The 132,068-nt window shown below is 63.5% G+C and overlaps 7 protein-coding genes across 25 annotated transcripts in view; 5 read left to right on the top strand and 2 right to left on the bottom strand.

Moving 5' to 3' along the window:
* Positions 1 to 7,165, bottom strand: part of PMPCA (peptidase, mitochondrial processing subunit alpha) — an 8,989-nt gene extending 1,824 nt beyond the window's left edge. For all 3 annotated transcript variants that reach the window (XM_028094845.2, XM_028094846.2, XM_028094847.2), the window contains exons 1-11: positions 7,081 to 7,165; positions 5,973 to 6,175; positions 5,461 to 5,540; positions 5,133 to 5,215; positions 4,163 to 4,257; positions 3,112 to 3,212; positions 2,441 to 2,704; positions 1,678 to 1,770; positions 1,479 to 1,597; positions 1,276 to 1,366; positions 1,068 to 1,130 (exon numbers count right to left, since the gene is read on the bottom strand). In XM_028094845.2, the coding sequence (XP_027950646.2) occupies positions 1,068 to 1,130; positions 1,276 to 1,366; positions 1,479 to 1,597; positions 1,678 to 1,770; positions 2,441 to 2,704; positions 3,112 to 3,212; positions 4,163 to 4,257; positions 5,133 to 5,215; positions 5,461 to 5,540; positions 5,973 to 6,175; positions 7,081 to 7,154 (1,266 nt within the window). In that variant the 5' untranslated portion in view covers positions 7,155 to 7,165. The remainder of the gene's footprint in view (positions 1 to 1,067; positions 1,131 to 1,275; positions 1,367 to 1,478; positions 1,598 to 1,677; positions 1,771 to 2,440; positions 2,705 to 3,111; positions 3,213 to 4,162; positions 4,258 to 5,132; positions 5,216 to 5,460; positions 5,541 to 5,972; positions 6,176 to 7,080) is intronic.
* A 103-nt stretch (positions 7,166 to 7,268) lies between these two features.
* ENTR1 (endosome associated trafficking regulator 1) lies at positions 7,269 to 13,469 on the top strand. 5 transcript variants are annotated; one of them, XM_028094857.2, is made up of 10 exons: positions 7,269 to 7,477; positions 7,573 to 7,722; positions 8,407 to 8,475; positions 9,279 to 9,394; positions 9,644 to 10,057; positions 10,574 to 10,647; positions 11,004 to 11,115; positions 11,345 to 11,407; positions 11,777 to 11,916; positions 12,461 to 13,469. In XM_028094857.2, exons 1-10 carry the CDS (start codon positions 7,408 to 7,410, stop codon positions 12,555 to 12,557), a joined length of 1,305 nt encoding a protein of 434 aa, XP_027950658.1. In that variant the 5' UTR covers positions 7,269 to 7,407; the 3' UTR covers positions 12,558 to 13,469. The 5 variants fall into 5 exon arrangements, with proteins under 5 accessions (XP_027950658.1, XP_027950659.1, XP_027950657.1 ...); XM_028094856.2 differs by having other exon boundaries at positions 7,351 to 7,477; positions 7,570 to 7,722; XM_028094858.2 differs by lacking the exon at positions 11,345 to 11,407 and having other exon boundaries at positions 7,349 to 7,477; positions 7,570 to 7,722.
* A 1,338-nt stretch (positions 13,470 to 14,807) lies between these two features.
* SNAPC4 (small nuclear RNA activating complex polypeptide 4) lies at positions 14,808 to 35,386 on the top strand. 8 transcript variants are annotated; one of them, XM_088019142.1, is made up of 25 exons: positions 14,808 to 14,842; positions 15,584 to 15,728; positions 16,459 to 16,505; positions 17,463 to 17,630; positions 17,780 to 17,905; positions 18,425 to 18,503; positions 18,870 to 18,951; positions 19,756 to 19,860; positions 19,947 to 20,019; positions 20,373 to 20,537; positions 23,301 to 23,448; positions 23,684 to 23,790; positions 23,939 to 24,033; positions 25,672 to 25,766; positions 26,741 to 26,820; positions 27,135 to 27,620; positions 28,414 to 28,497; positions 28,656 to 28,902; positions 29,361 to 29,431; positions 29,916 to 30,026; positions 30,746 to 30,770; positions 30,889 to 30,948; positions 31,321 to 33,014; positions 34,095 to 34,218; positions 35,179 to 35,386. In XM_088019142.1, exons 2-24 carry the CDS (start codon positions 15,599 to 15,601, stop codon positions 34,209 to 34,211), a joined length of 4,395 nt encoding a protein of 1,464 aa, XP_087875268.1. In that variant the 5' UTR covers positions 14,808 to 14,842; positions 15,584 to 15,598; the 3' UTR covers positions 34,212 to 34,218; positions 35,179 to 35,386. The 8 variants fall into 8 exon arrangements, with proteins under 8 accessions (XP_087875268.1, XP_087875265.1, XP_087875267.1 ...); XM_088019139.1 differs by having other exon boundaries at positions 28,635 to 28,902; XM_088019141.1 differs by lacking the exon at positions 14,808 to 14,842 and adding an exon at positions 14,991 to 15,299 and having other exon boundaries at positions 28,635 to 28,902.
* A 1,686-nt stretch (positions 35,387 to 37,072) lies between these two features.
* Positions 37,073 to 45,279, top strand: CARD9 (caspase recruitment domain family member 9). 3 transcript variants are annotated; one of them, XM_028097111.2, is made up of 14 exons: positions 37,073 to 37,289; positions 38,550 to 38,747; positions 38,924 to 39,061; positions 39,634 to 39,938; positions 40,013 to 40,192; positions 40,348 to 40,491; positions 40,799 to 40,924; positions 42,300 to 42,491; positions 42,935 to 42,976; positions 43,188 to 43,233; positions 43,754 to 43,909; positions 44,461 to 44,537; positions 44,926 to 45,002; positions 45,091 to 45,279. In XM_028097111.2, exons 2-14 carry the CDS (start codon positions 38,564 to 38,566, stop codon positions 45,188 to 45,190), a joined length of 1,767 nt encoding a protein of 588 aa, XP_027952912.1. In that variant the 5' UTR covers positions 37,073 to 37,289; positions 38,550 to 38,563; the 3' UTR covers positions 45,191 to 45,279. The 3 variants fall into 3 exon arrangements, with proteins under 3 accessions (XP_027952912.1, XP_087875274.1, XP_027952913.1); XM_028097112.2 differs by lacking the exon at positions 43,754 to 43,909 and having other exon boundaries at positions 37,079 to 37,289; XM_088019148.1 differs by lacking the exons at positions 43,754 to 43,909; positions 44,461 to 44,537; positions 44,926 to 45,002; positions 45,091 to 45,279 and adding an exon at positions 43,355 to 43,545 and having other exon boundaries at positions 37,077 to 37,289.
* A 245-nt stretch (positions 45,280 to 45,524) lies between these two features.
* DNLZ (DNL-type zinc finger) lies at positions 45,525 to 47,346 on the top strand. Of its 2 annotated transcripts, none has more exons than XM_088019151.1 (3): positions 45,525 to 45,748; positions 46,237 to 46,376; positions 47,100 to 47,346. In XM_088019151.1, exons 1-3 carry the CDS (start codon positions 45,542 to 45,544, stop codon positions 47,266 to 47,268), a joined length of 516 nt encoding a protein of 171 aa, XP_087875277.1. In that variant the 5' UTR covers positions 45,525 to 45,541; the 3' UTR covers positions 47,269 to 47,346. The 2 variants fall into 2 exon arrangements, with proteins under 2 accessions (XP_087875277.1, XP_087875276.1); XM_088019150.1 differs by having other exon boundaries at positions 45,525 to 45,832.
* Positions 47,347 to 50,637: 3,291 nt separating this feature from the next.
* On the bottom strand, positions 50,638 to 78,524 carry GPSM1 (G protein signaling modulator 1). 3 transcript variants are annotated; one of them, XM_088019146.1, is made up of 15 exons: positions 78,486 to 78,524; positions 78,139 to 78,212; positions 69,564 to 69,785; positions 68,691 to 68,826; positions 67,979 to 68,121; positions 67,366 to 67,489; positions 67,068 to 67,183; positions 66,219 to 66,374; positions 65,388 to 65,496; positions 64,109 to 64,232; positions 58,332 to 58,402; positions 57,374 to 57,550; positions 52,715 to 52,871; positions 52,073 to 52,281; positions 50,638 to 51,143 (listed from the first exon to the last, which is right to left on the bottom strand). In XM_088019146.1, the coding sequence occupies exons 3-15, from the start codon at positions 69,782 to 69,784 to the stop codon at positions 50,937 to 50,939; spliced, it is 1,950 nt and encodes a 649-aa protein (XP_087875272.1). In that variant the 5' UTR covers position 69,785; positions 78,139 to 78,212; positions 78,486 to 78,524; the 3' UTR covers positions 50,638 to 50,936. The 3 variants fall into 3 exon arrangements, with proteins under 3 accessions (XP_087875272.1, XP_087875271.1, XP_087875273.1); XM_088019145.1 differs by lacking the exons at positions 78,139 to 78,212; positions 78,486 to 78,524 and adding an exon at positions 77,036 to 77,229; XM_088019147.1 differs by lacking the exons at positions 57,374 to 57,550; positions 78,139 to 78,212; positions 78,486 to 78,524 and adding an exon at positions 77,036 to 77,229.
* Positions 78,525 to 92,584: 14,060 nt separating this feature from the next.
* On the top strand, positions 92,585 to 126,624 carry CCDC187 (coiled-coil domain containing 187). The gene is made up of 24 exons (XM_088018836.1): positions 92,585 to 93,101; positions 93,199 to 93,297; positions 95,609 to 95,704; positions 99,837 to 100,990; positions 101,243 to 101,337; positions 102,954 to 103,528; positions 103,932 to 104,019; positions 107,061 to 107,176; positions 111,738 to 111,802; positions 112,050 to 112,163; positions 113,188 to 113,315; positions 113,436 to 113,527; positions 115,839 to 115,924; positions 116,507 to 116,697; positions 117,635 to 117,722; positions 117,835 to 117,984; positions 118,943 to 119,089; positions 119,960 to 120,096; positions 122,818 to 122,981; positions 123,343 to 123,476; positions 123,812 to 123,921; positions 124,459 to 124,535; positions 124,856 to 125,075; positions 125,268 to 126,624. The coding sequence occupies exons 1-24, from the start codon at positions 92,612 to 92,614 to the stop codon at positions 126,622 to 126,624; spliced, it is 5,973 nt and encodes a 1,990-aa protein (XP_087874962.1). The 5' UTR covers positions 92,585 to 92,611.
* Positions 126,625 to 132,068: the final 5,444 nt, after the last annotated feature.

Here is a 132,068-nt window from a genome sequence, read left to right as displayed (position 1 = left end):
CGGCTGGGTGAGCGACGGGAGTGGCTGGTGAAAGCAGCACACGCGTGCTGGAAGACGGGCCGGCTGCAGAGATTCCGTGTCGCCGTCTAAGCAAGAGGACTCCTAACTGCAGACAAGTCCTTTCTGTTTTGCCAACTCCGGGCAAATACTTACAACTTACCTCAAATTAGCTTCACATTAACAGGAAGTACTTCCTAGCAGGCCACTAATGGAGCGCCCCCAACAGATTTTTAAACACGTTTTTGTAAAATTACTTTTTTGAAATACTTTTTTTTTAAAGCTTATTTTTCTGACTAAAAAGGGAATATGTGATCATTGCAAAAAGCAGGGACTGAGCAGGAAAGATCCATAGGTGAAGGCCGTGCGCCAACTCAGCCCACACGCTGGGCCTCTCCTCCCAGGCCTCCTATGAGCATGCATACAGAACCTGCTTATTTGTACCAGTATTAGTCCAGGAAGAAACAAGATCTCTAAATATGTAAGATGACAAAAACTAAGCCAAAGAAACAAGGAAACAAAGACTTAAATTAAAACACAAAATGGAGTTCAGGGCGCCCAGCAGGCTCAGTCCACAGAGCACGTAGCTCTCGGTCTTGGGGTTGTGAGTTCCAGCCCCATGCTATGGATAAAGATTACCTTAAAACTAAAATCTTCAAAAACAGAAGAAAACCAAAAAAGCAAAATAAAACATAAAATGGAAGTTAGGGGAGAGCTCGAAAACCACCCCGAGAGGCCCGCTCATCCTGTGCGATGTGGCTTTAGTTCCCATGGTTCTGCAGGGTGGCTGAAAAGGGCACACGAGACCGCTCTGTACCATTTCTTCCAGGAGGGCCGGGGCCAGGCAGGTGCGAGCAGGTCCAGTGCTGGCAGGGCAACAACTGTTCTTGGTGCTGAGACCAGGGAGCAGGAGAGGAGCTCAGCTGTAGGTCTGGGTCACCCCGGGGATACACTGTTCCGGTGGGATGTTGGCGGTGCTGGGAGCACAGAGGCCAGCCACGCCCACACCGTGTTCTCTAACCTGCCAACACCGTGGGGGATGTCGGGATTCAGCTCTGTGCTGTACTTACCACATCCACAGTTCCAGCCATTAAAATAAATTCCTTCGTGAGGATTTCCACCATTTCTCGAACCTTTAGGGAAAAGGGAAAGATGAAGAGTGTGATCTGGACCTAATGGTCTGTCTCTTCCAATTCAAGACAATGACACCCCTGCTCCAAGAAACCAGCTCTGTGTCCGGGGACGTGAGCTGCACAGGAAGCAGGGGCGGGCGCTCACCTGTCTGGGGTCGGCGCTGGCGTGCACGCACAAGAGGCCCGTATCCTCATAGCTGTGGTGGTACGAGGTCGCGTTGTACATCCAGTGGTGCCTGTAGGGAGCAGGGACAAAGGGACACCTGGAAGGTGGTGTCACAGTCCAAAAGCACCTTCAACTGGGCCTGGTGACCCTGGGGACAGCCAGGTGAAAGGAATCCAACCTACCTGTTGAGCACGTTAAGGTAGAGCCTGGTAAACATGCCTTTGCCAGGCCCACCGGCTGAGAAGGAGCCGCCACCCCCCATCATCATGTTCAGGACGGCGAAGGGGATGAAATCTTCCTCCTGCGGGAGACATGAGGGCAGAGCTTGGCCGGGAGGTGACACCCGGCTCTAGGACGTGGTAGGACCCGGCTGGGACTTACCAAGAAGGAACAGCTCTCCAGTCCTATCATGATGTGCGTGAGCTCAGGAAACGGGGCAGGACCCAGACTGACGTTGGACATGTCTCTTTCCAGCTATAAGCAAAGAGAGTGAATGGTGTACCCACACGGAAGACAAGCGGGCCTCAAAACCTCTCAGGTCAGATCAGCCTACAAAGAGTTCTAGCGGGGCGCCTGGGTGGCTTGTCAGTTGAGTGTCCCAACTTTTGATCTCAGGGTTGTGTGTTCAAGCCCCACACTGGGCTCCGTGCTGGGTGCGGAGCCTACTTTGAGAAAAAAAAAAGGCAAAAGACCCCATCATGGTTTTACAGAAATCATACACGCACATCAGTAAACTCCCTCTAGAGAAAAGAATAGTCCTTTAACCTTCCAGTGAAGCTAAACGCAATCATTTTTTTTTTTTTAAAGATTTTACTCATTTATCTAAGGAGAAGAGAGGGAGAGAAAGAGAGCACAGAGGGAGAGGGAGAAGCAGGCTCCCCGCCGAGCAGGGAGCCCGATGCAGGGCTCAACCCCAGGACCCTGGGACCATGACCTGAGCCGACTGAGCCACAAGGCGCCCCTAAACTCATTCTTAACAAGTTCTCAGCTTTGCTTTAAACAAGGAACACGTCCTGCCCTAACACCACAATGTGTATTATGGTAAAGCCACAAATGCACAGCTCACTGTAACACCTGTGGGATAAAGCTGAGAACGTACCAAAAACAAAGTAAAGAAAGTACACATACCCCATCTTGGCTTTACCTTGACAACCCCCCCGGTGTACTGTGCTACCGATCTGTCAACGTCCACAGCCCTCTCACATCCCCAGGCCGGTTGGGTTCCCAGGAGGTACTTTTTGGCACATTCCACCAGGTGCTCATGCTCCACCCCGACTCCAGCCAGCACCATGCGGTCGGGGGTGTAGTAGTTTCTCAGGTATGAATGAAGCACTTCTCGATCAATCTTTGCTATGTTTTCTGTGGGGCAGAAACGGTGGAGGCCAACTGTGTTTTCCCGATAAGCAGCCTAACAAAAGAAGGGAGAAACACAGGTGACAGAGAGACCACGGCCAAGTCTCCTCCTGGCCGTGCCGGGCCTGCCATGACCCCAGCTGTGGCAGGAAAAGCTCACGGTTGCTTAGCTTTGCTAATTTGGCAGGAGCAATTTTGTTTGCTTACAAAAGCAGTAAAATCCCTCTCTCCAGAATGAAATCTCAAAAAAACCCCATGTAAAATAAAAAGCTCAATGGATGAAAATCTTATTGCTGTAAGAATGAGAATGTGAAACGCTTGCATAAGTTGCAGGTTTGAGAATTAAGAATCTTCTGTCCACACCTATAACCTGTGAATAGCCTCAGGAAGGCAGACAAGCCCTCTCAACTATGCTGATGTTGGGAGGGCCACGAAGGCGGGTGCTTGCGGGCTTTCTAGTACCTCATGAATCATCTCCGTGAGAAGCGGTTCTGGGTCAGGCCGCATGTCAAGGTCCTCCAGCTCAAACTGGACAGCCATTCGGGTCATCTCAATTTCTTCATCTGCAAAGAACCGAGACAAGGCTCAGACCGTACCAACCAGGAGGGAAATGGCACTGGGCCTAGGCTGCCAGGCTGGGCCAAGGGTCATTGGCTGGCAGACACCGGCAGTCTCCTCGGCCTTCATCTGGGATAGACCTGGGGGCACTTGTGTGAGTGAGGGGGCAGGGCCTGGAGGCACTGGGCCTCTTGTCCAGCTTAGCCACCTGACCTGCCCCAAGCCCCGGCTTCCTTCCCGAGAGAGGCACTCAGGCCCCTGGCCCGTCTCCCCAGAGGGCTGCTGTGAGGACAGTCACGTGGAATGGGAAGGTGTTTACAAAAGAGGCACCATCCAGCATCACGGCTGCCACTTCATCCGCAACCTGGAGTAAGTACTGGAAGAACTACAAGGCCAGGCTGACGTGACCAGAGCACAGCCAGGGCGGCAGCAACGGGCAGCAGGGCCCTCTCTGGCCCACTGCGGGCACAGAATTCGAAGTCTTGCCACCACCAGGCCAAGGAAGGGGATGGACACAGGCACGTGGAAGCTTCTGGTGGCACACCAGCCCGGTGTTTAAAGACAGTCTGAAATGCCTTTCAGAAGTGAAAGACCCAGGGCTGCCTGGCTGGCTCTGTCAGAGGAGCGTGCGACTCTTGATCTCGGGGTTGTGAGTTTGAGCCCCACGTTGGGTGTAGAGAGTACTTAAGTTAGTAAATAAAAACTTAAAGGAAAAAAAAAAGATGAGAAATGAAAGACCCAATTTAACTAAAAACGTCAAAAGGCACAAAGTTATGTCAAAGTATTGAGCTCATTGAAGGACTTTTCTGACCATCAGTGTTATTTCCAAGGAAATCATGCCACCTCACTGGTAGCTGAGCTCAAGGGCTGCATACAACGCTCTTCCTCAGGGCAGCGCTTCCATGTGCCTCCCAAGGGCCCAGCCCCCAGCCCCTTCACGCAGCCCTGGGCCCACCTGTGAGCCTGGGGTGCAGGACCACGTCAGCCAGCAACCCAACCACCGTGTCCAGGCCTTTAGAGTCAGCAGACACAGCATACATGGTGGTGTCCCTGGAAAGAAGCAACGACATGAGGCACTGAGGTCACCACAGGTACACACCAACGGGGGCTGATTCCCCCCGCTGCACTGAGGACCAGCACACACTTGCTATGTCCCATCTTACAGGACAACTTCCAGTACGCACCGGAGTGACAGCAGCTGCCCAGCCAAGATGGACAGGAGCCATCCTGAGACATTTCCACAAGCACAGGCCCCCTGCCACGGGGGCCTTTTTATCACCTGCTTCCTGAGCATCAGCTGCCCCGACTCACGGTCAACATGCAGTATGCACGGCCTTATGTGGCTGCGGGACAGGCCACATGTGGCAGACAAACACCACCTGCCCTATCCACAGCGCCCCTCCATCTGTGTGCTGGCTACATACTGGACCTCTCCCGGTCCCCAAAAAGACCACTGCCTCTTCCTGACTGAGCCTCTCCCCATGCTGTTCTGCGCCACCTCCTCCTCTCAGTTGGTCTGGCAAACTCCTTCAAGACCAGTCCAATCATGAGTTTTATCATTCCTTTCCTGACTCCAGACCAGATTAGTTGCCTGTGCCCCACCAGTCTCGGTTTCTGGCTCTTGTATCCGTTACCTGTGGTGCAGCCCTCTGCCAGATCCGTGAGCATAGTGGGGACAGGGCCTGCTGCATCCCTAGTGCCCAGCTGGCAGTCTCTGGGAATTGCCTGGCCCTCCAACGTGTTCTCTGCTCTAAGTGCTGCTGCCTGCATGTTTCCCCCACCAAATTCTCCACCCAACCCGGCCTAGGCCAGGCTCGCTTCTCACCCCTAACCTCCACAAGCCTCTCCAGGGGGTAGGTTTCAGTGGGACTCTGACCAAGGATAAGAACCACAGTTCCACGTGGATGCAAAATACACTGGCGTACCTTGATGTCTGGCAGTCACAAATACCCCCGTGCTTTTCCAACGTAAGCAGAATTTCATCTTTGCTGTTAAATCGATCCGTCGACTATTAAAAATAAATAAGTAAACCTAAACACACGATCCAAAACAACCTCTAAAATATGTTCTCCGAGAAAAAAGTTTACGTTTACTTTGATAACATGTGAAATCAAATTATCTTTTAATCTAAAGATCTTTTAGTAGGATTATCTTAGCAGCTTAATCACTTATTAAAATAACCATTCTAAAGAAAGTAAAACTTGATAGACTCTTCTCAAGTATAGGCTCAAAGATTACAAACAGGACACTGACCGAAAATGCCAATTTTTCCAAAAAGTGAGCAATTCCACTAAGATATTTTGCTTCATATCTTGATCCTGAATTAATAAGAACTGGCAATAAAAAGAAAATCGACAGGTTAAACCAAACGTTGAAAAGGGGAGGTTTTAGGATGATTTAATCAAGAGAAACCTTTTAAAACTGAATGTGATCAGACAGGCTGACCTAATTACGTGAGGGTGACGCCGTGTCCACTACCTGGGCTACGTCTCCACAGCTGCACACACCCACGTTGACACCGACAAGAGTTAGTTGTAGGCTTCATATTTATGGTGGAAAAGTGTTAGGTTTCTATGAAGGTAGAAAGGGAAAAAAGCCCACCGCCAACGGGGTGGTTCATGCTTTGCGTATTGTTTTCAGGGTCTATGCCGTACTTTTCCACTCAGGACACGATTCACAGATGACGTATGAAGCGTAACAATCGACTGAGGCACGTGGGCGTGAAAATAAACGGGATGACCCACACCACCACCAACAGTACTTACTTCCTACTGTACAAAATTGTCCAAACTTGTTTTGGGAGGCCACGCGAAGCCCATTATCCAGCGTGGTGACTTTGGTTTCAAACTTTTCCTGTCCATCGACTGTAGCAAAAACAGGCTCAGGCACTCCGGGTAAGGGGGATGAGAGCGGGACGTTGGCAGAGGCGCTGCCACTCCTGGACTGTCTGTGTGGAGGAGCTCCGGACCTAGACACCGAAGTTACCCAGTTACAGCAAACCCGAGACCACCGAGCCTGTGGGGACCATCTGGGCCCAGCCGGTCACGTTCTGTCCACGTGAAAACTGGACGTGCCCCTCTCTGCAGATTTGTTTCTAGACACCTGGAGGCAGCGCTCGGGAGTGATCAGGGACACCGCTGCGGGTACAGATCCTGGCTCGGCCCAGGGGCCTGCCCTGCGCGGTCTGGACTCCAGCCCCCTCCCCAGACTCGCGTCTTAGAGCGCTCTCCACCACCCCCGCAAGGTCCCGGCCCCAGCGGCCCGCGGGTCCGATCCTGGACCACACCTGGTGGTTACCGCCAAAGCTTCTGCCCTTCCCGTCCCGGCCGGCTCTTGGCCGCGCTTCCCCAGCGGCTGCCCCCGCTCTCGTTCCCCATCTGTCGGCTGCTAAAGGCGGCCCCCTCCGCGCCCCCCTGAAGTCAGACTCTCCTGCTACCCTGTCTATCGCCGGACCCCACTTTAGGTTGGAGGCGTTTACACGACCGCCCCCGCTTTGCCGGCGTACAGGGACGGGCCGCCCCCAACTGTGGCCCGAGGGGACGTGCCCGAGGCCAAGAAGGCGGGAGAGCGAGTGGGCGCGGAGGCCCCGCGGGCTCGGCCTCACAAGGGGGCCCGCGGCAGGACCGGGCCGGGGCGCAGGTGACGCGGGGCCTCCGACGGGCCCCAGCGGCCCGGGAGAGGTCAGGCGAACGGGGCTCGCCCCGGCAGGGAAGCGCCCTCGGCGCCCCGGAGACAAGGCCGGGGTCCCGAAGCCCGTGCCCGAGCCCGAACCAGCGGCGCCCCGTCTGCGCGTGGGGAAGCCAGAGGTTGAGCGTCCGCGCGGACGCCCGCCGCCCCGGCCCCCGGCCGGCCCCCGACGCGCGCCCGGCTCACCTCAGCCGCGAGCGGCGCCACGAGCCCGAGCCGCGCAGCAGCAGCCGCGCCGTCGCCAAGACCATAGCCGCCATCTTGGGTCTCCGCCCCCTGCTTCTGTCGTCACTTCCGACCCCGCCCCCGACGCCCCGCCCCTACGGCGCCAGCCCTCGGCGTTCGGGCGCTCGCTTCCGGTGCCGGGAGCGGAAGCCGCCGCGAGAGGCTGGGAGCGGCGGCCGGGCGGCGGGCGACGCGGGTGGGCGACTTGGGCCGCGGCCGGGGCGGAGCCGGGGCCATGGAGCCGCCGCTGCCAGGCTAGGGAGGGCCGGCGCTGCCGGGCCCGCGGCGATGGCGGGCTTTGCGCGCCGCCCGGGCGTCCCCCCGCTGTCGCGAGCCCGGAGCCTCGTCATTCCGGACGGTGAGCGGCCGGGCGCCCCCGCCCCGCCGGGCCGGGCGGCAGGTGAGGCGGGCCGCGGGCCGCGCGGCCAATCGCTGTCGTTGTTGTTGCAGCAGCTCCGGCGTTCTATGAGCGCCGCTCCTGGCTCCCCCAGCTAGACTGTGAGCGCCCCCGTGGCGGGGGCCTGGACCCCCACCTCTTCGGCATTCGGCCGACGTTTATGTGCTATGTGCCCAGCCCGGTGCTAGCTTCCGTGGGAGACACAGGTGAGAGACAAGCCTCAGGGGGCCGCCCGCCGGCACTGCCTGTAGGGACCTCGCCGTAGTCTTACCTCGCTCCCTGACCCAGCGATGGGCGCCGAGCACCGCTGGGGGCCGGCCCCTGGGAACGCAGAGGTGCAGGGAGGCCCCGCCAGCCAGGAGCTCGCGGTCTGGTCTTGGGGAGCCCCCTCCCCAACACAGACACCCCAGTGTGGGATGGTAAGTGCCAAAAGAGCGGTATGCCCGGCGGGAGCACCGAAAGCCACTCCTTCGTGGGGGTGGGGGGTGAGGCAGAGGAGCTGCTGGGCAGTGGCCAGCTTTTTAGTTCATTGTCACCCTCCCCAGAGCAGTTATGCTGCAGGGTGTCCAGGGTGTGGGGCGAGACTTTAGGTGGGGGTCTCATCAGGGTCTCAGAGGAGAATGGCAACCTGTGAGGGTATTCAGAAGGCTTCACAAGACAAAGGAGGGCACGCGTAGCCACGCTGGTCATCAGAGCCTACCGGGAGCTTTTCCTGAATCACACATGCCAGGGCCCGCGGAAGCCATACTGTCTCCATTGGTAGGAGCTGGGAGCTTGTGTTTGAAAAGTTCCCCAGCCTGTAAGAATTACTGCGATAGAGACCCTGTGTGGAAAACAAGTTGTCACAGAGGCCTCTGTGATCACGTTAAGGTGATGACGTCTCTTTGCAGATTTTGGCTACGGAAAGGGGAAGTGTACTAAGCAAGGTCTGCCAGGAGCCCAAGAGACACATTTTGGAGGTAGGGTAGTTGGGCAATTCTCTCTCTCCTCTCCCCAACACAAAGCGCCAAGCACATGCCCTGTGGCTGGTTGTCAGTTTGACAGCATATAATCAGTGTGCCAAGTGGGGGTGGAGTCCCACGGATTCAGTCTTGGCCCCAAGGTAGAGAGAGAGAGGGTACAAGGACAGATGAGCCTGATGTGCACAACAGCGATGTGGGAAGGCACACCAAAGGGGTCTGAAGAGGCAGCATGGGCTAGAACACTTTGCACAAGGTTGGCGCCTGGGCTCAGATGGCCATTGCTGGGAGAGCGGAAAGGAGGTAGGCAAAGAGAGAAGGGAAGGATGGGTGAGCAGGGAAATGGATAGAGGTGGAGCAGTGATCGCCAACCTGGCGGCACTGTTGGAACTCTCGGACGGCCCCCAGCGCAGGTTATGTCCCAGGCCAGCTGAGTCTGTGCGGGAGTGGAGGTGCATTGTCATCCCAAAGCCCCCCCGGGTGATCTCCATGGGCGGCAAGGAGCGGGAACCAGGGGGTTGGGAGTGGGAAGAGTTCATAAGTAAACTACCCCAAGGTGAAGAGTCACCCGTTCTACTGACCAAGCCAGCCAGGTGCCCCTGGGAAGGAGAATTCAGAATGTGAAAGCGGATCTGTTTTATTGGCTAGGTTTTTCATTTCCTAGTGTCACTGAATTCCGGTGGGACGAGAAGGGTGGCGGTCCTGAATTTAGATGTGGCTGTGTTTTAGAAAAACTAACGGGGAAGTTTCTTGTCAATGACTTGAGAGACGTTTTCCAATTGTGTTGTGTCATATCGTTTTAGATGATAAACTTGAAGATCTTGCAGAGGCCAATCCATTCTCCTTTAAAGAGTTTCTGAAAACCAAGAACCTCAGCCTGTCAGGAGACGATACAGCCAACGACAGGATTTATTCAAAGGTAGATCCAAGGCGTCGTCTGCGATGACCGTACACAGAGAAACGTCCAGAGGACATCTCTCTTCCGACGTGGGATACGCTGCAGGCGCTGGGGGGCAGAGGGAGCCCGCAGCTCAAGCTGACGGGAACATCGGGTGGAGAAGCTGCCGGGAGCCCTCCTCTTTCCTGGGAGTTCCACTGCTGAGCCCCTCAGAAGACAGGCCTCCAGCGGCTTCTGGGTCTGACCCGTGCCTCCAATTGTTTTCTTTAGGAAGCCACGAGACACTCACTGGGGCTTGGCCGCAACTCCCCGACCTCCCAGACCATGGGGTATGGCTTAGAATATCAGCAGCCGTTTTTTGAAGACCCTACGGGGGCTGGTGATCTTCTGGACGAGGACACAGACGAGGGTGAGGACGGCGGGTGGGACGGGGCGTACCTGCCCTCCGCTGTGGAGCAGACCCGCTCCTCCGGGGTCGCCGCCAGCACATCACCCTGCAGCACGTACATCTCCTTCTTCTCTGCTGCGTCGGAGCCGGTGGCGCCCAAGACACTGCCCCCGTGGACACGGAGCGACTCTGACTCTCGTGCCTCTCCGGTGGGGAGCCCCGGCACAGACTTCGCAGCCCACGGAGAGTCTCTGGGAGACAGGCACTTGCGGACACTGCAGATAAGCTACGAAGCAGTAAGTGAGGGGGCTCTGCAGCGTGCGCGCAGGCGACCTGGAGCCTCCGGTGGCCTTGGTGGCCTGGGGTCTCGGCTCCAAGGACAAGGTGGTCTGTGGTGCGGCCGTCTCCCGAATTGACAGATTCCGCGCGTGACGTGCCCCTGGAAGAGCAGTGTGCGGGGTGGTGGGGTGCGGCCCATCTCAGGCAGGAGCCGTGGAGACCCTCCGAGGTCCCCCTGTCAGGAAAGGGTCCGCTTCAGGCATCGGCTCAGGGACGTTTCGTTATGTTCTGAGGAGAAGAAATACGTTTAGAGATGATTATTACTTAAAAGAGAGTTAGAAGTAAAATTGGTGTTCGTGACCGGAGGCCTTTAAAGGGAGACTTCTCCACTCACGGTTTTCCGTTTTAAGCAAACAGTACGTTGACACTCTATAACGTTCGTTTATCGAGACGTTCCAGAGCCAGTTTGTAGGGGTGTAGACTCCTTTTGGGTGAGACCCAGAGTTTCTAATAAGGATTTTCTTCCTCTGCAGCTAAAAGATGAAAATTGTAAGCTGAGAAGAAAGCTGACTGAGGTTCAGAGCTTCTCTGAGACTCAAACAGAAATGTACGTAAGCTTTGAGTCAGCGCTGCGCTTCAAACGTCAATAATGAAGCGTTGGGGGTGGAACCAAGCTTGGCTTTCATTGTCTGTGGGTCATCAGCATCACACATTCCTCCTCGTGTGCTGAGTGAAAGTTGATTTCAAATACCCGGCCCACACGGCCGCGCTTGCTAAAAGCAGCAGAGCGGTGGATGGCGAGCCAGCTGAGGAGCGCGCTCTGCGGCTGACGCCTCCGATGGGCCTCCCGAGGCCTGGCGCCCTCGTGGCGTTTATCCGCCCCGCCCCACCTAACTGCCTCTCAGATGAATTCTGAGAATGAGACGCGTGAGGGATCGACAGCTTGGTCTTCTCTGTCCCCAGGGTGAGGACATTGGAGCGGAAGCTGGAAGCCAAAATGATCAAGGAGGAAAGTGACTACCATGATCTGGAGTCAGTGGTGCAGCAGGTGGAGCAGAACCTGGAGCTGATGACGGTATGGGGGCCTGGGGGGCATTGTGTCGAGCCGGGTGCGCCCCCTCCTCTGCTGTCAGCCTGCAGGGGCACGGCGCCAGGAGGGGTCCCTCACAATGGGCCGACCCGCCGGTTCGTGAGAGCCGGAGGCCCCTGGGTGGGGGCAGAGCCCGCCTCCATTCCATGTCCATGTCTCGCCGTGTTACGCAGTGGTGATGCCCTTTTTTTTTTTTTTTTTTTTTTTGTGCCAGAAACGGGCTGTGAAGGCAGAAAACCATGTCATGAAGCTGAAACAGGAGATCAGCTTGCTCCAGGTGACTGGACAGCATGGGCACAGGGTCCAGGAGCCTCCCAACAGTGGTGGCTCCCGCAGTCAGGCCACGCCGGCTCTCCCCCCAGCCCTGTTTTCTCTGCTCAGCAGGAGAGTGGTGGGCATGTACTGTATTGTCTGGGACAGCACGGACCCTGGCACGAATCTCCCATTTCTGTGGATGAGTGCTGAGGGCAGACTGAGGAAGCCCGGCTCCCTCGAGAGCCCCCTCAGGAGATGCCCACTGTGAGGGCCAGCCCCCATCCCTTCACTGCCTGTGCCGAGGCTGCCAGCTTCAGCTGGGCTCGTGCTGCCTCTCAGATGCTCTCTCGTGAAGCCGTCAAAGTGCTTTACTGCTCTCGCCCACCTCTAGGCACAGGTCTCTAACTTCAAGCGTGAGAATGAAGCCTTGCGGTCTGGCCAGGGCGCCAGCCTGACGGTGGTGAAGCAGAACACCGACGTGGCCTTGCAGAACCTCCGCGTCGTCATGAACAATGCCCACTCCTCAATAAAGTGAGTGCGGGGGAGCTGAAGGTGCCTGGACATGGGACAGGGGTGAGGCAGAGATGGCCGGCAGGCCTGGGGGGCGGTCTTCAGCTTGGTGTTTGAAACCATGACCACACCGCGTGCAGCAGATGGGGCTCCGGGAGCAGAAGTGCACTTGATGGTGCTGGTAACCCCGAGGCCGCATGTCGTGTGCCAGACTAGCAGGCTCTCGAACCGTCTTTGTGGTAATCACTGGTTTTACCAGAGCACTAACCTCAGACAGATCAGAGTCCCAGCTCCCTCACCTGCCGAACACCTCAGTTCTGCACGGAGAGGAGTAACAGTGTTTCCCTCCCGTCATGAGAAGCAGATGAGTTTGCAGGAGACCCCCCCCCCCCAGAAATGGCCGCTCTGTTGCTCCCCGTGAGCACCCTGTCTGCCTGCCACGGGGCTGGGCCCCTCCGGGGAAGAGCAGCAGCCACCAGACACCCCAGGAGCTGTTTTCTGGCTTCTGTCGGGGCCGTTGGACAGTCGCGGTAGCAGGCCTGTAACGTCCACGTTTCCATTTTAGGCAGCTGGTTTCTGGAGCTGAGACGTTGAATCTTGTTGCTGAAATCCTTAAATCTATAGACAGAATTTCTGAAATTAAAGATGAGGAGGAGTCTTGAGAACCCTGAGGTGCTTCCGGGTCACAGCTCCGCTCACACCCGGATGTCCCTGCTCACTGGATTTGGAAATGCCGTTGTGTCTTTAAATATGTCGTCCTCACGGTAGTAAAGATACTTATCATGACATGCTAATTTCACGACCACACAGTGTGAGCAGCGCGCTGCAGGGAGAAGCAACCCCCGCGTGAGAGCCGCAGTGGCTTCTCCGCAAGCCTTCTGGGGGAGCTCCAGCTACTCCACGAACTAACGTTCTATCGGAAGACGTTTCTATAGAAGCCAGTGATTTTTTGAAGTTACTAAACCTGAAAACCACAGTTCTATAATGAGTGTTTTCTGTTGTCATTGTGGAACGCTAATTGTAAGATAAGTCAATTGCTCGTCCTTAATTTCGACAGGAGAGAAAGCAGGGGAGCCGCAGTGAGTGGTTGCCTCAGAAGGGTCCTAGTGCCTCTCCGACCTCACCTGGTGCCCCTGATGGCTTGGAGTCCACTCCTGCGGGCCTGCGGGCCCGCGGGCCCGCGGGAGGTGCCTGCCCCGGGGGACCTGAGCGCGGATGCCCCATGCGGGGCCCCGGGTCACCCAGGTGGGCCACTGTGTGCAGCTATCACAATGCACACGTGGGCCTTGGGTTTGAAAAACTGCTTTGGCTGGAGGGTTTTGATATATGTTTCAAGTGGGGTTTTATACGATGAAGTTTAGAATTCAGGAATTTAGAGTGTGCAGAGCCTCCCTGTGTTAGCACAAGGCTTGTCCACAGTGCCTTTCCAACTGCTCCCCCACATAGGGAAGGCAGAACATGCACTACGTGCCTTCTTGCCTATTTTTCTGTAGACATTATTTTTTTTAAGTAAGCTTCCCTTTTCCCTTCTGTTCAAATTGACAGTTTTCCTATTTAATAAATTGTAAAACTTCTATGAACTGTACCTTTTTTTTCTGATTTAATCAGGTCTTTATGCTTGAGAATCATGGTACTGTCCTTTGGCTTTAGGGCATGCATCTAGTCGTAAGGGGTGATTTGTGCTGAGAAATTCAGCATCAGTCCCGTGGCCTGTGGGGTCAAGGGTAGACTCAGACCAGGGCTGCCTGGGCCTGACCACAGTGGCCCGCACACTAGACGTCAGAGCTGCCTGTTTTGGAGTTGAACAGATTGGAATCTAGTACTGGAGCATTCTTCAGTCACGTGGTTGAATTTTTTTAAAAGACATTTAAACTGGGAAACATCACCTCATACTCCAGCCTGTTGGTGAGAAGCGGGTTCGGAGCTCTGGCGGCCTGTTAGGAAAGCGCTAGGATGCGGTTCTCTTCTGGGTGCAGGAACGGGGCTTCCTGGGAGGATGCCTCCAGCCACAGCCCTGCATGCAGGCACAGCATTTTAAGGGGGTGCGGGATGTGCACCTAGAGCCCCCCTGGGGTGTTCCACCTACTGATGCTGCACTTGAGCCAGCCCTGACCTCTGCAAGGGCAGGCAGAGGGGCTGCGGGCGCCGGAAGGGTCTAGATGAAGCAAGCGGCCCGGTGCACACATAGGCTCTTCCTGCTGTCCCCCGTGTGTTTGGAGCGCTCACGGTAAGAGACTTAAATTGTATGGCCGTCCAGCTCTGCCTCTGCATTTCCGGCCCCGTGCAACCCGTCCGTTTCTCCAATCTGGCTCCCGGGGACGTCCCTTACCCCATGCCTCGCCTTGCAATCTCCGCCTGCTCTGTCCACCAGGCGAAGGCGCCCTGCTGGTTTCCAGCGGACACTGGCTGCTCTTCCGAGCCCCAGGCAGCATTACGCCCCCCCCCCCCCCCCGCAATCCCTGAGACGCACCGCGCTCTGGGGGTGGCGCCCCTGCTCTGCCCCCGCCCCGCACGTGCCCCTAGGAGGAGCAACCGCAGGCCGGCCCCGCTCGGGCAGGAGCGGCCTCCCAGACGGACCAGAGGTACGCGCTGGGCGTGGGGACCGGGGGCTGGGGCGGGCTCCGGCCCTGCGCGACGCCTGCCCCGGGCCAGGCAGCGGCAGCACTGAGCCCTTGGCCACCTTGCTCACTGGCTGCGCAACAACAGCCGCGGATATAGTCAGCACAGGCAGAAACGAGCGAGCGAGCGAGTTTCGGCGATGCGGAGGTCCCGCCCGGCCGACCACCCCCGCCCCGGCCAGCGCTCGGCAGTCCCGGGGGCGGCCGCGCGGGGGCAGCACTCGCCCGCTCGCCGACCCCGTCCCGGCGTGCCCCGCGCTGCGGCCGCGGGGCGGGACTTCCGGTTGTGCGGCCGCCGGAAGTGTGGGGGGCGGTGGCGCTGGCTGAGGGTGAGGGCGGCAGCGCGGTCGCCGGGGATGGGGCCGGGCCGCGGCGGGAGGAGCGGGGCCGGGGGGCCGGGGGGGCCGGGGGCCCGGGGGGGGCCGGGCTCTCGGCCGGCTCGGCTCACTCGCGCTCGGAGTGTGCACCTCGCGCCGCGGGACCGGCTGGCGTCCTCCTCTGGCTTGGCCTCCGGCCCCGGGTCCGTGCGGAGCCCCCGGGCCGTCCCTCCGCGAAGCCTCATGAGCCCCCTTCTCTTCCCGGCCCTCGGCCCCGCCGCGGCCTCCCGGACCGGCGCCCCTGTAGACGCGGGGGACCCTGCCCCCCGGGGGCGGCCTTCCCGGCGCCACACCTGCCACCTGCGTCCCCGTGCCCTCCGCCGTGCTGTGGGTTCGGGTTTCCCAGGGCCTGGGCCGCGTCCCTGTGCCCGGGTGCCTCAGCCACGACACCCCGCCGTGTGCGCCCCAGGTGCCCGGCCGGGCCGGGGAAGGCGGAGACCGGGCTCTGGGGCCATGCTGGTGCCCGTCCGGCTGCCCCCGTAGGTCACAGCCTGGAGCGGGCCGGCCACGTCCACGTGGCTTCAGCGCCCCCGGGGAGCAAACAGTGGGTGTGTTCGCGGGTGGGGGGGGTGTCGGGTCAGTGGTCCAGGGCTCCCCCGAGCGGGACCGCCTGCTTCGGTCGGGCTTCCGTGGTGCCCCCAGGGGCGTGCCCGGGTCAGGGGCGGGTCTGTGAGATTCTGCGATCCGTCCCAGTGGCAGGTAGAAGTCATGGACGTAGACGCCGAAAGAGAGAAGATAGCAAAGGAGATCGCGGAGCTTGAGAGGATTTTGGATCCCACGTCCTCGGGCGTCGGAGTGGGGGTCTCGGAGTCTGGTCTCCCGTTGGATTCTGACGCAGGTACGCTTTCACGGGCCACAGCTGGAGCCCCTCCACCTGCCCTCCAGACGAACGTGCTGCTCGGCCACACTGACCTTGCCCTTACTCCCCGGGACGGCCTGTTAGCGCTCCTCAGTTGGCCGAGGACCTGCTGGCTGTGAGTGAGCGCGCTGTCTCGGGAGGTTGGCGGGCTGTCCTCAGGCATCAGAGGTTCCAGAGCTCAGTTTGTCCGCTGCCGCCACGCCGGACAGCTGGGAGTCACCCCCACATGCTGTCCTCGGTGCTCCCCTGGGCCCTGAGGCCCCTCACCGCAGCTCTGATTAGAGGCCTGCCCACATGGTCAGAACCTACGAGAGACGGGGCCCTCAGGCCTCTCCCTGGCACCAGGTGCAGGTCTGAGGCTGTTTCTGAGTTTCGGACCACGCCAGGGCCTGCCTTTCGCCTGTAATCAGGGCCTCAGCCATGCCCCCGCCCCTGACTCCAGCACCCCCAGGACGGGGCTGGCTCCTTCGAGGTCTTCCCTCTCTGGCTGACCCTGCCCTTAGTTCAGGGCCTGTCTTGCCTAGTCAGTGAGTGGCGCTCAGCCACTGGCTGATGGCGAAGGAAGGTCCGGTTTTGTCCTGAGGCCTTTCAGCGTCTCCCCCGCCCGTGGCCATCAGGAAAAACCCTGTGCCGTACCTACTGGACATCTCTTTAGCAGATACGGGATTCTGTTGCTGGTCGCTCACACGGTGTGCTTGTGTTCCCACAGATTCACTGCCAGAGGAGGACTCGGAGGCTACTGGTTCCCCGGGCTCGGTAACTACTGGCCTGGGCTGTTTGTGGTACCCACCAAGGCAGACACCACCCTGCCAGTGGGCCCAAGACCAAGCGGGGAGTGCTCTGAGCACATCTCGGTTTTTCCAGGTGTTTGTTACCGGAAGCATCGCGTCACAAAGTATTTGTCACCAAAATTAAAATTGTTCCTAGAATAACATCTGTCCGAGGTTTGGCGTTCACGCCTCCTGACTTTCCTAAGCTCTCTGTGACGCGTATGTGTCTGGGCATGGCGTCATGCGTGGAAGGTTTTGAGCGTGCTGCCTGGGTCTGGCCCTTTGTAGCTTACTTGTCTGCCTCGGTTTCCAGCGTGCAGTGGGGTAGTCACAGCGCCAGTCATTCCGCACGTGTGATTGTCCAGGACGGTGTCTGGCACATAGTTCCTCAGTCGGGCCAGTTTTTATTGCTATTTTTTACTTTAGAATTTCATGTTAATTTGGAGAATTTTTACAATTTGTTTTTTGTCTTTTAATGAAGGCAGCAGGTACAGAGTTGATTCTGATTTTTAACGGCCAGGTAGTGCCTTTGGCTTAGGTTTATCATAGCTCCTCATTGACGGTCCTACGGGTTGTTCCTGGGTTTTAGTCCTGCTGCTGCTGCAGCGTCCGTCCTCACACGTGTTGGGGCTCACCGTTCCCTGCCAGTGACGAGAGCGCACGAGCCCATTCTGAGCCTCGAGTTCCATAGAAACGTTGTGGAAAGTAGACGGTATTTAGCTTTTCACGTTTTCCCACCGGAGATATGTTTCCAGATGTTTGCTTCTTTTGTCTCAAGTTGTGGAACGTGCATATGCTGGACACAGTCCCACATCAGGGTGGTCTCCTGCTGGCCCAGGGACCGGAGCGTGAGCTCAGAGGCTCGTTGTGCTGCCCTGGGTCACGAGGTGGGGCAGCGTCTGCATGCCTCCTTCCTCACCTGCAGTTTCCCACTTGTAACCAGGAAGAGGAGAGGTGGGGTGAGGCCAGCAATGGTGAGGATGACCCCAAGGAAAAGACCCTTCCTGAAGACCCAGAGACCTGCCTGCAGTTGAACATGGTCTACCAGGAGGTCATCCAGGAGAGGCTGGTGGAGGTCAGCCTCCTACTGGCCCAGAACCAGGAGCAGCAGGTAGGACAGGGCCTGGCCTTCAGAACCGCCATGGCCAGACACCCCAGAATAGGGCTTTGAGCTCTGTCTGTTCCCTGACTGCCCGGGTCCCATTCACAAAGGGAGTCGCTGCTGCCTGACCCCAGATGGGCCCTTTGTATCTGCCACAGGAGGAGATCATGTGTGACCTGGCAGGGTCCAAGGGCTCCAAGGTGAAGGACAGCAAGAGCCTGCCCCCGAATTTGTACGTAGGGCACTTCATGAAACCCTACTTCAAGGACAGAGTGACCGGAGTGGTGAGTAGCAGGGGCCCTGCTCTCATCAGGGAGGGTGGAGCTGCACGGGAAGGAGCTCTCGTTTCCAAACTTGCTGTGGCTGTTGTGAATTCCCTTGGGTCGTTCAGGGTGATATTCTTTAGCTTCTCTCAAACTCTTTCTGGTTGCCAGTGGTGAAAGTCAGGGTCTCCAGCCTTGGAATGTGGCAAGCTGACCTCAGCTCCACAGATGAACCCCGGGGGCATTTCCATAAGAGGTGGCACCATGGGTGGGGCAGCTTGGCAGAATTGTGGTGGCCTGGTAGCGAGGTCCTGTGGAGCCACTGAGCCCGCCCCATGCTCCTCACGGCCCCCAGCCACTCACCAGGGAGTAGCTCTGGGCCCAAATGTCTGGTGCCAGGCCTCCCACGTGGCCAAACTGCTCGAGGAGGCTGAAGGAAAGGGCTCCAGAGTCTTAGTGAGGCCCCACCGGGACATGCTTGGCCCGTGAGGTGAGCATACCTGGGTTCTGTCTATGGTGTGACACTGCTTTGTCTGGCAGGGGCCTCCTGCCAATGAAGAGACGCGGGAGAAGGCTGCCCAGGGCATCAAGGCTTTCGAGGAGCTCTTGGTGACTAAGTGTAAGTGCCCAGGCCGGGGCCTCAGCACCACAGCCCTGCCTCTCCTCAGATGCCTTCTTGTGGCTCTGTGGGCTTCTTCGGGCCCTGACCACTGGGACTGGCCCCTCAAAGCCCTTGCCTGTCCCAGGCCACGTGGGGCCACCATCCCCACAGATCACTGTCTGGTCTTCCTTTTCATCCCTGAACACCCAGCCCCACGGGCCCAGCTGTGAGCTTGGGCCAGGGCATCCTGCTTGCTGGACAGAGGGCCCTGGGCCCACAGCCCAGCTCCCCTGCCAGCTCTGTGGTCCTGGCCTGGTCATGTGCCCACAGCTTCCTCACGTGAAAGTAGGGGAAGGCGTTGCTGATGTCATTGTTTCTCGTTAGGGAAAAACTGGGAAAAGGCCTTGCTCCGAAGATCAGTGGTGAGCGACCGCCTGCAGCGCCTGCTTCAGCCCAAGTTACTGAAGTAAGTCCGAGCACAGTCATGGACGTCGGCCTCCCCGGCGAGTGAGGGAGTCCGGGCTCAATGCTTTGTCACGGACACTCAGTGCAGCCGCGTCCCCTGCTCCCAGCGGAAGAGGTGCTGATCCCTGGAACTTTTCCCCAAAGAGGCATCTGGGCTCGAGGTCAGGCATGCGAGAGCTGGGCAGGCCGAGTGGCCGCAGTCAGTCATGCAGCTCGGGCGGTTTCTCTGGTCTGAATGTGGACCGTGCGTGAGACTTTTTATGTTGTGCTGGGGTGACACCATGCGACCAAATCACAGCACCTGGGGCTGGGCCAGGGGTCCCAGGGGCTGCCCCTAGTCTCAGGGCTTGATGTGTGGGTCAGGATTTGCTTCAGGGATGGCTTTCTTCTCCCTGGACTCCAGAAGGGCCAACTGCAGGCTTAAGTAGGCCGTGGCTTTGTCACCAGGCTTCCCGCAGAACACCTCCCTGCGTGCAGGGTCCAAGGCAGGTAGCTGGGATGCCGAATCAGTGGTGTCAATTACTGTCTGTGTGTTCACAACTGCAGTGACAGCAGGAGAGAGAGTGTCGTTGCTTCCTGTGGGCAGGAAGCCGGGCAGCCTCCTGCCTGCGCAAGGCAGGCTTGGAGTCGGAGCCAGGCTCCAGTGTGTGCTTCCTGACACGCAGCTTCATCCTATGGAGTGATGTGCATGCCTGAGTACTCAGGGAAACTGCACTGGACCCAAGACACCCCCCCTCCCCGCGCCCCCCCCACCCCGAGCACAGCCACGATGTGGGTAACCCTGGTGTCTCTACCTGCCCCGTAGGCTTGAGTACTTGCACCAGAAACGGAGTAGGGTGACGAGTGAGGCAGAGAGGCAGGTCCTGGAGAAGCAGAGCAGGGAGGCGGAGAGGGAAGTCCAGGACATTCGGTGAGCTGGGTCTTACAGGGAGGCTGTGGCCTGGGGAGAGGCATGGAAGGCCCGGTGTGAGCCTGGCAGCCTGTTTCTGTCTCCAGGCAGCTCCCAGAGGAGGCCTTGCTGGGCAACAGGCTGGACAGTCACGACTGGGAGAAGATCTCGAACGTTAACGTGAGTCGGGGCAGTACTGGGCCAACGGCGGCTCGTGGCCGTGCTGGCAGTGGAGGGCGTGGGCTGGCATCGGCAGGGTCAGATTCAGGCAGTCAGGCTAAGTCCCTGGTGGCCGCCAGACCTACTGTGGCGCCCCTGGGCAGGTGAGTGTCAGGCCTGCCCCGCCGGGGTGAGCTGCCTTTTCAGAGACGGATGAGCACGAAGGTTCAGGCTTCGTGCTTAGAGCCGACCCCTCGCTTCTGGGTGTGTGAGTCCTGGCAACCCGGGCTGGGACCCCACTTCTCCCCGGGTGCCAAGCTGCCAGCCGTCCGCGAGCAACAGCCCCTGCAGCTTGGGTTTCCCTGTTGGTGCAGTTTGAGGGTGGCCGCAGTGCGGAGGAGATCCGGAAGTTCTGGCAGAACTTCGAGCACCCGAGCATAAACAAGCAGGAGTGGAGCGGGCAGGAGGTAGACCAGCTGAAGGCCCTTGCGGCCGAGCATGGCCATCTGCAGTGGCAGAAGATCGCCAAGGAGCTGGGGGTGAGGACCGGAGGGGCCTCAGGTGCATGGCTGGGAGGCTGGGCGGGCTTGGGGTCACCACGGGCTGAGCATCACAGCCCAGTACTGGGAGCCGGCACATTGCTTCATCACGCCGCTCTTGAGGGTGTGGCCTACAGGGAGAACAGCCTCTCCACCCCTCTCTGGGCCACGTCTCTGGGCACTTCTGGCTCCTCAGCCTCCGTCTGTCTCCGAGTGCTCACTCGTCTTCCGTCTCCCTCCCAGGGCCTGTCTTAGCTGGGTCCTTCCTTATTTCCATCAAGTCAGGAGTTGGTTCTGATGGGTTTCGAGGGGAACGCTCTTCCCGGTTTTCTCTGGGTTCTTGTGGTGTTTTCCTCATTTCTAAGGCGAGGACCAAGAGTTCCACTCAGCTTCTGTCTGCACCATGAAGGTGTTGGAAGCTCGCCTCTCTCAGAACAGCGCACTGTGAACTAGGACCCTTTGCCGCCCCTTCAAACCTTAGTTTGTGTAGGAGGGTCCTTCTCATCTGTACGTCGTTAGGTGTCTCAGGAATCCTTTGTGTTGTGCTCTGTTTGAATTTCACTGGCTCACGGCCTGAGAGGGTGATGAGTAAAGTCCCCATGTTTGAATGGAGCACTCTTACAGACAGGCACACGCTCGCAGCGAACCGATTAAACCGAAGCTGCCCAGAGACCAGCATAGACCCTAGGGTGGCAGATGGTCCGTCTGTCCTGCCAAGCTCAGTCTGTAGAGCCGCTTGGCCGGAGCACTGTGCTCACATCAGAAAGGCACGCCCCCCCCCCCCCCCCCCCCCGCGTGTCTAATAGTTGTGTTTCACGTACTGAGCTGCTGGGTAAGCTGGCGCATGTACGCTTATGCTTCGTACGGTTGGTAAGTTGGGCTTTTAAAGTCGTTTTTGGTCTTTGTTTTCTTAGTTTCTGGGGTTTTATTTAGGGTTTTGGTTTAGAGCAGCGTTCGTTCTCAGTAAAAGCGAGAGGAAGGGGTGGAGACTCCCCTTGTGCCCTTCGCCCCCCCACCAGCATCATCCCTTCCCAGAACGGTGCTTCTGTTCAACCGAGGACAGGTCTGTGCTGACACACCGCCGCACCCAGAGCCGATGTGCACGTCAGGGCTGTGCTGCTGGGGGGCTGCCCCATGTGGGCTTGCACAGTGCACGGGGACACGGGTCTGCGGGGCAGCCTCCTGCAGACTAGTGCTCTGCCACCTATGCTGTGCCTCTTCCAGGGCCACCCAGAGCTGGGGGCCTGTCCCCGCAGCTTCCTCCTCTCGGGAACCGAGGTGTCTCCGGGCCTTTTCCCAGCCTGCCCACGTGTTCCTTTTTAGCACGAAAAACACCCCATTGTCTAGATCCATCTCACTTTGTCTCTCCACCTGCTGAGGGCATCTTGGTCGTTTCCAGGATTTGGCAGTTGTGAAGGTGCTGTTAACGTCTGTGCCCAGGCGTTCGTGTGGATGTGAGTGTTCAGGTCCTTTGGGTAAACACCAAGGAGCAGTCGTATGCTGAGAGGATGTTTGGGTCTGTTCTCCAGAGTGGCCACCCCGTGCTGTGCACCCCCGGCCACAGGCAGGGGTCCTGCTGCCCTGCACCCTCACCAGCCTGTGGTGGCGTCTGGGCTCCAGACTCGGGCGGTGCTCCCAGACGTGTGTTAGCATCACATGCACTTCTGCATCTCCGTGATGACAGATACAGGCTGCTTTAGGTCTCATTTGCATGTCTTCTTTGGCTAAGTGTGTAGGTTTTTGGTTTATTTTTAATCGGATTGTTTTTTTGTTGAGTTTTATTTTTTTATTTATTTTTTTTAAATGTTTTATTTATTTATCTGTCAGAGCACAAGCAGGGGAAGCGGTAGGCTCCCCGCTGAGCAGGGAGCCCGATGTGGGACTCGATCCCAGGACCCTGGGATCATGACCCGAGCTGAAGGCAGACGCTCAACCAACTGAGCCACCCAGGTGCCGCTTGCCGAGTTTTAAAGTCTTGTGTATTTGGGAGAACAGCTTTTACCAGACATGTCTCACAAGCATTTTTTCCTGTCTGCGGCTTGTCTTCTCATTTTTCTGACGTCTTCCACTGAGCAAAAGGTCTTAGTCAAGTCCAGCTGATCCGTTCTTTCAAGGACCATGCTTTTGGTGTTGTGTCTTAAAAGGCGTCCCCAAACCCAAACCTCATAGGCATGCAGACTGCGTGTGTCCAACCATACATGTTCTCTGTAACTCAAGGGTTTTCTTTAGGAAAAAAGTTCAAATCGCATCGATTAGCTTTTGGGAGATACTCTCCCCATAAGGTGATGAATGAGGGGACAGACTTGGGCGACCGCACCTGCCATGGAGACTGGTGCTTTATGTGCCGAGTTGGAGCCCATATGGAAGCCGAGATACAGTCAGTCCGGAGCTCTCCCTAGGGTGGCATCCCCAGAGAGGCCCGTTGGGGCCCCCGGATTAGGGCCGCTGTGCAGCCCCTACGTCATCAGAGGCGCGTGCTCTGCAGGGAGGCTCCTCCAGGCCGCTGAGCTGGTGGTGCCCACTGAGGACTCCAGTGTCGCTCTGGGGTCATGTGAGTGCAGCGTTAACGGACTTACCTGGACACGCTGTGTGTCTGAACGTGCAGACTGGTGCTTCGCGGCCTCCTTCTGTCAGGCTCTCCACTGTCCCTGCAGGGTCTGCTAGGGGCGATAAGGTCGTTGGTTCACAGCACCCTGGCCGTCCCTCTGCGGGGGGTACACACCCAGTAACACCCACTTTGCTTTGGTCTTGGGGCCTCGGAAGACCAACCGCAGCGCCTTCCAGTGCCTGCAGAAGTACCAGCAGCACAACAAGGCTCTGAAGCGCAAGGAGTGGACACGGGAGGAGGACCGCCTGCTCACCCAGCTTGTCCAGGAGATGCGCGTCGGCAGCCACATCCCCTACCGGAGAAGTGAGTGTCCGTGTGGGCCCTGCTCCCTGTGCCCCCCGCTGAGGCTCGCAAGCCCCTGGACCCAAGGCCCCTCACGGGTGGAGGCACCTCAGTCATGACAGGCTTGAGGGGCTGGAGGGGGACGCCCGGGGTCACCCAGCCCCTGCACCCCACGGCCCAATGACCTAGTGACCAGAGCAGCTTCTTGCTGAGTGACCCAGGAAGCGCGGTGCCCATCAGGCCCCTTTGTCCCCAGTTGTCTACTACATGGAAGGGAGAGACTCCATGCAGCTCATCTATCGGTGGACCAAGAGCTTGGACCCCAGCCTGAAGAAGGGGTTCTGGGCCCCAGAGGAAGACGCGGTGAGTATACGGTCGCAGAAGCCAAGGAGAGCCGTACTCCAGGATGTGAGCCTCGGCGCCCACTGTCCCTTCTGAAATGGACTGGTGCGGGCTGGGGAGCTTACGGCTGCCTGTGGAGGCCTTACTTGTTCGCTGTCCTTTACTGCAGAAGTTGCTTCAAGCAGTTGCCAAATATGGGGAGCAGGATTGGTTTAAAATCCGGGAAGAGGTGCCAGGTAGGAGCGATGCCCAGTGCCGAGATCGGTGAGTTGGACCTCGCTGGGTGAGGGAGGCCTTGCTGGGGTTGCTTCCGGGTAGGCCAGAGGGTGGGCGAGCAGCCTGCGGCCCCAGGGGATCTGCTGGCCGAGGCTGGGGTGACCTGGGAGCCCTGCGTAGCCAGGGTGTCTGGTTAGGAAGCAGGATGCGTGTTGGTTTTTTTGAAGCAGACTTTTGTATGGGCTCAACCTGAGGTGGCCCAGGGGGCGTTTCCCTGACTCTGTTGTTGAAGCTCCTGTTCCAGACCCCTGACGGCAAGGTCTCTGGAAGGCTGCTTTGGGAATGTCCTTTCTTCAGCCTGTTTTTTTTAACGGTTCATGATAACTTAATCTGTATGTCGTGCAACATACTCCAGTGAGGGGTTCTGGGGGGTTACTGTTGGTGAGCCGTGCAGCCGTCACCCCAGGCAACTTCAGAACGCAGTGACCACCCCCCAGAGAAACGCTGTTTGCCAACAACAACAAACAATCGAGGAAAGGGACAAGGGCTCGAATAGACCTTTCTCCAGAGAGCGCACGAGACAGGGCTCAGTGTCGTTAGTCATTACAGAAACAGGGAGAGCAGCAGCGAGATGCCACCTTGCGCGCGTCAGGACGGTGGTTTTAAGGCCGCACAAAAGGGCAAGTTTAGACGAGGGTGCGGAGCGTGCGTGGTGCGGTGCCGCTTCCTTGGGCAGCTAGCCAGGGAACCATGCTGTTGGCCGGCAAACTGCCGCCCGCCCGCGGGAACCGGAAGCCAGGCCTCACACGGGCACCTACACACGTGTGGTCGTAACCGCGCTGGTCATGGGGCCACATGGCAGGAACTGACTATGTCAGTGGAGGAACAGGTTGATGACAAAAGTTGTTCTCAAGCTGGACAGACACTAGAGTACCGTTTGGTCTTAACGACGAAGCCCCGGGGCACCTGGTTGGCGTGGTCAGTGGAGTGCCCAACTCTTGATCTTGGGGCCATGGGTTCGAGCCCCGCATTGGGTGTAGAGAGGACTGAAAAGATAAGTGCATGAAGTCCTGACACACACACCCCCCCCGCCTCGTGGGTTCGCCTTGGCAATGGCAGTGTCTGTGTGAACGGGCACGCTCGGTGCTCTTGGATGTGTGCCTGCGAGTGGGGTTTTCAGGGCATGTGATGCTGTGGTTACCCGCAGTGGCGGCCCTGCCCTGTGCCCCCATGGGAGACACCCTCACCAGCCCCCATGAACCCCAGCTCCCGCAGGCGTGGGGTGTGAGGTGGCGTCTCGGTGGCTTCCGTTCGTGGCTCCCTGACAGCTCCTGGCATTGAGCATCTTTGTGTGTTGCCCGGCCCTTTGCATGTCTTCTCTGGAAAAACATCTGTTCTTGTCATTCTCCCAGTTAAAAAACCGAGTTGTTTTTGTGTCACGGTTTGTGTGAGTTGATACGTGTTCGGCTACAAGTCCCTTATTCGAGGTCTCATCTGCCCGTCTTTCTCAATGGCGTCCTGTGAGACACATCAAGGTTTTAATTTTCATGAAGTTCAGTTATTCTGTGTTTTCTGTTCGTCCCCTGAGCTTTTGTCGCCGGGTCTCGGGAGCCCTTGCCGGCGTGGGGACAGTCGCGGGAGGGCATTCTGGCGCCCGAAACACCCTTGTGTCCTTGCCACTTTCAGGTACCTCAGACGGCTGCACTTCAGCTTGAAAAAGGGACGATGGAACGCAAGTGAAGAGGGGAAGCTGCTTGAGCTGATCGAGAAGTACGGTGTTGGTGAGTCTTGGGCCTCTGCAGGCCCTGAGCCCCCAGGAGGCACGGCTCGCGGCGACCCCAGCTGCCCTCCTGTCCGCAGCCTTTCCCCGGCTCAGCGGGCAGCAGCTTCTCTCCCTTGCGCACTGCCGAACGGTCGGGATGCAGAGTTCAGGAGCGCCGTCACTCCTCTCCTGGGGATGGCTGCTGCCGGCCACATGCACCTGCGCAGCCCGCTCTCTGGGCCCATCTCTAGGGCAGCTTTTTTTAAAGTTGAGTCACTCGGTGTGAGTTTATGGAGTCCGCCACTTTCCACTTAGCATTCTCTTGTCTGTTGTGACTGTTTTTCTGTCTTCACGCGTCCTTTGTTCTCCCGTTGTTGTCAACAGTCACATCCTGTCTCCCTGAGAAAGAGCACGGAACTTCCTCAGCCGCCTGTCTCTCGATGGATGTTTCTGTTGTTTCTCATTTCTGCCCCTTTTGCTCCTGGAAGGAGCGAAGGGCTTGGTCATTGCATCTGCTCATTATCTGCAGCATCTCCTCAGAAACAGACCCTAGATGTGGTGTTGTTGAGTTCAAGTGTGTGCAGAATCCTGAGTGTGGCACGGAGTCACACTGCCCTAAACACAAGGCACCAGTGTCCTCCTGCCTGTGGAGTCGGGAGAGAGAATAGTTTGCCACGTTTGGTGTAGAAGCCGGGGTGTGGCAGGATTGCACGGGCTGTGTTTACATAAACGCAGATGGTTTTTTTCTTCTTGTCTGTGTGTTTTCTAGAGTCTTGCTAAAGGGCTGATTATCCATTGAGAATCCGAAGGCCCACTTGTCACTGAGCTTCTCCGACGTGGGGAGCAGTGTGCAGCGGAGCACGCGTTCCCTCGGAACACGGTGCAGGTCTTCTACGGGAGACCACGCATCTGCGAGAAGAGCCTCTTGTTCAGGCTGTGAACATGTCATCAAAGACCATGGGAAGCAACTTCCGCGTTGTTTTGCTTTTGTAGGTCACTGGGCAAAAATAGCTTCTGAACTACCCCATCGGACGGGCTCCCAGTGTCTGAGCAAGTGGAAGATCATGGTCAGGGTGAGGCTTTGCCAAAAGTCAGTCGAAGGCCCTGTACCCGTGGGACCGGCATCACTGCTGGGCGGGGAGGGGAGGAAGGACATCTGGTTTCTGGCCCTGGCATCTTTTCTTCCTGGAAGTCAAGGGCAGAGAGCCCCAGCCTCTCCCATAGCTGCTGTCCCCTCAGAGCATTCGGGGGAGTGGGGGGTTGTGCTCCCAGCGCGCCGTGTCCAAGCCTGCTTGGGGTCTCTCCCCAAAGGGCTGGCCTGCCTGCTTGCTGTCCCTGGTCCGTGAGCCCTGGGCGGCCGAGGACTCCAATTAGCCCTTCCCCACAGAAAAAGCAGAGTCGGGGCAGGAGGCGGCGGCGGCGGCCCCTTGGCAGTATGCGGTGGAGCTCCAGCAGCGGGGACAGCAGCAGCGGGGGCGGCAGCAGCGGGGGCGGCAGCAGCGGGGGCGGCAGCAGCGGGGACTCAGAGCCAGAGGAAGCCCCAGAGGCCAGGGCAGGTGGCCAGGCGCTGCCGTCAGCACAGCATACCGTGCCGGACATGGACCTGTGGGTGCCTGCCAGGCAGAGCACCAGTGAACTGTGCGCAGGGGGAGCCCGGGGCTGGCCAGGACACCGTGCCGCCTCCCCCAGCCCTCCCCGGGCCTCCAGCGAGGCTCAGGACAGCAGAGCTGCTGGCCCCACAGCCTCGGCTTCCGCAGAGGAGGCAGGCCAGACGCACACTCCCTCCGGGACCCACAGCACCAGCGCGAGAGGCATCGGGCACCCAGGCTCGGCGGACACGCACCTCTCGAGCTCAGAGGAGCTGGCAGACAAGGTAGGCCCCAGACCCCAGTGCACCCCACATGGCTGCTCGGGGGTCACTTAGCTGGTGCTAAGGCACAGCGGGCCGGCCTGCGCTCGCGTCAGCTGCGTTCTGGGCGCAGTGGGTCAGACACCCGTCCTGGCTCCAGAGAACGTTCACTTCTGGTGCGCAGGAGACTCGTGTCCAGAGCAGCAGCCTCTACTTCCCCAGGTTTGCTTTATAAGCCGTGCAGGGGCCCTGCCGGGTGGGGCCGCAGACTTGGAGCCATTTCTGACCTGTCTGTCCCTGAGTGGGGGTCGGCAGGGGGCAGCAAGCAGGAGGGTGTTCCCCTGGCTCGCGGAAGTCCAGACACTTCTCCTGTGCAGGGTCCCACTGTCCACCAGCCCTGTGTATGCCTGTCCCGGTCGGCGTCTGAGCTCTCAGGGCCCTGGCCACCTCCCTGGCTCTGGCTGTGTGCGGAGTTGCGGTGAGCAGGCTGGCCTGTCCTGGGAGAGATAGGAGACTGTGGCACCTGAGGGGACAGCAGGCTGTCCAGGCAGCCGGGCAGACTGCACACGCCAGCCCCTGCGGTGCCATCGGCTCGGGGGGGCTGGCCGGGGGAGCAGGGGCCCTCTGCTGGTGCTGGCTGCAGCCAAGCTGGGTAGGCAGGTGGGTGGCCAGGCCTTAGGGACCCTCCTGAGGCCGTCATGCCTCAGAGTGCTTCCGCCACCCCGCACTGGGACCCGGGCGCAGGGATGTGTGCTGCCTCTGCAGCCCCTGCACCAGGGCTTCCCACGTGTCGAGCCTCACGCCGTCTTTTCGTCAGAGTGGGAGCTGTCTGCTGAAGGTGCCACTGGAGACAGTGCTGCAGGTGCTCAGGACCAACACAGCCCGCCGGCGCCAGACGCTGGTAGGAGCTGGCCCCCCGTCGCCCCCCACTGCCACCGCCCTGTCGGCCCAGGGCCCCTCCCCAGTCCAGGGAAGGAGTGGAGGGTGGTGTGTGGGGCTGTGGGCAGCCTGGGAGCCCAGCCTGACTGGGAAGCCCAGGTGTCTGTCTTCCTTACACAGAAGGAGAAACTGAGACAACCGTGCCCACTCAGCCCGTCCCTGGGGGCCAGCCCCAGTGACAGTGGTGTGGCCGGGCCCCATGTACGGCGGCTGTGGCACAGGACGATCGGGAACAGGCGGCAGTGGCGAGGACATGCCCTGCAGAGGAGGCTCATTGAGCGCCAGCTTCTGGTGGCCATGAGCCCGTGGGTGGGCGACGTTGTCCTGCCCTGCACCCCCCGGAGGCCTGCCGTCGTGCACACTCGAGGTACTGCCCCAGGGTTCTTTTGAGAGCCTCCTGTGGGTTTGGGGTGGGGGAGACACAGGGCAGATGCGGGGTGACCTTGCTGGGGAGGGGGTGCACGGGGAGGGACCCCTGTGCCAGTCTCATCTTTCTAGAAAGCATCCCTTTGGAGGGCTGTTTGGGTTTTGTCTCTGACTTGCTTAGCACACGAGGGACAGTCTGGAAATGACCAGCCATTTGGGCCTTAGCAAGGGTCTTCTCGGGGCTCGGGTGCGCAGTGCCTGCATGCAGGTTTCTGGAGAGCTGGTCGTGTTCTCGGGGCTGGGGGGCGGGGGGGCTCCACAGGCCAGTCAGGGCCGGCCTGCCCTCTGGGCTCCTGCCCTTCCTTCTGGTTGAGCATGGCGGCAGATGGATGCGGGGTTCTTTGGGGCCTCAGGGAGAGGGGTCTTGGTAACTGCGCATGTGTGCCTTTGTCTTCTCAGCCGATGGCATCAGGAAGCAGCTGCAAGACGCCCGGCTGGCCAGCACCCCTGCGTTTACTGTTTTTATCCAGGTGAGAAGCCCCGTAAGGCAGAGCTTTTCTATCTTATGCTTGGTTTTCCTTGGGTAAAGGTGGATTCACTTCTTAAAATCTAACTTTTTGAAGTTTCAGACCTTTGGAAAGGGTCTTTCGGTGCCTTGCAACACCTAGTAGGCCAGTCACTATGGAAGGGACAGCCCCGTCCCTGCCACCATCAGTTAAACCCCATCCTGAGGAGGGACGGGGATGCTGGGACCCCAGTGCGTAAATGGAAGCTCGGAGGAGACCTCGGCCCCGAGGGAGCTTTGCTCCGACGCACCTAGGCTGAGGCCAGGCCGGGGCTGAGCAAAGGGGTCATGGCCTTGAGGGGCTGTGCCGGGCTCTGGACCTACCCCGAGCAGTGGTCAGAGCTGGCTCAAGTTCATCGCAGACGCCCTTGTCATCTTGGTCCTGGACGGGGAAGAGGGACAGGCCCTTGTCGTGCGTGTGCCATGCATGTGTCATGCGTGTCCCTCAGCTGTTCCAGATTGACACTGCTGGCTGCATGGAGGTCGTTCGAGAGAGGAAGGCCCAAACCCCTGCCCTGCTCCAGACTGGCACTCGGGACCCAGTGCCTGGGCTCCTACAGGTGAGAAGTAGGGAGTGAGCACCCGGCACAGGCTCACCCGGTTTCTGCCACCCTCCCTCCTCTTCCTGACACGGCAAGGCCAGTGCTGGGGTGGGTAGCAGCTGTCCAGCCGGAGAGTAAGAGACAGGAGGCATTCCTGAGTCCCCCTTTAGGCTGGTCCAGCCCCTGAGAGCAGCCCTGTTGGCTTTTGGCCCCCTCACGGCAACCCTTCTAGGAGGTGTCCGCCCATTTGCTTGGAGCCCTGAGGGCTTCACAACATGTCGGGGTGGGAGGGGGCAGAGCTGGTACCGTGCCGCCCCTGCGTGGAGGCCTCCAAGCTCTTGGACATCTACTGCTCTGGGCATTGGCCTTGCTGGGGTGAGGTGCCAGGTGTGGGGTCCGTGGGGTCCGTCGCATTCCTGTGTCCAGTTAAAACTGAAGGGAATGACAGAATGACCAGGTTGGCCCTGTGGTGCCATCCAGGCCCCAGAGACCCCGAGTCCTTCTGCCTGGGGAGCCAAGCTCCTGCCTCTCCCTCAAATCCCACATAGGCCTGACCTCACCATGATGAGCTCACCCAGTGGTGCTTGTAGGAGGATGTGGGGAGGGAGGGAGGCCGGCCCTGGTGCTTGGGCCTTGCTCCCACTGCAGGTGAGAGCAGAAGGAAGGCTTTGCTGCAGGTAGAGAAGAGTGGGTCTGGGCCCTGGAACTTCCCTGAGGCGCACACTTTTGTTTTTCAGATGTCTTCGTCGCGGGACTCCCCAGGTACTCTCTCTGTTCCTGTCTTGACCATCTAACCTAACGGCAAAGGGGTGTTGGATTTCGGGTTTTGGGTAGCACAGCTGTGGCCCTGCTGACAGATCTTGTCCAAATCCCACGGCAGGGACAGAGCGTGGCAGGCGGGAGTGGGCAGAGGCAGCGCAAGCTCCTACCTACCCTGCACGTAAGCCAGCCCCGGGCATCCGGGAGGGGCCTCTGCTGCTGGCTGCCACCAGCCTCCCCACACCAGCAGCATCGTGCGAGGCTCTGGGGGCCTGGGAGACCATGTGAGGAGGACAGTGGTGCCCGGCGGTTGTTGTTTTGAAGATACCGAAGGCATGGGGCTGGCGGCCGGTACCCGGCAGGCCCTGCTGTCCTGGCTGCGGCAGGAGCTCGAGGAGGTCTGGGACGTGCAGATCAGATGCCAAAGCTCCTGCTCTGTACTCCCAGCAGCTGCCCGCCCTCCAGGAGGGCCCTCCGATGGGACAGGGGGGAGGCCTGTCTCCGGTCCGCACGCATGGAGCTCATCCACGTGTGTGTTGTGTCTTCCCTGCAGGCCGCAGCTTCCGGAATCCACCGGCACGAGAAGCTGCAAAGCAGAGCACCAGCCACAAAGGGAGCAGGGGTTTACAGCTCTGCCGTGCCGAGTCCAGTCCACCGGCGCCCCCGCCAGCTCCGTGTGGCCCTCGGCCCAAGCCCAAGACCGTCTCCGAGCTGCTCCGGGAGAAGCGGCTTCGGGAGGCCCGGGCCAGGAAGGCCGCTACCCCAGGCACCGTGGCTCTCCCACCGCAGCTGGTGCTGTCCTCGCCACTGATCCTCCAGCCCCGTCTACCACAGCCGCCCCCCACCCGCTCAGCCCCGGGCCCCGCTGCCACAGACACGGCGCTCTCTGGGCCTGGGATCCCTGCAGCAGCGGGGCTGAGTACTTCAGGCAAGGACGAGAGGGCTTCGACCCTGCCAGTCTTGGACCGCACCCTGGCCTCCACGGAGGCTGCCCCTGCTGCCTCCAGAGCTCCAGTTCCCAGCCGGGTCCTTGTGAGTGGCCATCAGGGTGGCCTGGGACAGTCTCAGGCCCCTGCCACGTCCCGGAAGCAGGGCCTGCCTGAGGCACCACTCTTTCTCCCAGCAGCCCCCAGCCCCATTCAGCTGCCTATCCAGCCCCTCAGCCTGACACCAGCTCTGGGCATGCACAAGGGTGGGCCTCACGTGGCGGCCAGCACGCCTCTGCCTGTCACCTGGGTGCTCACGGCCCAGGGGCTGCTCCCTGTGCCAGCCGTGGTGGGCCTTCCTGGGGCGGCAGGGACCTCTGATGCCAAGGGACTGTCCGTGACTCTGCCGTCCTCCCTGCCTGGGATGCAGGTAGGCCAGGGCCCCAGGCTCCCTGGGCTGAGCCACCCCTGGCAGCCCCCGGCCAACGTGGACACAGACTCAGATTCTTCCTCCAGGGCAGACCTCTCGACCCTTCCGATGCTTTGCCAATCCCAGAGTTCTGTGGAAGTGGGCAGTGACGTGGCCCGTGTCCCTGGGGGACCTTCCTTCCCTGGAGAGGCCCAAGTGGCCAGGGAAATAGCTGCGCCCAGGATACCCTCCCAGGCCACACTTCTGGCTGACCACCCTGAAGCAAAACCCCCGTGGTCCAGCCAACCCCCTCTGCAAGCTGGCACTAGCCCTGGGAGTGGCCCAGGAGGGACACCGGGGTCCCCGGGGCCAGGGCGACCCATGGGACCTCTGGGCCTAGAGAGGCCACCCCTACCCCGGCCTGGGCCTGAGAGGGGTGCCCTGGACCTGGACCTCCTGTCCCAGGAGAGTGAGGCAGCCGTGCGGGATTGGCTGAGGGGACAGCAGGGGGTGTGCGTGCCCCCACTAGGGAGCAGGCTGCCCTACCAGCCCCCAGCCTTGTGCAGCCTACGGGCCCTGTCTGGACTCCTGCTCCACAAGAAGGCTTTGGAGCAGAGAGCCACCTCCCTCGTGCCCAGTGGGGCAGCCGGAGCCCTGCAGGCCTCGCTGGGACAGGTGCGGAGGCAGCTCCAGGACAGCCCGGCCTACCTGCTGCTGAAGGCACGGTTCCTGGCAGCCTTCACCCTCCCCGCACTCCTGGCCACGCTGTCTCCCCACGGCGTCCACACCACCCTGTCGGTGGCCACAAGGGCCGAGCCAGAGAGCGAGGACGACCTGGGGGAGTTGGAGCTCACTGATGGCTGCTCCACAAGTGGTTCTTGGGCAGGGCCGGCGGCCACCATCCCCGTTCAGGTAGGCGGCCATGGGCACAGAGGTTCCCCCCCCCCAGCTCCCCTGTGGCCGTCTGCAGCGCCCCCGCCCAGTTGTGGGTGGGAGTTCGGCCAGCAGGGCTGGCCCACTGGTTGCTGGGGAGGAGGAAGCTGGCTCCAGGCCTGTTCAGTCTGTGCGGATGTGGCCCTCCTTTGAGGCCAGTGTGGAAAACAGAGGAAGGAACCTCTACACTCACGAAACCCCTTGGCCCCTCTTGGGGCTGCCGCCCCCACTACAAAGCCTTGCCTGAGGGAGCGGGTGACCTCAGGCCCTGTGCACCCTGCGCACGTACGGGCTCCTGCATTGGGGTACTAGCTCCACAGAGGTGGGCCTGCCCTTGTTTCTGCACATCTGGGGACACCGAGATCCTTCCAGCTGGCAGCTCTGGTACCATGTACCCTGGAAGAGCTTTCTGAGCCGTGGAGGCCAACCGCTTTCCTTGTTCCCTAGCAAGAAGCCTGATACAAACACGCAGGAAGGTGTCCCCATGTCCTCTGTGGCTGCGTGTGCCCACGGGGCTCCCAGCAAGTGTCCTCTGACCCTGTTCCTGGGGCCAGCAGGAGAGCCGGGCCACCTCGTGTGTCACATCAGGGAGGTTGTGGGGTCTCCTGCGGGTGGTGGCCCTTGCCCAGCTGGGGCTTTGTGCCGTCAGGACAGCGGAGGCAGGGTTTGTGGCTGGGGGCTGAGGGGGGAGGGCCTCCTGTCCCCTGGCCTGCGTGCAGGCTCTTCGCTGTCATCTGCCTGTGTTTCTCGGCACTGCCCTGCCAAGCCTGGCTGGGAGAACCGTGACATGGGAGGCTGGCTCCCTGGCATCACCAAGGGGATTGGAGTCTGCAAGTGGGATGGGGGGCTGGTGGGGAACCAGAGCCCGCGTGTGGCCATGTCTCTCCTGCAGGAGTCTCAGTTCATCTGCAAGCCACAGTGTGTCTGCAGGGACAGGTCTGGGGAGCAGCACATCCCTGGCAGCCTCCTCCCTGGTGTGACTCCTCACTGCCCCCACTTTCCCTGCCTGTTCTGCTAGGGAGTCACTCTTGTTCTTCTCTGCCTGGGTTTTGTTCTCAGGGAGCCCCAGACCCTGGGCAGAGCGCTGACTCTTCCTGCCTGGATGGTTCTGACAACCTTGACGTGCTGAGAACCCGGCATGCCTGGCATGTCCGGAAGAGGAGGCGGCTGGTGTGAGTGCAGGGTAAGCGTGGGCCTTCCCTGTGGCTCTGCTCTGGGCATGTGGGGGCCAACAGCTGTCCAGATGCAGGGCAGGCTGGCCCTTAGGAGCTCGCTCGCACCAAATGTGATGGTGTTAGGTGGGGTGTGGGTATATACAGGCCTCTGGGGGCAGGCCCAGGGTTGTGGAGGCCCCCGGGGGAAGGGCCATCTAATCCCCCTCCCCCAGGTGCAGCCCTCACCCACTGGGTTCCACACCCCAGGCTCTGTGCTTCCTTCTTGCTGGCACACATGTGCCTCAGGGCCTTTGCATTACTAGGCCCTCTGCCTAGCTTCCTTCTGTGTTTGTGAGGCTCATTCCCTTTGTCCGATCACATCTCTGCTCAGTGGTCGCCTCCTCAGAGATGCTCTATGACTGTTCTCCTGAGGCAGCGTTGTTGTCCCAGCGTCCATCTGTCTTGATCGCACTCTGCTCTCTACAGCTGACACGGTCTAGGTGTATATTTGTCATCTCTGCCGTGAACGTGTGCCCTTATGGGGAGTAATGTAGTTTTTGCTGCTGGGGCCTCAGTGTGCAGACAACAGGCACCAAGTAGGCCTTCAGCACGGATTAGTTGAGTTCACGGGGTGGAGAACCCATGCGGGGGAAGGACCCTGTCCAGGTCCACAGGTCCCGGAGACAGGAGCCAGCTCCTCTGAGCACGGTGGGGGCCGTGCCCTGAGAGGTCCTGGGTCCTGGAATAGGGCAGATGGGTCCACAGAGGGGATGCCAATGGGGTAGGGGCGTCCTTTGGAAGCCTACCCAGGCCCCAGGGTCTGCCCTCAGCATGGCCCCTGTGAGGACTGCAAGTGGGCAGCCAACCTGGTTCTGCTGTGCCCTCAAAGGGGGCATGGTGCCACCTTTGGTTCCTGCCCTACAGCACCGTCCATGGGGTCTGGCTGGGAGTCTGGGCATCCCCACCATCAGGGCATCTTTGCATTCCAGGAGGCAGGAGCCATGCTGGACCCTGGTGAGCCCACCTGCCCGGAGAGCCCCTCACCGACCCTTCCAGAGAAGGCCAAAGCAGCTGGAGACTGGGAGAGGCTCCGCCAGCAGGACTGTGAGGCCAGAGGGGCTTGGCTGGTCCTCAGGCACAAATTGGGATGTTTGAAGGAATAAAGGAATGGCTTATTTTTTTTTTATTAAAAAGCAAGCCCTCAGGCTCTTGTGATGTTGCCCTGAGAGACCGGGCAGTGTACAGAGGGTTGGGGCCGCCTCTGGCCACGTCGGGAGCCGGCTGGCTGGGCCCTGAGATCCGAGGAGCCCCCTGAACCCCAGGCCTCAGTGTTGGGTGTGGGGTGCCCTTTCCACAAGACATGCTTGTGGCTCAGACCGAGGGGCCTGCCACGAGCTCCCAGGTGGCCACTGGTCTTGGTGCGGCCACGGGGACTGGGGTGGACCCCGCCTCGCTGCCTTCTGACCACCCTGCCAGCCGAGGTGGGCTCCTGGAACCAGCGGCAGCCAAGCTGCCACAAGTCGTGCAGCAGCCCCAGGCCAGTGCCGCCTTCCTCCTGAGCGGTGCTGCTTGGCAGGATGCCAAGCCCCAGCACCCTCCACAGCTCTGAGGGATGCTCAGCTTTGGTTTGGGTGTGCAGCCTTTTGAGGCACTTGGTTCTAGAGGCTTCGTTCCTGTGTTCTCTGCATGTGACCCTCCCGCAGGGTGCCGCACCCACTGGGACTGACCCACCACCACACAGCCTCGTGAATGTGCTTTCACTTTTTAGTTTGTGCCCAGTGCTTTTTCGGCTCGTTTCTACTTTTCCTGGGGGCTTCTTTGGACCTGTGGTTGTTTAGAGGTTTCTGTTTAATTTTTAAATGTTTAAGGATTTTCCAGTTAGCTTTTTGTTACTGATTTGTAGTTTCTGATATGGAAAACATGATGTTTCTGTTGTTGAATTTTTACAAACACCCACTGTGAGGGAGACACCTTTTATTAGCTTCATTTTGCAAAACGGGGACACCGGTGGTCACCGCTCCAGGCCCAGGACTGGCTGTTTCTGGAGGCATGTCAGCCTCTGTCCTCCCAGAGACCTGCGGGGGGCAGGGGGGTGCAGGCTGCCCGCCACCCCGTGACTCAGACGCGCTGGAGGCAAAGCCCAGGGACTGAGGATGGAGAGCCCACAGGCAGGGAGCCGGTCAGGCAGAAGGCAGCTGCCTTGGGAAGGTGGAGCCAGGAGCCCTGGTCAGGACCTGCGCTGCCTGTCCGGCCTCTCCCTAGCTGTTGCCTCAGCCTGGCAGCCAGCATCTCCGGCCACCAGCACAGCTGCCCCGGCAAGGCATTGGCCTGGGGGTTGGTTTGGGGGGCCATGGAGAGTGGCCTCAGGGTCCTGGAAGCCGGCTGTCACAGTCCCGTGTGTCCTGGGCGGAGAGAGCTTGCTGAGGGGAGACTCTTCCAGGAAGGGACGGGGGTGTGCTGGGCTAGCTGTGGTGCGGGCTGGTGGCCCTGTGGGGCAAGCGTGGCCAAGCCCCTGGCCTTTTGGGGGCCGCAGCGGCCTCTCCAGCCACGTGCCCTCTAGATGCTACACTGCAACCCTCATGTGATCAAGGCCCCTTGCTGGCCAGCTGCGTGTGTGGGCCCCTGGCGGAGAGCCCAGAGTTGGGCCCAAAGCCCTGGGATCCCCACCTGCACCTTGCAGGCTGCCTGCACTGCTGGTCCCCAGCCGACCCCTGCTGGAGAAGCCTCCGGAAGCCCGTGTCCAGGCCAGAGCAGACTGGACAGTGCACTGACCTCCTCCAGCTCCGGGGAGGGTCTTTGCTCACACTTCCACTTAGTGGGCGCAGGGCTGGGCCTCCAGGCCTCTGAGCAAGACTTCCACTTTCCTCCGCCCCGCCTCCCGGGCCCTGCCAGGCAGACGAATCAGAAGGCAGGCCCAGGGACTGGCTCCCTTGGGCAGGACCTGCCGGGCTCCGTGGAGCTAACCAGCACCATCAGGAAGTGCACAGCTTTCCTCCCGGGCTCTGCCAGCCAGCCAGCAGCACCTCCTCCTGTTCATCGGATCGGGCTGGCCCAGGCTGACCAGTGTCCCACCGTGCAGGTGCCTCTCCAGGACCCTGAGGTAGGCGGGGCTGCTGCCCTTTCTGAAGGTGCCAGGAAGACACCTGTCTCTCTGCTCAGGGCTCCTGGGGCAGGGAGCCAGGTTGTGGGGCACCTACCCCAGAAGGGCAGTAAGTGGCCTGAACTCTTCTGCCTGTCCACTTTCACAGCCACGTGGTACCTGCTTGTTCGTCTCAATGGACTCAACAGCAGGGTGTCAGGTGTGGGCTTGTGGATTTTAGGCGGGAGAGGCAGGGAGCAGGCTGAACATTCCAAGGGCCATCCACTGAGTGCTAGTGTGTGTCTCTGGCTGGATGGGATGACCAAGGGCCATGGGAAGTCAGAGAAACTCCTGCAAAGACCCCGCCTGCTGCCACCTGGACCTCTGGGAGCGTGGTCTAGCCCCTCTGGGCTGGAAACCACGTTCCCACACCGGCTGAGGGTGCTCTGAGGTGGCGGTGGGTCAGCGTCTCCGTCCCCGCCACCAGGAGGAGGCTTCTGGTTTGGCCCAGGCCTCAAGAGAGTGGTTCCCACCCCCACTGGTGGAAGGGAGCAGCAGTGGGTGGTCCCGACACGGATGGCCCCCTTGTTGGGGAGCCTGAGTGCATGGGAACAGGCTTCGTCTGGGAAGGGAGAAGAGCCCCACGGTGGCTGGTGCCCAGGACCTGAGAGCCTGCAGAGGGCGCCAGAACGGCGCTGGGGCGGGCCTCCGGATGCGGCGGGCCTGGCTCTCCTGTGGGCGGTCCACAGTCACCCTTCCCGAGCGAGCCGCCTGTGCCACGGTTGCACCACCAGCTGGCCGCCGGAAGGAGGGGGCAGGGGGGGCTAAGCTCTGAGCGGCTGCCACGTCCAGGAAGGAGGAAGTCCCCCACAGCCCTGTCTGGCGCACACGCGTGGGCGGGTGGGTCACTGCCCCAGGCTTGCCGGCCCCGCCTGGGTGCCTGCCTACCCACACGTGCCTGGGGGGCCCTGCCAGCCCCACACTTCCGGGGTGGGGAGTGCGGGGTCCAGAGCAGGGCCACTATGTGGGGCGTGCAGTGTTCTCAGACGCCACCCATCCCTGGAGCCCTCCACGTCTCCCCCGACTCTCATCGTCCAGGGCGACCCACGGACAGGGAAAGCCCATGGGGGGGTGCAGCGGGCAGCAGGGCCCAGGGAGGGCCGCCCTGGCTGAGCTGGTGCCCCAGGTCACAGGGCCAGCACCGAGGAGGGAGGCCGGGGCAGGTGAGGCCACGCCCCTGTCCTGGACAACCCCTCCCGGCGGCTCTCCCACCACCCGCAGCCGCGGCCACCGCCATGTCCGACTACGAGAACGAAGACCAGTGCTGGAATGCTCTGGAGAGCTTCCGCGTGAAGCTCATCTCTGTCATCGACCCCTCGCGCATCACACCCTACCTGAGGCAGTGCAAGGTGCTGAACCCCGACGACGAGGAGCAGGTGCTCAGTGACCCCAACCTAGTCATCCGCAAGCGGAAAGTCGGTCAGTGCCGCCTCATGCAGGAGCTTCAGGCACGGGAACGGGCACTCCCCAGCACCCCATGCCTTGTCCCTCCTGCTGGGAGCAGTGGTGCTTCCGTGCACAGCGGAGGCCCCGGGGAGAGCCCAGGGCGGGTGGGCAGGATGGCCACGGCCCCAGCCAGGTCCTGTGGGTTTCAGGCGTGCTCCTGGACATCCTGCAGCGGACCGGCCACAAGGGCTACGTGGCCTTCCTTGAGAGCCTGGAGCTCTACTACCCACAGCTCTACAAGAAGGTCACGGGCAAGGAGCCCACCCGTGTCTTCTCCATGATCATCGGTGAGGCCTGGGACCCTGCAGGCAGGCGGCTAATGGCTGGCCTCCCGATGGATAAACTGGGGACAAAAGGAGGTGGAAGGGGCACACTGGATTGCCGCAGCTCTGCCCTGCTCCTTCTCTCTCTGCTGGAGGAAGGCAGACCCATACTGGGGTGGGGGACAGAGGCCCCCATGGGTTCCTGGGTCAGAACCCCTCTGACCCCACCAAAGCTTCGGCTCCTGGAAGGACGGGTGTCTGCTGGCCCCAGCAACAGGCGAAGCCACACTTTCCTGGCCTGGACGCATGTCCTCTTGCCTCACAATCAAGATCATGACAAAATGAGCCGAAGGGGGGAGGGTGCCTGGCCTCACGGCTGCTGTCCTGAGGGTGGGCCGGGGACAGGGCCGCAAGGTGAGTCAGGAGCTCTGCCTGCTTCCTCGAAGGGGAGCACCAGCACCTTTGGGCGGCCCCTCGGCCGGGCCCCGAGCCTCCTGCAGTGGGGTGGCCGGCCCTCAAGCCTGGAGCCCAGGAGGGGGTGCGGCAGGGCAGCCGAGGGCCGGGCGGGCCCTCTGACACGGCCTAGCTGTCTGCAGACGCGTCCGGGGAGTCGGGCCTGACACAGCTGCTGATGAGCGAGGTGCTGAAGCTGCAGAGGAAAGTGCAGGACCTGACCCAGCTGCTGAGCTCCAAGGACGACCTCATCAAGGAGCTGCGGGTGAAGGACAGCCTGCTCCGCAAGCACCAGGAGCGCGTGCAGCGGCTCAAGGAGGAATGCGAGGCGGGCAGCCGTGAGCTCAAGCGTTGCAAGGATGAAAACTATGACCTGGCCATGCGCCTGGCCCGCCAGAGCGAGGAGAAGGGCGCCGCGCTCATGCGCAGCCGCGACTTGCAGCTGGAGGTGCCCTGGCACCCGTGGCTGGAGGGTGGCGGGGCGTGGGGCGAGGCTGGCCGGCTGACGGGGTCTCCCCGCAGATTGAGCGGCTAAAGCACAGCCTCATGAAGGCGGAGGATGACTGCAGGGTGGAGCGCAAGCACACGCTGAAGCTCAGGCACGCCATGGAGCAGCGGCCCAGCCAGGAGCTGATGTGGGAACTGCAGCAGGAGAAGACACTGCTGCAGTCGCGCGTGCGGGAGCTGGAGGCCGCCGTGCAGGTGGGGCGCGCGTGCGGGGGCCAGGGCCGCCGTGCAGGCGGGGTGAGTGCTCGTGGGAGCTGGAGGGGCCTGGCAGGATGCTGGTGCCAGCAGCAGGGTCCCCTCAAGTCTAGCTGCTTCCCTGCCACTCTCTCCCCTTCACCGCCCACCCACAGGAGGGGAAGCCAGACAAGAGCAGTCCCTACATCCAGGTGCTGGAGGAGGACTGGCGACAGGCGCTGCAGGAGCACCGAGAGCAAGCCAACACCATCCTCTCTCTGCGCAAGGACCTGCGGCAGGGCGAGGCTCTGCGTGCCCGGGTATGCCGCCGGGGCAGGTGGACTTCAGCCCGGGCCAAGCCAGGCGGGTGGGCTGAGGGACTGCCCTGTGTGCACGCAGCCCCTGGAATGCACACTCCAACTTCCCCCCTTCCTGGAGGTGCAGGCGCTTGGCCTCCTCGCCCCACTCCTGGCCTGTACTCCCCCAGGGTGGGCAGGCCCAGGCTCTGGTCTGGAAGTTCAGGGCTGGCAGGGGCCCCGGGGCTCAAGCAGCCTCCCCCTCCCTCCACTGGGCCTGACTGACCAGGGGCCAGAACAGGGGGTGGGGGCTAGCTGCTGACTCCCGCAGTGCGTGGAGGAGAAAGAGATGTTCGAGCTGCAGTGCCTGGCCCTCCGGAAGGACTCCAAGATGTACAAGGACCGCATCGAGGCCATCCTGCAGCAGATGGAGGAGGTGGCCATCGAGAGGGACCAGGTAGGCACCTCGCCACCTCCCACCCCAGGGTGGGGCGCGTTCCCCCGAGCCGCGGCGCCTTGCCCTTTGCCCTTTTGGGGGAGGGCACTTGTCTGAGAGCTCCTTGAAAAATGTGAACAATCGTGAAGGTGACCCCTTCTCCCACTGCCAGGAAAACTATTCCACTGGCGGGTTGTACCTTCAGATTCTGTTCAATATATGTATAGTTGCATTTTTGTCTTATAAAAACAGAAGCTGTCTCACTTGTAAATAGCTTTTTTATTTTTTTAAAGATTTATTTATTTTAGAGAGAGCAAGAGAGAGCGCGTGTGGTGGGGAGGGGCAGAGGGAGAGAGAATCCTAAGCAGACTCCCCGCTGAGTGGGGCTCGATCTCACCACCGCCGAGACCATGACCTGAGCCAAAATCAAGAGTGGGACGCTCACCCGATGGAGCCACCCAGGCGCCCCAGCCAACAGCTCTTTTAACTTCAAACACCACTGGCCCTTTGGCTGGCGGGCTGCGCTCCTGGGGCCCCGAGGCGGAAGCCCGTCTGGACTGTGTCCCCATCACTGCTCTCCACCACCTTCCCGCCACGTCACGCGGGGTCCTTTCTGCTCAGGTTATGGCCGGCACTTCGGCGCCCGTCCGGAGGGGACTGGCAGCCTGCGTTCGGAGCCTCTGGCCCCGCAGTCCCACGGAAAGCCTCCCCGTGCGCGGGGCCTGCCTTGAGGGAAGCAGCACGACCAGAGCAGGGGGCCCGGCTGCCACCTTCCCTCGGGGCAGGCAGAGGAGGGGAGAGCGCGGTAGCCACCAAAGGCAGGCCACCAGCCAGGGACGCTGGGGCCGGGCAGCCCAAGTGAGCGGCTAGGATTCTCTCCGGTGGGTCCTAAGTCGGAAGCAGGGACACAAATGAAGGCGATTCTCAGTGATTCATCAAGTCCTGGCCGTTTGGGGCCGAGGGCTCCAGGGCATGTGGGTTAGCCTCCAGGCAGCGGGCAGGCTCCCAGCGGGCCACTCGGTGTGGGTCAGAGTTGTGTCCTCAGGTGTGGTCTGGCCGGAGAGCGTGGAGGGGAACGGGCGCAGTAAAGCACATGACATGGCCATTAACAACCGTGTTCTTGATGCCAAGTCACACGGCAGACTGATAAAAGCCGTGTGCAGGGCGTGAGCCCGTGCCGGACATGCACTGGGCTGGAGGACTTGGGGAGGGTGCAGGGACGGCAGGGGCTATTCTGGGATTGGGGCCTGAGGCTTTATCTTCACGTTCTGGGAGTCCTTTGGAACGCTTACTGCTCCTGCACACACTGACCACGGGCTGAGAGGCGGGGGCAGCCTGAGGTCTCCCAGCGGCCGCCCAGCTCCCAGACAGAGCCTGCCCTGTGCCGTCCCCACAGGCCATCACCACGCGGGAGGAACTGCACGCACAGCACTCGCGAAGCCTGCAGGAGAAGGACGCGCTGCGGAAGCAGGTCCGGGAGCTGGCCGAGAAGGCAGACGAGCTACAACTCCAGCTCTTCCAGTGTGAGGGCCAGCTGCTGGCCGTGGAGGGCAGGCTCAAGCGGCAGCAGCTGGACACGCTCATCCTGGTGGGCCTCCCAGGGGCTGGCGGGGGGGGGCCTTTGTTGTGCACGCTGGTCAGAGCTGCAGCCCTGCCACAGTAGAGTGCAGGGGACTGGCCCTCAGGGGCAAGTGTGTCCCCAGAGACACCAGAGCCCAGAGGAGGGGACACCAGGCAGCCCAGGTCCAGGCCTGGCTCGGCTATTGCTCCAGGGTGACCCTGGGCTGGTCGCAGGCCTTCCCGAGCCCCTTCTGTCCTCTGTAAGGGGCCCTCCTCCGCAGGCCACTCTGGGTGTCAGGAGGGGGAGGGAGGGGTGTTCTGGGCAGGGGCCAGGGCCAACCGTGGGCTGGAGAGGGGCCTGAGGACAGGGGCGGGCCGGGGACCCCTCACCAAGCCCCACCCCACCCCAGGCCCTGGGGGTGGCTGGGCTTCCCCACAGTCCGCTGACCGACCCCTCTTCTGTGACCACAGAGCTCTGACCTGGAGGACAGCTCACCCAGGAACTCCCAGGAGGTGAGTGTGAGCCTCAGGGTGGGCTCCAGGCCACCGTCCCCTGCGGGAGCTGGGCCAGCTGCTCTCCTCCCAGGCCTCACCTGGGCGGGCTGGCTGCCGTCTGGCCCTTGGGGCGGGCCTTCCTGCCAGGCCTCTGAGGAACAGCGCGGCAAGTTGGGTGGGTTCCTGGAGGGTGGCAGTCTAACTGGATGCCCGTCTCTCTCCCTGGAAGCTCTCACTCCCCCTGGACCTGGAGGCTGTCCAGCTCTCAGACAAAGGTGAGGAGGGGGCAGCTTCTCACGGACGAGTCTGGTCAAGGCCACCTTGTCGCCTGAGTTGGCGCCAGTCCTGGCAGGGTAGAGCTCTGTGCCACTGATCTTTCACAACCCTACTTTACAGATGGGGACACTGAGGCTTGGAGGGACGAGTAACCCCCCAGGCTCCCCAGCGAGCCAACAAGAGCCGTGTGTGGGGCCTATGCCCCAACTCTGATGTTGAGAGCGCGTCCCTCCATCAGAGCCCACTCTGGGCCCAGGAGTGCAGGGCTGGGGCGTCCTGCTTTCCCTGAGCTTCCTCTTGGGCAGGGGGCAGGGGAAGTCGGCCAGCAAGTGTGGGAGGTGCAAACAGAGTGGGGCGGGGGGTGTGTCTCAGGGCCAGGCAGAGGTGGCAGGGAGATGGCCTGAGGGGTGACGAGGGGTGGCAAGGGGTTGAGGGGCTCATCTTGAAGGTGGCTGTCAGAGGGGAGGTGGGGAGGTCCGGGCAGGGAGGTGGCGTGGGAAACCAGACAGACCTCCTTAGCCTCAGGCCTGCCGCCAGCCTCCAAGGGAGGCAAAAGAGGACCAGCTGGTGCAGAAGTGAGGGAGCAGGTCAGTCTAACGCTGCCCAGAGACCTGAGCTTCAGGCCACGGAGCCCAACATGCGGACAGGCGGGCAGGACCCAGCAGGCAGTGAATGGTAGGGGAGACCCTGGGAGCCCAACCCAGGGGTGGCGTGGCCCCTTGAAGGAGCTGGGGCGGGCTTCTGGGTCAGAGGCCGAGGAAGGGAAGGTGCCAGCCTCAGGGAGAGACCGGGTCTGGGTCTCTCGCCCTGTGACGTCAGTGAGACTAGGTGTCCAGTCTCCCATCCTGGCCAGTTTAGGGGAGCCAGCCCATCAGAGCACCTTCTGTCTGAGGGTCCTGAGCCCGGGGCAAATTTTGAGGGGACCAGATAGCTTGGAATGTTCTGCTCCCAACTGCTGCAGTGCCCCAGCCCCCACCCGGGAGCAGAGTTCGATGGTGTGGCACTGCCTGGTGGGCTTCCAGCAGCCTCTGCCTGCCCAGAGGGAGTCGGGAGCTCCAGTCCTCTTGTCTACACAATGGGAGGCCTCTTGGGGTTGAAGTGAGCCCGGGGGGATGATGCAGGACTGGCCCGGCAGCTTCAGGGGACAGGAGGTGGCCAGGTGTTGGCCATGCTAGGCGTGGTCCCAGCAGCTGGGTAGGACCGACAGGCCTAATTCTCTGTTCTAGGCGGCCCGGCCAACAGGAGCAGCCCGCAGCAGCCCTTTGTGGCTCTGCAGGAGGAGCAGCTTCCACTGACTTCCAACGTAAGGCTGCCCCTGGGGTCCCTGCTGCCCTAGGGCGCCGCTGGCCTGGCCCTCCCTGTGACCGAGCCCAGGAAGGCTGATTGCCCAACCTGGATGCCGGGGTGGGGGGGGGGGGTGATGGCAAGGGTCTCTGCCCGTGCGCTCTTGGGGTGCACTGTTTGGAACAGGAAGCCGAGTCCCCCCTTCTTGGATGAGGCAGCGGGCAGGGGGAGTGCGCAGGACGCGGCAGCCCGGAAAGCCTGTCTTCCGAGGCCCCAGGGCACTGTGGCCGGAGCACGGGCTCGGAGCGCGGGCAGGCTGGCTGCGTGCCGGCGCCGTCCTGACCTCCGAGGGGCGGGACCGCACGCGGCGTGCGGTCGCAGGAGCCTGAGCCTCCCTCCTCCCGCAGGGCGCGGGCCTGAGCGGCGGGGAGCCCCCGGAGAAGGAGCGGCGGCGCCTCAAGGAGAGCTTCGAGAACTACCGCAGGTGCGCGGGGGGCGGCCGCGGGCGGGCTCCGGGAAGGCTGGCCGCGGAGGGGGCGCGGCGGCCCAGCGGACACGCGCTCGCCCTGCAGGAAGCGCGCCCTCAGGAAGATGCAGCACGGCTCGAGGCAGGGCGAGGTGGACTGGGACAACACCACGGGCAGTGACAACACGGACACCGAGGGCTCCTAGCCAGCCCAGCCGGAGGGGCGCCGGGAGCACGCGCCGGGACTCGCACACGCGTGCTCTAGCTATGCGTGCAGTGGTGTCAAATGCAGTTCCATAAATAAACGACCGGGGTCCTCGTACCGTGGCCTCCGCCGGCCTCGCTCCCGCGTCCCCGTCCCAGCCGCGCGCGCACCTCCCGCCCGCAGGGGGCAGCAGAGCCCGGTCCGCCAGCCGGCGGACGGAAGCCGAAAAGGGCCGTTTACGCCGCGTGCCCGCTTCCACGATGGCGGCGGCACGGCTTCAGCCGCGCCGGGCGGGGCGGGGCGGGGCGGGGCGGGGCGGGGCGGGGCGGGGCGGCCGAGGTCGGAGGGCGGGATGCTGTGGGCTGCGCTGAGCCGCGTGCCGCCGCTACTAAGCTGCGTGCGTTCCCAGGGGCCGGGCCTGAGGTGGTTGTGGGGACGCGGGGGCGGTCCGGGGGCTGCGGGGAGAAGGCCGACCGGGGCCAGGGTCTGGGGCTGGCGGAGTTTGAGCTCGGAGCCGGGGCCCGGGGCCGCGCACTACCAGCTTGTCTACACTTGCAAGGTGAGCGTGCGACGGGTGCGAAGCTGGGTCCGCATCTGGTGCCGGCCGGCGCCGCGGGAAGAGGCTCCCCGAGCGCGGAGAACAGTATGGAGGGGGTGGAGCTGGCCTCGGGCCGGGGCCTTTCCGGGAGAGGGGCGGAGCTGGCCTCGGGGGCGGGGCCTTTCCGGGAGAGGGGCGGGGCTGGCCTCGGGGGCGGGGCCTTTCCGGGAGAGGGGCGGAGCTGGCCTCGGGGGCGGGGCCTTTCCGGGAGAGGGGCGGAGCTGGCCTCGGGGGCGGGGCCTTTCCGGGAGAGGGGCGGAGCTGGCCTCGGGGGTGGGCCCGGCACACAGGGGTAGGTAGGCTGTCGAGGAGGAGGAGGAGGAGGAGGAGGAGGAGGAGGAGGAGGAGGAGGCCCTGCCCCGGGGTGGAGTTAATCCTCAGATGGGGCGGGGTCCTCCTGAGGGGCGGGACCAGGCACAGGCGTCACCGGGGCCTCGGGTGTCCCCCAGGTGTGTGGGAGCCGGTCCTCCAAGCGCATCTCCAAACTGGCCTATCACCGGGGAGTTGTCATCGTTACCTGCCCCGGCTGCCAGAAGCACCACGTCATCGCCGACAACCTGGGCTGGTTCTCAGACCTGGGCGGGAAGAGGTGAGGCCCCGTGGGCAGGGTGGGGGGACAAGCCCATGCCCGGGGCTGGCCTGCAGGGTTGGGGCTCCCTTCCTGTCGGGAGGCTCGTGGAGCCCGCCTCCCCAGCCTTGGGCGTGCAGGAGGGGCTGTTAGGTTTGAGTTTCGGGAAAACTACAGACGACGCGGGCGGGGATGGGACCAGCCCCCTGTGGTCCTGCTTCGCTGCCGGACCTCTGCCCTCACCGCTGGCCTGTCCGTGTCCGGGCTCCAGGCCGCCCCCGAAGTGAGGGGCACGCTGGGCTGAGTCCTGCAGCACAGACTCCCTTCTGTCGTGTGGCTGCTTGGTCCCCACAGAGGTGCAGAGTGTCAGCTGCAGAGCAGGGCCCTAGCGCGTCACTCGCGTTCTCTGCCCGCGCTGGCTGGTCGGTCATCACACCAGACTGGGGGTGTGAGTGAGGCGGAGTGTGTACCCCTCATGGGCAGGAGCCTCCTGGCCGGTGGCCCTGGGCCGTTCTGTGGGACTTCTGAGGGGCTCTTTCCCTTGAGACTGGGTTAGTAATAGCAGCTGCCTCTGGGGGCTCTGAAGGGTTCACGAGGTCAGCGTGCGGGGGCCTCATGGCCACACCAGCGTGGGGCCCCACGCTCTGGCTCCAGCCTGGCCCTGGGGTGCCCTTGGGTGCACTTGAAGACCCAAGGTGCAGGATGGGCTCGGGGCTGAGAGTGTCATGATGCCTTCTCTCTCAGGAATATCGAAGAAATCCTGGCGGCCAGAGGGGAGAAGGTGTGCCGAGTGGCTGGCGAGGGGGCTCTAGAGCTGGTTTTAGAGGCTGCCGGGAACCCCAAATCCACCACTGCTCCAGAGGGGGGTGAGGACCAGGACCCCACTCATCCTGGCAAGATGGAGCCCAGCTGACTCTGTCGTCTCCCTTCCAGAAGATTCTCCGGCCCTTCCGGGCTGGCCTGTTTTCTATCAATAAACACATCACTCGGAGATGATGGGGCCTGGGGCCTTCTTGTTGTCCCTGGTTCCGGAGTCAGAATGATTCCGAGGAGCCTCCGCCAGGTGCTGGTCCTGGTGCTGCGCTGTCGCTCTGCACAGAGGACGGGCCCTGTACTTGCCGCTCACGGCTGTGTCTGTGTGGGGAGGCTGGACAGAGTCTGAGCCCCCAACCCCCGCTGTGGCCGGTAGCTCCGAGCCGTCCCTCTGCCCCTCTGAACTTGCACCTTCCCATTAGATGAAGATGCTAATGGGACACCCTGTCAGGAGGAAGGGCAGGAAGACAAGGTGTGGCACAGGTGTGGGGCGGCGCGGACGTGCTCTGCAGGCCAGGGCCCCGGTCTTGCTGGGTCTGGGGCAGGTGCCTGGAAGGCATGGCCGATCAGCCACTGTTCTTCCTTGGGGGGCAGCACCCACCGTGGGTCCTGTTCCTCTGGCCAGACACGGGGAGCTCCTACAGATCCCCCTTTCTCCTGTGCCCCCTGCCTTCCCCCGACACCTCCTGGACAGCGCTGCTGAGCCAGTGCCGCCCTCGGCCCTGACCCTTGGCTGCCGGCCAAACGGAGTCAGCAAATCCGGCAGCTCCCTGTGGCCACAGCGGGGCTGGGTGGCCGCCGTGGCGAGGGGGGTGGGAGTCACGGTGGGCCGCGTGCCCCACGTGGTGCCCTCCCCCCAGGGGCATGCGGTTTGTCTCCCAGCCTTGTTTGACGGCCTGCTCAGGATGTTCCTGTGTTTATGGGAGCGCGTGTATTTGCGGAAGTGTGACCTTCACTATTAATCACCAGCCACAGTATCGCAGCTCCTGGCAGGATCCGAGCTGACTGCTGCCCTGCGTCAGCGCCCCGGGCTCTGCTGTTGTTCTCCTGGGCGCTGGCACTGGGTGCTTTGACTTGATTACCCCCTGTCTTTCCCCTGGCTAACAACCGCCTATTATTCCGCCTCAGAGCCTCCCGTGCCATTTGCGGAGACTGTCGGCCTGGAGGCTGAGCCAGCCCCTGCGCCTGACCACCTCACTGTCCCCAGGTCCTCACCGGACCTGACAGTGCAGAGCTGGACAGAGGACGGCGGCCCGGGCCAATCCTGCTCTTCACAGATGGGGAAACTGACGCCCGGGCTGTGGACATGGGTGGAGACCATATTTCTATTTCCTGTATTCTGATGCTTGATGTCCAGGCCCTGCTGACCCCGGAGGGGTTGCCCCTCTTGGGGTTAGTGCCTAGAGATAGTGAAAGACTCACCCATGAATGCACCCCATGGACAGGTACCAGCCAACAAGGGGGGGTCCCTACTCCCAGAGCCACTGAGGTGGTTCACACCATTGCTTCCCAGGAAAACCACAGCTCCTGGAGCCATAGAGAGGCAACGTGGCACCCTGTGGTACTTACCTGCAGAGCCTTCTCAGAGCGCCAGGATTCCCAAAGCACCGAGAACTGTTGGGTTGGGGGATTTAGCGACAGCCTCCCGGGGCCCCTGGGGGTGCCTCCCTGTGCGGGCGTGTCCCACCTGCAGCCCCCACCTGCAGACCTCCCTTCTGACCAGCTTTTGCCCTCCCCATGCCCCTCTCCCGACCCCCCACCCCTACCCTGCTGTGCAGCCTCCTGCGGTCAGGTGGGGTGCTCCAGGCCGAGCAGGTCACCACAAGTGAGGTGAGGCACCCCCTGCCGTGCCTGCTTCCCAGGCCCCGCATCTGTCCTCCTGGGGACACAGTGCCACAGAGCAGCTGTGGGGTTGGGGTGTCTGCTTGGGGGTGTGCTCCCCCTCTTTGTAGACGGCTCCATTGCACTCATCGGCTGGTGGTGCCAGGGCTGTGAGATCATGGGCGCTCTACACCTCCCTTGCTCCGGGGCCCCGAGCAGGTCCCGGGCAGATGGGCCACAGGTCTGCAGCCCGTGAGGAGTCAGGCCTGGAAAGGCAAGTGCGCGCCCGGACAATGTGTGACTTTGTCCAGTTAGGACAGACAGCCACTCCCAGGGCTGAAAACAACAGAACCAACCTGTCGCCAAGTGGCTGGCTGGTGCCATTGCGGGGGGCTTAGAGCAGGTGGTGGCCCCAGGCCCTTTGCACGCTGCAGGCTTGCTTACCCAGGTAAGGTCAGTCACCTGGGGCCCCCCAAAGGACCAACATCCCCTCATCCTTAGCACTAATTCTGACAGCATTCACTTGGCAGACTTTATTTTTTGGGGAAAAAGAAAGAAAATGTACCTCTTGGGTTGGAAAGGACCCACTGACAGCATGGCAAACACGCATGAGCAATAAATATGCATGTACATTCAAGTATGTGGGGCGGCCCAGGAGAAGCCTGTGTTCTGGCCTCTGACCCCGCCCCCGGGCTCCCACCCACACCCTTCAGAGCATGGTCGCAGCAGGCCCAGGGCCCCCAGGTTGAACTGCGGGGCGGGGGTCCGGCCGCCTCCCCACGCTTGGAGAGCCTCAGAGAAAGACCAAGGAGCCCAGCTGGGGCACCACCTGAGGAGGAGGTGCCCCCCCACGCCCCGGGGGCTGTGGGGTCGTGGCATGGGGCCAGGGGCTCGCCAGAGGGCTGGTGGCCAGCCAAGGCAGTCTCCTGCCCAATCCCGTGGGCTGACGACGTGTGGGGGCTGGACCTTCCGCACAGGAGAAGGCAGTGATGTCATCTTCCCAGCTGAGGGCTGGGAAGTGCTCATTTGGGGACCCAGGGTTGAGCTGCGCTGAACCCCCCCAAGCTTCTGCCGGCCGCCCCTGGCCCTGGTGTGGTCGGGGAGCAGACCTCGTTGCTGGCTGGCATTCCAGACCAGGACTGTTCTGTCCCTGGGCTTCGGGGCTTGGAGTTGAGGGGTGTCACGGCTCATCCCCACCCTTCCCCTTGCCTCCCTGCTCAGGACTGGGCTCCAGCTGGGGCTGGGGGCTGAGTGCCAGGGCCCAGCGACCGTGCGTGGGGGCACCTGGCCTGCATGCACTGCCTCATCAGGCTCCAGGCTTTCTGACACAGGCTTCTACCTTCTCCAGCCCAGAGGAGGCGGGGGGGGGGGGGGGTAGGGCAAGAGCCTGGGCCTGGGGCAAGTGTGTCTGCTCTGTCATCCCTGGGACCCCCTCTGGGAGGAAAGAAACGTCCATGTCGCTGGCAGACCGCAGAGCAAAGGCTTCAGAGCGGCCTTTGGGGGCTTAGGGGAGGCAGCAGTTTTCACATTTGCCGGGCAGGATGGAGGGATGGAGCTGGGCGGGGCAGGGAGAGGCCATGGAGGGTCTGGACCAACAAGCTGCAGGCTGGACCTGGGGCGGGGAGGGGGCGGGGAGGGGGCGGGGAGAAGGCCGGGCCGGGCAGGCCTGCAGAAAGCCATGTCCCACCTGAGAGCTGGTCCAGGACAGAGGCATGCCCACCCGCCGGGGCAGCCAAAGCCTGAGCCTGCCACCCTGGGAGGGGGACAGCGTGGGGGCGGTGTGCCCAGCATCTGCCACAGTGGGAAGGGCCAGAGGGTCTGCAGTCAGCCATGGCCTCCAGAGGAATGGGCTTCTCGCGGGGCCGTGGGCGTCACAGAGGACGGTGTGCCCCCCGGCCCCGAGGCCGCGAGTAGGGCTGGGGCCAGCCTGGCTGTGGCTGCAGGATCTTAGCTGGCACCAGACTGGCACGGCTGCCGGGGCTCGGGGCTCCCGCCCACCTCCTGCTCGGGGCTCCCGGCGAGGTCCACCCGCTGCTCATCCATCCGCTTGGCCTGCACCCTCTGGATGAGGCTGAAGAAGTCCTCGTCAGGCATGGTGGGGCCGCGGGGCAGCACGTCAGGAGGCGGGCAGCGCTGGTCATCGATCCTGGAGGACTGGGCGGACACAGACACGTGGGTGGGCAGCTTTGGGCCTCCCCCGCCTTGGAGGGCCGGCCTAGCACGTGGGCCCAGTGGTCTCAGGGATGACACCCAGGCAGGGGCTGCTGGCCAGCGAGCCGCTCTCCCTGCAACTACCGGTAAGATCAGCTCCGCGGGCAGTGCTCGGAGCCTCTGCGCAGGCCACCCCGGGAGGGAGGGCTGAGTAACCGCCAGGCACCGGGTGAGCGGGCCCGGGGCACGGGGCTGCTGGCCGGCCTTCCGTACTGTGCCCAACACCACCTGACGGAGATGTGTTCAGGAGCCCCGGGGGCAGGACTGGGAGCCGCAGCTCCCTGAGCCTGAGGCGCGGAGCTCCCCAGGGCCCCCATCAGGCCATCAGGCCAGGGGGCCGGGGGCGCCTTTGGGCTTCCGAGCAGGGTCTGGAGCAGAGGGCTGGGAGCTGGTGCAGCTGCTGGAGCGTGCGGGCATATGGGCCAGGGGCTCGGGGGTTCTCTCCAGGGGCTGGTTTTGAGGCTTTTCAGACTCGCCCAGGGCCGCGCTTTCCTCTGCTCTGTGGGAATAAAGGTCACACCTGGAAACTGCACCGTCCCGTGTGAGCCAGGCCACGGCTTCTCCTGCAGCCTTTCACGGGGTCCCTGAACCCCTCTGCCGTCTTGCCCTGCCTGGGGGGGCAGGGGGCCGGACCCCACCCCGACGGAGCCCCCCTGCTGGAGCTCCTGCCCGACGAGGAGGGCTTCCGGGAGGGGGCGCCCAGGAAGGGGCCTCAGGTCTGAGCACCTGGGGGCACCGGCGGAGCCAGCCTGAGACGGACGGGCCAGGGGCCGCCACGGGCGTGAGGAGCCTCCACCAGCCGCCTCGGGGCAGGGGTGGGCACGGGGGGGGGGCGCGGTGAGAGCCCCCAGCCTCCCCAGCTGCAGGCCCACCTGGCACTTGATGAGCATGTTGAAGAACTCGTCCCCCGGCTCCTGTGGGTCTCCGTCCCCGCGCAGACGGCCCAGGTTGCTGTGGGTGACACGCAGCCCGGGCAGGCTGCCCACGCTGGCCCGCTGGTCGTCCAGCCGGCGGCCCTGGGAGCTGGCAATGAGGTCCAGGAGCTCCTCGGTCTGCGGGGATGCCGTCAGCGAGGGCTGGGCTGTGGGGGCAAGGTCGAGGGAGGGGGCCCCCCACGGGCTGGGTCAGGCCGAGTCCAGCCCCGCCCTCCACGCTGCCCAGGGGCATGGGAGTCCCAGGGGAGTCTCTGCTGGCCCCAGACCCCAGCTGCCCAAGGTTGTCCCTGTTGCAGGCCCCACGCGCACCCCCAGGGACTGCTCGGTGACGGGAGGAAGGCCTGGCTTCCCCCGCCTGCCCCGAGCCCGCCATGCACCCTGATACGGTATGTTCTGGAGGGCGGGGGTGATGACATGCTTCCCAGGATGCAGCTTTGGGCGAGGCGGGGGACGAGGTGGTGACAGGGGGCACTTCTGCAGCTGGTGTGCCCCGCCCCCCAGAAGCAAGGGCTCCCAGGGGCACTGTGCAGGGCAGGGAGGGAGCGAGCCAAGGACAAGAGCTCCACAGGGGATACTCACCGACCCTCTCCTCTGGGGTGGGGGCAGCTGTGGCCTCGGCGGCCCCGGGCTGGCCCTCCTCCAGGGGACAGCGCTGGTCGTCCATTCGGCTGCTCTGGAACTTGCTCAGCAGGTCAAAGAAGCACTCTTCGTCAGAGGATGGGGCCCGAGGGATGCTCTGGGGGAGTGGGTGGGCAGCAGCAGTCGGCACCGGCTCTGGCCCAGCCACAGTGGCGCGGCTCTGGTCACCAGGCCCTCGACCCCGGACCCCACTGAGGGAGCTGCTCAGCCGGGGATGAGGTCAGGACCCTCGCCCCCCCCTGCCCAGCCTTCTCCCAGCATCAGCCCTGTCCAGGCCTCCACTGTCCTCCCACACCCTGCTACCCTGGAATGCTCCCCGCCCAGCCCGCTTCCCAGCAGCGTCCCTGCGCCCCGCACCCCCCAGCCCCTGCCCCATGGGACTCTGTCACACACTTGTGTCAGCCGCTGCCATGAGCTCCACCTGGGCCTGCCCTTCTGGGGCCCAGGCACCCACCACAGCACTCACCGGTGTCTGCCAAATGGACAAATCAACCAGTAGTGAGTGCGTGACTAGACCCTGTAGGCAGGAAGCCCTGCTGCCCGTTTTACGTATTACAGTGGTCTGTGCCAGGGCCCTGGCAAGTGGTGGTGAGGGATCCGGGGCCAGCAAAGTCAAGTCATATCGCCAAAGGCAAGGAGCCACAGTTGGGGGAGGTGAGGGCTCCTCTGTTCTACCCTAGTCCCACCTCTTCTGGGGTTTGGGGGCCAGACCCGTGGGCAGGCCCAGAGGACAGATGTGTGGCGGCCAGGACCCCGGGTGTGGGGTGTTCAGGCTAAAGAGAAGGTGCCAACATCCCCCAGCCTCTCCCTCTGCATGCTGGCTGAGGTGCCCAGGGTCTGCTCTGGGTGGCTGGGGGGCAGAGCCTGGACACACTGGGAGCACAGAGACTCTGGGAGATGCCATCAGTGTGCAGCCTGGGTGGTGGTGAGGGCTGACCCAGGGGCCACCTGCTAGGTCTAGGCAAACCCCACTGATGGGACCATCATGGGAGGGGACGGTGGTTCTCAGAGGGAGGGGGGAATGGGAAGTGGGAGACCAGGCCACTGGACCTGGCTGAGTCCCAACTGGCAAACACACTCCCCCTCTGGGCCTCAGTTTACACATCCATAGGAGGGGAGGCTGGAGGGCAGGGCCACGGCTGGTCCCCCCACCAGCCTCACCACGTCTGGTCCAGGGCCCTGAGGGCTGACTGGTGGATGGGGCAGCTTCCAGAGGCCACCTTCACCTCCCCTCTGATGCCAGTGCCCCCTGCCCAGCCCTGGCCTGTCCACCTCTCTGCTGGCTAGGTCCCAGATCTCCTGACGACCCCTTACCAGCCCGCTGCAGAGGTGGATACTGGGGCAAGGGAGCCTGCACACCTCCAAGGCCACAAGGAAGCAAGGGGCAGGCTGGGGACCCCCCCCAGACAGGCCCAGCCTAGGCCCCCAGGGCGGCACGGTCCCCGAAGGCCAAGAGTGACCCAGGAAGGGGCAGCTGAGTGGGTGGTCCCGACACAGCCCGTGCCATGAGCTGGGCCAGCAGCTGGCAGCTCGGAGGACAGAGACCCCACCCCTGTCCCCCCAGGGCAGGCCCAGAGCCAAGGCTGGGGTAGTTCAGGATCCCCCCAACTCAGGGCTCTGCTGTCCTGCGGAGCCCGGAGCAAACTGAAAGCTGGTGCTGAGTGCAAACGGGCCCTGGTGGGGGTGGGGGCTGCACTTGGCGGGGTGCTCCGGGCTGCGCATCAGCCCTGCCCTGGTGGGGGCTGTGCAGGTGCCTCCCCAGAAGGTCAAGGTCTGTTCACGGGTCCCTTGGGGCCCTAGGCTCAGCCAAGGGTGGGGGTGAGCACAGCACCACCCCCTGCAGGGGACCCCAGGTGGACTGTGGGCCAGTGAATGGAGCCAGGGCCCCTCCTGGAAAAGGTGTGGCCCTGGGGCTCCTCTTCTCTAGACACATGGGCACCCACACTCTTCCAGCCTCCCCTGGGCTGAGCTCGGGGCTCAAGGAGCTGAAGTAGGTGCTGTTTGCCCAGAAGCTTCTCCTGGCCTCATCACCCCTGTAGCTGGGGTGGGGCAGAGAGGGCCCCAGAGCAGAGCTGTCTGGGCCACCTGTGAAGGGCTGGGGCTCCCCTCGTTTGGGGGGGATGTGGGGCTGAGGCCACAGGTGTGCAGGGTGAGGCCCTGCTCCCCTCGTGTAGGCTGCCACCCTGGGTCCCAGACTCTCCTTTGCCCCCTGACTCGGGCTCCTTCTGGCCTGCAGGACTTCCAGCCCTGGGTCTCGCCAACTCCTCGCACCCCTGCCTGCCTGGGGGAGACAGCTGGGCTGGAGCAGAGGTGCTGGAGCCCACCCTGACAGCCCCAGGAGGACAGCTCTGCTCCGCCCCACCCCCCGCCCCATCCAGCTTCACACGGCCCGAGTGCTCCCCGAGCCTCCCCACGCCCGGGGCCCCACACTCACGCTGGATCCGCAGCTCCCCTCCAGCAGCAGGGGCCAGGTACTGCGCACCACTCACTGTCCCCGAGCCCGGCCGTGTGGCGTCTGTGCCGTCCCTGTCATCTCAGCGCTTAAATAGGCCCCCCCGGGGGGGGGCGCCATCCCCGCCCCGGCCCCCCCCACTGCACTCCCTCGCTCCGGCGGGCGCACACTCATGCACGAGGCACAGACGCGCACGCACACGCTCTGTAAACATTCAGAGACTATTTCCAGCGCAGAGGGCTCCTGCTCCGGCCCACGGGTGGTCAGGCCAGAGGGGCGAGGGCGATGGAACCTGTCTGGGGAGCACTGTTCCTGCTGACAGGGGCCCGGCTTCCTTCCAAAGCTGGGTCAGCCCAGGAGAAGCGGCCTCTTTCTTCAGCCCCGACTCCCGAGACCGGGGCCGCCACAGCCCCCCAAGAAGCCAGAAGGATGCTGGCCTCTCCCACGGGCACGGGTCGTGCAGCCACTCCCCACACAGCGGCCCCAGGGGCCACCACTGCCCACGGCACCCTCCCCGCCCCTGCCGTTCACCACGGGGTCCCTTCCAGGCACTGGGCGGTCTGTGGAGCCTCGGCCTCTGGCCGGCCCCCAGGACAACCCTCCTCAGGCTGGCTGGGGGCCCAGTGGGGGCCGACCCTGGGGTGTTGGGGGAACTGGCTAGGAGCCTCAGCAGGAGGCGAGGATGGGATGGGGATGTGGAGCCCCCAGGGCACTCTGGGTCCCGCTCCTACAGGGAGCTCAGAGCCCTGGGAGGAGGGCCAGCCCACAGTTCTGACAGCAGGGAGCTGGGCCAATGTCTTCAGGGCAGGGGGACCAGTCTGCCACTGGGGTCCAGGCCTCCAGCTGTGGCCAGCCTTGGCACTCTGCCATAGGAATTTCCTCCAAAGGCGACCCCATGGCCCGGAGCCCTGCTACATCTCCGAGGAGCAGAGCTGGGGCTCCAGGAGCTAACCCCGGCCTTGGAACCCCAGCTCCACCATTCCAAGCTGGGTGCCCTCAGGCCACCTTCTCCACTGCCCTGTGCCTCAGTTTCCCCTCTTGGGACTGCTGTAAAGGCATGACGTGTGGAAGCCTGAGCATTGGCTACCATTCACATTTGGCAGAAGGCACACCCCCCCCCACCCCCCGCCGCCAAGGCGGCTAGGGCCAGGTTACCACGTGGAAAAGGCCTTCCTGTTCCAAAGCCTGCTGTGGTTCCCTGGCATCTGGGACCCTCCCCTACCAGGCACTTTCTGGGTGGACCCCGACCTTTGGGGCAAACCCAGCCCCACTCCCCATGTCCTGCCCCAGGAGGAGCTCCCGGGGCCCTCGACCTCACCCAGCCACACCTTCTCAGGCCCCAAAGCCCCGTGTGATGGTGGCAAGGGCCCTGCCCTGAGGGCTGGGGGCCCCAAACACACAGTGTGGGCGGTAGCCCCACTCTCCTGCGGCCTCTCGTCACCTCTCACTGCCCGGACACTGACCCTGGCTGGCAGGCTGGAGGGCCGTGCCGGGGCCAAATGGGGTTGGCAGAGGCCCTCCTAGGCTCGTGGGAAAGATGGGTGCACAGCAGACATCTGGGGCTAAGAATACCCAGCACGGCGCCCACGCTCCTCAAAGGCTGGGAAGGTGCTCATTAAGCCCTCAGAGGAAACTGTTTTTAGACTAATTCCCAGAGATTTGGACCCAGGTGTTCTGCATGGGGGGGAAGGGGGATTCTAGGCTGACCTCTGAACCTGGGCTTGGCTGGGCCTCCCAAACCCTGGCCAGCTTCCGCAGGGGGACAACCTGCCAGGAGCCGGAGACCCCCGTTGCTCTGTCCCACCGGTCTGAATCCGACCCCCAGCCCATCCCTCCCTCCCCCAGCTCCCCGGCTGTCCGTCCACCTCTGAATGCTGTGTACCCGGACAGGGCTGCCGGCCGGGCCCAAGGGCCTGCGCCCCCCTGAGGCTGTGCTACAGAACCCCATCGGCGAGGCCTCCGGTCCAGTTTCTCCGTGCCTGGGCCTTGCCAAGGCCGGATGCAACTGGTGGCATGCTGTCTCTGCACCGAATGCCCTGCGCTCAGGACTGGGGGCGGCACACGGCCATGGCCTCTGCCCCCGGGGGGTGGGGGGCCCGGCCCGGCCCAGGGCTGCTGCACAGGATGGCACCCGAGAAGTCGCCTACCGTGCGAGGCACCTGCACCCGGACGTCCGCGCTGTCCAGCGGGGAGTGGCTGCCCTCTCGGGGCCTCTCAGCAGCCTCCAGCCCCTCCTGGTACTTCCTGCTCCTCATGGGGAGAGGGAGCACGTCCCTGCCTGGCCCCCGCCACTCCCCCACCTGGTGGCTGTCTCCATTCTGCTCCTGGGGAGGGGAGGAAGGCCAGGCATGGGCGAGGCTGTCAGCTCCCTGGCGCAGGACCCTAAGGGGGGCTGGCGGATGCAGGGCCCTGTCGACAGACACACAGCTAGGCACTCAGGGGTCGGGGCAGGAGGAGGTGAGGGCCTGGGTGGGGAGGAGAGGCAGGGCAGGGTGCTGGAGGGGCTGGGAGCTAGACGGCTGGCCCCACGCTGAGCAATGAGTGACCACGGCAGCCCTGAGCCTTGTTCCCCAACAGATCCCCCGACTGAACCCAGCCCCACTGGAGGACCCAGAGGCTCAGAGAGGTTAGCTCACTCCCCCAGGGCTACACAGCACCCACCTCTGGCAGGTAGAGAGTGGGCCTGGAGCCCTATCCTGCCCAGCTTCCAGTTGGCTGGGGTTTGCCGAGGCCTAGCTGCTCCCCCCGGGGCAGAGTCTGAGTGGGCAGGGAGCAGACAGGAGTGGGGGCCGCCAGCACACTGGGGACTTGGGGGTCTGCACTGTGTAAGGACACAGCTGGTAGGACCCCGGGATGAAGTGGGAGGGGACAGGGCCTTGTGGGGGCCTCTCTGGGGGCCGATGGCTGGCCCAGCGTCTCAGGCTGCAGAGGGCACGTTGGTCTCCCGTGGTGGGGATGGGTACAGACAAGAGCCGGGGTGGGCAGGGGCAGCTTGGCCAGCACTGCACCAGCCTCCGGAACCCGCTGCCGCGCTCCGCTTCTAACGGCAGGCGGCTGCCCCTCCGGCCCCAGGGGCCCCAGCCGCCCGCCCTGAGCCCCACTCACCCGCTCCAGGGGGAGCCTCAGCAGGCCCCAGGTCTCTGCACTCAGCCTCTGTGTCCTCTTGGGCCTGGCACCTGGAAGACAGCAGGCCCGGTCAGTCTGGCACTGACCCCTGGCCGAGTGGTGGGCTGGCCCGGGCCAGGGCTCTCCGGGAAGGGTCAGGCTGTCAGCCTGCACTCTGGGGGCTGGCAGGGGAACTTCCCATCTCATGGTCCCCGATGGAGACAGACGCGGTGTCTGCATGGCCTTACACCCCCCGGCTGCACAAGTAGTCAGGCGTGGAAGCGGGGCAGACCCTCTAGGGCCTGGGCGGGATCTGGCCTTGGAACTCCCCACAGGCCCAGTGTCTGAGCTCCTGCCCGTGCCTGGGGCCTCCCCACCGGCCCCTGTGCAGTCCTCTCCTGGAATGCCCTTCCTACCTCCATGCAGATGGGGCCTCAGACCCTGATCCGTGGCACTCTGTTCACCCCTCAACCTACACGCACATGGGCAGCCCAGGTCCTCCCACTGCCGAGCGCCCCTCCAGCTGCACACCCACTGGGTGCCCCAGGGGCCCTTGCGCAAAGGGGGGGCTGTGCGAGGCAAGGAAACGCGGCAGGTAGAGCGAACGAGGCCTCTGGTGTGGGCGGATGCTCCAGGGGTCCTGTCTTGGCAGCACCGGACCCTGGACCCACTACCCTTCCTCAAGCTCAGTGACCAGTCAGACCGGACCCGTGGGCCTGTCACCAGCAATGCAGAGGGAACACGCGTGGGAAGCATCTTACAGGGCCTGGTGTGCTGTGGACGCCTGCGGGCTGCATGGCGAGGAACGCGGCCCTCCGTGGCCACCCCAGCACAGCGCTGAGCTCCACGTGTGACACCCACAGCAGAGAGCGGCAGCGAGCCCTCAGCATGGCACCCCGACCCCACCCTGGGCCCATGCCCGCTGCCCGAGACACGGTCTCCGGAGGGAGAGGGGCTGGTTCAGGGCGTCCTTCAGGCCAGCCCAAACCAAACGCCCAGGGCTTCCTACGAGCGGGGCAGGTGTCCAGCCCTTCTCCCTGTCCTGGCCTCCGGGTTCTGAGGAAGCCACACCCTGTTCCCCACTCTCTAGAGGCCTTGGGTGGAAAAGCGGTGGTCCTCGGAGGAGGGCGTCGGTGGTGGCTGTCCCGGGAATCCAGGGAGGGGACAGCTGCAGCAGCCTGACCAGGAGACGGCGGCCAGTGGCTTCCTGGGCCCAGGATCTGGGGCTGTCCGCCGCCCCTCCCCCATCCCTTCAGCTGCCATGGTTAGTGCCAAGCCTGCCCCGGCCCCCTGCACACAGCCCCTGGCCAGCAAGCATTGCCCAGGTGCCAAGCCAGGGAGCGCCGTCTCTGAGCACGCAGCCTGGCCCCGTGTTGTGCGGCCGAATGAGCTGGAGCAGGCCCAGAGGGGGCTCCCCTCTGCTTGTTTCCTCATAAGGGCACCCACCCCGGCACCGTCCAGCCCCCCCCGGACTGGAGAAGGGCAGCTCTGAAGAAACAGTAGGATCCGTCCCGCACCGACTGGTGCCTGGGGGCGGCGCCCGGCTGGGGCAGTAATGGAGGAGCACCTTGGTTCCGGGGACAGCCGAGTGGCCCTGTCAGGACGGGCAGGCCACTGTGCGTGGCCCCTTTACTCACCACAGCCAGCAACAAGCTGGTTCCATCTCCCGCCACGGGCCGGCTGACCGCCCCTTCCTTGGCTGCTCCCTGATACCCGGGGTCCTGATTCGATGTCCCCACCTTGTCTGCTGGGCCCTGCCTGGCTGGACAGTCAGGCCCAGGCCGCGGTGGAGGCTGAAAGGCCCCTCTGAGACCCAGCTTGTGCCCGGCTCTGGGGCGGGCCCCCTCATGGCCCCCTGAGCTAAATGCACCCTCTGTCTGGAGAGCGGGCTGCCCTCACTGGGGCATTCAGGCTGGAGCTAGCGCACTTCCCGTCCCTCCCACCCCAGAGGGCAAGGTCTGGAAACTTCCCTGAGCACCACCCACTCCCGCCTGAGTCTGACCAGCACCCTCGTCATCGTCCATTTCTGCCCTATCAGGCTCGCGATGTGCCCCTCCCGTGTGCAGCTTGTCCCACTGAGGCGGGCAAACCCGCTTTCTAACTGCTTGGCTGTGTCCCCCAGCTCCTTCCTGCCTTCAATCTCTTCCCAAATCCCAGCAGCTCCACCTTCAAAACAGACCCAAAATCTGACCCCTTCTCATCTTGCTGGGATCCGAGCAGCACCTTGCCAGCCTCCCTGCTCCCTTTGCCCCCTGTCCATGCTGGGGTGGGGCCAGAGAGATGCCCGCAGGGCCTGAGTTAGATCTTCTTCCTCTGTTCACCCTGCAGGGGCCCCCTGGCATGGGGAGGGACTTACACAGAACAGGAGCCCCCCCCCCCCGCCCCTGCATTGCTCCTCCCAGCCACCCCCCCGCCCCTGCATTGCTCCTCCCAGCCAGGCTTACCCAGGCCCCAGGACCTTTGCACGGCTGTCCTCCATTTAAGTTCAGGCTCACTCCCTCCTCCCCTTCCAAGTCTTTGCTCAGATGTCACTGCTATGGACCAAATGTTTGTGTCCCTACGTTCCATGTCGAAGACCCACACTGCAACGTGATAACGTTAGGAAGCGGGGCCTTGAAAAGTGATCAGGGTTGAGTCGAGGTCATGAGGGTGGCCCCAGTGTTGGGGTGGGTGCCCCTATAAGAAAACACCACAGAGCTCCCTCCAACCCCAGACCCCACCCTGCTGACTCCCTGCTCTCTCACCTCCAGCCTCCAGAAGCATCGGAAGTAAATACCCGTATTTTTAAGCCGCCTGTTCTGCGGTGCTCCGTTCTGCAGCCCGAGCTGACGGAGACGGCGGCCCCACACGGCCCACGCACACTCACACCCAGCCTCACGGCTCTTCCTTCTTCCCCAACACCTGTAGCGTGTTATCCGTTCACTACTGTTTGCCACACACTCGTCTCCTCTGTCCGCCTTGGCCAGTCTCACCGCCTGATGATGAGCAGGCAGTTTCCTGTTTATTACGTGGGGCCCTGCCTGTGGCTCCCCAGGTACCGTCACGCCCGGCTGCCCTCCCAAGACTCTGGGTACCGGGGCTCAAGAAAAGAGACCTCCAGCCACAGTCACAGGGCCTGGAGGGGCAGAGCCAGGGTCAGGCCCACTTGGCAAGCCCCGGAAGGTCGAGCCAGGAGCAGCCAGAGAAGGGACAGACGTGAGGACAGCTGGGACCCCCGGGGGCCCTGTCTTCAGCTGCGTGTCACAGGGGCCTGGCCTGCAAATGGGCTGCAGGCCGCGTGCTGAGTGCGCAGCGGGACAGGGAGGCGCCCACATCTTCAGCCCTCCCCAGGGAGCGCCCTCATCCCTGCCAGGCACTATCCTCAGGACAACAGTGGACCCAGTTCCCAGGCCAGGACCATGGGGCACAGCTGGGTCAAATCACGGGGTCAGCTAGCCAGGACTGGGCGAAGCCAAAACTGTGGCTTCTAGCCAGAGCCAGAAGCCGAAACTGTGGCTCAGACATTCACTCTGTACATCCCAGTCCGCTACGGAGGCCACACACAGTGTCCATGGACGGCCCATACCCTGTGGGACAGAAGATAGCCAGGCCCAGCTCCCCAGGGCTCAGGGCTGGCTCCATCCGCTTATGAACTGATCATGCTTCCGCGTCCCAGGTGGGTGTAGTGGGACCTCCATCTGACAAACCCATCCACCCTGGGCCCCTCACCAGAGAGGGCAGGGGCATGGCACAGCAGGAGACCTTGGGGGACTGACCCAGGCCCAGGCAGCAGTGGCAGGGAGGGGCCCACGTCCACCCAGACTCGTTCTGGGGTCTCTGTTGGGATGGGGGCTGCAAGGCTGGTAAAGTTAACCCACAAACTGGCACTCCCCCGGCCCCCTTCAGCACCCCCCACAAACTGACAGGCTGTACACACACGTGCCCCATCCCTACCCCAAAGGGTCAGTTCTGGAAACTGGGCCAGGCTGCCACCCAGGCTCCGTGCGCATTCATGGAATCAGAGAGCGAGTGATCCTGCCCCTGCAGGAGAGCCCTGTGGTGCCCCCTCCACAAGGCCCTGCCCCTGCCAGGCTCACCTGAGCAGGGGTCTCCTCCAGGGCTGCCCAGACTCAGGGTGTCCGCCCTCCTGCAGCAGGAGCACTGCAGGGCCTGAAGGCCCCCAGAGCGGCCCAGGACCCCCACACCTGCCTCCATGGCCTGAGCGGGCAGCTCTGGAGATCGGCCCGTGTAGCGCCGGCAGCCGGGGGAGGGGGCTTCCAGGGGCCCTGGCTGGGAAGGGTCTGGGCACGGGGCAGGGCAGCAGAGCCGGCCTGGGGAGGACAGAAGCTGCCTTGTTCCCAGCACAGCCCAGCCGTTCACCCGTGATGTGCCCCGCCTTTCCCCAGCTCAGAAAAGAGGGAAAATGGCAGGAGAACCTGGGGCTGGCTGCGCCCCCGTGGGAGCCTTTCCAGAAGCCCGGCCCAGCCTTGCCCCCACTTGCTGCTGGCTTCCTCAGAGGGGGCCTCCAGGGCCAGGGGCTCCAAGCAGAGCTGCCCACCCTCAGAAAAACCCCACCCAAAGGGTCGACACTGTCTGACACATCCTGGGGCAGGGTAGGGGGGTGAAGGGGGAGCCCTCCTCCACCCCACCCCCTTCAGCCACAGCACCCCAAAACAGGGTGCCTGGGGGTCCCAGAGGGCTTTGCACCTTCACTCCTGTGCTCACCCCGAGTGGGAGCAACGCGTGCCCCCCATTTCCCGGGACAGGCCAGGCTCAGAAACCCCCGGCATTAGGCAGGGAAACGCGGCAGCCCCTCCACCACAACCTGGAGCCTCCCCCGGCCTTCTCCTCAGCAGGCCTGAAGCTCTGGAGGCTGGGGCAGGGCAGGCACCCCCGGGGACACGGCCACGAGGGGACTGGGGCCAGACTCCCCCAAAACTCAAGAACCACAAGTTGGGGTGCGTGCAGGTAGGGAGGGGGCAGCTAGCTCCCTGCTCAGAGCCTGCCCCACACCCACCTACAGCCACTTGGGAAGCCAGCTCAGGGTGGCCCCCCCTCCCTGGACCCCCTACTTTTTATCCATTTGCTTTGCAAGGAACATTCTGTTCCTGCGTGCCCCTGTGCGCCTAACAGTGTTGACCTGTATGGGGCGACCGGCAGCCCGTGAATGAGGTCATTACAGCTGCCTTGGCTCATCCCGGGCCTCACCTGCTTAGCACCCCGAACACTGCTCTCCTCCGCCTCTTGGCTGACGCGGCCTCCCCCTCCGGTCCCCCAGCCCAGCCCTTGGCCCGGAGCGTGTGGAGCACCGAGACAGGGGCAGTGCGCGCCCTCTCCTCGTCCTCCTTGTCGGCCATGGTGTCACCAGGTGATAAACCAGGGGGGCTCAGGGTGACGACAGGCCCTCGCTGCCCCAGACACCAGGAAGGACAGGCCTGCAGGCCTCACGTTCAGGCCACGCCTTTGTCCACACTGTCTCTGCCCCTGAACACTTTTCTCCCCCTGCTTTCCAATCTCCTGACTCCTGACTTGACCCGGGGAAACAGGGCCCCTCCGTCTGTGTCCTGAGCACCCTGGACACCCGGTCACCTCTCACCCCTACTGGGCGCTCTGGAGCAGGGCCGAGCAGCGGTGCCGATGCAGACACCCCCAGGGACGGACCACCCTTACTGGGCAGCTCTGTCCGACATTCTCCTGCTTGGGGGCAGAGGCCACGTCCTGGTAAACTGCCCCCAGAAGCCCAAGCACCCCAGGTGGCCCTCCTGCCACACCCCTGCCCACCCAGCCTGGGAGCTCACCTTGGGCCTCGTAACCAGCCAGGTCCGGCTTCTCTGTGGCCGCGGGGCTGGTCAGCCGGCCCAGCACCAGCTGCAGCTGCGCCACGTTCATGCGGGCTGTGAGCTCCCCGTTGCGGTCGCCGATCTACAGCCAAGCAGGGCCAGGTTAGTGGGCAGGTGGGCTGGGAGGCTCCGGCAGACTGGCCCTGAGCCCTGGGCCTCCAAGGGAACCAGGCCTCACTATGCCTCAAGGATGGAGTCTGGGTGTTTGTCCCTGGGTAAGGGTGGCCACATGGGCCCCAGGCAGCCCCCCTCACACGCCCGGAACGCCTGGGGCCTCAGGCAGCCAGCCCTGTGCCACTCCCAAAGGCGGGGGGCCTGCCCCAGACTCAGCCTTTTCTCAGTCCCTGGAGCCTCCCATGCACCCCTCCGGCCCCGTCCAGGCCTCCAGCTCAGAGCAGAGGCTCAAAAGGAGGAGCCTGCTGCAGAGGAGTGAGGGCACCACCCAAGAACAAGCCGAATGGTGGGAGGCCACAGCCGGACCTCGAATGGAGCCCTGGGGCCACTGGCGTGCTCCCGCCTCTGCTCAGGGGGCCGTGGGGGCCGGCCCTGCTGGGGGGCTCTCCTGACCCAAGCGTCCCCGTTGCCCCACCACCTGGGTTCCTATGGGTCTTGCCCACAACAGGCATGGGGCTCCGGTGGGTCTGGGAGTGTGCTGGGCGTGTGCCGGGGGGATGTGACGTCACTGGGGCCAAAGGAGGACGGGACCCCGAGGTATAGGAAGGGGACAGGCTAGGAACTGGGAGGCTGGAGGCCACCCGGGACAACCTGACCGTAGTAGGAGGGTCCTGGGTGGACCGGCCCTTGAAGACCCTGCCTACCATCCCCAGGAAGGTGTCCAGCTGGGGGGCTCCAGGGGGGAAAGCCCAGGGGCGGCCATGCCTTTGTGGCCCTGGGCTGCCCGTGGCAGGTCATTTCCACCTTGGCCTGGCCGGGTTCCCTCGGGGGACACAGGACCTCGTCATGGGCCCGCGCACAGGCAGTGCTGACGCTCTACGGGTGGAAAACAGACCCCCTGCTCCCCTCCCCCACCCCCTGGCTACAGCAGATAAGCCGCCACAGGGCCTCTGAAGGCACACCCAGCGCACGACACCCTAGAAGGGATGGAGGAGCGTCCAGGGAGGAGCCAGAGGGCACAGAGGCACCTGGCTGGTCTCAGGTGGGCTGGGCAGCGCCTGGGGGCCTCCCAGGCCAGCGAAGGCAGCGGCTGGGGACTGGCCGCAGGGCAGGCCGAGCTCACCTCCTGGGAGATCTCCAGGTGTTTCTTGGCGAAAGTCAGGGCCTGTGCCGGGCTCCCCATGGACACGTAGGCGTTCCCCAAACTCCAGCATGCCCGGCCCTCGCCCACTCTGCCAGGGCGGGAAACTGAGTTCACACGTGCAGCCCGCGGCCCGCCAGCCTGCCCACCAACCTCCGGGTCGTCCGGCCCATCCTGACAGGAGCGCAGTGGGCGGGCCTGGAGCTCCTGGCAGGGCCTTGCTCGCCCCCTACTGGCTGAGGCTCCCCCCCCCCGCCCCCCGCCCCCGGCCCCCGTGACTCCCTCCACCCTTGGGGGCGGGTCCCTCAGATCATTAATCTTGTAATTAAGGTGAAAAAAACCACAAGATGTAAATGTAATCACTCAAGTGCAGGCCCAGGGGCTCTGCGCGCTCAATGATCCACAGCCATCATCATCTGGTTCCAAAGCGTCTCACCCACGAGAGCAAAAGGGCTGGCCACTTCGAGCCTCCCGACAGGTTGGCCCGTGGGCAGCCCGCTCCGCCCCACACCCCGCGAGAGGTGCACGGACCTGGTGACGGGGGCCCGACCCCCGGCCAGCCCATCCCCAGGGTCGCCACAAGTGGCCGGCCCAGCGCCCACCCAGTCTCTCCTGGTCCCACTTAGTGGACGGCGTGACCCCGCAGCGGAGGGAGGCCGAGGCCAGGTGGGCTGCCCTGCACAGAGTCTCTCGGCGGTCAGGGGCAGGGCGGGGCCTTGCTGGGAGCAGCTTGCGGCTCAGGCCACGAGGACCGTCTGGAGCCCCCAGGTCCAGGCCGGACCCTGCGCGTCCCTGTGTCCTCGCCACGCGCACCTGTCAGCCAGCTCCTGGGCGATGAGCAGGTGGCGCAGGTGGTACTCGGCCGCGCGTTCATAGTCTTGCAGCAGCGTGTACGTGTTGCCCAGGCTGTAGCAGGCCTGCGCCTCCACCGCCTGGTCCTTGAGCTGCCGGGACAGCTGCAGCGTCTTCCTGCAGAGAGGGCAGAGGGTCAGCCCCAAGGAGGAGGATTTCCAGCACCCCCTTTTCTGGGGGGCCCCCATCTGAGGGGTGGACAGTGGGCGATGGCGATGCAGTCCACCTGCTCAGTGACCTCAGCCCCAGGGTCCCACAGGCGTCTCCACAGAGGACCGGAGGACAGCATACCCCAGCTCGGGGTCCTGACTCAGGGTGTCAGGGCTCAGCACAGGACCCGGGGCTGGTGACCCAGTCTCTGCGACTCAGGCCAGGACGCAGACGGCTCACAGAGCATCCCAGCACAAGCCAGGGACGCCCAAGAGCCCACGTGGTCTTCACCCTCTGAGTCCACACAAGAGCGATTATATCAGCACCCCAGAGCCATCGTGGAGAACAAAGACAGCCCTGGGGTTCCCCAACGGCTGGCCCTGGGAGGTCCTCGGCCAAGACCAGCTGTGTCCCCGGCACACGGCAGCTTCTGCCGGCACTTACCGAGCGAAGGGCATGGTAGTTCTTCTTGTCCCTGGCAGTCCCAGAACATGGGCTTTGTCAGTCTGCCCTTCTGGGGTGGCCCAGACCCCCCCCCCACCTGGCCCCTGGGGAGGCTGGGAGGTCAGGCTCACCTCTGACCTTAGGCTGGTGCCCAGGTGGGCCCCCCTCCCCCGGGCTGGGCTGGGCGGCTGGGGGCGCGCGGGCAGGCCTGCCTACTTGTAGTACTCGGCGGCCACGTCAAAGCGCCCCAGGAAGATGTGGGCGTTCCCCAGGTTGCTGTAGGCCCTCCTCTCGGCCGCCTTGTCTCCAAATTCCTTAGCAATGGCCAGGCGCTGAGGACACAGACCCGAGACCTGGGTGGTCACAGAGCAGCCCCAGGACCGAGGTGGATGGCAGACGCAGCCCCCCCGCCCAGGGCAGCCAGCCCAACGTCTGCGTGTGCAGAGAGGGCAGCCCGGGAACCCGCACCAAGCACAGACCAAGCAAGAAGGCTGGGGAGCCCCACGGCACTCACCTCCTTGTGGAAGGCCGTGGCCTCCATGAAGCTCCCCAGCAGGTAGTGGGTGTTGCCTAGGTTGCCATAGGCCCTGCCCTGGGCCGCCCGGTCGCCCAGCTCCTTCACCAGGGACAGATTCCTCCTGGGGGTCGCATCTGTCTGAGCCATGTCCCTCTCAGTGCGCGGGAAGCAGGGGCCCCATGACCCACCACCCACCCACCCAGGCTAGAGGGTGATGAGCCGGCGGCCTCCGCTCGGCTCCTCCCAGAAAGAGTGTGCCCCAGCGGGTGCCGTTGCGCTCCGAGGCTCAGTCAGGGGCTCGCCTGCCCCAGGAGGCTCCCACAAACAGACGCTCAGCCCGACGTCCCTGGCCTTCTTGCAGCTGAATGTTTTCTAGCACCACGCTGGCTTCTCCACGCTGCTGTGGATGACTGATGTGTGGGGGACGCCGGGGGCCTGGGGGACCCCACCAGACGCTGAGGGCAGGTGCAGGTTGGGGGTGGGGAAGGAGAGCTGATGGCCCAGATGTGGGCGCTCTGTGCCTGGGGCGACTGCCCCACCCCGTGGCCGGCAGCAGGGGCTCAGGAAGTGCTACGGAACGCGTGGACACACCGTGGCCCGCCCCACTCACTCATAGAACTCGGAGGCTCTGCGCAGCGGCTCCCGGACATCGGGCGGCAGGTGCCCGGGGTCCTGCGTGGCGGTCCACGACAGCTGCTTGCCCTTGGCGTGGTACACATTGCCGATGTTGTACAGCGCCCTCGCCTCCCCGACCTGGGGGTGGCACCGAGGTTGGGGGACCCTCTGCAGACCTGGCCCCCGAGGAGCTCACTGGCCCCGGTCCCTGTGGCCCCCGAGGCAAGGACCTGGGGGGGCTCGCAGGTGATGGCCGCTCTCCGAGGACACCCCGAGTGACTGACTCAGCAGGGGAGGTGCGGCCACGCCTGGTGCGGGCACCCTCTCGTCTCTGCTGCCCGGGCAGGGAGGAAGGGGCTCCCAGCCGGGCCTGGCCCCCCTGAGCTGTGACCAGGGGAGAGTCATCCTATTTCCTTGTCTGTGCTGACCCCACAGGGTCACGGAGGGAGGTCACAGAGCAGGGCAGTCAAGTGTCCGCACAGGCCTGGGCCCACAGCTGTTCCATCCCTGGCTGCCACGCCACCCAGTGTACCTCTGGAGCCCAGAGCGGGGGGGTCAGTAAGAGGAAGGGCTGACACGGAAGATGGGGGGGCTAGGGACTCTAGCTTGGGCAGCTGGGGTGGGCCACCCTCCCATTTGCCTCCCACGGGGAACAGCATGGGGCCATAGGTTGGGGGCGCCCGCCCCCCAGCGAGACGCTGACCGACCTTGTCCCCCTGCTCCTGGGCGATGTCCAGGTGCCGCTGGCAGCAGACGACAGCCTCATCAAAGCGGCCCAGGACCTTGAGTGTGTTGCCCAGGTTCCCGCTGGCCTTGGCCTCCCCCATGCGGTCACCGATGGTCCTGGAGGGCAGGGAGCAGTGAGCGGCCAGGCTGAGGGCCAGGTTCAGGATGCTGCACTCAGCAGGGAGCCTGGGCAAGGGTGGGGTTGGCCTGGCAGGACCAGCCCTGGGCTGAGTGGGGCAGTGCTGGGCAGGGGTCCTGAGGCTGGCGGGCAGGGCCCCCTCAGGCAGCCCCCTGGGCAGGGAGCCCAGCTGGGGTCACTTCTCTGCGGGGCCCAGCCTGCAGGTCTCCAGGTCTGGGGAGGCGCCCGGATGGAGACTGGGAGAGCCAGGGAGGAGGGGGGGACCCGGCCATGTGAATAAGTTTCAACAAGCTGTCTGGGTGCTGGGGACACCGTCTGGGGCTCGCCGGCCGGAGAAGGGCCTGTGGGCACGGCTGGCGGGAGCCCCAAGAAGCTCCACTCCCTCTCAGGGGGCCCCCGGGGCCTCGGAGTGGTGACTGCAACGTGAAGGAGGAGCAGGGGTGGGGGACAAGCAAGGGAGGGTGTTCGGGGGTGAGAGCAAGCAGCTTGAGCCAAGGCCTGGAGGCCAGAGGGGAGTGGAGACCCTCAGAAGCACAGGTGGTCGCCCCCCCCACCCAGTCCCAGAGGCAGGCCCACGCGCACGGACACGCTCGGGATAGCAGGCCACAGCCACGCCCACACACGGACAGACAGACCACAGGCCTTCTCCCAGGTCCATGGCACCCGCTCGGGTCCCTTGGAGCTGAGCTCGCTGAGGCAGGGCGGCCACGCTCACCGGGCCAGCAGCAGGTCATGCCGGTGGTATTCCAGCGCCCGGGCGTACTCCTTCAGGTAGAAGTAGGCATTGCCCAGTTGGCTGTAGATGGCACTCAGCGTCTTCAGGTCCTCAGTGCCCACCTGCACCGCGGCCTCGAAGAAGGCCGCGCCCGCCTTGAAGTCCCCGGCCTTGCAGAGACGCTCCCCCTCCAGGGCGAGCTCCAGGCACGAGGCCTCCATCCTGGGCGAGGGGAGAAAAGTCACAGCCTGCCCCTCATGCAGTCACGCAGGGGACGCATGCTCCCCACCCCATCGTCATGAGGACCGCGAGGCCCCGGGACGGCGGTGACCCACGCCACGCCTGTGCGCACGGTGCCCAGACACAGGTGCCGGGTCCGCTGGTGTGCCATCTGAGGCTGGCACACCTGTGTGCCTCACCTATGCCCAAACCTCACTGCCCGCCCCTCACTACCACGGCTCAGGAGCCCCCGGCAAAGGTGTGAGTCTGTGACCACAGCAAGACCCTCAGGCCACAGGGGCCAAGCTCCAAACACAGCCTCCCGAGAAATCTCAGGCGCCTGGGTGAGGGCCACCCCTGGGCCCGGTGCCACATCCTCCTTCCAGAGCAGCCGTGGGCCCTGAGCCTCACCAAGGACAACCGAGGCTTAGAGAGGTTCGGAGAGCTGGCCAAGGCCACACGGGCAGGACCTGACCCCTCCCTCATCCTAGAGTGCACCCCTGCCCTCCAAGGTCTCCGTGGGGGACTGCGGGCTCAGGCATCCTCTGTCCTCGCCGCCCATTCTTGGGGGAGGCATGGCTGCGTCCGAGCCAAGGGTCAGCCAGCCCTGAGAGCTGAGGCGTGGTCAGCTGGCCCCCTGACAAGCAGCAGCCCCCACCCCCATGGCGCTACCACGGGACGACTAGACAGGACCACATCCCAGGATGACCCCGGCCCCCGGGAAACTGCTCCAGGTCCCCGGCCGTGAACCCAGCCCAGCCCCAAGGGCCCAGGGCCCCACGTGACCACCAGCGCCCTCACTGGAGGCTCACCAGCCCCTCCTGCCCCAACCTTTGGGCCAGGGGCATCAGAGAAGCAGCCCCTGACCCTTGGGCCCTGCTTGCCCCCTGAGGTGGGGTCCGGGCCCCCCAGCTGCTAGCCTGGGCCCTGCTCACTGGCGGCCCCAGGGCCCCTGGGCCTTGGACGAGCTGCCCCGAGCACATGGCTGTCGGGGGGAGGGGCCTCGTGTGTGGGAGTCATTCAATCAGGCTGGCCCTGGGTCTGGCCCTCCCTGCTGTGGGGTCCTGAGCAGGCCACATCACCACTCAGAGCTTCAGTCTCCTCCGCCCTCTCCCGGCTGGTCCGCTATGGGTTCCGGGCTCAAGGCCATTGCCCGGCCCTAGGGCGGGAGAGCGGGGCCGCAAGCTGGAGGGCACCCCGGCAGGTGACCCTGCATGCAGCCCTGGAAAAGTGGGTGGCACGTTCTGCACAGCCGAGGGCCAACCCTGATTACTGGGGTCTGTGGAAAGCCCACAGGGAAGTGAAAATGTCCACACCAAGCGGCCCTCGTGCCCCAAGGCACCCACCCCTCTGGGCTGTGTTAGAGCCAGGATGGGATCGGCAGTTACGGGGGAAACGCACATCTCCCCTCAACAAACAAACAAACAAACCTGTCTATGGCGGTGCTTCTCAACCATTTAAGGAAACACCCCCTTGATACAAACCACAGTGCCCCGCCCACTTCACCCCTGCATTGTCAAGAAAACGGGCACTTAAACGTTTCCAACACCACACGTCAAACAGACAGGGGTGCAGCTGGTGAGCCCCGAGACGCTGAGCCCCGCGCCCGACACCCCACGGGCTCCGAGCTCTCTGCTGGGGAAGCCCCCCACCTTGCCCAGCCTCGACTCCCCAGCATCGGGGTCGCTCCTCCAGGGCAGGGTGGGCTCTGGGACCCAGCACCGGCCTGCCTGCTCCAGAATCGAGCAGAGTGCGGGGGGCCTCTCCGAGAGCCAGGGTCCAGAGTCTCGGGCCTCCTGCCCCCCACCCTCTGGGAAGGGCCATCCAGATGCCACGCTGTGGGAGCACCCCAGCAGCCCGCTCTTGCGGCCACTGCCACACACGGGGCTCCTTAAACAAGGCTGCTTGTCCTTGCCCAGCGGGGCGCCATGCCGTCTAACACGGTGGACCGACCTCTCCTCCCAGGTGACCTGGCAGGACCGGGGACTGGGGTCTGTGACACTGCCGCATCCAGAGCCGAGCTCGCCCTGCTGGCTCTGACAGGTTCGACCGGGGGAGCGGCCGCCTCCGACCCCGCATTCCTGCCGAGAACCCACGGCAAAGGAGGATTCTGGTGTGGGAAGGGCCTGGGGGGTCCACTGAGGGGGTGTCCGGCGCAGCCATTGCTGAGTCACAGACGGGCAGGTCTAACCCAGGCCCCAGGAACGTGAGGACACCCGCTGGAGAGGCCACAGGCAGGGTGTCCGGCCCGGGAGCCCCACCCCCTCTGCTGAGCCCGAGCGCCTCCCACGGCACCTTGACCTCCAGCCCCCTGCCCCGGTCACCTCCCAGCTGCCCGGGGTGCCCACCGCACCTCTTCCTCTGCAGGTTACGCATCTTCTGCACGTACAGCCACAGCTCCAGGCCCACGGGCAGCAGCAGGGGGCGGGGGCGGGGGGCGCCATACACCACCTTGCACACGGCCTTCTCCGCCAAGCTCAGGGCCACAGGCTGGCCCTCTGTGGAGGCAGCCGGCATGGCGGGGCTCCAGGCCTCCCTCCTGGCCCGCCAACACCCGCCCCGCCTTGGCTGCTGGACCCGGGGAGGCACCGGCCTCGTGGTTCCCCTGCCTCTGCCCACCCCAGAGTGGTGGGCCAAAGGTTCTGGTGTCCTAGGCTCCAAGAGACCCCAGGTCCTTGGGCAGGCTGCACAGGGCCTCCCGGGGACTGAGGTGGATCAAGGGATCAGGGCAGCTCAGAGCCGGGGATCAGCATCGTCAGCAGGGAGGGCAGGGCCCGGGGGGGTCGGGGTGGGGGGAGACTCTCTCTGCCAGGCCACTTGCCCAGCTCAGCAACGGGCATTGGGGTGGCAGAGGGCTCCAAGGCTGTGCAGCTCTGGACCTGGGAAGAGGAAGGGGGTGCAGTTCTGGGGTTCCCTCTGACCCCGAACCTACCTGGAGTTGGAGCAGATGGAGGAACCCGAGAACAAGAGGGAGGATGGGAGGCCCAGGGCAAAGGCCATCCCAGATACAGGATCTCAAGGCCAGCATCAGCCCTGGACACCCTGCCCACACTGGGGGGCCACAGGAGGGGCCAGGCAGGTGAAGACAGAGGTGCGGGGGTCTGGTCCCAGGCTGCCTGCTCTCCAGAGTGTCCAGACCGAGTACTTTCCTCCCTGCCCAGAGGCTTCGGCCGATGCCCCCCGTCTACCCCTCAGGACAGCTCAGCTGAGAGGTATAGGGCAGGCCTGGGTCACCTACTTTTTATCTGGCTCCTATTAACAAACTGGACCCCCAAACCCTGCACCTTCAGATCAACCCCAGGCCCCCTACTCTGCCTCCCAGGGCCTGCCTGAAGGGCAGGCTACCCTCTCTTGTCTTCCCTGAGACCTACCCAGCCTGGCCAGGCCCACTTCCCTGCTCAGTGAAGAAGATTCTGGAGCTTCTGTCCCCTGACAGCACCTCCGCAGGCCTGTCACCTGGCATGCGCCCACGTACACCAGGGATGGAGTGGTCTGCAGCCGCCCTGGGCTACCAACTCCAGGGCCAGTTTGTGGAGCTGGCCTTCCTGCCCACTGGCCACACATCCACCCAGCAGGGCTGCCTGGGGCCTATCCACCCCGTGGGCCACCAAGAGCTCCACTCTCGGGGCACAAGACCCCCCTGGAGCTCTGGGCTGGGCTGGGCTGGACAGAGTTCGCAGGGCCCCCAGGGCTGTGGTCTCAGCTCCCCGGCAGCCTCACCACCCTTACCCTGGGAGGGGTAGCCTCCCCACCCGGGATTTGTCATCCAGGCTAAACGGATGCTTCACTGTTGACGTGTATTCCTCCACCTTCCCAGGAGAGCTCAGACCCCACACCTCTGGGATGGGTCTGTGGAGGCCTGGGTGGGTGGGGCCGCATCCCCCTGCACGGACCCACCCTGATGCTGGGACTGCACAGCCTACCCTTCCTCACAAGGGCCCACCAGCCCAGCTTTCCCAGTGGCAGACCACAGTGGCCAGGAGGCAGGATACTGTCTGCCAAGCTCCTGCCGCCCGCCCACAGGCTTACCGGTTAATAAAGTGGTTATCGACTCCCCCGTGGCCAGCCTCACTATTCTGGCCACCACATCATGCCCACACCCTTCCAGCCTGGCCTTGGCATCCAACACAGCATCCCAGGAGAAGCCATCAGCCCAGCCTCACTTGGACCAAACTGCCCTGCTCCCCATCAGGCTCCTGCCCCCACCAGCCTCTGTGGAGTCCTCCAGTGCTGACCACTTCAGCTGGCCTCCAAGCCAGGCCCCTAGCTCCCATCCCACATGGTTAACCGGGGGCTGTGTCCCCCTTCACCCCACTCTCTGTTAAATGCAGTCACTGTCCTCCCTCTCCAAGGATGTCACCCCCAGTCCGGGCCACCGAGCAGATGCTCCAGGACCCCTGCTCACCCCCATCCTGCTGCCGCCTAAGCAAAGCCATCCTGACTCCCTTCCACATGGAGATTTCTGGACAGCATAGGGTGGGGAGCATGGTGGGGACAGGAATTGCTGGTGGAGGGACATGTGTGTCACCTAGCTTGGGAAAGCATTGGGGGTTGCGTTTCTAGGGAGCCCTGGGGCCAGGTCATTCCTCCCCAGATGCCCGGCCGCGGCCAGTGCCTGGGGATATGGTGGAAGGAGCCACACGGGGACGGGGAGATGGCAGCGCGCCCGTCCTGCTCCTGAGGATGCCCCTACGCAGCCGCCTTATTTTGGGGCACACCTCTACCAGGTCACCCCACGGTGGGGGTGCTCACCACCCACTCCAGGAGCGCCCAGCTGCTGGCCTGAAGGGGAAGGGGAGAAGAACCCCCAGGGCCTCCCCACTTCTCAGGGGCCTCTTGGCCACCTGCCCATCCCCTGCACGCTCCTCCCCCAGGGCCGTCGGGCCCTCCCTCCCCAACCCCTGCTCCAGGCGAGCGGGGCGCGCAGCACAGTAGAGCAGAGTTCTGAGCATTAACTGCCCCCATCTGGCTCTGCCTCCCCGACCCTGTCCCCTCCCCAGGGCCCCATCTGGGGACTTGTTGGGCCCATGGGCACACTCATGCTCAGGCCCCTCTCAATGGGCCTTCCAAGCCCACGTCCCCAGACCCCCATGTCACCGGGCAGGAATTTGGCACGGGAAAGGAGCTGCTGGCAGTGGGCGGGGCCTGCCCCAGAGATTCCCCCAAACAACCATCTGCAGAGCGGTCAAACCAGACGGACCCTGTCATGGGACATCGACGTGCTGGGCTGCCCACACCCCTCGGCTGCCCTGCCACAGGTGGGCATCCCTGGCCCGAGCGCAAGGGGGTGGACGACCGTCTGATGCCTTCCTCCAGCCCCGAGCCACCGTGGCACAAGGGTGCTGGATCCGAGGAAGCGGTCCCCTCCTCTCCAGCTAACAGCCCCCGTCCGTCCAGGATGCTCCCACACACGGTTCCCCGACTCCCACCCCTGCCTGCCAGCCTCCAAAAGCCAGTTCTGAGGGGGAACTGCCCTGCCCACAGCTGGCTGCATCTACCCAAACTCCCCCGGGGTGTCCTCATGGACCTGCAGGAGGGCTTGGGGCTGCGCACCCCAAATCCGTGCTGGGCTTGCCCCTTCAAGCTCAACTCAGTTCTCAGCTTACAAGGAGGCCAGGCTGGCCTCAGGGCCTCTCCCAGCATCTGTCCTCTGAGCTCTGTCCCTGCCAAGGACAGCGCCCCCAGGCTAGGGTCCTGTCTGGCGTGTTACTGCTGGGCCCCGGCCCCGGCCCACACCCCAGACTCCCAGGTTGAGCCTGTGGATGCAGACTAGCACAACAGGGACCCCATGCTCAGCCGTGCAGGATCTCCCAGGGCTAAAGCCCCTACACACGCGTGCGCACACACACAGCCGGTAGCTGCCGGGTCAACTCCTGTCCTTCCCACCGGGGTGCTGTGAAGGGGATCCTCTAGGGCGGGCCTCCAGTGTCAGCTGCCAGCAAACCCCCCCGCACACCCCTCCCCTACATGGGGCCCAGGAGCCAGGCCGGGGGGCTCGGCACTCGATCCTGGGACCACACAATGGGGGCTGTGTCTCTCACCAGTGGCACAGGGACCAAGGTGGGAGGAGCGGCAAGGCCTCCTTTTCACTCGCCACCAGGGCCTCATTCTGCACGTGGGGCGGAGCGGCGGGGGGGGGTGGGGAGTGCAACAGAGGTTTGCTGCTGATGCACTGCCCAGCGGGGCTGGAGAATCCTCTTAGGCAAGGCTAGGCCCTTGAAGGCTCAGCAGCTGGGGAGGCCGCCAGGTCCTAGGAATGATGATGTCCATCCAAGTTGGAGACCTGTCAGGCGCCCGGGAGGCAGGCAGGCTTGCCCCTGCCCGGCACTCGTGCTGACTGTGCCAGGCCCCTGGCATCCCTGGCAGAGTCCATTCCCCTGGGAGGACCTTGTGCCCACCCAGCTCGGGCACCTGGCATCACCGTGTGCGACACCCTCGACAGGCCGAGTCAGCACGCGGGCATGCCGTGCAGGTGTCATCTCTGACAAAGCACAGACCGCAGGCATCATCCATGAATCTGCCCGGAGGCAGCTGCCTTTTCAGGCAGGCACACACCCCAGTTGGCTGGCTGGCTCTGCAACCCGGATTCAAGCCTGCAGTCCCCTGAACCCCAGATTCATGGTGGGTCCATGGGGGACAAGGCCCCACCCATGACGAAACCCAGTCCCTTCAGCCAGGCTGCCTCCCGAGAACCCAGACCATGGCAATGGGGAGGTGGTGCCAGGCTTGGGAGGGAGCTCCTGGCAGCCCCCCTCCACACACCTGCTATGCCAGGGGGCCCAGCTGTCAGGAGCGCAGCTGGTGAAGCTGTAGGTCTCCCTCCCCTGTCCCAGGGCAGTGGGGGCGCTGAGGGGGGGTCCAGCAAGCAGCAGCCCATCCCAGCCAACCATCCTGACCACCCGCTGACCACCCGCTAATCCTGGACACAGAAGGGCACAAGCCTCGGTAGGCCTAGGGCCCCCACCCCCTGGTGGCCCCCACCCCTGCACCCCCTCCTCCCCCGCACCCGCCACCAGGGGTGCCCCCTTCCTCTGCATCCCCTCCCTCACTCTGGGCGCCCCCCACCCCAGCACCCCCCACCCCGACCCTAGCACCCCCTCCTCCCCCGCGCGTCCACCGCCGCCAGCCCAGCCCGCAGGGAGGGAGCGTCCCCGCCACGTTGCGCGCCCGCCGCAGCCTTTGTTCATGGCCTCCCGCCTCCGGCCGCGGGTCCCCGCGCGTCCCGCCGGTCCCCGCCGGTCCTCCCAGCCTACCTGGAGTAGAGGCGCCGGGCCGGGCCGGGCAGCTCGTCGGCGGCGGGCGGGGCCGGGCCGGCCATGGGGCCGGGGTCGCCGAAGGCCGGGGGCGCACACCCCCGCTCTCGCGCCACCCTGAGCCTGTCCCTCGTCCGCCGTCCGCCGTCCGCCGTCCACCGTCAGTCCGTCCGTCCGTCGGTCTGTCCGCCCGCCCGCGGGAGGCGCCGAGGAAGTGATGCGCGCGGGGCGCCGCCCCTCCCGCCGTGGCCGTGATGTCACCGCCGCCCGCGCGGGGAGGGGGCGCGGACCGAGCCGCGGGTCCCTCCCCCCTGCGCGCGGGCCCGGGGAGGGGGGCGGGGCCTCCGAGAGAGCGCGCCCCCTGCCTCCCAGCCCCCCTCCCGGAGCGGAGGACGGACATGAGGGCAGGGACTGGTGCCGGCTTGGACGCTGAGCCCCGGGGTTCTTTGTGGGACCCGCGAGGCGCCTGGGTGGCAGTGCAGCCCTGCCGGCCTCCCCACCCCCACACGAGGGGCCGGCTGAGGCCTCCTTGCGTTTATTTGGCAGGCGGCCAGCCCTCCTTGGTGGTCCCCTGCCTTCCTCATCTCCAGCCCCAACATGCCCACCCCCTTCTCCAGACTGGCGGTGGGGTGCTGGCCGTGGGGGAGGACCCTCTGCCAACTTCAGAGACACCTGGGGAGCTGATGGCAAGCCCCGACCGTCCTGGGCCCCCATGTGAAGTGCCCCCATGTGACTTCCCTGGTCTGGGGGGACTGAGGGGGCCAGGGGACCTGCGTGGCCTGGCCCAGGAAGCCCCCCCCCCCGACCCTGCTGTTTCTCACCCCTGAAAGCTAGGGTGACCAGCTCACCCTCCCAACCTTGGTCTTATTTGTGAAATGTGGATGACTCTGAACACCTGGAAGGACACTGTGCCCACGCCCCCCACGCCCCCCACGCCCCCCACGCCCAGCGCGGAAGCCTCCCCTCGGGAATGCCTGGGAGCCCTGCCGGCTGAGAGCTTGTCCGGGGCCTCTCGGCCCCCCACTCTTGGCTCTGCAGGACCTCCCTGCGCTTCCCCAAGGGCAGCGCCTGCCTGTCGGGGGCAGGGCACACCTGGGTCTCACCTGGTTCTGTCTTGCAGTTCTCAGCCCCAGTCTTCCTGGTGCAGCCAGAGGACTCCAGAACCTGGAAAAAGTCACTGGGGCCCGACAGGGCAGCGACGACTCGGAGCAGGAAGTGGGCTACTTCCCCAGGAAAGCTGCCCTAAGGTCAGGGACATGCCAGGGCCTCCCCGCAGGACCCTCGGCAGAACGCAGCCCACAGGCAAAGGCAAATGGCAACAAAAATAAACAGAAGATAAAAAAGGGCCTGTTGGCCTGGGGCTAGTTTGTTTTTCCTACGGAAGAGAGGCAGCGGGAATGAGAACCATCTGTGCCCAAGCGCTGGCGGCCTGGCAGCCCACCCTACTCACCTTCCCCCATGACCACAGGAGCTGGGCAAGGCCTTGCTCCCTGCTGTGGCTGTGCTGCTGGCTGGGGGGGGCGGGGGCGGGGCTACCACCCTTATCTGCCACAGCCCCAGGCCTGCGTCCAGAGCTGGCATCATTGCAAGGCTGGGGCCCCACCTATATGGCAGGCCTGAGCTCAGCGCCCTCAGGAGGCCACGGCTGCTGGCCCCTATGGGTCCCCTGGGTCTGCGGCCAGGGGACTGGTGCCAAGAAGGCCCTCGGAGTTATGTGATATGAATGGCAGAATAAGGGAGAAATGTGTGGCCCCGTAGCGGTCACTGTGGGGAAAGCATCTTGTTTTCCTTCCTGGAAAGAGGCAGACTGGGGAGCAGGGGTCCCTGGGCCGGAAGAGTCTCCGCTTTATATGAGAGCTTTCCGGGGGAGCTGGAACCCTCTGGGGGTGCTGTGCGCTGAGCCGGCCAACGGCTCATGCTAAGAGGCCCCCCACCACGTCACCTGGCAGCAGTTGCTTTCCTGCTCTGAGCCCTGGTTCTGCCACCCGTGAATAGGGTTCAGTGGCTCAGTCCTGCAAGGGACCATGAAGGCTTGTGGGGTCTGGATGCTGCTAGTCACCGTTCCTGGAACACTGTAAGAGCTTGGGGAGCGCCGGCATTGGGGCCACTCTGCCTGAGCAATTGTGCCTGGTCCCCACTGGGCCCTGATGGTGGGCCTCGGTCCTGGCTGGATCGGGACAGCCCTGCTGCTCTGATGGAGGTGTGTCTCCCCTGTCGAGACCTTATTCTCTCCTGCCAGGGAACCCGGGCAAGGAGTGGGGTGTGATGAGGACTGGCGCCAGGCGACACGCCCAACCTGCATTGCCCACATAGCCCCCCACCTGTGAGAAGGAGCGCATCACTGGTCCACAGAGAGCGGGGGCTCCTGGGTGACAGGTCTGGGCCAGGAGGAGCTCCTGGAGGGCACCAGCCTTCCATCACCACCGGCCTCCCACTGGTGCTGCACCTGGCCTTCCCCCGTTCACTCTGCTCACCCTCCCCAGCCTCCTGGGGTGGGGGGAGGCACCTCTTCACATTCTGCCTCATAACTGCCACCCCACTTCGTGATGCTTGGTGCACCAGCCGGACAGAGTGCTCCCGTGGGAGGCCTCAAGCACGCCCCCTCCAGCCATCCGTCCTTAATGGGCCTCATTCCCAAAGGAGCATTAGAGGGAAGAAAAGCGATTTCTTGTCCAGACACATCCTTGAACGGAATGCGATGGGTAGGCACAGACAGTAATGCTGGACCCGGTCTGGGAGGCACCCGGTCTCGAGAGCCGACACATGGCATTCGGAGGGCCCAGGCTTTACTGTCAGCACGCATCAGCATCCGTGCCACCAGCACCCGAGGGCACCTGCCACGTGCCTGCCCTCCACCACTCAGCCTTCCTGGCATCCTGCCTCGTTGGCACGCCCCTCCTGTTGTACAGGTAAGCAGACAGGGCAGTGGTGTCTCAGGCCTCCAGACTGGGCTGCAGGGGAGCTGACGTCAAGCCCTGGTTTCCTGTCTTACCCCTTCCTGGATCTGCCCCCGGATCTGCCCCCTGGATCTGTCCCTGGGACACGCTTGGCGGGAGATGACAGTGGACAGTTGCAGGGTTCTTTCTGAGCCTCTGGAAGTGGGGAGACCTGGTGGACTCTCCAGGCTCCCCATGGGCCCAGGATGAAGGCCAGGCCAGCGGAAGCCATCCAGGCTGCCTGGAGCCATCTTAGGGACAAAGGATGCGCACGCAGGCTTCAGCAGGGTGTGTGACCTCCGAGGCGCCCCCCTGCTCCCAGCTGTTGGCTGAGGCCGGGGGTAGATGGGGATATCCCTGTGGCCCGCATGGCCTTTCAGACCCACCTGCCTTCCGCTCCCGCCTCTGCAGCAAGGCGCCTCCTTGCAGGGCCCAGTGGGGGGTCTGGGAGCACTGCCAGAGCAGCCAAGCCCAATGCGGGTCCTGCAGGTTCCTGGCCAACCTCTGCCATGGATTCCCAACTAGAGAGTGCAAAGGTAGCCAAGGAGAAGACACACACACACACACACACACACACACACACACACTGGGTGCACACGCGTGCTTAAGTAAGATGTCTCAGGTTTACTGCGTTCCCCACGATCTCATTACCCTGAGAAGGAACTTCCTCTCCTGTACGTCCTCCTCCGTTGCCCTGAGGCCCCCATGGGTCACCCTGCAGCCGTTTCCTCTCTCCCGGGGCCTCTCAAAAGTCCTCGGAAAGTGGGGTCTGCCGGGGGTGGAGACGGATGGGGTCACAGGCTCGAGCCGTGGGGAGCCAGCAGGAAACGTTCTGCTCGCCCACGGGTCCCAATGCCTCCCTAGGAGACCGCGTGCCCAGGAAATAGCTGGAGGTCCGAGGGAGGCCGTCCGCCACCCATGGCATCCACGACACCTGGCCACGCGGCATTCCTGCGGCTCACACCCCTGCTCACACCCGTGAGGCGGGACTCGCTTGCCTGCGGCAGGTCAGTCTGTGCGGGCTCAGCCTCGGCTTCGGTGATGGAAACCCTGCCCCTGCCTATCTGTGCACCCCCGGCCCGGCAGATGGGGGACGCGGTGAGATAGGGAGACACAGAGAGAGAGACAGAGACAGAAAGATGGAGGGAGAAGGCCTGACCCGTGCAGTGGAGAGTCTGGGGGCTCCGAGTACCCACACTGGTGTGTGGTGGAAGGGGGCGTCTAAAACAGACAGAATGAGGAAAGCAAACCTCCTGCCCCAAATCAATCCAAGGAAGCCCCCGAAGGCAAATAGAAAAGGCAGAGGATTTTTCCCTTTTAGGGGTTCTCTGCCCACAGCTCCCCATTCCAGGAGCGCCACCGAGGTTAAAAGCCACCCCCAGCCGTTCTGCCCCGAGACCTTGGCCAAGCTGACCCTCTGGCACTTATCCCGGGGGCCGTGGGGCGGTGAGCACGGGAGGAGAGTGAGCGAGGCGCTGTGAGCGCCCACCGAACTCCGCCGAGATGGGGTGGAGCCCTCTGCGTTTTCTCCTGGGGCCCCTGCACAGACGAGCACACACTGGGTGGCTTAAAATGAGAACGCTGTTCTCTCTCAGTTCGGGAGGCCTGAAGAATCAAGGGGCCCCAGGGCCACACTTCCTCCTGAGGCTCCGGGGGAGCGTCCTCCCTGCCTGTCCCGGCGCCTCGGACTGCAGGCATCCCTTCACTTCCGCTCCGTCCTCAACAGGCCTGTCCCCTTCTCTGGAAGGACTGGCCATCGGATGCAGCACCACCGACCCCAGGACACTCTCATCTTGAGGTCCTTCACTTAGTTACACCTGCAAAGACCCTTTCTTCCAAAGTGGGTCACATTTACACCCGGTGCATGTCTTTTGGGGACCCCAGCCACACTCACCTCCCGGTGTTTACTTTCAATGTTTGCTCCACGACTCGGGTCACCTAGTTTTGTGGCCTTAGCACCACGTAACATATCCTGTGAGCACTACCCAGGCCTCACAGGGAGATTTGCGCAGACCCGATGGGGGGGTGAGGCTGGGTGACATCCGTCCATGGCTGCACCACTGCTCCTTGACCAGGCCCTCGCTGGTGGACACTGCTGCCCCCTCGTCCCCCCTGTTCCATGGAAGCCGAGCACCTGGGCTCCCCGGGGAGGGAGAAAACCTCTGTCTGCGGGGCCCTGGACAGGGACAGGCAGGGGCAATGTGGAGCTTGGGACGCCCCAGGCCCGTGCAGACGCTGCCCCCAGAGCAGGGGACAAGCCGGGAAGCAGGCCCAGGCCCAGCTCAGTGACTCACAAGCTGGGGCCCCAGCCCTTCCCTGGGTCTCTCTCCTCTCTCAAACAGAAGCTTGGAGGGTACAGTGTTGCCCTTGGCCTGGGCCTAGAACACATCGCACCCTCAGCAAGGGACAGCTGTCACTGGGAAACGTGCTCCTGCACTGACCTTCTCCCACCGCCTGGCTTGACCCCTCCTGCCTGGCCCGGGGGTCTGGGCAGACGCAGGGCCCTCCTCGGACACAGACTTTGTGTGTGTGGCCAGTGAGCTAGGTGTTAGCCTGCCTCTCTGGCCCAGGTGCTCCATTTGGCAGCAAGACCAGAGGGGGCTGGGGGCCTCTGAGGCCACCAAGCTGAGGGACTGGGCTGGCCTGCCAGCTGGGAACCTGAAAAAGTGGCTGCAGTGGGCCTGCAGGAGGGGCCTCCACCCTCAGTACCCACCTCCTCTCCCCCCCCAACCCCCCAGCCTTGGCCCTTGAGTGCTGGGTGCTCACCACCTGTGTGTGCCTCCTGCCACATCTGGGGTGTGGTCACAGAGCCAGGAGGAAACCTGGTCCCGTGGGACCCCCTCAGTGCTACGGGAGCCCCCCCCCCGGCACACTTGCACCTGCCTCTCTGTGGAAGCCAGACTCCCTGAAGGCCCCACCTACTGCCAGGTGTCTGTCAAGGAAGAAGGACCCCAGTTTCAGCCCTTCCTCTGCTCTCACACGCGGTCACCCCCACCCACTCCTCGGGCGGTCAGGCAGGCTGGGGGGGCGGCGTGTTCCAGCGGCGCGGGGTGGTGGGGAGAACGGAGGGGTGCTCAGGGGGCCCGTGGCCACTACACAGTGAGGATGGGGTCTCAGGGAAGACGGTGGGCAGGATGCCGTGCCAGGTGAACCTGGCACGAGGAAGCAGGGTGGGCAGCTGTGGAGGGCACAGGACTTGGGGCTGAGCAAGGAGGCAGCCCGCTCTCCAGGGCACGGTGGGACCGGGGGCCACTACCACAGACGATCTCAAGAAGCACCGAGGACCCCTTCCCTGTGTCAGCAAGACCTATGCCTGGACTTGCCACAGGCCGCCGGGAAGGCAGCCAGGAGCCGCCGGCCTCAGTGGGGTCCCCCTGCAATGTCCGGCTGTCTGTCCAGCAGCAGAGAGGAAGCCCAAGGAAAGCAGGAGAGGGGGACCACACCTCCTGACGGCCCCCACCTCACCCCCCTCACCCTCGCCCATATGGGGTCTGTTCCCTGGGCCTCTGCCCTGTGGTTCCCCACAGCTACGGTTGCCATGGAAACCCTGCATCCTCGCGGCCCCTCCTCCCGCGGGTTACACGGGAAGCTCAGGCAGGCCGCCTCCTCTCCAGCCCTCTGTGGCCTCAGGGTGGGGTTTTTTTCGTAGCTTGATTCTTCCCAGTTGCCCTGGGAAAAGGACAGCAGGTCCTTTCCCTAACTTCCAAATCATCCGGTCAGATCTGCGGGACAGGGAGGGTTGCTGGAGACACTGGGCCCTGGGGTCCGGTGCACCGCGTGGTGTGGGGCCCCCGCATCAGCGGCCCTAATCCATCCAGGGGCAATGATTGCTGTACACGGAGGGGGGCGGGGGGCAGCTGCTTAGTGTAGCATAGCAGGTGTCCACATGAGGCCTTAGGGAGTCCCCAGCCCCAAAGGCATCTGGAATCCTACCACTCTGGTCCTCCAAACTGCAAGCCTCCAGAGATGGGAGCACGGACATTTCCGGAAAGAGCGTCTGGCCCAGAACAGTCGAGAAGAGAAGCAGAAGGAAGGAAGGAGAGACCAGTCCTCGGCCTCCCTCTCCAGACAACAGGACCCCAGGCTTCCAGGGTCCCTCCCTCTCCCTGCGGGACTGGTCAGAGCTCAGAGCCAGGCTGATTGGGAAATTACGGAGAGGACCCACTGGGGACAAACCAACCACATGCATTTACTTTGATCCCCTTGGAAGCCCCATTGAAATGACAGTAATGAGTTTCTTCGTTAAGTTTTAAGCTCATAAAGACACAGAGGACGGGAGAGGGAGGGAAGCAGCTGACGGGGAGGCTGGATTCTGGAGGTGACACCCCACAGCTGGAGGTCCGGACTGAGGGTCCCCCCGCCTGCAGAGGCAGAGAGCCAGGGAATGGGGGTGCCTACAGAGCCCCCTCCTTCTGCATCCTCCCAAGCCGGAGAATGGAGGGGTCTTCTCAGGGTCTGGCCAGCCCCAAGGGTTTGGAGTGCACAGCCTGCCCGTCCCTCAGAGTGACCGGTTTGATCTGGGCCCCGTCTGTTGCAGATCAGGTTCTTCGGATCTGCACCCGCCACTGCCCTCCGGCCATCTCTCTTGCACACAAAGGGGGACCAGGGGCAAAGCTAGAGGGACATGCCGCCATGCCTGCTCCTGCTTGACTCCCAGGGGTCCACCCGGCGCCCAAGCTCAGCACACCCTCCCCGCTCAGCTGCCTGGCCGTGCTGGCTCCCCAGAGGGCCAGGCTGAGGGCTCTGTGCCACAGCGGTGGGTGCCATGGGGCCTGGACCACGGGCTCAAGCACAGCTCTGCCTGAGCCTCTTACGTCTCATGCGGGCTGCCTGGGTGGCCCAGCCAGACTCAGCTCACAACGGCCGTGCTCGGTGCCAGGACTGGGCTCGCGGCCCAGCTGCACACTAGGACTTATATTTTAGAAGGCATGTGTCTCAGTCAGCTTGGGCTGTGTAACAAAACTCAGCCACCTCAGGCCAGGTGGACTTGCCCTGTTGCCACGGACATCCACAGACAAAGGCCACCTGTGCGTGTGTGTCCATTCTGGTACTCACCGCCCGCCTCCGGGTGCCAGCTATCTCTGGGCTGTGGTGGCTGAGGCGGCCCAGCCAGTGTGCAGAGCTTGGTCGGGAAGGCAGGGTCATGGCCCTCCTGACCCTCGGGCCCCAGAATGCAGCTGCCCCCCGGCATGGTCTTGCTTGGCAGGCCCAGCTCTGGGCCAAGGTGGCCTTGCCAAGTGCCCGGATCTTTTAGGACAGTGCCCAGCAACTCCCCAAGGCCGAGGGGCTGTTGCTCCCATACTGCTTCTGGGGGGCAGGTGTACCCCTGAGATTCTAAGAGACCAGGCTGCTCTGAGTTTCTCTGCCCCCAAACCCGAATTTCCTGAACACCAAGAGGAATCTTCTGCAAGAAGACTTTTACTAGAGTTTGTTTGGGAGGGAAAGACCTAGCTTCTGGGAGTAGGGGGGTGGTAGGGACGGCAAAAGGGTTGGGGGACCTTCATGGGGAGCTGGCCCCTGGCCATGAAAGGGAGAAGGCAACACGTCATCTGCACCGGGGAGGACCCTGACTTCCACTGGGCAGACCGCCTGCCCCCGGGACTCCTAGACTCCCCGGGCCCCTGTAGGTGCGAGTTTGGAGCTGGGAAGGGGTGTGGGCGCACAGCCTTGACCACACACGGACCCACACCTGCAGTTGAAAACCTCGCATAATAAGGACGGTGGGTGCGGGCACAGATCTTAGCCAAATGACCAAACCCCAAGACCCACACGCAGGTCCAGGCACAGAATGCACTGCCAGGGTCCCCCAAGACCCTCCTGTCCCTCCACTGCCAAGGTGAGTACCTGGGGGGCCCCTCCTGGAGCCGCACCGACTCCAAGGAGGCAGGAGACTCTCAGGTTTTGAGTTTGGTAACTGGACTTCCCAGCGGCTCTGCCTCCTCCCGCCTCCCCCTACTGGGCACCTCCCTGCTGTCTCCAAGCCTGAAGGGTCGCAACCATCCCGCCCCTCCCCACACTGTGCTTCCGGAGGGCCAGGTGGCCCTGTCTGCCTCCAGGCCCACCTCCCCCCCACCCCCCACCCCACCCCGCCTCCCACCCCCCCACCCCCCCACCCCCCCTCCTGGCTGCCAGGCTGCACCACCAGAGCCCCGGGTGGTCCCTGGGGGGCAGAGAGAGAAAGGAAACAGGGGAGGAGGCTGAGCGGGAGTGGCTCTGGACGGCTCTGGAAATCCTCCCTTCCTGCCAGAGCGTACCTGCCTCCTGCCTGCCCCCACTGCCATGGGGCCCCGTGGGGACGAGCGTCCCGGGTGTGTGTCCCCTGCCCAGGTGGGCTGGATGTGCGGGTGAGGCTCTGCTCCCCCCCGCCCCCACCGGGTTCCCGGAAGCCAGCCCAGAGGAGGGGCCTGTATGGATGGACGCCTGGGTTTCTCTGGCAACATCAGGGCGGGTGCCCCAACCTCCTGCCCAACCTCGGGCGCACCTGCAGGTGCGGGTGCCCCATGTCTGTGCTCTGCTGGCAGCGGGCCTTCGAGCCACGGCCCCCGCTTGGCGCCCTCCCCGCAGACGGAGGCCTGGGGTCTGCCAGCTGGTGAGTACCTGGGGGGCCCTACCTGAGCCCGCCTGGCCTGCCCCGGACCCTTGGGGGAGGGGTGTGTGGGGGCACGGGCGGGTTGGGAAGGGGGACAGCCTTTCCTTCTTCCATGGACGTGGCTGAGTGCAGGGTAGCCATCCTTCTCTGTCCTGCCTGCCTGAGGAGGGGTCTTCCTGTCTGGGGGTTGCCTCTGGGGGCTTGGGGGCTCCTCGGGGCAAAGCCAGGCTGCCCTGGGCGTGCGATGCCCACGAGCCCTACCCCCGGGGCTGCCCTGCCTCTGGGCTCTGGTGCTGCTGTAAGGCCAGCGCTAGACTCTCCCTGATGAACTGTGCCTCAGTTTCCCCATGTGTACGGGGGGGCATAAATACTCTCCCAGCGCCCGGATGGGGCTGATGGGTGGTTCTGCGTTGGTCCCACCTGGCAAGGCCATCAGCTGACAACGAGGCTCAGCCTGGACCCCATCCAGCTAACTCCCTGCACCAAGGGCCCCTCAGGCCGTCCGGTCCTGCCAACTCCTCCATGCAGGAGTGCAGGTTACAGGGTGAGGCTGCGGTAGGAGACCCCCGGCCCCGAGTTAACTGTTCTGAGCTGTTTGAAGATGGTTTTGGTCCCTGGGGGTGTCCTTTCTCAGAATCCCCGGTCTACTCTGCTCGCTCCCGGTTTGGAGGAGGGGGTGCCGAGGGCAGGTCTCTGCTCTGTGTTGTGTGACTGTGGGCAAGGTGACAACGCCCTCCTCACGGGCTTGGGGAGGAGCCCCAGGTTGCCTGGGGAACGCCCTGGGTGCAGGGCCTGGCCCCTGGCAGGTGCCCCAAGCCGTCTCCACAAGTGACCCAGCGGGCCTGAGGGTGGGCGTGCGGGGCGGGGAGACGAGGAGGTGGCAGGGCCTGGGGGCCGGCGGAGCTCCCTGCTGACCTCTCTGTGGCTGTGGCTGTGAGACCCTCTTGGCAGCAGTGGATGGTGGCTCGGGGAGCCTCTGGGCAGCGGGTTTCATGGGCGGCGGTGCCATGGGTTTTGGTTGTGTAGCCGGGATGGGGAAGGGGTTGCCGGAGCCAAGAGGCCATGGGGGTGTGGACAGCCTTCATTTCATTCCTCTGCCCGCAGAGCCCGCTGCTCGAGGCTGATCTGCGGGGTTTATCTCTGCCCCACCTCGCCCACCAGGGCTTCCATCTGGCTTCCCTGATGGCACTCTCCTCCCAACGGCCAACTGTCTTCCCAAATCGCTGGCCCTGTGTCACCTTGTCCCCGCCCTCACATCTGCCACCCTGGGGGCCCGACCAGCTTCCAGGAGTCCATCAGCTTCTGGAGAGCAGCTGTGGAGACACTGGGGCTGTTGGGGCAAAGTGGGCGGCAGAGGCTGGGGGACACTGCCCTGGCCAGACTCCCACACAGAGCCTTCGGCAGCCCAGGCCGGCCCTGCTCGTCCTGCTCCGCAGACCTAGGCGGTGTGCACACGTGTGTCTGTACGGTGTGTACCAGAGGGGAGGCGTGTGCTTTTGCGCAGCAGGGCCCAATATGACAGATGCTCTTGTCACCTGCATATCATTTCCCCAGATATGACCTGAGCCTGGGTCAGCCTCCCAAGTGCTTCCTTTTGGAACTCCGAGCCCCCACCCTCCACCCTCTCCCAGCCCGTGCTTCTTGGTGGCACGTGGGCAGGGCGTGTGGCGGCTGGAGACTCTGGTCTGGGTACAGGGCCGGTTTGGGCGTGTTCACTGAGGGGACCACCGAATGCCCAGGGCTGGGTCTGAGCAGGTGGCTGCAGGGTGTCACAGCCACGTCCAGGCCCGTGCGAGCTACGGTGGCTGGCAAGATCTCTGTGCTCTCAAACCCTGGGGCCCGGGGCTGTGGGCACCGTGGGCCATTCTCCTTCGAGGTCCGCGGACTCTGTCCCCAAGCCTGCTTGGTCTGCTTGGGGCTGGGGGCCCGGGGGACGAGCCGTGAGAAGCTGCTCCTGGAGGAAGGCCCCCACCCTGCTCTGCCCACCCCACCCCTCCAGCCAGCCCAGGCCATGAGAGCAGCCCCGCAGTGCCCGGGCCAGGACAGTAGCGTGGTCTGCACCGTGCAGTGGGCTGTGGGTGCTGTGGGTAGGCCCCCCCACCCCCCACCCCCCGGGGCAAGGGGCAGGGGCCCTGGTGAGCCGGTTTCTGGCTGCACTGGGCAGATGCCTCATGGAACGGGCCAGTGGTGTGGACCTGGGCTGGCGGTCCAGGCTCCGGGGTGGGCTGGGGGAGGGCAGAGGTGTCCTGGCTTTCCTTCCTCAGTCAGCCCCCTCCCCAGGCTACCCCCCCCACCCGTGAGCCCTCTGTGTTCCCTATGTCTCTGACCCTCAAAGAAGAAACCTTACCAGGTGGGGGCTAGTGCTCTGCCCACTTCACTGATGAGCGAAAGACCTGCCTGAGGTCAGCAGCGGGCCCCTGGGATGTCGAGGGGCCGGGCAGGGGTGCGTGCAGAGGCTTAGCTTGCTCTCCACAGTAAAGCCTCAGGCCAAGAAGCCCACCACCCTTGTGGCCCCCCCCACCCCCCCCACCCGCTTCTGACCCTGCCAGGACCCTGGGCCATAGGACCGCTGCCAGGGAGACAAAACCACACAGAGCCTTGCCGCGTGCTGGGGGCTCTTGCAGGGATCCACCCCGGCCCCCCGCTGTCCCTGGTCCCCCGTGGTGGGGGCAGAGGAGCGGGCACCAGGACACAGTGGGGGTGGTATTGGTAGGTCGTGAGCCAGGGAGGAGGTGGGGGGGGTCAGGATGGGGGTGCATATGCCACAGCCAGGGGAGCCGCCAGCTGGGCCTACTTCTCTGCTTAGGGTAGAGATGCGGGGGCCTGACCTGCGTGCGGGTGCCCCCCCCAGGCTGTGGCCTCTGGTACCCACACTGCTGCTTGGGGCCCTGGCCGGGGCCCGGCTCACAGAGCTGTGGTCGCCCCAGCAGGTGCCAGAGGGCTGGGGTCAGGAGTGCACTGAGGATCCTGGGCAGGGAGAGGCCTCGGGGGGCTGGCACGTCTCCCGATTGGGAGCCGCTCTGGAGGGGGGGTGGTAAAGCAGGCCTGCAGGGCGTGGCCAGTGGAGCGGGAGGAGAGGGAGGGGGCTCTGGGCTTGTCACAGCTCACAGGGCCACGACGCTGGGGTTATTTACACTGTCACACACTCGTTTCACGATTTTGCTTTTATCGACTCTGGTGTGTGGCAGTCGGCTGTTCGTCGTGTTTATGAAACAGCTGCTTCCTGCGGAGGGCCGCGGCTCTGGACCCCCCGCTTTCCTGCTCGTGGGAAACCGGGGCCACCAGCTGACCTCCAGAGAGACGCGGGCACTTGGCTCCGGCCGCCACGGCTCAGGATGACCCTCTCCCGCTGTCCTTGAGGAGGTCAGGTGGACGCTGGGGAGAATGCCCCCCAGGACCTCAGCCGATGTAGGTGCCCCAGGGCCTGGCCGAGGCAGGGTCCTTCAGCGGAGGCCCGGGGGCCGCAGTGACCGCGGGGTCCTTCAGTGGAGGCTGCAGGGGGTTCTGCTCCAGGATGGGGAGCCTCTCTGTGAACGAGAGGAGGCTGAGCTGTCTCTGGGAGTCTCCTCTGTTGTCCAGCCTCTAAGGGTGGTGTGGGGGACACCATGGTCACCCCCTGGTGATGTCCCCCGAGCTTGCCAGCCCCCGTGTAGCAGAAGCCGTCTGCAGGCCCCGGGTATTCCCAGCATGTCACGGGAACACGCGTGTGCCCTGCGGCTCTCCTGGAAGGGCCTGCTTTTCCAAAGCCCGGGGGCAGCCCTCTGCCATGCCGACCCCTCGAAAACATCCCATAAAGAAACACAGGGTGGGACCCACTGCATTTTGGCCTCACCAGGCGACGTCCCCAGTGGAGCAGGCAAGCCGGGGCAGGGCGGGACTCCTGGCCAGAGCTGGATGGCAGCCTCGGTGCCACCGGCAGGGGGACCCGCCTGCAGAGCTGTGTCATCAGTCTAGGCTACCAGGTGTGGTCGAGGGCCCTGGGGCCAAAGGCTGGATTTGGGGTTCTGCTGACTCTGTGGTCTGAGGCACATGCGTCTTTCCCCTCATCCCAACTGCAGGAGAAGCTGGTTGTTGGGGTCAAAGGGGCAGCACCTCACATTCCAGGCAGGCCTGTCCCTGGGGTGACTCCTCTCCTGCTGGTGGCTGAATGTGGGGCTGTGTCCCTATGACCAGGGCCCCGTTGGGCTCAGGGCCCCGCCCTGCGTCCTTTCCTGGTGGCAGCTGGCTCCAGGCATCCCTGGTTCCCCAGGACAGACTCTTAGAATAAGCCTCACAGAGGCTCTCCGTTCTGCCTGGAATTAGGAGCTCTTTTGCTGCAGACCCCCTTTCTCTGGGGCATCCTGAAAACGAAGAGTTCACAGCCAGCTCAGCTATCCCACTGCTCATGAACGCGGGCCATCCTGCTTAGCGCCCTCCTGCTGGAGTGAACTCACCAGAAGCTCACAATACCCAGAGGCAGGGCAGGGTGGGGTCTCCGGTCACCCAAGGTTACTCAGCTGGCTAGGGGCGGAGTGTGGATTTGAAGGGGCTCTCCTCCTTGGGGGACCATGCCAAGCTCAGAGCCAGCTGACTGCAGAGTCCGAGTCCTCTCCACCATACTGCCCTGCCAGGGTTGGCGAGAAGGTGACAGGACACCACTGCAGGTGCACCAGGCTGGGGTGCTCTCTGAGGGGGGCAGGGCCAAGGAAGCGGGCCTGGGGCTCCCAGGGCTCAGGCATCTTCAGCTAGGATGTCCGTGGGCCAAAGGGTGCCCTGAGCATTTGCCAGGGAGAGCTGAGAAGCCAGCTCCCCTGACCAACCCCGAGGAGCCAAAGGCAGCGGCCTGGGAGGTGGTTCCCAGAGGGCGTCGGGCTGGAGCACTGAACCTCTCGTCTAGCTGCTGGGGCCGTGTCCGGGGCTGGCTCCTCTCTCCCGACCCGGGGTCCCCAGGCTGAGCCCGTCCGGAACTGAAGCTTGAGCCTGGGGTCAAGCCCCACCTCTGTCCCCAGCCCTGCACTGTGCGCCCTGGCTTTGGCTGAGCCCGCCCCCAGCCCTGGCCAGTCCACTCACCACACACACAGCTGTGGGCTCCTGTGCCCTGGGAGGATGGTGGGGGGCCTGCCCGCGGCCCCAGCAGGAGTCGAAGGCCTCGGCTCTGTCGCTGAGTGACAATGGGGTTATTATGCTGTCACAGGCCACCCAGAATTCTCTCCCACCCTGCTGAGGGGCAGCTCGTTAGGAAGGCCCCCCAAGCCGTTGCCAGCCCAGGGCCCGGCAGCCCACCATGCCCACCCAGTTTCCACGACTATCCTGAGGGTTTCCATTGTGGGCCAGGGGGCTGGGCTAGGCCGTGACCAGCCAGCAGTGACCAGCCGGCAGTGGCCAGCCCATCCTGAGCAAGGATGGACACCAGGCTGCAGACCGGCTGGCTGCCCCGTGAAAGCACCTTCTGACCCCAGGCAGGTGGTGGCTGGGGACTCACTGGGCTCTGCCCTCGACCCGACCCTGTGGCCATGTCGACCTTGCTCATGGGGACGCTGCCTGCCGACCCAGGAGAAATGATCCTGCCCCAACCCAGAGATAACCAGAGGCGCTGCCCCGTCTCACTCTGGCTCCCTGGGGCCCTGGGCAGACCCTGTTTGCGCTGCTGGAGACGTCTGTGCCTGCCCACTGGGCCAGGCGGGACCTGGGAGGGACAGCCTCCTTCCCTGGGAGGGCATCCGGTCACCATGAGGATGGAGGACTTGGGGGCCAGCGTGCCCCACCTGCATGCTTTCTCTGGAGCCTCGGTCTCCCTGTCTGTCAATTGGGCTGATGGTGGCGACTGCCTGCAAGGCTCGAGGTAGCAATTGGAGAGGGGGTGTGCCTGGGGGCGTTTTCTTGGCCCCCCTGCACCTTTCTCGGTTGTGGGCCTCCTGAGACAGGAGAGTGAGGGAGCAGAAGGGGTACTGGGGGGGCACACAGTCTGAGATGTTCTGCTCAGCACGACCAGGTCTCCACACCTGACTCACGGGCTGCTTCTCTGTCCCCAGGGAACCCGGGCTCCCTCCACCTGCGGCTGAGGATGATGCCATGGCTGCCCTGAGGTGGCCCAGGCCCTCCCAACGGCCAGGTGACCTGCAGGGAGCTCCCCACGTGGCCTGGTCTGACCACACCGAGCAGCCAGGCGCCCGGGGGAAGGCCCACAGCCACCTGGTGTGGTCGGAAGGCGAGGAGGCCAAGGATGGGGACAGCTCGGTGTCATCAGGCCGCCTCTCTGGCTCCTCTGGGGGCCACGACTCCTGCACATCTCCCCCCGGGCCCTGGAAGGAGAGGCCCCCCCAGGTGCTGGGGCCCCGGCGGCAGCCCAGGGAGAGCAACCCACGGCTGGAGCAGCTGCGGGACAAGATCCGGGCCCAGGCCCAGTGGCAGGCCAGCTGCGCCTCCCTGGGCACCTCCACACTGTCCAGCGCCTCGCGCCTCTACAGAGCCTCCAAGCCAGACCCCCGGAGGAAGGCCAGGAAGCCGATGCACCCCACTCCAGCCCCGTGGGAGGCACTCAGGCCTGGGGCCTCCGTCAAAGGTGCTGTTTTGGGGGCTGTTGAGTGGCTGCTACATGGGAAGCATGGAAGCCCCTCCCGGAACCTGTCCTCACGATGCCCCCTTTCGCTCCTCTCCAGGCTCAGGCGGCCTGAGCGTGGCTCCGTGTGGAGTGGAAGACAGGGCAATCCCCGGCCAGGGGTGCAAGCTGTCCGGGGTCGCCCGGCGCCAGGCCTCAGGTGAGGGGCTGCATGGCTGGCCATGCTGGCAGCCCTGCCCAGACCCTCCGGCGGCCATCAGGGCGGCACGGTTCTGGACCCTGGGCTTCCCTCTCTCTATATGACTGGCGCTAGTATGATCCCACTCAGGCGAGGACAGTAGAGAGGGCCCCCCCACCACGAAAGGGCCAGGCACAGACTTGGACCCGGCCTGCCATTCTCCGGAACGGGACCTCCTCTAAATCTCTGCTTCCCCCTCGGAGAAGGAAGGCGGGCAGGCCCTGCAAGGCAGCCCGGGGCTCAAAGGGCAGGGGGTCTCCTGCACAGAGCGGGTGACGTCTTTCCTGCATGGACACATACCAGCTGTAGGGGCTGTGGCTGAGCCTTCCGCCGGGCCTGGGAGGTGCTGAGGGCTCGGTCATAGGTAGGCAGACTTCTTGCCGGTGGGAAGGGGCCAGGGGGCCGAGGGAAGGTTTTGGCTTACTCTTTCACTCAACACATAGGAGGGGTGAGGTTGGAGAGGCAGACAGGAGCCATGCTTGGGGGCCAGAGGGCGGTAGCATTTAAAGAGTCTGGATTGCACCACTGGCCATGGGCACTGGGAACTGCTTTGGAGGGTTTTAAGCAGGGAGCCCCGGTGGGTTTGGGCTTTGGCAGGCCGGTACTGTTTGCAGGATGGGGAGCTGGGGGAGGTTATCTCTCTAGTCTAGAAGGGCAGCCTCATTCCAGCACGGTTTTGGATGCCCCGCAGTGGGGCAGGGGGACGGGCTCTGGAGCAGAAGTCAGGCTGCCTGGGATGCCCGAGGCTGCTGGGGTCTTCGGCTCAGGGGAACAGTATGGGGCCAGGGGACAACAGTGGCAGCAGGCAGGTTAGGTTGGGGCGGAGGTTGGTCAGTATGTGATCTGCGACCCCCGGGGTGCCAGCCGCAGGTACTTTTCGTGTCCCGCCCCAGCTGGATGTGTGAGCGGAGTCAGATGCAGGCCGGGGCCAAGGGGCCTGCCGGTCCGAGCCCAGGGGGCAGCGTCCAGCTCTGGCCTGGCCGTGGGCTGAAGCCGCTCCCCGCACCCAGGTGCCCAGGCCGGCTGTGGCTCACAGAGATCACCCTGCCCTTCTCCTCCTCCACCCACGGGGACCCCAACGGCCTCAGCTCCCCAAGCACCCCCACCCCACGGAGGCCACCGGGGCTCCTCAGCCAAGGTCAGGATTTGGCCGCTAGTCGCTCGGGGACTCATCAGCCTCTAGTGTCACCATTCCTGACCGTCACGTCTCATCCTCTCCCCGTTAGAACCCTCTGGAGGCAGGCTTGGGGCAGGGCCTAGGTCTTTTTTTTTTTTTTTTCTTTTTAAATTATAGTAAGGTACACATAAGATTTACCACCTTCACCACTAGTAAGTGCACAGCTCAGGGGTGTCCGTGCGCTCACGCCGTTGTGCAGCCGTCCCTCTGTCTGTCCCCAGAACATGGTCATCTTCCCAGACTGAGCTCTGTTTGCGTCACACACAGACCTGTCCCCTCCCCCGGCCCCTGCCCGCCTCTCCTTGTCTGTGGGTCTGACTCCTCTAGGGCCTCGTGTCAGTGGATTCTACAGAATTAGGGCTCTTTTTGTCGGCTTGGGTGCTGGAGGCCCTTCCTGCCAGCAGGTTCTCGGCAGTGAGGACTGAGGGACCGGCCCGGGCCTGGAGAGTTCCTTCGGGCCAGGCTTTTCCAAGCGCCCCTGGCCCTGCTTACACGGCACTGGCTGGTTGGCTTCTTGGTGCCCCCCAAACGCAGCTGCACCCCGGCCGTGGACAGAGACCCAGAGGCTGAACAGCACTGGGCCTCGGGAAGCTGGTCCCCTCCTGCCAGCCCACTGTGCTTGCCGAGGGACTCGGACAACCTCCACCCCCCTGGGGTGTCCATGTCCCCTCCTGTCCAGCCAGGCGGACCCCACCATGCAAAGCCCCTGTGGTCCTCACTCTGACCCCACCTCCCCCCGCGGAGCCCCTGTCCAGCCCGGCTGGCCGCTGCTCCCTGACAGCCCACTGAGTCAACACAAGGGCTGCAGGCCAGCCTGAGATGGGCAGGGCAGACCCAGCTGGGAGGCCGTTCCTGTCCTCAGGGGCTCTCGGCCCCAGGTACCCTGGAAGCTGTGAGCAGTCGGGGCCCTGTGAGGCCTGCTGGGGGGCGGGCAGTGCAGGGTATCCCTCCGACCCTGCTCTCGGCTGCCCACTCTGGCACAGGCCCAAGGAGCAGGCAGGACAGGGGCTTTGCTCCATAGGAGCCCGGGTCCACAAGCGTGGCTATCCCCGTGAATGTGACTGCTCACCTTCCCTCCCTCTCCTCTCCCTGAAGTTCCACGGGAGAAAGCCAGAAGGATGCAAAGTAGTCCTTGCAAAAGGGAGAAGGCCCCCAGATCACCCATCCCCAGAAGAGCCACCAAAGACAAAGGTAAGGTCTGCCCATTTGGGGCCATGACATGTCCTGGGTGTAAACGTCTGTGACTCAGCTCACCAGGTGGGCACACGGCTTTCTGGTGCATGATTTCTGGTGCCGGAGACAGCAGAGGCCTGGGCTGCTGTGGGCCCGGGGACCTGGGATTGGCAGGGGCTTGGGCGGGGGGGGTGGGTCTGCAGGGCACAGGGGAAGGGAACAGCGCTGGCGTCCGCATCTCTGGGAAACGCAGACCCTGGCCGTCACCGCGGCGCTGGGGGTCCCTGCCCATGCAGGGCCCACCCCCATGACGGAGGGAAAGCCCACAAAAGCCCCGAGCCCCCAGACTGTGAAAGTCTCCAAGCACACAGGGCCGCTCACTCACTGTGCCTTCACACACATTTATAGCCTGCACGCGTGTGTGTGAAGACGCACCGGTGATGGTGGGCGGCTGTGAGGTGTCCAGTGGACAGATGTGTTGGCTGCGCGTCGGCAGCATCCCCGGGGAGCCACCGTGCAGCGGCCTTCAGTGGCCGGAGGGGGGGGAACGTCTGCAGGAGGGAGGGCTTTCCCTATCTGCCTGGCTTGTTGGACTCCAGGCAGCAAACCCACAACACCTGCTTCACTGAGCCCCTGGTGGCGGCAAAGGCCTTTGGCCTTGTGTCCACGGTCCTCGGAGCCGTCATGCAAGGGCGCATCGGCCGACCGTGTCCCAGGAGAGTCCGAGGAAGACGTGGGGACAGTGGTGGGCTTGAGGTCCCAGAGGAATTTCTACCTGGGGCGTCTCTCCCCTGGGGCCTGGGCGGGTGGCGGGGTGGCGGTGTCCGGCAGAGACCCAGCTGTCCAGCCTGGGTGGGTTTGTGGCCACGCCCTTGGCCTGGATGCAGCAGTCCCCAGGAGGGCCCCGTGTGGCTTGTGGGGAACGAGGCGGCACTGTTCCTCAGGGGGGTCACTGCGGAGTAGCTGCACTCCCCGGACCCCAGTTCGGCCACCCTCATGGCCCTCCTCGGCCACAGGCGGGCTTGCCCCCATCCTGTAGATGGGGACGCTGAGGCTCACAGAGGCCCCCGCGGGCAAGCCAGCTCCAGGCCTGTGCGGCTCACCCAAGAGAGCCCAGTGGTGCATGCTCTGCCTGTGCCCCGCGCCTTCAGACCCACCACCTCTGCTGGGGGCAGCGCCGGCTCTGGCGGGACCATGACTGTCTCCCTCTCCCACGCTGGCTTCAGGGCCCCTCGAGGGAGGCGGGCAGCCGCAGGCCGCTGGGGCAGACACATCTATTCAGCAAGGGTAGGAGGCAACAAGAGAGGAGAGAGAGCCTCCACTTGAACCTGACGGTGAGGGATGCTGGGAGCCACGGAGAAGGTTCCAGAAGGCCCACTGAAAAGGCACGAGATATCACAGTTTTCTGGATCATTGTCTCCTCCTACCCCTCAGCTTTTTGGTTTGCTTTATTTCAATGGCTCTCTTGACAAATGACCTGCTTTCTGCCTGACACTGGGTCAGAGGGCTTGCCACGGGCTGCATCCATCATCGTTACCACCGTGTCACCCTGACGGACTTGACCATTAGTTTCTGTCAGTGACCAAGTCACAGCTGGGCTAAGGAGAGATGAGCTTGGGGTCAGAGGTCAGAGCCACAGGACTTGGGAATTGGATGAATTAGGAATTTGCTGTAGTTAACAAAAAATTAAATCGCAATAGTTATAAAATATTCATCCATCCGGGCCGATGGAAAATGAAGCCCAATATTTAATTTCAGATTATAGCACCTCACTTTGCATTTTTTACCATAGATTAGGTCGGCCCTGGGACTCTGACAGGGCACCTGGGGACTTCATCCATTTCCACAGATTAAAAATCCTCTCGTAAAAAAATTAATTGCCATTAGACTGCTCGGCGGAAGAAAAAATGTGCCCATCAGGACCCATTTATTGACCCGGACCCCTCTGGTGGGCTAATGGGGGATGAGCGACCGGTGTTGGAGGGGCCTGGCCATCGGGCAGCCCCCTCGCCCGGGGTGGGGCGAGTCCCTGCGTGGTATCCCTGGGGAGGGAGCCACGGTGGCAATTTTGTGCAGTTCAGCCGTGTCGGGGGACCGGGGCAGAGGAGACTTGCTGGGGGGCCCAACCCCACTGGTGCCTTTCAAAACCCCAGTGTGTCCAGCTGGGCAGTGCCGGCCTCAGCCCTGGCCTTTGGCTCTGCCCGGAGCCAATCCTGACCCCTCCCGGCCCGAGCCCTGCAGTGAGGGACCACTTTCATGTTTGTGGTCCCGTGGGGTGGCGCTCACAGACGGGGAAACCAAGAAAAGTCACTCCCCCCAAGGCCCATCGCTAGTCATCGGCAGAGCCAGAGTTAGACCGGCTCTTAACCGCCAGTGTCCCAGGAGCCTGGTGTGGGCGGGCGTGGCCTCAGGGGCCCTCGCTGGAGGGGTGTGGCCTGTGGAGGGGTAGCCTTGGGGACAGGCCCTGGAAGGCAAGACTGCAAGGTGGTATAGCCTTGGGTCGTGTCCCAGAGGCCTCGGCTTTGGGGAGTGGCCGAGGCCCTTCCTACAGGTGTGGACTTTGAAGGGCGTGGCTTTGTGCAGCCCCCTCCCCTTCCTGGGGCCGCTGCTCCAGGCCTGTGACTATCTCGGGGTCTGGGCGGTGGGGGAGGGTCTCTGACCCTGTTGGCTGCCTGACCCCAGGGGTCGGCTTTCTGCATGGTCTCTGCCCTAAGGCACCCTTGCTTGGCAAAAACAACCCCTTTATGGGAGGCAAGACAGGTCTTGGCCTGGGAGGTCCAGTTTCCTGCCCAGGGCTGGACCTGGGGGAGATGCAGTGTGCGTGTGTGTGCGTGTGTGCGTGTGTGTGAGCTAAAGCTTGGCCAGTGCTTCTGGCCTCCGCCAGCAACCTGGTTTGTAGTGACTCTGGGGCTGGTGTTGGCATTTGGAGACTGTAATCTGGGAGTATGAAGTAAGAGCTTTGATAAATGATGTTTCTTATGCGACAACATTTGCTAACAAAAGCTCATTGGTGGCTGGGAGGCGGTGGGCGTTTGTGTCTGTGTTCCCTGGGACCCCCCCTCGTAGGCGGAGCCTCAGCAGCATAAAAGCGAAGACTTTCCTTGGCTCAGGGCAGAGGTCAGCGTAGCATTAGCCTCCCACTCGCCGCTCCTCATGACTACAGTCCTTGCTGGTGTGGGCCGGCGTTGACCGAGGGCGTGCGGTGCACCTGGGCCCGTGGCCTTGGTTTTACAGGCAAAGCCGTGGGCAGCGGGTTTTATTACCCCATTTACCCAGGGTCAGAGAAGTCAGGTCACCGTGCAGAGTCATCCTGGGACTCGGGCCTGCCTCTTGCTGGCCACTGGCTGAGGCTCACCCCAGCTCCTCTGGGAGCGTGTGAAGCAGTCTCCGTGGGCTGCCCGGGGCCAAAGACCTCCCCATCTGGGCCCACATTCGGAAGGCCCCGGCCGCTCTGCTGTGTGTGCGTTTTCTCTGTTTAAGATTCTGAGTTGGTTGGTGTTTACGCCTGGAGGAAAGGACCCGCCCTGGTGAGGGCCCTGCTTGGGCCCCCTCCTGCCCTCCCCAGACTCCAGAGCAAGGCTCCCTCAAGAGACCAGGCCCCTACCGTGGAATTAGGTAGCTGGTACCCCCGCCTGTGCTCCTCCCTGCTCTGCTGGGGCATCAGGGGGTGGGCGCGGAGGGGAAGGAGGTGGCGTTGGGCGCAGGAGCAACCTCTCCCCAGCGGCCTGTCCAACGCCCTCCAAATCTGCCATCAGACGGGACTTGGAGAAAACATTATATTTAAAAGCCAAAGAAAGGTTTTCTGCCCCTGAGAGACATGTTTTAGGCTCCTGGGAGGCAGGGCACAGCCACCTAGGCTTTCCCATGGTAGGGAATGCAGGATGGGAGCGGCAGGGGCTCCTCTAGGAGACACAGGTCAACCCCCAGTCGTGCTGTTTTCACCAAGTCTAGAGTGGGTGGCTCTGTGCCAGGTCGAGTCACCCATATGTGGCACCTGCACCCAGAGGTGCAGTGTCCAAGTCCATGATGCATGTAAGGGCCAAGGGGCGAGCTCCCTGGAGCAGGGCTGAGGGTGCCTGGGGCAGGGAGCTGGCTCTGCTCCTCCTGGGCCCTTATGGCTCCTGACACCTGCGACCACCTGTCTCTGCAGGAGATAGCAAGAGAGTTGGAGCTGCCGAGAGCTCCCCTGTCTGCCCCCGGATGCCCAGTCCAGCCTCTGTCCAAGGTGACCTGCAGCTGTCTGCCAACGCACCCAACCTGGCTTCCTGCGATCAGCCTATGACCATCCAAAACGCTATGGCCATCCTTAGAGACCTCCGCCAGCAAATCCAGGCCGGGCTGGAGCTGGCCCGGCACCGCCACCCCAGGGGAGGGCCAGAGCTGGGGCGGTCAAAGCCATGGCTGCAGGACCTGGCGGGGAGGAGGCAGTGGGGCCCCTGGAGCACCCCAGACGTGCGGGGCTCCTTCTCCAAGAGTCCTCAAGCAGGGATGGAGGGGAGGCACTCCTCCTTAGAGAGGCCTGGCAGCTTCCCCACTGGGCATCGCTGGAGCACCCTGGCTGGGTGGGAGTCCTATCCCCAGCAGACTGGAGCGGCCCCAGGACGGAACCCCTCCTTCCAGAGGCCCGGGAGCCCCCCTGAGAGGCTGACCTCCTTGCCTCAGCGGCCCTGGAGTGCCTCGGCCGGGCAGGCTTCCAGGTCCCAGCAGACTGGAGCGGCCCCAGGACGGAACCCCTCCTTCCAGAGGCCCGGGAGCCCCCCTGAGAGGCTGACCTCCTTGCCTCAGCGGCCCTGGAGTGCCTCGGCCGGGCAGGCCTCCAGGCCCCAGCGGACCTGGGCCACTTACGAAGACTGGGAGAGCCCCGCCCGAAGACCCTGGAGCCCTTCTGCCCAGAGGTCCCGGAGTGCCTCCTCCACGCAGGGCACTGGCACCCCATGCAAGGGCAGAGGCTCCCTCCTGCCGCCCTCCGGAGTGGAGCACGGCTGGCTGAGGCCCGCCAGGGGCGCCCCTGGGAAGGAGGACGAGGTGCGGGTGCCGCCACCCTGCCCGAAGCCCCGGGGTGCCCTGGGCCACCCCTACAGCACCGAGGTGCTGCGGGAGTTCATGCGCCAGAAGACGTTGGCGCGGCAGCGGCAGGCCCTGGAGGAGAAGGCCTCGGCCGTGCGGGCGCTCGAGCTGAGGAACCAGAGGCTGCAGGAAGTCTACAGGAAGCAACGGGAGGCCGTCCTCGGCAAAGCCGTCCCTGTGGTCTCCCAGACGACCCCCGGCATTGTGACCTTTTTCCCGCACTGTGCGCCATCCAAGGTAGGTGCTGGGTTCGGGTGAGGACGCGGTGCCGGCCAGCTCAGCCCCTGAGCTCCCGGCAGCCCCAAATGCCTGCCTCCCCGGGGCTGGTGGAGGAGGGAGCCACTGCCTCTGCCCCAGCCCTAGAGAGGGGACCCCCATGGGGTCCAGCCTGAGCCCCTCTAGAGGGCAGGGCTAGTCCTGGGGCTAAGAGACTGGTCTCGGGGTCTTCCGGTTGGGACGGGGATCTCACTGTACTCTCCTCTGCTTTAGGGCCTGGAAGCTCCCGGGAGCCTGGGGTCGCCTGTGCTGGAGTGGAGCAAGGTGACCTCCGGCATGGTGCTGGGGGACCAGGAGGCCCGGGGCAGGTGGGTAGGCAGGCGGGGGGCTGCCGCTGCTGGGTGGGGCTCCCTCTGCCCAGAGCGGGTGATCATGGGGGGTGCCGCTTCCCACAGCACATTTACAGTGCACGATGCGGGGGCATCGGGCCATCCCCCCCTCTGCTCACAGAACATTTCAGCACCCCAAAGCAAACCCCATACCCGTCAGCAGCTCCCCAGCAGCCCGCCTGCGTTCTGCCTCCACAGAGGCATCTGTGGGGACCGTTCCTATGAGCGGAGTCCCACAGATGTGGTCGTTGGGGTCTGGTTTCTTCCTTGGGGCGTGTTCTCCGGGTTCACCCCTGCTGTAGCGCCTGTCAGGCTCTCCTTCCTTCTTCACGGCCAAATAGGACTCCACCGGATGACACTCCACACACTGTGTCCATTGGCTGGCTGGTGGACACTTGGGCCACCTCCCGCCTTGGGCTGCAGTGAATGAATGGTTTGAATACCCATCTTGTGTTATGGACGTGGGAGTGGATTCACCGGGCGCCTCTATAGGGGAAGGCTGCGTCTCACTTTCGGGGAGCCGTCCGGTGGTTTTCCTCACCGGCTGCGTCGTTTTGCATCCCTCCCTCAGCAACGGAGGAGGGTGCCAGCCTCTCTGCGCTCTGCCTACCCTCCTTTTCTGTTTTGTTCTCTCTTGTTTTTGTTGTTTTCACGATTTTTTTTTTTTTTTGAAGATTGTATTTGTTTATTTGACCGAGAGAGACAGAGAGCGCACAAGCAGGGGGCAGGGGCAGGCAGAGGAAGAAACAGACTCCCCACCGAGCAGGGAGCCCGACGCGGGGCTCGATCCCAGGACCCTGGGACCATGACCCGAGCCGAAGGCAGACGCTTCACGACTGAGCCACCCAGGCGCCCCTCTCCCTCCACATTTTAAAGGCATCGTAGGGGAATACACATAACATGGATTTACCATCTTCACTGCTTTTAAGTGCCAGTCCGTGCGTTCACACTGCTGTGCTCCGTCCCCTCTGTCCGTCCCCAGCACATGGACACCTTCCCGCACTGGACTCTGTCCTGTCAAACCCCCTTCCCGTACCCCCGCCCCCACTCCGCTCCCCACGTGTGTGGGTCCCACTCCGCTCGGGCCTCCTGGGAGTCGATCGTCGGGGATTGGTCCCTCACTGCCAGGTTCATCCACGTTGTAGCTGGTGTCAGGATTCCTTCCTTTTTATGGAAAAGTGGTGTTTTTGTTGTTGTTGAGTTGTAGGTGTTCCTCATACGTCTGGGCGTCGACCCTTATGAGATCCGGGCTTTGCCATCATCTCCCCCCTCCTGGAGGCCACCTTCTCACTCTGTTGACTGTGTCCTTCCAGGCACACAACTTGTGCATTTTGAAACACTTTGGTTGAGCTCTTTTTTTCTCTTGTCGCCCTGGCTCTTGGTGTTAAACCCCAGATCTCGGTCTTTCTCAGGCCGTGTGTGGCCCCTGTTGTATAGAGGCCCGTACCCACCCCTCCGGCCAGAGACAGTCACTGCAAATGGACACACTCCTTCACAGAAGCTGCGCTAGGCTCATCCCTGCACACACGTATTTTGAACACGCAGCAGAGGATGCATGCGCCGGACCTGACTCCCTCTGCCTTCTCTCCCTGCAGCTTCTGCTTGTGTTTGAACAGAGCCTTGAATCACACTGAGACTCTAGAGATGGACGGCCCCCAGGACGGCTGGGATGGTGCCCCCATGCTGATATCTGCCCGCTCCTCCCCGGGCCCCCTGAAGCTCCAGGACCTGACCACCCGCCCCCCGCGCCCAGGCATGTGCATCTACCTGGACCCCGAGGAGAGCGAGCGCCTGGTTACACCAGGGCCCCTGCACTTCCGCTACAAGCAGGCTCGGCTACAGGCGCTGGAGACCATGGCCAACGTCCTGAAGCAACGGATTGACATCCTCACGGCCAAGCTGCACAGGTCGGAGGCACCGGACACTCTCGGGGACCCGGTCTCAGACCTGTCACTCTCACGTCGCAGCACTGTGTCCACAGCCCCAGTCTGCTCTGGAGCCCTGGTGCCCAACAGGAGCGGAGGGGCCCCCTGGGACTGGGCAGACATGCCGGCCGGGACACTTGTCCCTCCCACCTGCTTCCTGGATGGCAGGACTCTGCCGTGGAGCCCCGACTGGGAGCGGCGACAGAGCGTGAGCCCAAGAGGCCACTACGACAGCAAGCCCCGAGGTAGGGCTGGGGTCCGGGCTGCGAGTGACCACCAGCCCCGCCAGTGGCCAAGGGGACCCCGCTTTCTCCCTGCACCTCGGCTTCTTCTCCCTAAAGGGGACATAACGAGGACAATACCACAACAGGTGTCTGGGCCGCCTGAGGGGACGTCGGTGGCAGTCCTGGCAGAGCCTGGTCATGCGCTAAATCTTCCATCAGCTACAGACCTTGTCAGCACCCTGGCCCCAGCGGGGGGAGGGGTGAGGCCTGGCCCTGAGGCCCTTCCAAAGAGGGGCAAGAAAGTGGACACGGCCCACCAGGCCCCTCCTGCCGTGGGGGCTGGGGGTGCCCCTCCCTCCGCCCCCACCCCCACCCGCCAGGGGTTCCTCCCCTCCTGCCAACTCCTGGGGTCCATCTCTCCAAGGTTTCATTGAGGACGGGCGTTTGGAGCTGGATAACAGGCTGGCAAGAAACACGGCTTCCTTGCAAGCCCTCGGCCCCTTCATCGGGAGGTGAGCCTGCGCGCCCCCCCGCGCCCCCCCGCGCCCCCCCGCGCCTCGGCCAAGCCACGAGCCAGCGGCAGTGCACAGCTGGTGCACAGGGGTCTGGGTGCAACCGGGCTGCTGGAGGGTGACACAGCTGCTGACCTGACCGCGAGAAGCCCCCAGACTTGGGTCAGGGCCTGCTGGCTCAGGCGCTGGCCACACGGTGGCTCAGAGACTCCACTCCGGCTGGGCCGTGGGCAGTGGGCTCCTGACCCAAGGTCCCCACTGATGGGGGCACAGTCCCCGAATGCCCCCTTCCGCACGCTCCTCTGCATTGTCTCCCGGCCCCAGGCGGACACTGTCGGCCACACTTGTCTGTGTGATCGGCGGGTCCCCTCCCCCCCAGGTCCTGTGTCCCGCGTCTAAGTGCTCAGGACCACCCACCCACAGACCCTGCACCTTCTCATGGCTCTCGGCCCCAGCAAGGCCTGAGGCCTTCAGGGGCCCCTTCGTGCAGGCCCTGAGTCCAGTTGGTGGAACAGAATAATGGCTGCCAGCAGGGGGCAGCATTGGGCTGGACTGCTGGTTCTCCGCCGCCTGTGTCCCCGACCCGGAGGAGTGGTCTGGGAGGGGAGAGGCCCCAGAGGTTGACGGGTTCCCCGGGGCTCCAGGCAGACACCCCACATCTGCGCGTCCCCCTGCTGGACTGTGTCCACAGCCCCAGTCTGCTCTGGAGCCCTGGTGCCCAACGCAGCAGGGGATGCATGCGCACCCCTCACAGACCCAGCCGCCCACACCGCCGGGCATTCCCACACCCAGGCGCTGCGTCCTCCCAGCGCCCCCGGCTCTGACCAGGCTGTGCAGAGTGCTGTCCTGGACGACCCAGCAGCCTTGCTGTGCAGGGATCAGCACCCAGGGACTTTGCAGGCCCCTCTGCGTCCAGAAAAGCTGCCTGGCCTGTCCCTTCCAAAAGAGCAGTTGCTGCTCCCAGGTCACAGCTCTGTGCCCCCTCGTCCAGCTTGTGGCCCTCCCTCCACTGCCCCAAGCTGGTGCCCCCCAAGTTCTCCAGACCCAGGGCCTGGCCCGTCTTGCTGCCTCTCAGGCCAGTTTCTGAGTTGGGGTGGGGCCGTGCCCCACACTGTCCATTCCCTGCTGGCACCGTGGGGCTCCGTCTGGTTGGGGACCCAGCCTGTCCCCAGCACGGCACGGTGAGGATGCCGGCTCCACCCTCCAAGGGCCCAGCATCTGGGGAAGGAAGGGGAGGGGAGGGCACGCCCCCGCAGGGTGCCTGTCCCCACCCGCAGGCCCTCTGCACCTCGGGCAGTGCCATCAGCACTCTGTGAGATGTGTTCTCATTCCCATTTTACAGATAGGAACACTGAGGCTCAGAGAAGCACAGTGACATGTCAGGATCACATAGCTCGTGGGAGGTTCTTCCTCCCTGCGCATTCCCTAGTCCGGTACTCTCAGACTATGCCCTGAGAACTCGTTAGACATGCAGAGTCCCCGGCCCACCCCGGCCCCCCTGCACCCGGTGCGTGAGGCCAGTCCTTGGGATCTTTTGAGAACCACTGCACTGGGAAGTCTAGGCCTGAGGTCCACAGGGCCTGCGGGCCCCTGCTTGTCCGCGGACAAAGCTGGATGGGCAGCCAGCCATGCTCATCCTTCACGCAAGGGGGCAGCAGTCCTGCTCACATGGCAGAGTCAAGTCGCGTCCACAGAGGCAGAGGCTGAGTGGCCTGCAAAGCCCACGTGTTTGCCGTGTGTCCCTTTATGGGATGTGTTTGCCGACCCTGGCTTATTGAACGATGGCTGTGCGGGCATTCCCTTCAAGGAGAGCCGCCGAGTGCCCCTGCAGCGACCTGGTCTCTCCTGTCCCCTGATGGTCGCGCACTCCGGCAGCAGCCCCCGCCCCATCCCGGGGTCTACCTGGATTCAGCCCCTAGCCCGTCCACTGCCTCACCAGGGCTGCTCCCTCTTTCCAGGACCCTCTTTCCAGCCGTCTCCCCAGCAAGGCCAGGGGCTGCAGGGTGGGGACCGGGCAGTCACATAGCAGGTGCTCCGCAAACACTTGGGGCGGCTGGAGGAGGGCCATGCCCGCCCCCCCGTCAGTCTCCACGGCCCACGGGTGTGTCCTTAGTCACTCGGGCAGTCCTGAGTCGCTGTGCGCCAGGGGGACAAACGTGACGTGAGGCAGAACTGTGTGCACCGCAGACACAGGCGCCCTGTTCACACAGTCGTTTCCCGGGCGGGGCTCTCCCGGCCTACTGCTGTCTCCAGAAAGGCCCAACCTGACGCCTTCCTCCCAATCCTGCCCGTGACATGTGCTGGCCAGCCTCAGGGCAAGGGGTTAGAGTGGCCTGAGCGGGGACAGGCCTCCGAGTCCAGCCGGCCGGCTGTGACCCCTGCGTCCTCGGGCACCCGGCCGGCTCAGGCTCCATCTGTGGGACGGGGCAGTGTTTTGGGCCATGAGCAGGTGGTGGTGAGGGTTAGGGCTGGTGTGTCCACCCCTCTCCGTTCTGGGCCTGGTGGACAGTGCCCCTTAGCAGATGGTAGAGGGAACGACAGAGATGAAGAATGTGCTCTGTGCCCCTCATTCCCAGAGTGGCTGTTTTCCCCCAAAGGGCCTGGCATGGGAGCAGACCCAGAGCAGGCCCAGGCTTCCAGGCAAAGGGCATTCTTGTCAGCGCAGTGCCCAGCAGTGGTGGTGGAAGCCAAGGCTCAGCTGTCTGAGCTCCTGAGGGCTGCTGGTCCCTGGGGTACCAGTGCGGAGCCCCCTGCTGCCACTCACAGATGACGCCCCCCCAAGCTGGGGGACACTGCTGGTGTCGGCATCCATGGGTGCCACCTGCTCACTGCTGCCCTCCTGGTCCTCTGGTCACAGGCCCATCCCCCTTAGGCCTCTGGTCCTTGGCTTCAGCCTGGGACCTTGTGGGTCTGAGAGCTGTGTGTTCAGGCCGAGGGAAGCTGGGTTACCTCCCCCCACCCCCCGCCAGCCCTGCAGCTGCCTCGTACCACATGGATGTTCCTGCCCGACTCTGCTCACGTGTGTGTTTGTGTGCCCCTAGCTCACTCGGAGTGCCAGCCATGTTGGACCCCACCTGCGGCTCCCTGCAGCTGGAGGAGATGCCGTCGGCCAGAGGGGCGGCGGGCTTGGTCACACCCTGGACCGCGCGAGGCTGCGGTAAGGGCGAGCCTACGGACAGGCCCTGGGCTGGCTGGTCGGGTGGCCGGGGAGGTCCGCTGGGGACCCCCTCCACTGCCTGATGCTCCCGTGTGGTCCTACGGGTTTAGAGAGATCCTTTTCTATGTGGAGAGTGTCCACGCGTCAGTATTAAAGTTTTTTGGAGGCTTTTGGGACCCAGTTGCTGGCTATGTGCTCTTGCCACGCCTCTGTTGTGACTGATACTTGGTCCAGGGGGGCCGTTGACGGCCCTGCTCCCGGACCTCTTCCTCGAGCACCCGCCGGCCCAGGCTTCTGCCTTTCCTTTTGCTTCTGAAGGGTTTTGTCCTGGGTTTCAGATGAGGAGACTCACCCAGGACCACAGGGCTGGTGCAGAGTGGGGGGTGCAGGGGTGCGTGGGGCGGTGCCCTGCCTGGTGCGCCAAGGGGATGGTGGACTGTGGGGTGCTCCACTCAGGGAGGGGCAGCCGGAGGGGCCTGGCACAGTGGCTGGGGATGTGTGTAGAAGGCGGCCCACTGGGGGTGGGGGGTCTGTGCCATCTTCATCCCACGGCCAGTCTCTCCCACCTCCCCTGCCTCATGCTCTGGGGGACTCTCCAGCCTGTGGTGGGGGCTGCTGGGGAGCCTCACACCTGGCCCCGCGTCACCCTGTCTCCCGAGGCACCAGGAGCCTTAGCAGCCAGCCTGCTAATTAATTTATTTGCTCCTCTCTCTGCTCTTCCAACTTGTACCCACTGAGCACCTGCTGTGCCTGGTGCCCGAGATCAGGCCCAGCCCTGGAGGCACCTGCTTTTAGTGGGGGAGGCATCAGAAGATGCTCAAGGCAGGGCACACAGCATGTCAGGTTCCGAGCGATAAGTGACAAGGATACGTGACCAGCTTCCGGGTAGGGGTTTCCACCGTGTTTCCAAGTCCCAGAGAGTGCGGCCCAGAGAGGGGCAGCAGGAGGCCGAGGGGCACCCAGGGATGAGCCGGGACTAGGGCTTGGACGCAGGTGCCAGCACTCTGTCCACCCCTGCTGCTCTTCTGGAAGGCTGGCTGAGCCAGGGGATGGCTGGCCGCTGTGAGGGTCAAGGGTGAATCCTAGCCACCTGGAGGTGCCTGCCTCCTGGCCAGGATCCTGCAAAGGGGGTCAGGCTCTGGCCTTCCCTCCAGAGTGGGCAGCCCTCTCTTTAGTCCTCAGCCCCATTTACCATGCCTGCAGGGCCGAGCAGCCAGAGTGGCTCCTTGCTCTTGGGAGGGACGTCCACGGTGGGGGCCCCGGTACCAGAGGCCCCCCGAGAGGCTCCAGCAGGAACGAGCACTGCTGTCGCTGCAGTGAGGTTGGAGTGAGGACCCCGGAGGCACTGGCTTCAGTGGCTTCAGGGAACAGTGGAGATGGCGCCCCCATCCATCACCTCCACACCTGGGGTCCTGGCTTCCAGGAACCTGGGCACAGATTTATGTTCCCGAAAGCTGGGAAGAACACAGGTGGCCCTCGCCTCTCGACCGTCAAGTGGGGTGACGTGAAGCTCGGAGTTGAGGCAGAAGGCACGCGTCCCTGCCACTGCGGGGCTCTCAACTTTTAGTGCTGCTGTTAGCAGTGCCCTCTCCCTCCGGCCCTCCTGGGACGCCCGGCACACCTGCGCTCCCTGTGCGGTGTCTGCCCACGTGGGGGGGTCAGCATCTGCGGGGGGCAGGCGGCCCTACCTGGAGCCCACGGGGAGGGGTGTGAGAGCGGAGCTAGGGCAGAGAAGGGGAGCCTCTCCACATCCCAAGGGGAAAACCATCAGGCACTGGTTGGAAGGACAAAACACCTGCATTGTGGACTCCCACAACCAGGGGTGAGCTTCCCCACGGACTCATTCCGGGGAGCGGCGGTCAGTGGGTCCCCTGGGCTCCAGGGCAAGGACAGGCCCTCCTGCAGAGCTGCCCCTCCCCGCAGGCCCCTCTCAGCTGGGCGAGGGGCTGGGCCGAGTTAGAGGGGGCACCATGCCACCTGCTGTGGGGCTTCGGGGTCCCTAGGCCTCCCACCCACACTGGCCATGCCTTCCAGAGAAAGGAGACAGGGCAGAGCTGTCCCAGTCCCCTGCCCCGTGCCACATCCACGAACGGCCCTCCGGGAGCCTCGGAGTCTGGTCTGGGAGGAGCTGTTGGCCAGGGGCCCTGGTAGCTTCCACAGGCTGAACCTGAGCCTTCTGGAGAAACCTGCCCCTCTCCCTGGCTCGGCCTCCAGGCTGCCTCTCCAGGAGGTGGGAAGCAGGATGGACGACGGGGTGGAGGCTCACCCCAGCTTCTTGGTCCCTCCCGCGTCCCTCCTTACACTGTCTGTGGGACAGGGCCTATGTCTGTGCCGAAATCCTCTGGCAGGATCTCTTTACCCTGAGGCTGCAGGCAGCCCCCAGGACTCATTTGAAATCTGAGCTGCCCCCGCCTACAGTGGCTGAGAGCAGGATCTCAGGTAGCCAGAGACCAAGCAACGAGCACACCCAGTGTGCGTGTGCCGGGCTTGCATCCGACACCTCCTCCAGGAAGCCTCCCAGATAACACGGGCTGGGCCGGGTCCTGCCGCTCACCCGGTCATAGCTTGCTCTGCGGGCCGTGAGCACCTGAGGGTCTGGCTCTCCCTGCAGTTCCAGCCGCGGCCCGCCACGTGTGTGTGCCTGGGAAATGTTTGCCAAGAGTGTGAGTGAGCCAGCCACGCGATCCAGGGGAAGCCGGGCCGTTCTGCTCCGGAGGAGAAGCACTCCTGAGCGTCCTGAGTGCCGGGGCCAGGCACTGTGTGCCCACGTGGGTCTCACTGGTCTCAGCGACTTGGGGGAGGTCCCATCCTCATGCCCCTGCTTATGGAGGAGCCTGGTGTTCAAAGAGGCACCATCACCTCGAGCCAATCGGTGGCAGAACAGGGGTTTGGACCCAGTTTTTCCTGCTGGGGGCAGTGTTGTCCAGTAGACAAACGTCTAGACCAGCATCACCCAATAGTACTTATTTTCGAGACCACGTTGTCCGGTGGAACCTTCTGGAAGGAGGGGAATGTTCTAGATTCTGGGCTATCCAGTATGGTAGTCATCAGCCACATGGCTGTCTAGCCAGGGAATGGGGCCGGCAGGACCGAGGGGGGTGTGTTAGGTTTAGTTCCTTTTCATTTAATGTCAGTGGTACGTGTGGTGGCCGGCGGTCGGGCCAGACGGGGAGACTTTAGCTCCGGGGAGGGGGGCGCTCCCACCCAGGGCGCGGTGTCCTGTCAGCTCCTTCCGGCTTCAGGCCCTGATTCCCCGAGCTCAAGCCTCACAACTGAGAACACGCTTGTCGTGACAGGCCCGCCTCGGGGACAGCTCGGAGCTCAGGGCCATGGAGCCCGTGTCTCCATGGTGACCGTCTGGGGTACTGACATGTGGGGCCAGAGATAACAAGGAACACCCCTCCCCCAGCCTTCGAGCCTCCCGGGTGCCCGCAGGACGGTCCGCGGGCGCTCGGGCTGGCGGGGCCGGGGGGGTCCTGGGCATTTTCTCTGGCTCCAGCTTCTTTCCGTGGCCACAAAACAAAAGCAGAGGAGGATGTTTCCTTCTCGAGGGAACTTCAGCTCAGAAGAGACGCTTCAAGCCGTTCTCCGCAGTGGGTCTCCATTCCCCGTGGAGGCCAGCAGGACGGAAGGGCTGCCCCACGCTCAGCACACGTCAGGTGGCCGGAGCCCCTGCTTCTCCCCCGGCCTTCGTGCTTCAGAGTTTTCTCAGTGCCATGGAAATGCCCGGGGGCTGGTTTCGCTGAGGTCCACAGCCGCTCCCGCTGGGGCCATGGAAAGCTGGGCTGCTCTGCTCTGGATGAGGAGCACTGTCCGGGGGACGGCATTCTCCCTGCACACTGACCAGCCACGACGGTCATCCAAGAGCCACCGGGAGGCACCAGCCCTGGGAGGGAGCCCACACACCCTCCTCTGCCCACCCCCACCAGGACCAGGCCCAGAAGATGGGAGGTGGGCCAAGGAGGGTGCAGCCGGCCACCCCTCCGACCATGGGGCCGCCCCTCGAGGCAGCCACAGAGGGGCCCAGAGCACCAATGGTGTGCAGAGCCTGAGCTGGCCCCTCCACTGCCCTGGGGGACTCCCTGACCCGGGTGGGGAGGCTGAGGTTTCTGTGCTCATTCTCTGGAGCAACCCCAGAAATCCCAGGGACGCCTGGGGACCCTCCCAGCTGTGACCCTGAGTCCGCAGCAGCAGCTGCCCTCCGTCCGTCCCACACGTGCTTGGGCTTCTCACCGCCGGGGGTGGGGGGGGCGTGGGCACCTCGTTTCCCGGCCGAGGCTCTGAAGGGCTAGTGATTTGTTCCAGGTCACCCAGGGAGGTCTGTCTGCTTGGCTCCCGCTGTCTCTGCAGACTCGGGCATCGCTCCCAGGGGAGTGTGGCCGAGGGTCAGGCGGCAGAACCCTGAGCTGAGGTGGAGCAGTCCCAGCAGCCGGCTGCCTCCCCCTGCCGTAGGCTGCACCCATCCGCCCTCCCTGGATGCTGTGCTGGGAGTTGGGCGCCTGCCCTCCTGCAGGACGAGGGCTGAGGCTGCTCAGCTGCCCCTTCTCCGTGGCTCCCACAGGTCAGCGCTCCGGGCACCTTGCCAACGTCCCCCGGAAGTCCCCAAGCTTTCTCAAGTCCCTGCAGGTGTGTCCTGCCCCCATCTATCGGGCTGATGACAGCTGTGTCCCCGGTAGGCCTGCCTGGCTGGGGTGAGCGGGGAGCAGCCCTCGCCCCCGGAGGCTGAGCGGAGAGGCCTGAGTGGGGGGCTTTTGGGTCATCCCTCCGAGAAGTGGGGCACCACCTGCCCTCTGGGGATTAGGGCTTTTGGGGAGCCATGGGGCAGCCGGGTGGGGCCCCCCCAGGAATCCTGAGGCTTGGGCCCTCCCTGCAGCTGGACCAGGAGAAGCAGGAGCAGGTGCTGACCCTTCTGCGGCAGCGGGCAGAGCTGGAGGTCTGGGAGACGCAGAAGGCCCTGGACCAGCTGGTCTTCAAGCATCAACTGGAGGTCAGCCGGCCCGGCCCGAAGGCCTGAGGGCTCTTCCCAGGCATGCCCCACTCCTGGCCAAGGGGCAGTGCCACCCCGCCTGCCCACCCGAGCCTGGGGCCCTCCCGGGTGGCTCTCTGGCTGCATGGGGGCCACCTGCCTTTGTGGAAGGTCAAGTTGGGGAGGTTGCAGAGGACACAGTGCCACCTGAAACGTGGGCCCTGCCGGAGGCCGGAAGAAGACAGCATGGCTGTCTGAGCTCAGGCCAGCTCAGTGGACTACACACAGATGCTCAGTTTAAAGCAGAAGCAGGACGTTTTGGCCCACTACTAACCTGGGGGCACCTGGCTGAGGGGACAGATGACCGCCTGAGCCTGTGTCCTGGGTGTGTTGGCATCTGAGTCTGGGGCCCTCTGTTGGAGCTCATGAGCTGATGTGTGCAGGGCACTCAACAGCCCCGGCAGGTCTGCCAGGAGGGGCAGGGGCCCCACATCTCCAAACCCCCTCTGCCCAGCCCCCTGCACTCGCTGTTCTGTGGGGTACAGATGGCACCTAGACCGGCGGCCGGCATCTGGGATCTGGTTGGATGTGATCAACCTTCTCTGTGTCTTTGGTTGGGGGACTGTTGGGATGTACTCACAGTACCTTTGGGGAGCCATTCCCAGGACGGTACCCCAGCCTGGGGGAGCATGTGCACACACAGGTACACGCATGCGCCTGTGTGTGCGAGCACCGTGCACACCCGCCCCGGGTTCCAGCTCTCTCCTTCCCCTCCTTGTTCCCAGCATCACGCCTGCTCGGTGCTTGCGGCTGCTGCAGCTGGGGTGCAGGGCTGTGGTTCCCGCCATCTGATCCCCCAACTCTGGGGTGCTCCAGCCCTGGCCTTGCTCTGTGTCTGCTTGGCACCTGCTGCCCTCCCCCACGCTACCACGTCCAACCCGGTCTAGGGGGCAGGGGGGCCTGTGAGCCCCACGTGGAGGAATGGACAAAGGACGCCTCTGAGGTTGGGGCCCCCACAACACAGCCCACCTTCCTCTTCTTGCAGCATCTGATGGAGAAACACTCCACCCAGGCCAGGCCAGAACCGGCTTCGGCTTCAGCTTCGGAGCGGCCACCGGTGTGTGGAGTCCTGGAGCCGACAACCTCTCCGGACACCGTGACCACCAGACCCAGGTGGGGCCACAGGGGGCCGGCCACGGCCTCCCAACATAGCCACGGGCAGGCCGGCCGTCTCGGACAGGCGCGGGCAGCTGGTGCTGCTGGGGCTGTGTCTCCAGCACTCTCCCCCCGCAGATCACACTCAGCCCTGGGCAGAGACGCGGCCACACCCTCCCAAGGTCCCCAGGAAGGACAGCAGAGTCAGGGGGACAAGTCAGCTTCTGCAGGTGAGAATCCTCAAAACCACGCACACGGCAGGCATTCGACCCCGCGCCTGGGGCAGGCAGCGGGGCCCGGCTTTCAGCCACATGCCTCCCCTCCTCCTGCGGACAGGCTTTCCCGGTGCTTCTCCTTCCCTTTCCTGGGCTTTGTGCTCTTGCCGTCGACATCTACCTTAGACGTTTCAGACACTCCACGAGTCTCCTTTACTGTTGGAAACACTCTGTCCCCTCTGAAGGTGTCTGCACACCCCCATTTCCCATGCTCAATCTCGTTGGTGTAGACCCGATTCTGTCTCTGGCTTCAGTGTCCTTCTGCCTGAAGGACCCCTCCGTTAGAATTTCTGGTGGTGCCGGTGACACATTCTCTGAGTTTTGTAAAGCCTAAGGACGAACCCATTTCGTCTTTGTTTTTGAAATATCCTTTGCTGAAAATAGAACTCCAGGTGGATGTTTTTCCTTCTGGTTGATGCGCTGCCCGGTCTTCTGGCTTGCCCTGTTTACGAGAAACCTGGGGTCAGGCTCACTCTTCTCCCAGGCAGGAGGTGCTTTTTATCTCTGGCTGCTTTTCCCACTTTCTCTTCGTTACTGCTTTGGAGCTATGGGATATGACAGGTTTTGGCGTAGCTTCTCTTTCTGTCTCTTGTGCTTGGGGTGATGTTGTGAACTTTGCACCTGCGGGTGTATCATATTCGTCGTGGTGGGGAATGTCCGGCCACCGTGTCTCCTGTGTCCTCACCTCACCTCCACTCACCTGGATGTTTTGCCACCTTTGGTTCTGTCTGTGTGTTTGTTTGTTTCTTTTTTTCTTCCGTGTTTCCTTTTGGAGAGTTCCTACTGCCGTGCCTTCAAGTTCATCACTCCTTTCCTCTGTGGTGTCGGATCTGTCACTAATCCCACTCAGCATTTTTTCTTTTCAAGCATTTGGGTTTTCATCTCAAAACGTTCCATTTGGACACTTTTTTATATCATCCCTGATTCTGCTTAACTTATTAAACATAGGGAATATAGTTATAAACGTTTTAAAGTCCTTCTCTGGCTCATTCTGCTATCTGGGTCGGTTTTCCTGATTGATTACTCTCATTGTAGGTCATGCTTTCTTGCTTCTTCGCATGCCTGCTGGACACTTTGAATTTTACCTTGTTAGGTGCTATATTTATGTGCTCCCACAAAGTTGTGAGCTTTGTCCTGGAACACAGTTACTTGGATGCAGCTGGATCCTTCCAGGTGTTGCTTTGATAATTGCCAGGTGGCTATGAAGCAGGGCTCAGTCTGGGACCAAGGCAGGACCTTCTGTGGACTCTGCCCTAAGACCCGTGATCATGAGGTTTTCCAGCCTGGCTAGTGGAGACAGGTGCAACTCTGGGCCTTCTGCTCCTTCCCGATGCTTCTCTCCCCAGCATGGGTAGCTTCCTCATATGGTTCCCACAGAAGGCTTGTGGGGGACCCTCTAAATCTCCAGGTTCTCCCTGGGTGGCTCTCTCCTTTCTGATTCTTCTTCAATGAGTTTTAGCTGCCTGGGTCTCTCTAGACTCCCAGCTCCATCTCCTCTTCGAGGGGTCTGCAAGGCTCTGCCTCAGTTTCCCCTCCCTGCACTGCAGCCTAGAAAACATTCTCCAGGCAGTAAGCTGTGACAAGCAGGGGTCTCACCTATGTTCTGTCTCTCAGGGATCACTGTGCTATGTTGCCTGATGACCAGTGCCTGGAAAATTGTTCTTTCATACGTGTGTGTGAACATTTATATATGTATGTGTATATATACATGTCATTTTTTTGTTTTGTTGCATTTTAAAGTTATTTTTAGTGGGACAGTAAATCCACAATCCAATCCCTTTTACTCTCTTGGTGGGAAGCACAAGTCCTCAAATGGACTTTTTAAAACTATAGAGTTCTTTTTCCATCCCACCCAGCACTGAAGAACCGCCGGCAGTGGTCAGTGGTAAGACAGCTGCTCATGCCCAGAATGTGGGCTCTGCTGTCACCCCACCTGCTTGGTGCTAGACCTCAGAGGGGTCACTCTCTGTCTCGGGGCCGCAGTCTCTCCTTCTGTGGAAGTGAAGAAGCAGAACTAAGTCATCCCCAAGGCCCCTCTACCCTGGGTCTTGTCCTTTGTATGATCAGTGGGTTCACACACAACCTTGCATGGGGACAAAGGAGATGGTGCAATTCCCCTGGTGTGGCCTTGTGAAGACGTGGTGTGAAGCTGTGCATGTGGGGGGTATTAAACTACCCCAGACATCCCACCTTTGAGAGGCCCTCCTGGAGAAAAGGCCCCTGGAACCCCCACATGACCCAACCACCAACTGCTTTCTGTCCTCAGAGCCCCGGCAGGAAGTGAGACCAGACCAAGCTCCCTCCCAGCTGCCCCTGGCCAGGCTCTACCCTCGGGTCAACCCCACCCACCAGGTACAGGGAGAGGTCTCCTGGGGAGGGGCGTCCAGGGGAGGCACTGGCAGCATGTTTTAGACCCAAATCCTCCAGTTGACTGCCTGGGCCATCAGGTGCTGAGTGCTGAGGCCCACATCTCCTAGAGCCTGCACCCAGGGCGTCTCTGCTGCAGATTCTGGGCTGGCGGAGGCACTCCTTGCCACAGGCATCACCCACCCTTCCCACTGACATCTGCCCAAGCCCCTTCCTCATGCCTGGGGCGGTAGGTGAGAGCAGGCATTTCAACAAAGTTCTTCAGGCAGGCTGGCCCCCACCTTTCAGGCTGCACATTTCAGGGCACGCCGCCCAGTCTTTCCCCAACCCTCTTGGGCACAAACAAGTGCTCAGCCTGGATCAGGGCTGGGCAGGAGACCAAGACAAGCAGGACCCCGCCCTGCCCTTGGGAGCTCACAGTCAGGAGGGGGGTACTCCGCCTCAGGAAAGGAGAGGCGGGGCAGTCCAGGAGGGCTCCTTGGAGGCGGCGGCCACCCCTGGGCTGGGCACTGCTCCCGCCCAACGAGGCTGGTCCCGGAGTGGCCTGCTCGATGTACCCCGCCCCAGCGGAGCCTGGCGGGGCCCTGGAGCGCCGACGCCGCCGGAGCCCCGGGCCACTTCACGCTCCAGATGCTGGAGCTGAGCCTCCGGGAGGAGGAGCTGCACGCCCAGCACCAGACTGCGCTGCTGCGCCTGCGCGAGAAAGCACTGGAGGAGAAGATGTGCGCCGAGCTGGCCTGGTTGGAGCAGCAGCGAGCGTGAGCGCACGCGCGGTTCCGCCCCCGCCCAGGCCCCGCCTCTCGGCCCCGCCCCTGTTCGGGCCCCGCCCCCGAGCCCCGGGCCGGACCGCGTTGCGGGGAACCGACTGTACCGATCCCAGTAGTGATGGGTATTTGCGGGAAGTTAGCTAAGGCAGTGAAGCTCCAAGAACAAATACGTACTTACTGAAACCACCCGCAGTGCCGCCTCTCCCGGGGAAGCCCTGCCTGTTTAGCACTCCTGTTGAGGGAGACTCGCTTACGGCGGCGGACCAGCATTGGGAGTTGACCCAAGTGCTGTTCTGTAGCCTGACTTTCACCCTGGATCAGGAAAAGCTTCCCGCGCGCCCCTGCCCAACGCCACAAGTCGCAGGGTGCCCCACGCGGGCTGGCCGCCCAGCTCCTGTAGCCGGCCCGGGCTGGGCCTTCCAGCCGCCTCCCGCTCTGCGTCCTTACACTGAACAGGCGGAGAGACTCCCCTTAAAGTAAATGCCTGCGAGCCGGCTGGCTGTGTCCGTGACATGCATTTTGATGCACTGATTTTTGATGCATGGAGAGCTTCCTGATGGTCCCTCATTGGCTTCCAAAAAGTATACCCCAGAGAAGGTCCTCCCCGACAGTTGGCGAGCATACCAGGCTGTGCGTGTGCGGTTCCATGGTGCCCCCCGCCAAAGGACCCTCTGGGTAGGCTGAGGCTCCAGGGTGCAAGGCGCTGCCCTCCCTCAGTCTGTCAGGCCCGAAAGTGGTCATGAAGAGTAGGTGGGAAGAGTGACGGCCTGGGCCAGGCCCCCAGGCCCCCAGGGTTCGCCCAGCCTGTCCTGGCTGTGGGCGGGGGCCATCCCAGGTCCACCTGGCTGGCGGGGGCTGGCTGTGTCTGCAGTTTTCCACACCCACCTGTGGATGCCAGGTGAGCAGTGGGTCCTGCCTCCTCCCTCAGGTGTCTGGGCAGCAAGGAGAGCCCCACGGTGCTGGTAGACTTGGTGGAGAGGCAGCTGCAGGCCCTCAGTAGCCTTGAGCAGGAGCAGGTAAGGGCCAGCTCAGCCCCGAGGGGTGGGCAGGTGACCGGCACCGAGTTGGTCCTGCCACCCTCCCAGCTGGTGTTTGAGCGTTCTGCACCACACCGTGATAATTCCCTAGCCGTCACCACCCTCCCAGGGGGCTCAGGACCCCGTGGTACAAGGGGAGCGTCCAGTGGCGAGAGGGGGCAGTGTGGCCTGGATGCTGTGTGGCCCTGCTGTCCTGCCCCCTGTGGCCTCCTGGAGCCTCGCCAACGGGAGAATGACAGCAGTGTCTGCTGCGGGGGCTGCAGGGGCATCCGCGCGGCCGGCACTGGCCAGGGGCTGTGCACGACCACAGGGGCTCACCAGCTGCTCCGAGCCCAGTGTCCAGGGGCCGCTGTGTGGTGGGACCCATGTTAGCCCCCTTCATGCAGATGAAGAAACTGAGGCTCAGTGTAGGGGGCTTGCCTTGTTCAGGGACCCGCAGAGGGGCAGTGAGGGGTGGGGCTGGGTTGACAGAAACCCTCCCCTGAGACGGTCTGTATGGGCCAAGGAGGTGGGGTGGGGGATGTGGGGATTCCAGGCAGAGGGGCCAACAGGAGCAGACCCAGGCAGAAAAATGGGGTGACATCATGGCCATAAGCTGTGAAGGGGGCTGAGAAGGGGCTCCACTTATCACAAGGCAATGAGGTGGTGAACCGGGTGGTCTGAGCCCCTGACCCCTGGGGCTTGAGCAGGGGGCCCAGCTCTGCCCAGCCTTGGTTTCCTCTTCTGACCTATAAAGGCTGCCGCCTCCCGGGGTGGGTGTGCAAAGACCCGAGCATGTGCTCCGGGCAAGGTGGCTCTGCCGAGGGGTGTGCCTTCAGAGACAAAGCAGGGACCAGAGGATACCTGTGGACAGTTTAATAAAGGGACGAGTCCAGGGGGTGGGGGCAGTGCCCAGAGCCTGGAGAGAAGGAGGGCTGAGTGGGGGAGGGCAGAGGTGCAGCCAGCTTGCCCCGACCCAGCCCTGGGGGCCCAGGGAACAACACCCTACCTTCCCTCCCGCCTCCTGCTAAGCATCCTGTTGGCCAAACCCACGGGGGGCGAACTTGCTGGAGCAGGATGAGAAGGGCACCTGGAGGGGCTCAGGGAAGGCCCCGCAGGAGCCGGGCTGCCCCCCAGACACCTGTTTTTCCCACTCATCACGTGGGTCTCTCTTTGTGCGGGGTTGGGGGTTTTGCTGATGCCTCCTCTGTCTGGTTCAGAGAGAAATCCGATGCCTGCGGAACACTCACCTGTTCTCCCACAAGGAGAGGATGCTGCTCCTACAGCATCAGAGGGACATCCTCTGCCTGCGGACGGCCGTGGCACACCTGCAGCAGGAGCTCAAGGCCTGGACCAGGCCGCCTCAGGTGGGCAAGCTCCCCGGGCTGGAGGCTTGTCACCTGTCCCCTGGCTGCTCCGTGGGACAGGGCAGGACCCCTGTCAATATGCCTGCGACCCAGAGCGGGGAGGGCCTGGGGAGAGGTGCAGCAGGAGGGCAGGAGGGGCAGCTACCTCCTGCGGGGACCAAGGAGGTTTCCTGGATACTGCAGCCCTTGTCAGGCTCTGGAGGGGGAGCCAGACCCCCCATGGTAGGGGAAGCCACTCCTCCAGGCCCAGGGGTGGAGGTGAGAGGCCCGGTGGAGGGGGGCGTTAGGCTAGAGCTGGGGATGGGGCAGGGCTGGTGGCGGCCGAGGCAAGAAGGAAGGGTGGCCTGGGCTCCTAGGGGGGCTGCCCCTTGGGGAGCCCCAAGCAGCAGGGGTGTCCTTGCTCCAAATCCCCGTCCCCACCAGCTGTCCCATGGACGGACGACGCTGTGTGGACACGGAGTGGGGCAGCCGTCCCCAGCCTGCACCTCTCCTCTTTTGAGATGGGATGTTGATGGCCTCACCTGGCGGGGTGAGGATGGAATGAACTGGGTTCTGTGGGTTAGCAGTCATACTGCGGGATGAGCAGCCGGGTGGTGTGCGCCCTGCCCCAGGCCGACCTGCAGGACAGGTGACCCGGGGCAGCCTCAGGCAGGGAATCCCTAGCCCTGGGCCTTATGTCTGCACCTGTCTGGGGTGATTAGCAGAGGACACAGGGCTGCTGGGAGGTTAGAACCACCCGTTTGAGCTGGTGAGAACACCTGCTTCAGCACCACACACCGGGCAACCAGCGGCCTCGCCACATGAAGCCTGCCCCCTGCTTTGCCTGAGAGACAGGTGTATGTCACACGGCTCCCTTGTGCTGTTTCTCAGAGGTCTGGCCCCGAAGTCAAGCCTGCTCAGACGGAGGGGCCGGCACAGGGCTCCTCACGCCCCTCGACACCACATGGGCCTGGCAGCCCCACCAGCCCCAACCCCTGGAGAAGCCCTGAGAGCCCAGGCGCCCAACAGTGAGTTGCCACCGGCAGTCCTGGCCCCATGCTCACCATTAAAAGCCTTTCCTGTGCTGAGTGGCCCCTGTGCTCATGGCTGCCGGGCCCTGTACCTCTCAGCCCTGCTGAGGGGAGGGCGGCCCTGGGGACCCCGAGGGGGCCCTGCTCCAGCTGGCAGCCCATGGGGATGTGGGCAGAGGCCAGAGCAGCCCTGGCCCGGCGGGAGGAACGCAGCGCTGGCTCGTTCCTAGCCAGGCTGCTGGCTACGGCGTGGCCCTGGGGTGCCCTCTCTTCCCGAGCCTGCTTCCTCATCTGTGAAACAGAGACAGGGCTGCCACCATCCCCGGGCTATGCGGGGAGCAGCGAGACAAAGCAAGTAGATGGGCCTTGCTCGGGGGCAGTGTGGCCCCCCTCAGCTACCAGGAGCCCCTCCGAGGCCGGCGTGGGGCTGTCCGGCCTGCTGAGGCGGCTGAGCCTTCTCTCACAGGATGGCCACGTGGCCGCTGGCTTCGTTTTGCAGCAAAAGGGCCTCCCCTGGCCGACGAGGGGGGCCCTGCCCAGGCTGAGTCACCGAGGGGGCGGCAGAGGTGTCCGATGCCAGGTGCCACCTGACCCAGAGCCCTGCTGTGGGGGAGAGCAAGCTACTTTTCCCATCAAGAGTGTCCTCCATCCCTACACTGGGAATGCCTCCTTCCCTTCTGTCTTTTTTTTTTTAATATTTTATTTATTTATTTGACATGGAGAGAGAGACAGAGTGAGCACAAGCAGGGCGAGTGGCAGGCAGAGGCAGAGGGAGAAGCAGGCTCCCCACAGAGAAGGGGGAGCCCGATGCGGGACTCGATCCCGGGACTCCGGGATCATGACCTGAGCCGAAGGCAGTGGCTTAACCAACTGAGCCACCCAGGCGCCCTCCTTCCCTTCTGTCTTAAATAAAATGACCCCAGGGCTGTCGGCCCACCAGCCAGACTAATCACAGCAATCTGGGGGTGAGGACGCAGGAGGCAGCCCTCACGCCGGGAGGGGCTCACCGCCCTGCCCCCCGCCAGGAGCGGCCTTCACAGGGACCCCTGCCTGCCTGTGGGAGCCCTGGTGCCTCCGGCAGCCCTCTTCCCGCGTGGAGGGACCCTTTGCAGGCCACCACCGCACAAGGGGGTCATAGTCCACTCAGCTGCCCAGCCATGAGCCCCACTTGGCTTCCCTGTGAGAGCCCATCTCAAATAAATCTCAGCATGGACTGATCTACCCTTCACGTTGCTATGGATTGCCAGGCCTGGGGATCTCTGAAGAGGCTTCCAGGCTGACTGTACCCTCCCGGTACCCCGTACCCGGGAGCTCATTGGGAAGGCTGTGTGGGCGGGGCCGAGAGCGCAGGCGGGGGGGGCGGGGGGGGCAGGCCTGGGCCCCCGTGGGAGCCAGCCATCCTCCTAGGGGGCAAGGCCCCCTTTGCTTTTCTCATCACACCAGTGAGGCAATAGTCACTGTTGTAGAGTTAGGGAACAGAGAAGCTGGGTACAAAGAAGGAAAAATTTCAGATTTTTTTATAACCACTCCCTCCCTCACTGAGAGAGATGTTTGACTTTTTGCTGGAGGTCACGCCACGCAGAGAACAGAGGTACTTCATTCTTTTGCTCAGGCAAGGGGAGCTCAGCAGAGCTCTGAGTGGGTCAGGGCCCAGGTGCATCCTTGAGTTAGTGCCCGTGGGCCACTCCCTGCACTCAGTGCCCCCCCAGGGCTCCTGGCCTGAGACCCTGGGTGTGGGGAGGGGGTGGGAGGGACGATGAACCTTTTAAAGGGCAAGGGGGCTCCAATTCCGGGTTATTTAGCCTGTCCAGCTCCCGAGGCAGCGCTGAGGGGTGGGTGATGGGCTCAGGTGCAGCAGCCCCCTTGCTCCGTCCTCTGCGTCCTTGCTCCTGGGGCCAGGCAGGGGCCTGCGTCTGGGACACCCCGGTGTGGCCAGCTGCCTCCCAGGCCTTGCCCCAGAGAAGTCAGAGCTCCAGCCCCTGAGTTGTCTCCTCCTTCAAAAAAGGCTCAAGATTACAGGCACTAAAGATGGCCCTACGACCCCACTCCCTGTTCACACTCCCGATGCCGTGTGGCCCCACTCGGGGGAGACGCTCGGGGCCGCCCTTGGCGGGGGGGCAGCCTGAGATGCCCAGCTGTAGCGAACAGTAGCAAGGCAAGCCAGAGAGTGGCGGCCGTGTCCCAGCAGGTCCCCACCACACTGACCGTCAGTCCCAGGGTCAGGAGGCCCGGCAGCCTTCCCCCCCCCAACTGCCTCCTTGAGGCTGTGATGATGGGGGAGGGGGTTCCTGATGCCGGTCCATGTGCCCAGAGCATGGCAGTGGGTCTGGGCGTGTGGCGTCCAGGCCTCCGACCTGCTGGGCCATCCCAGAGCTCAGGTCGGCCCAGTGGCCGGTCTCCATGCAGAAATCTTGACAGAACACCCTGTGCTGGGGGACAGACACCTCCCTCCTGCCATGCCCCAGCCCTGTGCCTGTGCCCTGTCAGCCCCCAACAATGGCCCCATCTGGGGGCAATGGCCCCCACTTGGGAAGGTGCCTGGTGGCAGGGCCCAGGCCCTGTTTTCCCTCACCTGCACGCACGCTGCCCACTCAGCCACCGTCCATGCCCTGGACGCATGCTGTCCCACTTGGGGAGTGTCCTGGTCAGGGCTCGTCACCCGGGGAGGGCACAGCCCGGACAGACGGTCACAGGCCCTCTGCACTCACTGCCTTGCAGCCTTCCCACCGGGCAGGAGGACGGGACCCTGCCCCAGGCCCCTTCAGCCACGGATAGTCCCCGGCCGCCTCCAAGGCCAGTGTGCAGAGAGGACACGCCTGTGGCCGGCGGCTGGCCTGACGCTGGGGGCCGGCTGGCGGAGAGCCAGAGCCCTGTGAGCCAAGGTAACCCGGCAAGGCAGCCGAGGACCGACGGTCATTCTGTCAGTGGGCCCTGGCCACTTGGGGCAGCACCGGGTTGAGGTCAGAAAGACCTGCATCCTGGCGAGCCTCCCCCGAGCTGTGTGACCGGGCCATCCCCCTCCTCTCCCTCCATGTCTGGGTGCAGTGGGCCTGTCCAGGCAGCGTGGGTGGGCCGGCGAGGGGTGCTCCTGCCTGTCTTCAGTCTCCCGCTCTCTATATGGGGGGCCAGTTCAGGTGGTGGGCCCGTTCCCCGAGGCTGACTGTTTCACATGGCTTCAGAATTCCTGGACACCGTGCCATCCACATCCTGCCCATCCATGCTCACGGTCCCTTTGCCTCACAGGAGACCCCCAGCCCAACCCCCACCCCTTTTCCTCGGAGGAGAAGACCCGGCCTCTGATGGCAAGCCATACACAGAAACTCCAGGACCGACACTCCCTGGGCGGAGGGGGTCCCTGCAGCCCCCCGGAAGCCAGCGTGAGTCGAGGCTTGGCCCTGCACCCTCTGCAGGCAGAGTGGAGGCCTGGCCTTGCTTTGTTGGGCTCTACCATGTGGCTTTGGATGGGGGTGTCACCCTGTCCACCAGATGAGGGTATGGATGGGATGGGGCCTGTTTGGGCCTTCCCAGGTGGATTTGTCCGTTGAGGGGTCTTTGGAGTCCACGGGGGGAGGGTAATCTGGTAAGTGGGGGTCTCCAGGGCCATCTTTAAGGGGATGGTCTTTGTTCCTTACTGGAGTCATGGGAGCACAGGGGCTTTATCCACGGACCGACGCCACACCCCGGCTGTGGTCTTCCAACACATTTCCAGCAGGTGGCTGAAAGCAGCATGAGCCCAGCAGGGTCGGAATTGGGGCTGGATTTTGCCAACAGCCCCAGGGAGGAGCCCCAGCAGATGGAAAGCTGGCCGTCAGGGGAGCAGAGGTGTGAGGTTTGGAGGGCTGCCTGGGCCGGCGGGACCCTTGGGCAGGGGGCAGGGCCCTGGGGCATGGAGATGCCTGTCCTCTCCTGGAGAGATCCTCACTCCCTCCTGGCACCCCTCGTCCTGGCCTGGGCCCCCTGTGCACCCCCAGCCCTCCTCATGCCCTCCTGAGGCTGACTCCCTCTGTGGAAACAAAGACGTCACCTGGTGAATTGGCCCAAGACCCAGTAGTGGGGGGCAGCAGGCGGGGCCCTTCCAGGGCCTCTGAGCCTCCGAGCCTCTCACATGGCAACACCCCCAGAGACCTGATCCAGCAGGGACTGAGGCCAGAGCCCCTAAACACAGGGCCCCTTGCCCCCACCCGGGGAGTCCTGTGCTCTGACGGCCCCTCCCTAGTGGGGCAGATGCCTGGCAGGCCGGTTGTGAAGCTTATGAGGTAGTTGAAGGCCCTGCAGAGGCCCTGAGCTGTGGTGAGGAGGCTGGGGGGATGGGGCCCTCTCCGGGGAGCCCCCGGAATATCCCCACAAACATGCCTGCAGGATAGAGACCTGTTGGCAAGAGGACACCTGTGACCCCTTCTCTCGGCCGGAAGCTGCCCCGCTGACCACTGCTCCAGGTGATCCCCCCCCAAAGGCCCCGCCTTGCACAAGGAACAGCAAATTCTCACTTAAGGGTCATCCAAGACCAGCTCCTCAGTCAGGGCCAGCCTCTCCGTCTTCGCGGGCAGCGGCAGCTCTGAGGCTGGACATGCCCAGACGTGATTCCCTTCCGGGTGGTGCTGGGTGTAGTCGGGGGCTCAGCCACGCTGCCCGCCTGTCTGGTTTTGGGCCCCTGGCTTAGGGACCGTGGGGTGTGGGCTGCCGCTTGGCCCTGCGCCGCCGGGGTGACAGAGTGTGAGGACTGTGGGCCTCACCCCCAAACCCCCTCTGTCTGCAGCTCCCGCGCCACCCAGCCCGCGTGCGGGCAGCCCCCTGGAGCTGAGCCCCGAGTCTGAGTCTGAGTCCTCTCCCCGGAGCTGCTTGGGGTCCTGTGCCTCCTCTGTGAGCGGGCCGTCCTGCCACTCTCTTCAGGAGTTTCAGAAGGTGTCTGCCACTCTGGTCCAGCTTTCCCTGTCAGACTGGGAAGCTGGGGACCCCCCCGACGCAGACCCTGGCTGGTCTGGGGAGTTCTTTCCTCAGGACTCCTGGGGGCTCCACCGCGGCGGGGGGCAGGTGGCCCGGGAGAGGGTGGAGGGCAGCGGGGCCGGTCCCCGGCGCGGCTCCCCGACGGACGCAGGAGGCCCAGAGCCAGGCGGAGGCCCCCAGCAGGCGGGCTGGCTGCCGCCTCTCCCGGATGCCCCCTCTTGGAGGTCAGGGTCAGAGCTGTCAGAGGCGTCCAGCGAGCTCTGGGACGAGGAGAACCTGCTGGAGCCAGACACTGGTGCTGAGCCAGCCTCGGGGCGCTCCTCCCCTGCGGGAGGCTCATCCCACCTGGAAAGTGGTGGGGCGCCCTGCTCTGCACCTCCTTCCTTGGGCCTTGGGGAGGGGCAGGAAGCTTCTGGAACCAGCGGGAGCCTGATCAGTGGATTAAATACAGGAAGAGCCAAACAGGCGTCCCCGGAGGCTGCCTGCATGGCACTCCCATCCAAAGCCTCTTCCTCCAGTGACTTAGACCTGCCCCTTTCCTCTCCCTCGGGGTCCTTGGCATCTGAAGCGGTGGATTTTGGTGAAGGAGGAGACACTGGGCCTCTGCAGGCCTCAGATGGCTGCCCAGAGGGGGCCGGGGACGCTGACCTGAGACTATCCAATGACGGGAAACCCCAACAGTCCTGGTCTGAGCCTGAAGTCCCCGTGAACCTGCGGGGTCCTCCTAGGGACCCTGGCGGTCTGGTAGCCCGGATACCCAAGGGCTGGGCGCCTGGGCGTAGGGAGAGGGGAGACGCCCCTGACTCCCCTGCCCCAGAGGAAGCCTGGTCCACCCTGGCCAGTGGGGTCTTGCCTGAGATCCTGTCTCCCGTGGATGACGTGCTGTCCTACGGCAGTGCCGACCTTCCACCCTCCACCCACAGGGATGCCAGCCTCCCTCCTCTGCCTCCCACCCTCCCAGCAGAGAGGGAGGCCAACGCCACCAGCCTCCACTCAGAAGACTTCCCTCCCCCACCTGAAGATGCCATGTCTCCCAGGGGCTCGCTGGGCTCCCCCGGGGAGGATGCCTCCATCAAAACTGGGGAGTTGCCCTCCTTGTCTGAGGAGGGCCTGCCTGAGCCGCTGTCCCCAGGGCCCCAGGAATCAGGGCTCTGCCTGGAGGTGGGCGGACAGGGTGGAAGCCTTAGGGACAAATTGGGTGAATCATGTTGTGATGGGGGAGCCCAGGCTGTGGGCAGCCAGTGGTCTGAGCCAGCTGGCTGGCTAGGGTCCCCCTTGTGGGGGGGGGCAGGTGATGCCACAGGGGGGCTCCCAAGGCTGCCAGTGCAGGCCCCAAGCCCATCCAGAGTGGCCTCTGAGGCCGGGGAGGGTCTGTCAGTGTTGTTGGCGGCTGGAGGTACAGCGCTGTCTGGCACCGGGCAGGGCGACCCAGCTCCTGCTTTGGGCGCAGGCCGCTGGGTGGACGCACCCGGCATGGAGAGAGCCGAGATGGTGGATTTGGTCTCCAGCCAGCTCACCAGAAGGATCCTGTGCGACTCACTGGCTGTGCTCTCAGAGATGGCCCAGCCGGCGGCCCACTGATGGAGGACCTGGCGTGTCCCCGAGGCTGACCCGGCGTGTCCCTGAGGCTGATGGGACTCCTGAGGAGACAGTGCAGGACCCGCGGTGACACACAGACCCCTGTGACGTTGCTGTGTCTTGTACCTGCGTGTGCCGGCACATGCGGGAAGCTCCGGAAGCCTGGACCCCTGAGGGCAGAGCCGCCATTCAGAATAGCCACCTGCCGCTGGTCGTGAGGGTGGTCACCTGACGGTAGGCCGAGGACCAGGCGCTGGCATGACATCAAGTGCAGTGGGCTCTGCATTCTTCTGGATGCTGGGTCCATTGCTTCCAGTGGGCACCTGAAAGGGTCCCTGTTCCACAGAGTTCAAGAGGCAGGAAAGTGAAAGTTTGTGCAGGGAGTGTCCGGAGGCTGGCTGGCCCAGGGCAGATGTGGAAGTCACGGATTTTAGAGAGAACAGTCTAGAGGAGCTGGGAGGGGAGCAGCTCCCAGGCTGAACGGGGCGCCAGGCCGCAAGACCACCTGCCAGGACAGAGAGCCATCCGGAAAGGCCAGGGGAGAGAGCGTGGTTCTGGGGACGTGGGGCAGCCCAGGGTGGAGGTGGGCGGGGGGCACGTCTGTACTCACAGCCCCAACTCTGCTGGTTTCTGACACCCAGGCCTGCATGTGGGGCAGCCCACCTGTGCAGATTAGAGGAGCGGCCAGCTCAAGGGCCAAAGCTCACCGGCCAAGCCTCGGCCTGTCCTCTGGCGGTAGGTGGGCCGAGGCCTCCCTGAGTGCTCAGGACACCTTCGGGAAGACACCAGAGCCCCTTCCCTGGTGGCCGTCCAGTGTTGAATGAGCCCTCGGGGACGCAGGTGGTCTTAAGGGGTGTTGGCTGATCCTTCAGGACTTGGCTTCTCCCATCCAGGGCCTCAGGCTTCCCCAGCTTTAAGAGAGGAACTCAGTCACTTGACTGCATTTATGGACCCCTGGGAAGACCCAGATTTTTGTGACTTGCAGGTTAGGTGGGAGACGTCTCCAAAGCTGGCCTGGCAGAGCCCCGAGGTCGGCCTGCACCTTCCACCTTCTAGCTCTGGAGAGGGGCCTCCTCCAGGCAGCCCTCCATCAGGCCCCAGTTCTGGGGCAGCCACGTGTCCAGGCCGGCTGCTGGCCAGACCCACCTTTGTCACACGCTGGCTCATCCTGGCTCAGGGCTCGGGGAGGCAGAGCTAAGACACTTCACGCTGCCTTCGCCCAGGAGAGGCTTGGGTGGGGGTGGGGGGTGTTCACGCTCTGTTCACGCTCACACTCTGTAGACACAATTTCCCAACAGCTTCTGAGCTACAGCTCCCTTATTGATTTCCTTCTGGTTTTCTGAACAAATTAGTCTGTAATTTTTTATTTTTCTCTATTTATTGCTGACCCTTTTGGATTTACGAGGCCGTGTGAGAGGAATTATGTATTTTACACACACGCGTTTGGCATGGTAATAAATCTCCTGCATCAAAACCCTGCAGATTTGCCTCAAACTCGATCGCCCCCTTTCTGGGGCGTGGGGTGGCTGCGCTCCCAGCTGGACCCTCCCGAACGACCTTCTCCGGGTGCCGGCAGGAGACGTGTTTGCGCCAGCGGCCCCGCGCCCAGGACAGTGGGGTCCGAGGGAAGCCGCGCTCTACAGTAACTTGGATTGTTCAGCTCAGCACCATGGATGGTGTCCGACGCCCTCAGTCTCAGCCGGCCCCACGAGTGCGAGCGTGGCTCTAGCGTTCGGGTCTATTGAGCCGGCGAAATTCCACACCGGGACTGCCGGCTGCCAGGGCCTCGCACGCCTTGGCTCCAATCCCTACTAACCTCTTGGGCCGATAAATCTTGATACCAGCCTCCAGAGAAGTCATTATCTTTCATAGGAAGTGATTATTTCCCAGTTAAAGCCCACATTTAATTTTCCAGTGATCTGTCTCTTTCAGCTGCCCTGCACTGTACCCTCCTGCATAAAATGCCCCTGAATGCACCTTCAGTCCTTCAAATCCCAAACCGCCGGACCAGCTTACGAGGCCTTTTGATCCCTTACCCTGAGTGGCCGTAACAGCCGCTCCTATAAAATACAGCTGAGGGCCAAGAGGGCAGGTGTGGAGCAGTGACGGCTTGCGGGCACTCCGGGGGAACACCGCAGCGCCGTCTGGGTGGTGCCCTCCTGCTCCCGGGGCACCTGGCCCCCCGGGGGTGGGAGGTGAGTGAGTAGCTGGTCCACCGGGGCCAGGTTGTCTGCTGTTGGATGAGCACCCCAAGCAAACCCAGTTGAGGAGGTCAGACTTGTCTGTGCCGGCTCCCCAGGCAGCTTCCGGGCCCAGAAGAAGGTCTGCAAGTCCCACATGGCCCACCCTCTGCCAGGCATCAGACCCCAAGCTGTGCCTCTCCGTTTGTCCCCCAACAGCGTACCTTTGCCCCCAGCAAAGGCCCTCCCACATCCCCGTGAGCACCGCCGGGAGCAGGCGGTGGTGTTTGCAAAATGGGGCGCGAGGTTTGGGGTACAAGGACAAGACCGTGGGCGCGCGCCCCTGCACCGTGGCCCTCCGTCCGACGGCTGCATCCGCCCGGGCTGGGACATGACCCGGCAGGGCCGCCGTGATGCTCAGAGTCTGTCCAAATCCTGCTCTCCACCTCTTCCTGCGGGCGTGTCCACCGTCCTCCATGTCCACCGCCCCTGCTCTCCTCACTGGGAGGACACAGGATTGTCCCCAGAGGCCCCGTCCCTGGTGTGTGGCAGTGCTCTGGCATAATCCTCCTCCTAGAAGTTTTCCTGAGAATGTGTGGTGTTCCCGAGCAGCCCCACCTGGACACCAAACGACAGCTGGAGGGAGTCTGGGCTGCAGCCGGATTCCTCTCTCTGCCCTGTGCAGAGCCTGCCCGGTCGGTGGGGGGCAGAAAAGGCTCAGCGGCTCTGCCCTCCGGGGCCCATGCCCATGCAGCTGCATGGGCGGCCCCGGGAGCAGGAAGGAGCTACGCCTTTGCCCTGCCCCTCCTGAGCCCCAGGGGCCCCCAGGTTGGAGACCCTCGCTGTCGAATTTGTGCCGTGTGCCCTTAGCCACCATACCTGGCCCTCCGAGCCTCAGATTCCCCCTCTGTAAAACAGGAACACCAAATCCCTCACTGTATCAGCTCCGAGATGCAGCCCTCCCCACTGTCGAATGCCTGTGAAATCAGAGAGCATTCTTGTGTCGGAGGATCTGACACTCACCCTCAGCTGCGTGTTTCCGCCTTAGCAGCACAGTCGCCCAGCCTGCACGCCCACGGAGGGAGGGCAGGTGCCTCTCGAAGACCGGTGGGGGTGCCAGGGGCTGTCGTGGGGCTTGGAGCAGGGCCTGGAAGTCCAACAGAAGCTGTGATGCTGCCCCATTTCTCAGATTCTAAGATACAATCCCCCACACACCTTGTTTCAATGCTTCTGAATCTGGCTGCCTTTTACAATCGACAAGTGCATTGAAGTGATGCAGTCTCTCCGTGCTCGGCTAAGCCGGGTGCCACCGCTGGCTTGATGTCACCCCAGAGCAGCTTTGGGGTGAAGTATTACATGGCCATGCTGATTGGCCTCCAGTGGGGCTCACGGCGTCAGCGGCACCAGCCTGCCTTGCCCCCGTGGGGAGGGACATCCTGCTGCCACCTGTCTGATGAGACCTGAGGGAAAGGGATCCCACAGCAGGACGGGGGGTTCGGCCAGCGCACCCCAGAACAGGCGACTGCCTCCTGCTGGCCGAGGAGGGAACAGGAGAACCCCAAAGGCCGCTCAGTGGGGCCACATGCACCCCAACTGGCTGCCCCAGAGAGCCCCCCCTCTGGCTCCCTCAGTGCCTGGATGGGGACATACAGGCCCCAGGGTAGATTTGTGACGGTGGGGCTTGCCCCTGGGGAGGGAGGGGCACAGTCCCTCCAGGTGGCTTTGGGTGTCTCCCCAGAATTCATACGTTGAAGCCTTAACCCCCAGTGTGCTGGTGCCAGGAGGTAGCTTTGGGAGATGGTCAGGGTTTGATGGGGTCATGCAGGCGGGGCCCCACCCTGGTATTAGTGCCTCATGGGAAGAGGCCCCAGAGAGCTCGCTCTCCCTCTGTCCACGAGCACACACAGAGGAAGGGCCCCAGGAGGACACGGCGGGAAGGTGGCCGGCGGTCCACAAACCAGGGAGTGGGCCTCACTGGAAGCCGACCCTGCGTACCCTGACCCGGAACGTCCAGCCTCCTGAACAGTGAGAAACGAATGTCTGCCGTTCAGTAAATGCGCGGTCTGTGGGGTTTGTGAGGCACCCTTAGCAGGCCCTAGTCTGCAGCCTCACTAGTGAGGCCCCACCAGACCTCCTCCCCGCTAGTTCTGGGCTTCCTCTCTTCCCCTGGCTCACTCTGCTCCAGCTGTTCTTCCCATGTGCTTGCCCTTCTACCTCAGGGCCTTTGCACATGCCCTCCCTCTGCCTGGGCTGCAGAAGAGCCAAGAGGCCTGAAACATAAGAATTTGACCAGGCCAGTGACTGTTGCGGACTCGTGTCTGCTCTGTGACCCACTTCCTTTCTTCTTTGTTTTGGTCCCACAGTTCAGAAAAAATGTTGATATGCATAACAATTTCACGAATAGCAATTAAAAACCAGGTCTGCTGTTGAATTAAGCAAAAAGTCATATTGATAGGAGCTGAGGAATCGATAGGTCATCAGGGAGCTGGGCGTGAGCCAGGCTGCACCAACAAGCATCTGTGGGTCAGGCTCTGTATGCCGAAAACCGGACATGCAGCCACCGAGCAAAGAATCCACCAAGGGGCCTAAAGAAGACCCAGAACGTTGAAAATAGAGTGTGTAAGGCTAAACCGTGGGCCTGGATCACAGGAAGCTAGGACAGAGCGCCATGCCCACCGGGTCCTGGTGTCACAACCTTACATAGAAAAGCCCCTAAACCGACCAGTGGGGAAACGGTCACCAGGGGCCGCTGCCCAGAGAAGGCTCCTAACCCCCCTGGACCAGGCACTGCCGGGCCGCGCTGCCCCCGCCCCCCCCCCGCCCCGGCAGGAGCCCTTTCTGCTCAGTAAAGCTGCCGCCCTGTCTGGGACTCTCCTTTCCCCAGCGCCCTCGGACACGGACCCAGGGGACGCCCGCCGGGCGCCTGGGACATTCTCTGGGGGCTCGTCTGGGATCTCAGGGAGGGTGAGCAATACCGCGACAAAGGCACTTTTTCTTTTCTCCTCCTTTCCCTTCTCGGGCCATCTCCACCCTATAAAAGTTGCTCTGGAGAGCTGGAACACAACGGGAATCGGTCAGCCCGCGCAGCGCCGTTCTGAAGCCTCGGAGACCAGGCTTGCTGGACCTGGACTGTGCGAACGGTCCTGTCCCCCGAGCGGGGCATGTGGGCTCTGTCCAGGGTCAGGGCTTCGGAGGCTGTTCGATGGGAAGGAGCGCCCCCTCCCGACGCCTGAGGGTTCCTGGCCGAGGCTACTCTTCGGTGGCATA

Source organism: Eumetopias jubatus, unplaced genomic scaffold, assembly GCF_037043125.1.
Source record: "Eumetopias jubatus isolate StellerSeaLion01/CBP00866 unplaced genomic scaffold, mEumJub1_p1.0 scaffold_15, whole genome shotgun sequence".
NCBI classification, from domain to species: Eukaryota; Metazoa; Chordata; class Mammalia; order Carnivora; family Otariidae; genus Eumetopias; species Eumetopias jubatus.
This window is presented reverse-complemented; position numbering and strand designations above follow the sequence as displayed.

Excerpts from the sequence above, each read along its gene's own strand:
- ENTR1 (XM_028094856.2), top strand. The coding sequence starts at position 7,408 with ATGGCGGGCTTTGCGCGCCGCCCGGGCGTCCCCCCGCTGTCGCGAGCC. Across the intron at positions 7,478-7,569 it reads GAGCCTCGTCATTCCGGACG|CAGCTCCGGCGTTCTATGAG; the intron begins GTGAGCGGCCGG and ends TTGTTGTTGCAG. Across the intron at positions 8,476-9,278 it reads CCAAGAGACACATTTTGGAG|ATGATAAACTTGAAGATCTT; the intron begins GTAGGGTAGTTG and ends ATATCGTTTTAG.
- SNAPC4 (XM_088019137.1), top strand. The coding sequence starts at position 17,265 with ATGTTTCCAGATGTTTGCTTCTTTTGTCTCAAGTTGTGGAACGTGCAT. Across the intron at positions 27,621-28,413 it reads CAGAGGAGCTGGCAGACAAG|AGTGGGAGCTGTCTGCTGAA; the intron begins GTAGGCCCCAGA and ends TCTTTTCGTCAG. Across the intron at positions 28,903-29,360 it reads TGCCGTCGTGCACACTCGAG|CCGATGGCATCAGGAAGCAG; the intron begins GTACTGCCCCAG and ends TTGTCTTCTCAG.
- CARD9 (XM_028097111.2), top strand. The coding sequence starts at position 38,564 with ATGTCCGACTACGAGAACGAAGACCAGTGCTGGAATGCTCTGGAGAGC. Across the intron at positions 40,925-42,299 it reads TGGCCATCGAGAGGGACCAG|GCCATCACCACGCGGGAGGA; the intron begins GTAGGCACCTCG and ends CCGTCCCCACAG. Across the intron at positions 43,234-43,753 it reads TGTCCAGCTCTCAGACAAAG|CCTCAGGCCTGCCGCCAGCC; the intron begins GTGAGGAGGGGG and ends AGACCTCCTTAG.
- DNLZ (XM_088019150.1), top strand. The coding sequence starts at position 45,542 with ATGCTGTGGGCTGCGCTGAGCCGCGTGCCGCCGCTACTAAGCTGCGTG. Across the intron at positions 45,833-46,236 it reads CTCCCCGAGCGCGGAGAACA|GTGTGTGGGAGCCGGTCCTC; the intron begins GTATGGAGGGGG and ends GGTGTCCCCCAG. Across the intron at positions 46,377-47,099 it reads TCAGACCTGGGCGGGAAGAG|GAATATCGAAGAAATCCTGG; the intron begins GTGAGGCCCCGT and ends CTTCTCTCTCAG.
- GPSM1 (XM_088019145.1), bottom strand. The coding sequence starts at position 77,100 with ATGGCCGGCCCGGCCCCGCCCGCCGCCGACGAGCTGCCCGGCCCGGCC. Across the intron at positions 68,122-68,690 it reads CCCAGGAGCAGGGGGACAAG|GTCGGGGAGGCGAGGGCGCT; the intron begins GTCGGTCAGCGT and ends TGCCACCCCCAG. Across the intron at positions 51,144-52,072 it reads ACATGCTCATCAAGTGCCAG|TCCTCCAGGATCGATGACCA; the intron begins GTGGGCCTGCAG and ends GTGTCCGCCCAG.
- CCDC187 (XM_088018836.1), top strand. The coding sequence starts at position 92,612 with ATGGCTGCCCTGAGGTGGCCCAGGCCCTCCCAACGGCCAGGTGACCTG. Across the intron at positions 93,102-93,198 it reads GCCTGGGGCCTCCGTCAAAG|GCTCAGGCGGCCTGAGCGTG; the intron begins GTGCTGTTTTGG and ends GCTCCTCTCCAG. Across the intron at positions 93,298-95,608 it reads CGCCCGGCGCCAGGCCTCAG|TTCCACGGGAGAAAGCCAGA; the intron begins GTGAGGGGCTGC and ends CTCTCCCTGAAG.